Below are 144,179 nucleotides of genomic sequence, written 5' to 3'. Positions count from 1 at the left end.
CATCATGAAGATGACATCCAGGTGAGGCTGTTGTTGTAGTTGGTGCAAGCCACTCATGGGAGCACTTGGTATGGTGACATTGTACCTGGGGATATCTAATCTGTTCTGAGATTTTACCTGTGTTGGGTGAAGGTGAGCAGGTCTAGCAGCAATGGTGCAGATGGAGACATCATGAATATGGCAGCCAGGTGTAGAGGAGCAGCTACATGCCTCTGAAGAAAATGTCGCCCCCTACCTCCTGTATGGTAGTAGCCTGAGATTGTGCCATGCCTGACACGAGCAGTTGTGACCATACCACAGTGAATATTCAAAAGAAGATACCCACTGAGGAAACCCTATAAGATGCATTCCCGAAGAGACGATAATCTGAGAAGAGCTGGTGACATCACAAGAGACGAGTGTGACACACTAAGAATACTAGCTGAAGATAATGCATGGACCTTATAGAAACTGATGATGAAGTTAAGAATTCAGTAAACTTTCATATGTGAAAAGAGAATTGCATGTGGCTGGTGCACTGCAGAAAATGCAAGCCACTCAATAACTGTACAGCTGCAGCAACGCAAGTAGATTAAGTGATCTTAGAAGATGGCTATATGTAGTGAATAGACTGCAGGTGGAGCCACCATTGCATAAAAGCTGGATATCAGTGTCATAAATATTAGTAAGCCTGGACCCATGGAGAGGAAAGGCTGAGAACAGTGTTGCAGCACGAATAAGCTGAGATTGTGGAGTCGAATGGGAAGGCGGTTTGGCCTGGCATCAAAGTCTAGGCAGCCAGGGCAGGTTATCTATTCTCAAAGGCAGTGAAAATTAGAAGCTGAATCATCCCATGTTAAAGTGCAAAGAAAGAATACCATGCATGCCAAGTTCTATTCATTTAAGACATTTAAATGCTGAAAAATTGTCAAAATCGTGGTCTCTTGTCACATGAGCCAAGGATGAAAATAGAGTTGGGCTTGGAATTCTACAACAATGATAGTGCGCGCTTGCACTCCCTTACATTCCAAGAGACAAGAATACTCTGCAAGGCCAGGTTCAAAGACAATCTTCATGGCAGAAGACATGGGTGATGAGAGACATTGGGTTAATTGGGTGGGGAAGGAAAGTCAAGTCCACCTCCTGGCACCTGGGTCTAAGCTTATGTGCTGCTAAGTGAAACGAATGTTCCAGACATGGCATGAGCATGCCAACCAATTGTAGAGGGCCATGCAATGAAGGGCCTTATAGTTTGAGAGCCAATGATATACTGTGTACTTAATATTGTTGAAGATTACATGTTTTAGAGGTAGGCATAAGTTGTCCACCTGACAATAGATATCCAATCACAAACCCGCCCCTCATAGAAAGTATACATAGATGTTCCCCTTGAGCCTATCACAACCCCTCGTAGGTTTTTCTGAATTGCCACTTAGTATGTTGCCACTTATGATGAATTTTTAGTATAATAATGTGTTTTTATTTCAAATGTATTCAGAGCTGGAGCGAACGTCCGTTAATGTCCTTTGCAACTCCTGTTTTAGATAATTGATATTAAAAAAGCAACCTCTGCCATCTTCCTGATTTGGTTCGATTATTTGGTGAGTTATTCTGCAACCCCATCCATTGCATGCACGATACCCAAAGGGCTCTATGCTCTTGTGGTAGCGGTGCGTCTGGTTGAAAGATCCAAACTAGTTTGTGTTATGAAGAGGCTGGCGCAGACAGGTAAGTGATATTAAGGTTTTATTTAGGATATAACAATGGAAGAAGACCTCCAACATTAAGAGGCTCCTCTCCTTCAGCTCCTTCTCCAACTGACAAACATTAGAACACATCACCAAGGAACGCTGTCATCAACATTCCATGACATCATACATGGATGCAGCACACAGGAAAGAAACACTATGAGGGCATTCTCCACTTACATCTCATAAGTCACCACAACACATCTCCCCTTTTTTTTTTTTAAACTTCACTTATATAATCTAAAATCTGATCTCAACAAAATAATTCAAGGGTGTCATGTTGATGACCACAATAACTAAAAAAAAATGGTCCAGTTTTCGGCACATACTTATATATACCCTCTCTTGACCGCAGCAATTCTGTCTTTATTCCACACTTGTCCTCCAGCCACACGCACGGCCCCTTTCATGACCGCCACAACTCTGACTGGATCCGAATAAAGAGATTCTCCCTTCCTCTTGACAATTCCCTTCTTGATCCTAACCCAATCTCCACATTCTACGCGCAGCTCTTTCTTACCTCTCTTCAGGTTTTCACGCGCAACCAATTCAGACTTCTTCCTCACCAATGACTTTCTTACTTCATCAACAACCAGATCCGTTTCCCTACTCCTACCCAGCCATGGCGGACACGCCATGGAATATGGCTTCCTGCCTCTCATAAACTCAAACGGGCACAGACCTGTTGTTGAATGTGGCGCCATCCTTAGGGCCCAGATCCTATTCTGTATCATAGCCAACTTATCCAATCCGCACTCTTCCCCCATGCGAATACTCTCCATCACACACCTATTCATCCTTTCAACTACTCTGTTGGATTCGGGATGATACAATGAGGTCCTTTTGTGATCCACTCCACATTTCCTTAAATAGCTGGTGAAGTTCCCCCCTACAAATTGGGGACCATTGTCCGTCAACAAACTCTCCAGCAGTCCTTCATTGGAAAATATCTCCTGCAAAGTCTTTATCATGCTTTCTCCGGTGACATCTCTCACAATTTTAAAATTCACCCACCTAGAGAACAGATCCACCACCAGAACTATGAACTTTCCACGTCCATAACCCAATTCCACAGGACCAAGGATATCCATGGCGAGATCACTCCATATCCTAGACGGAAGACCCACGTCCACCAATGGCTGCTTCTTGGCTACAGTTCCCTTCCCACTCTTGACACAAAATTGACAATTTTCTAAACAATTTTCTATTTCCCTGTCAAAACCCAGCCACCAATAGTCTTCTCTCAACACACCTTTGGTTTTGGTAACTCCTATGTGACCGCTGTGTGCCAGCTCTATCACTCTCTTCCTCAAACCAACCGCAACCACAGCCCTTCCCCATCTGAACAATACCCCACCGATGACCGACAATTCATCCTTCACTTCCCAATACGGCCTCGCGCCCTCCGCCACTTCCACTTTATTGGGCCATGCAGCAGAAACAACATACGGAATAATTTTATTTATGTTTTCATCGCTCCTCATCCCTTCCAACCACTCCTGTTTGGACACTATACCGTCTGTGTTGACAAATACTAATTCCATTTCTTCATCTTCCACAATACCAGAATCAACTACTCTCATCCTTGATAAATTGTCAGCCAATATATTGACCTTCCCGGGAATGACCTCCATCTTGAAACAATGTGTCTGCATTCTGGTGACCCACCCTGCCACCCTGCGGGAAACCTTATCAAGGTCCTTGTTCTCGAATATAGCTTTAAGTGGTTTGTGATCTGTCCGAATTACGAACTCTACGCCCCACACAAAGTTTCTGAATCGTTCCACAGCCTAGAAACATGCCAATGCCTCCTTTTCGAGAACAGAATACCTCACCTCCGCACCCTTGAGTCCTCCTCAGACCCATTGTCTTCTTTCTGGGACAAAACTGCACCTAGACCACATTCACTCGCATCCACTGTGATGATGGATGGCTTTCTCGTGTCAAAACAACCTAAGGGTTGGGCTAAGTTTATTTCTTCTTTTATTCCATTGAATTCCGCCTCGCACTGACTATTCCACACAAACTCAACACCTTTCCTCAGAATCTTCCTCATTTCATGCACTTTGTCAGCATAATTTACCACAAATTTCTGATAAAACTCTGTCATTCCTAAAAAAGAGCGTAATTCACTCTTATCAATCGGTCTTTCTATCCTCTTTATGGCATTCACCATCTCTTCCTTGGGTCTGATACCATTCCCCGACACCTCATGTCCCAAATAGTCCACTTTTGTCACAGCAAATTTGCATTTCTCTTCTTTCAGTGTGATCCCTCTTTCCTCGAATATCTTCAACACCTTACACAAATTCCTGTCATGCTCCTCCAATGTCACTCCACTCACCAACACATCATCCTGAAAACAGAAAACACCCTTCACCCCCTTCAACAAGCGATCCATGATTTTCTGGAACACTGAGGAAGCGGATGCTAACCCAAAGGGCATCATCCTAAATTGAAATGCGCCTTCATGTGTCACAAACGCCATAACCTTCCTACATGCCTCCTCCAACTCCACCTGATGATAGGCTGACGTCATGTCCAGTTTAGAGAAGTACTTCCCCCCACCCACCATGGTTAACAACTCACCCATGTTGGGCAGTGGGTGCCTGTCCACCAACACACACTTATTCAACTCGCGCATATCAACGCACAGCCTCAGATCCCCTGAACTTTTCTTCACAATGACGACTGGGGAAACCCACTCGACCCCCCCCAGCTCTTTCAATCACTCCTGACTTAAGGAGCTTCTCCAACTCTTTCTTTACCCTGTCCCTTAACGTAAAAGGGATGGGCCTGAGCTTCGCCACGGTGGGAACACTGCCTCTTTTCAATAATATCTGATGCTGAAACCCCTTCACTCTTCCCAATGTCTCGTCAAATACCTTCCCATGCTCTCTCACATACTTGCTATACGTTGAACACACTTCTGATACTTGTAAAACTTGATCAGGGTGGTTGGGATCTAATCTGATTCCCAAATTCTTTTGCTCTCTCCATCCTAACAAGGATTGACCCTTCTTTGTCACATATACTTTCCCTTCACAGCATCGTCCTTTAAATTCAAACTTACACCAGACATACCCCAGCAAATCAATCTTTTCTTGGTTGTACCCCCCTGGACTTATGTCTGGCACAGATAATGTCGACACTGCCCCTTTCATTTCGTCCTCAAATGCGCTTCTGGATATCAAAGTGATCTTCGACCCTGAGTCAGCCATCATCGACACCTTACATCCGTTCACAGTCAAAACAGCATATGGGCGCTCACAATCATCCGGGATACCATCCCTACTAACAACATTGACAGTGTTCACAATAACGTTTTGCAATGCCAGTACAGTGTCATCTTCTGATGACCTCCCTTCTTCCTCTTCATTCACGTATAGAACCTTCCTTTGACTCATTTGGCCAAATTGATAGTTCTTGCAGCATGTCCCAAAGTGTCCTCTCCTTTTGCACTTATTGCAGATTGCCTTCCGCCCTGGACACACCACTGAAGATGCAAAATGTGTCACACTGGCACACCAATAGCACAATCTCTCATCCTTTTTATCTTCTCTCCTTTCACTTTTTTGCGTTGACTCTTGGTTTCTTCTTTCTTCTGTATTACTCCTCTCCTTCTGTTTGTTTCTTCCCTTCCTTTTGTTCTTCCCTTCACTCACATTTAATACTTCCGGCTTGGCTTCTTTAGAGTCTCCTTCTTCAGCCTTTGATAGCTTGGCAACACATGCCAGAGAATGTTCTACACGTTTAGCTAAGTCCAATACCTCGTCCAAGTTCGGCTCGTCCTTCAGCCACAGTTCATTGCGTATCTTATTTGACCGACAATGCGTCATGAATTGATCACGGATGTGCTCGTCGAAACTTCCTTGAAATTTACATGTTAGGGCCAGATGACGGAGAGCTGTCACATAGTCTTCAACAGACTCCCCATGAGCCTGTATGCGCATGCGGAAATTGTAACGTTCCAAAATCGTGCTTCTTTTTGGGTTGAAATGTTTGTCTAATTTCATCAAAGCTGATTCGAAATCATTCAATTCATCCCCGCTTCCATCACTTGCTAGATGAGGGAGGGTCTAAAAAATTCTTTGGCCTTCGTAATCCAAAAAGTGAAGCAATAACGCCAATTTCCTTTCGCTGGAATATGCCGTTCCCCCGGCTGCCTTCATGTAATGCATAAAGCCCTTGCGCCATTGGGGCCAAGCAATTTTCGCTGCTACTGGCGTAGGCATAAATATGGGTGGTCCAGATATGCCAGGCAAAGCTGCCTTGTCTTCAAGTTACAGTCCTAGTTCAGAGCAGTGTTTTTTTTTTCTCGCTGCACTTCTAAATTAAGTCCTTGTGCGCTTGTTGGAGAGAGGAATCTAATTCTTCCACAGCGGATGCAGGGGTCACTTTCCCATAGAGGGGTCTAATCTGCAGGGCTGTCACAAAAGGATTTTTTTTCTTTTTAAGCTGGGACCGCTTTTGCTGTCACTGGAACCCCTTTTTGCTGCCACAGTTCAGTTTCCACCCTCTCAAAGGATTTGCAGTAGCACTGTACCCAGAACGGTGCTGTAACTGATTTAACTTGACCCTCTATTACATATACTGCGGTAATCGCTTTGCACCCTCCTGATGCACTCTATCCCTCTATTAGCAGGAATACGGTAATTGGGATTGTTTTTCTTCCTGCTCTGAATTGAACAGCCGTAGGGCAGTGGCCCGTGCTGGGATCCGCGGCGGTGTGAGTAAAAAATTAGCACTTACTTGGCAGCGGTTGCAGGGATATGACAGCCGCTCGACACCGGAGAAAGTCGGAGCAACCTCCCCTGTGCCGCTGGTACTGATCAGGTGCCGCTCCCTCCTACGTTTCCGCCACGCCTGCTCCAGCCGGGATAAGTCTCGCACTTGTGGAACCTCGACGGCCGTCCTGTCGTTCACACTGGCGGGCTGCTCAACGCACAAAAATGATGCGGAGCAGCCCGCGGCGGACCGCGGCTCCTGCTGACTTGGGGGCGGGGCCACTGCTTCTCCTCACTAGGACGCTGGGGCAGAGCGGGTCGTCCCTCTGCGGGTCACTCAGCGCCGGGCACGGCAGAGCAGACTTCAGGAGCAAAACAGGTACGGCTGGTTGCTGGGGGTCTCCTTTCGCCCGTCTGCTGTGGCCACCTCATCCCATCCTCGTCGCCATTGTTATGAAAAGGCTGGCGCAGACAGGTAAGTGACATTAAGGTTTTATTTAGGATATAACAATGGAAGAAGACCCCCAACATTAAGAGGCTCCTCTCCTTCAGCTCCTTCTCCAACTGACAAACATTAGAACACATCACCAAGGAACGCTGTCATCAACATTCCATGACATCATACATGGATGCAGCACACAGGAAAGAAACATTATGGAGGGCATTCTCCACTTACATCTCATAAGTCACCACAACAGTTTGTCCCCAGTCTTTTGGATGATCGAGTATCCTCCGTATTAGCCGGAAGGTCGCAGGGTTTCCAGTGGAAAGGGGCCGATAGAAATAAACTTGCAAGAAGAACCGAGGCGGTGGGCAGGTCCCCCTTTGACAAAATGCCTGCCCGGTTTCCACAGACGCCGTGCGGATGAAAGGCAAAGTGGTCGGATTGGAGGAGGAGTCGATACGGAAGTCCTTGAGTCAATTAATGAACGAATGGTGAGTAGACTAATGGGAATAGCAAATAAAGGGATGGGATAGTGATCATTTTTAAGTAACAGGAAATATTGTGTGAGGAAAAGATAGCGCACACAGTCCTAGCTCAAGGGAGCTCAGAAGGAGACGTCTCAAACTCCAATAGTAATAGAGTGAAATATATAACACGTGAACAGTTTCACGTAAGGTGACGTCCCAAACCCTGTACAGGGTATAAGTAAAGGCGAGACAGGACAAAAAGTGATCACAGTGTTTATTATTTTGTAAAGTCAACTAGTCTATATGTTGTTTGTTGAGTAAAAATATCGACGAACCATAGACCTTGTGATGTAATTGAAAAAAGTCGAGGAGCTATAGTAACTACCACAGTGAAGAGGTTGGTACCTATCAAAAGGTAGAGATAGCTAATTAAGGAATTGAGGGTTGAGTGGTGATTGATGGTGCACACTCACATTTATTGATTTAAAGGCATTGAAATAGTGGTGATTTAAAGCAAAAAGTGTACAGGTTATTTCATAAGTCTGGTATGTATTGACAGTAAATTGAGACTTGTCATTTGCGTACACGGGAAAGAAATTAGAGAAAAGATTAGCAAATCTAGAGCTCTGGAAAATTTATCAGGAAGAGAGGGAAGATGCACCACCTGAGGAGTGGATGCTTAGTCAGCGAAAGGAGGAAGGTGTTGAGCCTTCTGCTTCCGTTACCTGCATGAAGTAAAAGACACTAGTACGAAAGAAATAGGGTTATACCCTTTGAAGGAATTGAAAGCAGCAATGGGGGGTTATAGTAATCTGATATACGAACCTCCAGTTTCCAATAGTGATGATAGTCCAGAGGAGAATAAACGGAAAGAAGAGATCTATAAGATTATACAAGACAAAGAGGAAAAGAGTGAGCGGTCGAATCTGTCAACAGATATAGATGAGGAAATTAAGAGATGGAAATGATTGAAGGATAAAGCTGATGAGCTAACTTTCATGCAGAACAAATGGATGGGAGGACAGCTATTACTCGAATTAGACAGGAAAAACATTGAGGACATTAGGCAAAGATAAGATAAGGATGAACAAGAAAGAAAGGACAAAGAACGAGTGAAGAGATTGAAAGAAGACGAGCAGAAAAAGGAAGACCAGGTAGCAACAAGAACAGCTATATCAGGAGAAGCAAGAGAAAAAAGAAGAGCAGGCAGAAGAACAAAGAAAGTATAACAATAGACAGAGAGCAATAGAAGATAGGGATAGAAGAAAAAGGAAGGGAGAAGAGGAGGAAGCACAAAGGTTAAGGGACAAAAGAATACAGAGATGAAGGGAAGAAGAGGAAAGAAGGGAAGGAGTAAGAAGAGAAGAAAAAAGGCAAGCAGAAGAAAGAATTAGAAGGGATGCGAGAAAGCAGAGAGAACTAAATGCAGAAATGGAATGAAGGAGAAGACAGCAGGGTCTTGATACTAGTCTCATTCATAAGGAACCAGTGAGGCCAAGCCCAGTAATACAATGGGACAGAATAGAAGAGATTCCTTTAACAAAGGAAGTAATGCCAACAACATCTAGAGTAGTATTGAAAGAGGAAAGATATGATGTGGGAAGCATTGGAGAGAGGATTGATAAGGCCTATCAACAATTGAGGTGAAATAGCGAGCATGAAACTTGAGGGAACGATGATCAATCCCTAATGCCTCGATCACAAAGAGAGGAGGGAATTCCGTTCACTCACAAACGTAGAGCATCTTCCTTAAGTAGACTGACAAAAGTGAGGGCGATAATAGTCACAATAGTTGAGGACAAGACATATCGGACGATATCGGACGAGGAAAGCAAATCAAGTTTTGGGGTAGAAGGAGGGAGCGTGTGCGCCCCTGAAGGAAGCTTGCAAATGGACAAAGAAGTAAGATGGTTGGATCTGGACCAACCTAAGGATAGGACGCCAGATCCCACACCAAATCCACAGCATCCCTGAGGATGATCGTATAGTGAAAGGGAGAGTCGCCGCCATATGTGGGCAGGTTAAGGTCAGTACCGGCAAGGAGACAGACCGGGATGATTGTCCCTGCCATGGATAGACTAACAATGGGAATTGATTGCGGGTTGTGGTTTACACAGTGTCCCTTATTGGGAAAAGGGGGAGCAAGGCCACAGTATATTCCATGGCCACAGATGGATAAGGATAATCTAAGGGTAAAGCTCCTGAGTTTGACTTGGGGTGCTGGGAAATGAATACATGAATTATAAAAAATGACAGGAGTAAACACGCTGGCCATAGGGGACATCAAAGGTCTCCTGGCAGCTATTCTTGGGGAAAGGGCTGATGACGTATGGAGGAGAGCAGGGAATTCAAGTGTGAGAGTGCAAAATAGACAGCATGAAGGAGCACTGTTTAATAATTGCAGATATGGGTGCAATTATGACACGGAAGCTGAAGACTCTATTGCATACATTGAGAACATTCAGGAGAAATGGCAGCTTGAAACTCGGGAGCCGTGGGAATACATGGTGGCATTTTTTTTACCACATTTTATGTCAGGGGTTGCCTGAGCCAGTACATAGAAAAAAATGAAGTAAGAAGTGGGGATGGAAGCAAAATCACGGGCTGAGATACAGTTGACAATAGTGCATCAGTGTCGGTTATTACAAGAGAATAATAGGAAGAAAGATGAGACTAGGAAAATTGTGGAAGCCAAGTTATTTCAGAAAAAATTGTCAAAATGTGCCATAGAATGGGCGGTATTGACAAGCACGGAAGGATTGGGAATGCAGGGTGCAATGGGTACATCACAGGCGAGTAATCAGTGCCTGATGGACCGCGGTGGATATGGGTTAATGCCATGAGGCAGAGTAATGGGCTATAGAGGAAGAGGAGGTAGATTCCAAAACAATCAAGGTGGGTTTCACAATGTACAGAATGAGAATCAGAGTACCCAGGGAAGATTTAACCCAGGGGGACTTGCCTGACGAGCACCCCCAGTATGTTGGAGTTGTGGGATGACAGGGCACATTGCACGCATATTTGGGGGCCAGTGGAATGTACAGAATGGCCATTTCTCAAGAGGGGGGACAACTTACCCTCCACCATATAGCACAGAATCTAGGGAAGGGTTCATCCGAGATCACACAGTGTATCAGACACAAGTGCTGTTAGTGCAGCAGGTACAGCAGCAAGAGTGAGAGCAAATGAAAACACCACAAGGGCATTCGCAACACGCCCGTATGCAGACACAGGACAAGTGCTGAGACCCAGAATAGCAGGTGTCACTGTGGTATGCGGACATTCTTTCACAGGGACAGGGATGAGCCTGTGCCCACAACAGGGCAGCTCAAAGGTTGACTTGATGTGTTCAGTACTATCTGTGACACCAGACCCCCAAGACGAACCAAGGGTCAATGTGACAATAGGAAGCACATTTTTTTTCCATTTCTTGTAGACACTGGGGCTACTCGTTCATGTATACGAGAGGGAAAATATACAATGTCGGAAATTGCCATGAATGCTCAAGGATTCTCTGGAGCTATGAGTCAAGTTCTTTTTACGAATGAATTACCATTCTCTATAGGAGAGTGTGACAAGTGTGTTCTTTTGTTTTATTCACGACAGACACCACATAACATTTTGGGAAGAAATTTAATGAAATGGAGGGTTCACAGGGCAAGTGGCTCTGCAAGGTGTTCCAGTAGATCCAGAGATTTTTCTGTATGGGGTGAACATCCTATGGTCATGGCTGCATGGCTTAGTGGGAAAAATAGTGAGGATACCTGATGAGTTTTTGTTTAGACTGCGAATGCCTATGGACAAAGAGGGGATACAGACTATCTCTATAGAATTATAAGCAGCCATAGTAGGAAGGGAAATTGCAATGCTCAAAGGAGTAGATGATGAGGGTTGAGCATGGGGAACAGTAATAGATCTCGAGGAAGGGTACAGAATGACTGACATAACTGATGATGACATGTTTAGGGAAGACCAAACAGATGATGAAGTGGTGTTCTTTATGAGCATCATGTACTGGATAAGGATAGAAAAGAGGGAAGTCCCTCAATGAATGACGATAATGCGGCAGCGTCCAGCATATTTTCCGGAAGACTTGGAGGAGGTGCCAAGTGTCCTTTTGAGCACAGATCCTTATGACACAGGTTTATTAAAGGGAATATGGGAGGTTAAAATAAAGCTGAAGCCGGGAGCGATTTTACCTCGAGCAAGACAGTACCCCATGTCTCGAGAGGCTGATGAGGGTATATTTCAGACTATCTTGGCACTGATGAAACAAGGAATTCTGGTGCCATCAGAATCATTGTGTAACTGTGCAGTGTATCTGATAGAAAATCTAAAGGAGGATTGAGGAGATTTATAGAAGATATAAGACTGATAACCAGATGCTAGAGGCAGAGTTTTCTTTAGTTGCTAATCCGGCAATGATACTATGTAGAATCCCAGTGGAATCTCGATATTTCAAGGTGATCGATTTGAAAAATGTGTTATTATCGATCCTGTTGCACAAAGATTCAAGTGACTTATCGTAATTCATGTTCTGCTAAACTTGACTGAAATATACTTGCTTGCCCCAGGGGCACTGTGAGCCCCATCAATCTTTAACAGAGTCCTACAGATGGATTTAGGCAATATTGATCTTAAGTGTGCAGTGATGCAATACGTAGAGGATATTTTAATATGTAGCACCATGGAAGATGTGTGTAAACAAGAATTTATTCAGTTGATGATTATTCAAGCAGACAAGGGATATTTGTTAGACAAGGAGAAGTTACAATACTGCCAAGAAGAGGTGCTATACATAGGTCAGCTGATTTCACATGAAGGAAAAAAGGTGACACCTGAAAGAGCTGAGGCAATTATGAAAACCTGGAAGCCAAATACAGTGAAGCAGATGCAACAGTTTTTGGGGTTATGCAACTATGTTAGAAGCCTGGGTATTTGATTACAGTACGTACCAAGATCCCTTTTGCAAGCTTTAAAGAAAGCACAGCAGTATAAAGTAAAAATAGAATGGACTGAGGAAATGGAGGAAGTGTTTTAGGAGCTGAAAAAAGCTATTTGTACACCGCTGTTTTGGGAATTCCCAATTATGCAGAGGAATTTTATCTGTTTTCGCACACAAATGGGGCAGTCATGACAGCAGTGCTTACACAAAGAATGACATTGGGGTACTAGCCTTTGGCATATTACAGTGGGACTTTAGACCCAGTTATGAAAGGACAATTTCCTTGCGAACAGTCATTGGCAGCTGCTGTATTAGCGATTGAGAAGTCTACACATATTGTTTTGGGCTGCTCCATGACTCTTTTCGTGGAGCATGCTTTGTTTGCCATTTTAGAGAAAACCAAAAGCACATTGACATCCCAAAGAGCTTCAGCTTATGAGGTAATGATTTCGAACCCAATGATTAAAATTGTAAGATTTAAAATAGTGAACCCTACCACGTTTATAGCTGAGCCAGTAAAAGAAGGCGCTCATGTGCATGATTCTGCTAATTATGTTGAATCTTCTGATGATATACCGGAATATCAATTTTCATATCAGTCTTTGTCCCGCCCTCAATGCCAGTCCAGCACCAAAATGCCAGGCAAACCTCCTTTGAACACCCTATGTGAATACCCTATGTGAAGGAGAATGCCCTGCTGGGAGGGGAAATACTTTTTATTGATGGTTCTTTGAAAAAATTATCAAACTAGTGGGGAAAGGCATTTAGGCAGTAATACGACTCAGATTAAATGGAGAATTTGAAGTTATAGCAAGTGCAAGGCTACCATCTCACTTTTCAGCACAGGCAGCAGAATTAGTAGCACTCATTGTAACACTCGAGAAACACAAAGGGCAGGAAGTGACAGTGAACAGTGACTTCGCCTACGTGATGTCACCAGTACACGCTTGGCTAAGACATTGGAAAAGGAGTGGCTACCTCAGTGCAGACAACACTCCAGTGCAGCACACATCCTTATTGGACAGGCTTATTAAGGCACTACTACAAGAAAAGGTAGCAGGTGCCCCTCTCTAGATAAAACATGGCATGATAACCTGTTCTGTAGTTTTTTCCCACTTTGAGAGTCTGCAGCCATCGCATTTTGCTCACTGTACTTTTCACAAAGGAGGAATATCCATTTGCATATCAGACTTTGTCCTGCCCACAAGGGCAGTCCAGCACCAACATGCCAAGCAAACCTCCTTTGAGCAAGAGTACCAACAGCAAACCCATACACATGTTTCAGTCTTGTTGGGCCTCATCAGTGAGGTAGAGCTGTGCCTCTCTGAGTACAGTGAGCAAGGGGTCAACATCTGGGTTCCCCCTGGTAACTTAGGAAGACCAACCCCAAGTGCCTTGCAAATATATTTCTAAAAAGGTAACAGGTGCCCCTTTCCATGGCATGTTCTATCTAGAGAGGGGCGCCTGCTACCTTTTCTTGTATTCCCAAGGGTGAAGGAAAATGCTCTAGTGGGGGGAGTTTCTCTTCTTTGATGGTTTGTCAAAATTGATCAAACTGATGGAGAAAGACATTCAGGTTCTGCTGTGGTAAGGCACAGAGCTAATGGGGAATTTGAAGTGGTAGCAAGTGCAAGACTACCGTCTCACTTTTCGGCACAGGCTGCAGAATTGGTGGCGCTTATTGTCGCGCTTGGCAAACACGAAGGACAGGAAGTGACAGTGTACAGTGACTCCGCCTATGTGACATCAACCGTGCACAGAGGACTAGCACGTTGTAGAGGAGGGGCTATCTCTGAGCTGACGGCACTCCAGTGCAACACACTGCATTATTGGCCACGTTTATTAAAGCACTACAACTCCCAGTAGGCATTGCAATAGTTAAGTGTGCAGCACATACTAAGAGAACTGATTTTATTTCACACAGGAATGAAGCCGCAGATAAAGAGGCCAGAAGGGTTGCATATTCACCTGATATTTCAAGTTTTTATACTCCAGATGTAAAGGAAAAAGTGGTCACCATCATGATTATAAATAAAGGGTTTAATCATTTGTCTAGAACACAGTTGATGGAAGTTCAAGGCAGTGCTCCACAGGAAGAGAAGGAGCTATGGACACAGAGGGGGTGTTCTTTATCCCCCTCTGAAGCATTGTGGCGACAGGACAGCACTGGTAAACCAGTTATGCACGTAGCCTTATTACGGGTAGCGCTAGAACAGCTACACTACTCTGCGCATGTAACTAGGGAAAGCCTTACAGCAGCTATTGCGGAGGATTGGTTTGTACAAAATTTGTTAGAACACGTTGCTTTTTATGTAGTAAATTGCATTGTATGTCAAAAGTTTACCACTGGGGACACATTGCGAACAATCAGAGGAGTAATTCCTCAACCATATGGTCCTTTTTAGCATTTACATATCAATTATGTTGATATGCTGCAAGTATATAGTGGATATAGGTATATGATAGTAGTGGTATGCCCCTTTTCGAGATGGATTGAAGCTGGTCCATGTACACAACCTGAAGTCACTTGCACTGCAATGTTTTTAGTCAGAGATGTCTTTTCTAGATGGGGAGTATGTGAGATGCTGAGATCTAACAATGGGCCCCATTTTGTTAATGAACTATTTGAACAGATTAGCCTATTGCTCAGTATAAAACACAAGTTTCCTTCTTCTTATCACCCACAAATCGATCAGGATAAGTGAGAGACTCAATGGTCTTCTCAAAGAAAGAATCGCTAAACTCAAATTGACACTGAAAAAGGGATGGCTGTACTACCTGCCCCTTGCATTATATGCATTAAGGAATCGGACTGTGGCAGACCACAATCTCACACCCCAGGAGCTAATTACAGGAAAGCAAATGTGAATGCCCCTGTCCCCTCCATCGAGGAGTAGAAGTGATGCCCAGACGACTGCAGAATTGTCTGGAAATTAGCTGCATGCGTATTTAACAAGTATAACCTCCAGTATATCTGTCGTTTCATATCAACTGAAGCATAAGGGGTATCTTTGTCAGGACACAGATGAAGACCATTCAGCAACCGGATCTAAAGAACTATATGTACCCAAATTATTTGTTGGAGATCCCGTTTTAATACGCTACTTCACTAGGAAGTGACATGAGCCCCATTTCTGTGGACCATATATCGCCAAGAATGTCACTCCTTCAGCAGTAAATGTTCAAGAAAGGCATGCCTGAATCTACGTGGGCGACGTGAAGCTGTATGCTGATGAGACCATAACACCCCCTACCGATTAGGAAGCAAGAAAAGAAGAAGCAGTTCAGCACGTGCAGACTCGATCGATGACAAGGAAGAAGGACGCTAAGATTGCTTATTAAAGAAATGCATGTGTGCATTTGAACTGTGGCTTACCCCATACATTCTTTATAGATATTTTATCAGGAGTGAGAAAGGAACTGTTCTTGAGCCACATGAATCATTTTAATTGGACCTTTTGGAAGTGCTGATGTGCAAATAATGCCAGATCTTGATTTTATATTCGACGATTGGAAAAGGAAGCAGTTCCCTGATTAATTCCTCATTGAGTTTCTCTTTGGTCAGATTCATGGTTCTATCTGATGTCGATATCCATAGATTGCTTCTCGCTATCTTCATTTTCATACTCAGAGCTTACCATGCTATTGTTGGACGTAGCACTGACATTCACACTTTTGTGCAGGATCCTAAGAATGGCCCTCCAATTAGAAGATTGTTTGCAGCTAAAATTGAGCAAATTTTGCAGCTATCTGAGCATCTAACAAGCCTGATAAAAACGTTTTTTTTCCTTCCTTAATAGTAGTAAACAGGCAAGATGTGGTCCATTGAGAATAATGCAATTCCAGAAAGTGAGCAGTCTCAGCGACATGTGGAGAGACACCGTTGGTGTAGTCTCATGTAATGGTGCATAATATATGTGTACACAGCATCTATTATTGTTTTTCTGGTTTTGCTAATCCACGCTGCTTACCTTGTTGGTTCCAGAAAGGTAGCAGTCCCTCTGATTCTCCCACTCCAGTGACCTATCCAGAGTTAGATATTGCAAGGAGACCAAGGACATATGTCATGATTCCTACACCAGTGACACATGGAAGGTCACCTATTTCTCTCTGACAAGTGTTCCTATGATTCACCCTATAGAAAGAATGTATACTGATGTATTTCATGAGTTTCTTATATGAGCTAATTTGGCAAGAAATAGACCCAGGAGAAGTGCAAGGGAAGATGATTATGAGTTAAATGATTATCTAGATAGCACAGCACATTTGGATTGCTATGTTTGTGCTCTCCTACCTTATGCTATGGTGAAATCCAAGATATTCATAGCTATAGAGATAGATGCCCAAACAGCTCATTGCCTGACTCACCTTGCACTCTGCCATCCAAGAGGTCAATTTCAGGGTCGAACAGCATCCTTGGTATGGGGGACCGAATGGTCAGCTCCAGAAGAATATGATTACATTCAAGATTTAAAGACAAGAGAGAGACCACACACCAGAGATCATGTGATAGAATACGAACAGCCTGGAATGAAAGGAGCAGTAATCATATGGGAAATAAATAGAAAGCTCAAATGCCAAGGAAGAGCTGTTGAAGATATCCGAAGATGCAAGGAAAGAGGACAAATGCAGATCTGGGGAACAGTACTTTCTCCAGATGGCTGTGAAGAGGGCATAGTCATATGCAGAGCTGTGGCAGTAACAGGACCTCACAAACCAGTGATAGATCATGTGGAAAAAGGATGCAAACCTCTCTGGCCAAAGCTTGCAAAGTTGCTGACATGGGTCGAAGGCAAAGGATGTCCATTGCAGATAGTGCCTCTAGCTAGTGCAGAGCTGTGCTTCAGAAATAATGGCACAGGAACATGTGCAATGAATCAGCAGTCCAGTCAAATCTTCGATGTACCAGGAATGAAGGATGGGACAGTAGTGATAATGGACCACCACTGGGCCTGTGGATCGAGGCCATATATGAAGCTGCCCACAGACTGTGGAGGACTGTGTTCCATAGTACTTGTTAATGTTCCAGCAGCAGTGTTTCCAAAGAGTGACCTGAACATTGGTGAGTTTTCCAAAAGCAGATGCTCTCCTGAGAAAGAAGAGATCAAGTGGATTCCTCAATCGTACAAAGTGGGAAAATTACTTTTCAGCTAAGTCGATAGAAGCCTTCAATTCTATTCTGTATGAACACAGGTTGTTCAGTCAGACTTCAGCAGTATTTGCGACAATCATTATGCCAGGGATCCAGACAATGGCAAATGCCAAATGGTTACAGATAACCAGGTGGAAGCTGCTACAGATGATGAACACTACCATAAAGGGATTCAATGCTATCAAGGATGAGCTGAGAGCCATACGACTGATGACTCTTCAGAGCAGATATGTCCTTGAAATGATTACAGCTATAGATGGAGGTGTTTGTGCCACAATCGGAGAATCATGTTGCACATGAATACCTTCTCACAATGGAACAAATGGGACCTTGACAGAGGCCATAATGATGTTGACAAACCGGCACGTCCAGATGGAAGATTAAGTGGAAGACATTGCTGATGAGAGCTGGTTTGTGTCAATCTTCTCATGGGTTCCACAATGGATGGCAAATATAAGTTCCTTGGAGCCTTGTTGGTGATGATCATGTTTGGATTCTGTGTGGTCAGAATAATAATGACACAGTACAAGAAGACTGCAAAGAAAGCAACAGGAATGAAGATAATGATTGATGTTGAGTCTGGATTTGGACCCAAGGAGCTGCCAGATGAGAAAATCAGAGACTATGTAAAGGCCAGTATTCATGCACCTGCAAGAACAAAGTTCCTGTATCCGAAGAACCACAAGAAGTATGTAGATGGATGTACTGCAACCCGAATGGACAATGCAGTCGCATGAACTGGAGTGTTGATGAACATGTGAAATTAGCATGAGGTCCGAAAGGAGTGATAACAATATGGACTCCAAAGAAGCACTTCTTCAGAAAGGGATGTGAAGAGGTGAAGACTAATAGAAGAATGGTTGATAACTCAATCAGAGAGGGGAGTGCAGAGGAGGAGCCAAGTACCTGCACTGGAAGTCAAGCCCCCATTCTGCCTACATTTTGGCAACCGGAAATTGCAACATGTGCAAAGCCAATAATGGTACCTATACCACAAAGAGTGCTTGAAACAAGATATCCATTGAGAAAACCCTATATGTATCTGCAAAGAAATGACAGTCTTCTGAAGGAAGTTCTGGGAGAAGTGTGAAAATGAATGAATGAAAAAACTGGTGACGTCACATGAAGCAGAAATGATGCACCTAGAAGAGATGCTAATAAAGAAAGAATATAGACCTTATAGAATCTGATGACGAAGTAGTGAATTAGGCAACATTTCTGGAGTGAAATGAAGATTGCACGTGCGGAGAAGCACAGAGGAAAATGAAAAGCCATTTTTCAAATGTACAGATGCAGAAACTCATGTAGACAAAGTGTTTGGGGGAAGCTAGTGCCTTCCTGCACCCCACCACCCCTAAGCGCTTTACAATTAGGCAAGGCTTCTCTAAGCACTAGAGCAATGAGAAAGCTTTTTTCTTGCAAAAATAATCACACACAGGCATGGCAAGCCACTAAATGAAAATAGTTAGTATTTAAATATAAGGTGCAAATAACTATTTAGCTGAATATATTTGTAAAACTGTTAAATTGTAGCATTGCGTCAATAAGGCTCGCTCTAGCAGAGCACAAGAAGGGACTGAGCAGCAGTTTCCTTTCCATCAAAAGCCCATGTGTGTACATGCTTAAGGCACAACATACAACATTATGGAAAAACAGGGTTTTATGGGGGGATTACTGGACCAGATACAATACAATTATATTGAGTGGAGTGTGGAGAGTATGGCGGGAGGGTGTGTTTATACATAAATGTTTATAATATAACAAAGTGATGAATAAAGAAGTGACAATTTATTTTTGCTTAGGCTACCATTATGTTAAGTAGCCTGTCCCAAATGGGAACCCCGGCGATGCCAGAAGGAACACTGCAGCATTCCTTTTAAGGAAGAAGGACAGTTTTGGAGGAGCTATGCCAGCATCAGCTAACCAGGTTGAACAGTATATAAGGCCCTTGCTTGGCATCAGTCTGCAGGAGCTTGCAGAGGTTGGGGGGACAGAACAGACCGTTGAGGAGCAGAGTTCTTTGCTCCTATCCTCATTTTCTGTAAAGATTAAAGTTTGTTATCCTTGCAAGATAAAGACTCTTGGCCTTAATTCTCTAGAGGGATGCATTCATTCTGGTGTGAGCGTGATTAGGGGTACCCCAATATATTTAAGGGTGTACCTCTGTATGTTGGGCTACCTTTCAGTGGTCACCCCCACATGACCTTAGTCTTCCCCCGGACTTGGAACTAAAACCATACCTTAAGAAAAAACTTGGAGGCACCTCCTTCTACCACTTAGCTGCAAAAACCTGGAACAACAACCCAAAAGAGATAAGAAACATGGAAGATCACCACAAATTCAGGAAATTACTAAAAACCTAGCTCTTCAAGAACACAGACTCAAACTGAAAACCGAAACAACAGAGAAAATGGATGACTAAACTGGAAAGGATACTGACAGCCCAGAACCGACAGTGTAGCTCCCACAGTACCAGGACGGATGACACCAGATAGACTGAAACACATGGAGACCGAGCCAACTACCTCAGACAATCCCACCAACAACCTCACCCCCTCTTAGTTGCCACCAGGTACCAAAGTGTCAATGGAATTGTCGAGACACGGACAATCACCATACTAGCTGAGTGGTGGATATTGGCAGGTGCACTGGCCCCAGAAGTAGGAAGGGAGGACAGGTGGGGTGGTGAGGGAGGCTGGTTGAGGTGGGGGACAGATGTGAAAGGGGCATTGAATGCAAGTTGGGCTCAGATCAGTGGTGCATCAGGAGAGTCTACACAAGCTCTGTGCCTCAATTCAGGATAGAGATGCCAACTAATCAATTCCACTAACAATTTCCCTCCTCTGCACACAACTCTCAAACTTTGAACAAATACAACCACAAACCTACAGCACAACAAACCGCACAAACCTCACTCTTCACTACATTGCAACAACACAACAAAAATCACACATAGACTTCCACAACAGTACACGACGACTACCGGCCGCAAACACTTAGGCCCAGCCAACGGACCCACCGGCTGAGACCACCAACAGCACATCACTGCACTCTTGCACTTTTCCTGCTTTCTCCCACTAACCCACCCTTCCTCCCTCTTTCAGAGCCGCCAGTGCACCAGGGGACCACTTCAGTGGTGATAGTGCACGGTACAAATGTCCTTTAACATTAACGTTAACATTAACTTGCGAAGCCCAGGCTTAGTCAATAGAAGAGACACGCCCATCTACAGTGATCGGACCCCTTAATCAAAAACCCCATATATATTGAGTGGCCTTAGTAGGAGCCATTTTAAAAGAAATCCTCTCCGCTCACTGAAGCAGGGTTTGGCTCCAGAATGACAGGCCAGCTTCTTAATGGAGGAAACTCGTGTGAACAATGCCCATGTGAGAATACTCTTGCAAGTGATAACAACATGGGAACATGTATGTTTGATGTGGCGATGTGAATGATAGTATGGTGATGTTAATGACATATTTGGTTATGTAAATGATACTATGGTCATGTGGAGGATGTATGAGGTCAATGGTATGGATGGAATAGGAATTTTGGTGATGTATTATGGAATAGGACTTTTGGTGATGTATTATGGAAAAGGACTTTTGGTGATGTATTATGAAATAGGACTTTTGGTGATGTATTATGGGATAGGATTTTAGGTGATGTATTAAAGAGTAGATTGAATAGGAGGTGGGATATGTATTGAAATTGTCACATATTTCAGTTTTTCTACTTTTTATAATGGAAAAGGGAACCTCAGTATATAAAAAGACTGCTATGAAAGGGATCCTTAGCGTATCAAAGACTGAGATGAAAGGGAAGCTCAGTGTATACAAAGACTGAGATTAAAGAGAACCCAAGCTTATAAGGCCTGGGAGGTAAGGGATCCTCAGCCATAACAGGTTGAGAAGGTAGCACCAAACCCTATTATTTTATGACAATAGAAGTAATATGTGGTATTACAAAAGTAGTGGCTCGGTATAAGGAATGGGCCTGGATTTTAGTCAATTATTTTTGTATAATTTCTCTTGCTGTCTTTTGTGGTAAAAAATGAAGGAATGTAGATGAGTCGCGGTGCATGTGTGCAAGTGTAAAATCAAAGTGGAGAAAGTGTAAAGGGGTGGGGAAAAAAGTAGGTTGATATGTATTTTTGTGTAAAAAGTTGAAACATGTATAGCAGTAGGGTTTAAGTGAAGCATTAGGGATGAGCACAACATTATGGGGGAAGAAACCCCAATAAAACACATGCATAGGGTTCTGCCACTGTATTCTGACAGAATATTTAATTGATAGTATAAAAAATAAAAGGCAGAAAAATAAGGGATTGGAAGTCAGGACATTTTTTGTTTAGGTTTAACCCTGGGGCAATAAGAAATGTTTGTGTTGAAAAAGATGAGGGGCACAGGGTATGGATGGTCCTGGGACAAGAAGTAGAACAAGCAAGGAATAATGGAGGGGAAGATCAAGGTGGTAGAAATAATGAAGATGCAGGGCAAGTAGGAAATCAATGAGAGAAGGTGGCATTAAACCATCCTGGCCACAAGAGGCAGTGAGGAGGTTCAGACCAAGAAATAGACCAGATTTAATGCTGGTAGTACAAGATCAGAAGAAAAAGGGGTACAAGACAAAATAGATATGCAGATGCCTTTTATACATAAAGGAATAGGGATAACGCAGTATGCGCCATGGCCTCAAATGGACAAAAATAATTTGATTAAAGCTCTCCCCCAGCTTATAGCCGGAGCTCGTAAATAGATCTATGAATTTGAAAAACAAACAGCAGGGGTAGCCTTAGCACTAGTAGATTTTAAGAGTCTACTGGTCACCACAGTTGGGGACCAGGCTGGGGACAAATGGGCAAGGGCTGGCGTAAGTCTTGCAGATAAGGAACATGATGGAGCAGCCTTTGATGAGGTAAGGGCAAGGATATGGGATGCCCTAAGAAGGATGTACCCCGATACCTCTGACTTACATTCTTTAATGCAGTGCATAATGGGTAATGATGAGGACCCAGTTAGGTTTATTCTTAAGTTACAGGAAATGTGGAGAGTTGAGGAGTTGAGACAGTACCCTTTTTCTTTCTTTTTTATTGTAAAGAGGGCGCTACCAAAAGAGGTCCAGCAGGCACTACATACAATTGTGGAAATTGAAGCCACACCAAAGGCTGGACAGACATACAAAGTATAATAGTCCACAATTGTAAAAGAATCAAGGAGTGGGACAGGGAGGCAGTCCAGAAGCGGCAAACGGATAAGGCAAAACTAGTGGAAAAGAAACTAGATAAGGTTGTCGTCCAAGAACCAGTGACGGCACCGGCTCAGGGGGAAAGGACAGGAGACACTCAACAAATTGGGAATGCCACGATTGCGGCACTATGGGGCAAAGGAGGACAGGGACATTGGGGTGGGGGGACAGTATCCCAACCCACAGTGGCAGTATGAAGGAGCACCAAGGGGAAGAGGAGGAATTTGAGAGCAAGAGCTGGAGGTTTTGGGAGGATAGGCCCCCGGGAAGGAAGATTGGGAACCTAACAGTGTTGGTATTGCGGGAAATGGGGGCATTTCTCAAGGAAATGCAGGAACATGCCTAGGATGGGATTTAATTAGGGGCCATCACCCCCAAGGTAGGCACTCCAAGGGCACCAACGAATAGGACAACAGAATTTGGGTGAGGGGGTCAAAATAAGTTCCCTTTATTGGGCTGACAGGTAAGAGCAACATGGACAACAACTACAGCAGGGTGAGGGAACACAGTTTAACAGGATGGCAGGGGGAACAGGCACCCCATTCCAAGGAGTTGCAAAGACAGGGCGGCCCTTTTTCTTTCCCAGAAACAAATATGTATTCTGATTAGGACAGCCCTCCGAAAGCACTCACATGTCCAATCCTATTAATATCCGCACACCCTGAAGAGGAGTCCTTGGTGGAAGAGGAAATAGGAAACAGGCAATTTATATTTATGTTAGATTCAGGTGCAACTAAATCATGCATTATGGAGGTGAACTTTCCATTATCAAGTACATCTCTTTACACGAAGGGATTCTCTGGGGCTATTTCTACGCTTCCATACACTGAAGAGCTGGATGTAAAAGTGGGATGGGAGGTAGTACAAGCCTCCTTTTTATATTAAGAGAGTTCCCCTGTGAACTTGTTGGGTAGGGATCTGCTCAGTACACTAAATATAACTATATCATTCACAGATCATGGGGTAGTATGTTCCACTCTAGGGATGTGTGTAACTCGAGCAATGGTAAATAATCAATGCAATAGCAAGGGAGTCAGTAGTTCGTTGGGCTCCTGTGGTCCTAGATATATTTATTTTTATGGTATTAAGGCATTAATAAATACAGTGCCTCAAATTGTGACAAAATGTTGGCAAGTACCTACAGATTTTGTTTTCCAACCCATGGTGCCACCCAAGATGGTGGCAGGGACAATATTGTCATTCGAATTACAAGAACTAGTAGTGTCAGAAAAAAGAGTAGTCCTGGTAGGAACAGACTAGGACAGGTGGGAGTGGCGCACAGTATTATGTATAGACCCGGCAGTATAATTAAAGAAAATGACCGATGAGGAGTTATTTGAAGGCAGTGAACAAAATGGGGAGATTATTTTGGAAATCTGCATCCCCTATGATATCATGGTGCAGTATAGGGAGGTACAGTGCCCCCTGATGGCAGTGGTGATCCAGTCGTTTTTATTTTTTGAGGAGGGCATGCAATATGTGCCAGCACGATTATGGACTGTTGATCCACATGATGATGGGTTACTGAGAGATGTGACCCCTGTACAGAGTACATTGAAATCAGGTGCTTAGGACAATCATCGAGTATGTGGGTGATTGGTTGGTATGTAGTGAAAAGGAATATCAGTGCAGGAGGGGTTCTGTAGCATTATTGCAATTGCTGGCTCACAAAGGGTACAATGCAGTTAAAAAGAAGGTATAATACAGCCAACAGGAAGTACTATAAATGGGACAACTCATTTATGCAATGGGGAAACAACATTTACCAGAAAGTGTGGTGGCAGTACGCGCCACCCCTAGCCCCAGTACTCTGAAGGAAATGTAGCAGCTTTTTGGGCTTAGGTAATTATTGTAGGGCATGGATCCTAGACTATGCAGTCTACACAAGGCCATTGTTACAAAGTCTCATGGAAGGACAGAGGACTTAAAAGAACATTTGAATGGACTGCCAAAATTACTAGACAATTTGAGGACTTAAGCTAATTGCATGGCCCCTGTTTTAGCAACTCCGGATTTTATACAGGAGTTTTATTTATTTTCCCACTCTGATGAATGGCTCATGCATTGACGGACGGAGATATACTATATGTTGATGGGTCATAAATAATTGACCAGGGGACGAGAAAGGGTCAAGCAGGGGCGGTAGTGGGGCACGGTAAAGGGGCAGAAATAGTGACCACCCCTGTAGAAAGTGAGACCACAGTTTAATACACAGCAATGCCCATCTGGGGAACTGATCAGCCCCAGGTCCATGTGAGGTGGTGTTCTGTACTCCTCTAGCCGTCCGTATGATATGGTATGAAAGGTTATTTATATAGTGCCTAGACACAATGTGGTTCAAAGCGCTGCAAGACAAGGGAGGGAACAAGGGAAAATACAATGACATTGTTACAGGCCATGAACAGTAAGGATGTGAAATTAACTATCATACTCGGCCTGATGACATTTCAGATAGTGCAAGAGCTAAGACATGGGCCTCATTCCGAGTATGGCGGTAAGGGATAGCGGCCACCGCTAACGAGAGCGGTGGCGGTAATCCCTTACCGCCATACTCCGAGTTCCCTTTGCGCCATGGAGGTTTTAACACCTGCTTTTAGCAGGTGTTAAAAACCATGGCGCTAAGGGACCTTGATGTTAATTACGCCACCGTAATTTACGGTGGCGTAATTAACGCCTTCCCCACTCCCATTATGCCCTATGGGGCAAGAATGGGAATGGGGAAGGGTAAATGGGGATTGTGGAATTACCGCCCCGCCAACCTTGGAATGGGGCGGTAATTCCGCCATCCACCAAGGCGCTGCCGGTCCGGGTACGGCGTCAAGCAAGGCGTTAATAGCGCCATTGGTTAGCGCCGTACTCGGAATGAGGCCCATAATAAGGAATGGAGGGGGAGAGTGGGAAGGAAATGGAAAAAGACAGGCGACTATCATACTATGCCTGACAACATTTCTGGTAGAGCCGGAGAAAAACAAAAGGTGAGGGAGAGGGGTGCAGAAAGGGAGGGGAGGAAAAAAACAAGCGACTATCGTACTAGGCTTGACGACATTTCAGATAGTGCTAGAGGGGGGGGCAGGTAAGGGGAAGGGGAGGAGACAGACGAGGTTGTTATCATACTAGGTCCAGGGACAATTCTGATAGAGTAAGTCTATAGAAGAAAGTAAGGGGAGGAGGGGTGGAGACAGGAAAAGGGAGAAGGGAGAGGTGGAACAAACAGAGAGTAAGCAGTCAAAAGCGTGGAGAAGCAAGAGGGGAGAGCAAATACAATTGCAGAAGTCAGTAGTAACACATAGCCAGGATACAAGATTTAGATGGGAACAGCATGATTCATGGCCACCATGAGTACAAGATGCAAAAGAAGTCCAGAATAAGAGTTGAGAAAGGGTGACACACCATGAATCAATGAAGTCCATGAAGTCAAATCCATCATTGGCCAAAACATAGTGATGTTGAAATCAAAATATATCAGGACAGGCTCCTGCAGAAGTAGACTGGAGGAGGGGGGGCTAGAAGAATCAAGCAAACCAGGCAACACCTGTGTGCGAGAAGGGTGGTGGGCACAAGGGAACATCACGGGGGAACCATTTGGGGTGTGGATGGCCTGTGGGGACAGAGAGAGTAAACACATGAAGGAGTTTGATATTGGGTGCATCACTCGGATGTCCGAAGAGCACCTGAGGCAAAGTATAGTAAGGACATAGCCAATGAAGAGACATTTTTGAGGATACATGGCAGGGTGGTGTGCAGTGGCACACACCTGATTTTTCATTTTCATTTCTTTTTAGATTTTTTCATTTTATATTGTTTTCTTTTTTTCTTTTTTTATCTTTTTTATCTTTTTTGAAGGTCCAGAACCCAGTTGGCCCTGGTGGAAAAGGATTCTATCAGTCTATCTCCCTCCCTCCCCCTCTCCCTTTCTCTCTCCCTTTGCTCCCTACTCTCCCTTCTCTCCCTTCTTTCCTTTCTCTCCTCCCTCTCTCTCTCTCTCTTTCTCTCTCTCTTTCTCTCTCTCTTACTCTCTCTCTCTCTCTCTTTCTTTCTCTCTCTTTCTCTCTCCCTCTCGCACTCTCTCTTTCTCTCCCTCTCTTTCTCTCCCTCTCTCTCTTTCTTTCTCTTTTTTCATAACTTTTTTCTCCCCTCCAGGAATAAGCAAAGATAGCTGACAACCTCCCTGTTGTGTAGGGATAATGATAATAAAGATGTTATGTATTGTAGAAATGTAGTAGTATAATTGTTTTGTGTGACACTGGTCGTGGTTGTTGGGGTGGATGAAGGTATGTCTGTTGTATGGGGTGGCCATATAAAAGGGGGGGGGGTGAACAGTTGTGAAACCAAAATCTAAAATGAATGTCTATAAAAAAGGAAATACAAAATGGCTCACTTTTTGCCTGCCACCGCTACAAGTTTTCTTAGATGAATGAAATGGGAAGTATCAATGACGTTTGATTTAAATAGGGGTTGGGCTTTGACACTATTTCTGACATCCAGCATTCTGAAACATTGAATATCTGATACTCTGATTTACGCATTGCAGGAAGGAATATAATCAATGAAAGTTGTTACATGTGTGCACTTATCCTGCATGCATTAGGGACACCTACAGTTTTAGTTTCACATCCAGTCCCAATTACAGAGGCACAATGCCTTGTACATCTTGCATTATAGGGGATTAAGGGCACATTCCAGGCCCACAGTGTGCAGTTGAGGAGCATTAATCTAGAGTCAGCGTTACACAATGGCAACACAAAATACTGCCAGTGTCTACACGGACCATATTTTTCCTTAGGAGGTTACTCAAATAACAATGACAAATGGCAGGGCACAACAGTGACGTGCCCGGCAGATGGATTGATCGAGTACAGTGGAAATGCAATATCGCAAATAGAGACTTTGTGTGTGCAAATATGGTCCCAACACATCAGGCTGACATGGGTTGCAACAATGAAGAAGCCAGTGTTAGTTTATAGATCCATAGACTCAATGAAAGAACCGTTCCTGATGGCGCAAACACACAAGCAACCACACTCTTGTGATCCCTGATATGATGAAAGGTATGGCAGAAGTGATTACTACTGGGTTTGTGGCTGACAAGCCTACTTGCCTCACCCACTCTCATGGACGGGCAAGCGTTCACTGGCCACCCTGCACTCAGTGCTAATAGTAATCCTGGAAGAAAACCTGAAGGGAGAAGAAATGTCTGTTGAGGTAGCCACTAAAGAAGCAGAAAGAAGCTTGCAGATCACAGAAGAATTTGGTATGCTGCCAGAAAAAGAACACTTTCAATGGCAGGGAAGAAAGAAGAGCTCAAACTGTCTCAAAAGACTCTTCCAGATTGCTCTTTTTAGCTCAGCAGAGACATTCTTTTTAATCTTTTTTGGCTCATGGGGTATAAGTAGATGCTGCATTTTTATACCCCTGAGGATTCTGCGAATAGGTCACTATAGCACGTCATCAAGCCGTTGCACAATCTAGGTGTTCAAATGAAGAAAGAAGGTGAAATACAGAACACGGATTGGCTATCGCTTCCTTCTGATTGGGTCCCGTCATGGCTGGGGGCAGCAGTAAAACTACTGGTTCCTGTGATGGCGTTCTTCTTGGTTCTCTTCTGCACGTGCCAATTGGGTCTCCGATGTTGTGTTCATATAATCCCTAATAATGCAAAGATGATATCAATTGGGGGATCTAAAACACCTTGCCATGCAATAAACAGCGAAACTCAAAACTAATATTTCTCGGATTGTAGATATGTCGGGTGGGGATGAGTTTGTTTCTGTAGAAGTAAAGAAAGGGGGTAATGTTGGGGAGGAGCTTGCAGAGAAGCACAGAAGAAAATGCAAAGCCATTTTACAAATGTACAGACGCAGTAACGTAAGTAGACAAAGTGTTGTGGAGGAGCTATTGCCTTCTTGCACCCCCCCAAGCACTTTACAATTAGGCAAGAATTCTCTAAGCACTACAGCACTGAGAAAGATTTTTTCAAGCAGAAATAATCACACACAGGCGTGGCCAGCCACTAAATGAAAATAGTTAATATTTAAATATAAGGTGCAAATAACTATTTGGCTGAATACATTTGTAAAAATGTTAAATTGTAGTTTGCTTTTCTCAGAGCATGGTAAAGACTTCTGTGCCTAAAGAAATGCATCTTGTGCTAAAAATATACTACAGGTAATGCATCACCAAGGCCAGCTCTGGTAGAGCACAGGAAGGGACTGAGCAGCTGTTTCCTGTCCATCAAAAGCCCATTTATACTAAGAATAGGAGTGTACATGCTTAAGGCACGACATACAACATAGTATTGTTGGACCAGATACAATATAATTAAATTGAATGGAGTATGGAGAGTATGGCTGGAATATGTGTGTTTATATAAAAATGTTTATAATATAGCAAAATGATGAAAAACAAAGCAGCAATATATTTTTGCATATGCTCGCATTATGTTAAGTAGCCTGTCCCAAATGGGGACCCCGGCCATGCCAGAACGAAGACTGCAGCGTCCCTTTTAAGGAAGAAAGACAGTTTTGGTTGTGCTCTGCCAGGATACAGTAACCGAGTAGAACAAAATATAAGGCCCCTGCTTGGCATCAGTCTGCAGGAACTTGCAGCAGTTGGGCGTACATAACGGACCATTGAGGGGCAGAGTTCTTTGCTCCTATTCTCATTTTCTGTTAAGATTAAAGTTTGTTATCCTTGCAAGATAAAGACTCTTGGCCTTAATTCCCTAGAGGGGTGCATTCATTCTGGTGTGAGCGTGATTAGGGGTACCCCAATATATTTAAGGGGGTACCCTGTAAGTTGGGCTACCTTTCAGAAGTAATAATATGGCTGCCTACGTAGTGAATAGATTGCAGGCTATGTGCCAATATGTATATAAGAATGTATAGAATCTGGATGTTCCACAATGCATTTTAGCAAACTTTGACCCTGTGAATGAAAGGGCTGGAAGTGTGGCACATCAGAATAGAATAGCTGACGGTGAAGGAAGATTTGAGAAGGATTGCCTAGCCCAGTGTCAAGAGTCGCGGCCGCCGAGAGCCTAGTTATCTACTCGGGAAGATACACAAACGTTTGAAGCAAGCTGAGCTCCTATTTGAGGTGTAATGGAAGAACACTAGCAATGACAAGGTCTTTCATAAAATAGTATTAAATACAATGAAGGAGCTCAAAACGTGGTCTCCAGTCACATGGTTAGATGAAAATAGACTTTGAGGCGAGCTACACCGAGACCAGAAGATAAGGCTATGTCTTCACTCCCTTTTTTCTCAGGCACAGTGAGCCTCTGCAAGGACGAGTTCAAATGCATTAATTGAATTACAGACCACAGGAGTGATGATGCATTTTGGGCTAATTGGCTGGGGAGGCATGACCAGGCCAACGCCCCAGGACCTGGGGTAGTAGCTTGCATGCTGCTAGCGAGTGGAATATTCCAGCAGGGTACAAGCTTTCCAACAAATTGTAGAGGGCCACACAGCAAGGAGCCCTATAGTTTGAGAATCCAATAGAACATTGTGTATTAGTCTGACACAGAAGACGACTTGCAATTGGGGTGGGTTTAGTTGTCCACCTGACCTTAGAGACCCAATCAATACCCTATACCCCATATAATGTATATGTAGATATTCCCTTTAAGCCTATCACATCCACTAGAAGGTCTGTGTTGTGTAATGCTCTTGGTAAGAAGTGAAAGAAGCTAATTATTCAATGCTCTCTCCATCACAATATATAATTACACAAGTAATGATCAACATAATACAGTACCTTCAGTAATATTCCTGGGTATTCAAACCCACAGATAGTTAGCCAGGCAAATGTAAAAACAAACTCTCGATCCAGGACGTGAATACCTCCCAAATGGGCCCACGGCAAGCACGCCGCAGTGGCTGAGGTCAGAAGCACTTTAGTTTCCTCTGACGGCAGACAATTCCTTTGCCTTCCTGATGTGACGTTGCACGTCGCATCTCAGTTCAGCAGGCAATTCCTTTGCCTTCTCGATGTGACGTTGCACGTCGCGTCTCAGTTCAGCGTGACGTTGCTAGGCTACGTACAATCGGGCTTCCACTGGAATTCCTTCCTTTCGGCTTTCTGGACACTCTGATTGGGCATACAGTTATACTTAGTGGGATGGCATTGCCAGGCTACGCTCAAATATTGCCCGTAATGAAGCTTTTACCTTTCGCATTCGGTCGCGTTAAGTCAGCGACACCGATGCAATCGATATTTAAAAGATGCACATTTGGTATGCGCCTTCACCGTTTCTCCTAAGTCTTTAAGAAGAAGTCAAAATCATTAAAAATGTTGCAGTACTTCTCGTAACTTCCCCGTGTACCCTCTGTGTGCTGACAGCTTCTGGATGTTACGCTGCTCCTTAGTTCCTCTGTAGGGGTAACGTTGCACTGCATTTAGATAACACGTTCTACCTTGTTGTGTGCTCTGACCGCAGATTTCCACACTGTGTCCAAGGCTGGTACGGACCACCATCTGGCCACTTCAGATCCTTCAGATGCCTTGATTACTTTCTCGATGGTCAGCCCAAAGGAAACCTTCAGTCGGGGTTCTTAGTGGATCTTCACAATCCTTGTCGCCAATGTAAAGACAAGCCAGAACACTTAAGTGGAGAATACTTAGGATTTATTATGTTGAAACAAACATGAGTAAAGACCCCCAACCTCCTCTCACAGTTATTTTCACCAACTGCCTTCCTGCAGACTCTGAACATTTTCTTAAAAAAGTAAACATCATGTTCCTTGATAACATTCCATTAATTTGCTGTATGTTTGTATACCCAGGAAAGCCATTGAAGGAACTGGGCTGATCTGACATCATATACTGTAGTGGAGAAAGCAGCTCTCAAGTCCAGTGGTTACAACTGTAAGGAGGGGAAAATGCATAAACATGGCAATGGCAGGGGTGCCTGGCCCGCCCATGTTTATGCCCAGTCCAGGCCCTCCAAAAATTAAGTAGATGGCTTGGAAAAAAGGTTTCCTGCATTACGTCAAAGCTGCTTGCGGGAACAGTATATCATCAGAGTGGAAGATCTCCATGTTGATGCACTTTATTGGGTATGAGGGCCAACAGATTTTTGATACCTTAACTGATATCGGAGAACTAGATGTGGAAGGCAGTGTGAATGAATTTGACATAGCCTTATTGAAGTTGTATAGACACTTTGAGACACGTGTTAGTACAGTGTTGGAAAGATATCATTTTGGTTTGAGGGAGTAACATGAAGGGGAGAGTGTCGGGGAATGTGTTACGGCTTTTACACCATTTATCCCTGAATTGTAAATTTGGTGACAAACTCGATGAGCACATCCAGGACCAATTTATGTTGCATTGTTCCAATGATAACATTTTTGAGGAAATTTGGCTAAAGGATGAGCCGGGGCTTGAAGAGGTGGTTATGATGGCAAAAAGGATTGGGCATACTTTACAATGTGTGGCGAAATTATCTCAAAAGGAAGTAAAGATATCAGAGATCAAAGTATTAAGGGTGGGCAAACAAAAGAAGGATTTCTGCAAAAATGTTAGGAAGAAAATACGAGATAAGGGATTCAAGGGGACTGATCCAGGGAGTGAAAAAACCATGGGTGTTAGCAGAGGTAAAAAGGAAGATCGGTTGTGCTTTCATTGTGCAAGTGCCAGACACTTTGCAAACTCACAAATATGTCCAGGGAGAAAAGCTTTATGTCGGAAATGTAAAAGGTGGGGGCATTTTGATAATTGCTGCAGAAAATTACTCCATAGGTGACAACAAGAAAATGCTGTATGTAGGGAAGATAATGTATCAATCCTCAGGTGAGGATGAAGATGAAAATGTGGAAGTAGTTACGGTTAACATGGTGAAATGTGATGATGAGGATGAATGTGAACACCCATTTGCCGACATCAATGTGAATGGAAAAAGGGTGAGCAAGATGGCTGATTCAGGTGCTAAAATAACCCTTATGTCACGAAAAGTATAGAAAAATGAAGTGGGAGGGAAGGTTAGCGAACTAATGCTGATTTGAGGCCAGGAGGCTACAATTGTGAGAGAATCAATGTGAACGGGTATTGTCTCGCCAAGTTTAAATTCAAAGGTTGAGAAACGCAAGGGAAATTCTATATGACAAAGAGTGGGGAGACTCTTTTAGGGTGGAGGGAACAAAAAGGCCTGCAGATAAGGCTAGATCCAAACACAGAGGAACAGGTTCTCCATGTAGGAGAGAGACGAGACATAATTGGTTTGTACCCAGAAGTATTTTCCAAAAATGGGCATGATGCATTAAATTGTGATTAGGAAAGAAAGTAAGTTGGTGAGTGCTAAATCTCACCCCATACCTTCAGAACTTCGTAATGGAGTGCATGAGGAGCTTAATAGATTAAAGAGTTAAGGGATCATAGAACCTGCGAAGTGTGTGGAGTGGATTTCCCTTTTGTTGTGGTGAAGAAGGCGAGCAGAGAGTTGAGAGTGTGTCTAGATCTAAGAGAGGTGAATAAATGTGTGGTCCCGAAGAGACACCCTCTACCTAATATGTCAGAAATTCTGAGCAGGATTGGACGAGCCAAATATTTTACAAAGCTGGATATGGCCAGTGCATATCATTAGATTCAACTTGATCAGGGATCCATTATACTCACAGCATTTATAACGCATGATGGTGTGTACTAATTTCGGCAGATGCCATTTGAGTTAATTTCTGTGTCATCTGTATTCCAGAAGGCGATGGACAAAATGTTGGAAAGTATGGATAATGTGTGGTGTTTCCAGGATGATGTATTGGTGTGCGGGGAGATTGAAGAGATCCTTGAGAGGAACATGAAGAGAGTAGTAGAGGTTGGAGACTGGGTACGAGTGAAGAAGGGAGTTGTGAAAAGGAAAGGTGATATGATATATTCTGAGCTGGTGCAGGTGTCACTGGTGTTGAATGGTGCGGTTCGAGTACAGGGTGGACAGGTTTGGAACACGTTGAAGTTGTTAAAATGACTAAGAGGTTCCATCAGAGAAGTTGGGTGGAATACATTATTACGCTGAATGTGTATTTCTTCAGTGGTGTAGAATTACATTGAATTAAATTGTTTTGCACCATAAGTGTATTGTGGTGGAATGTAATTGTTATAGAACTTGTATATATAAAAAGAAATTTCAAGGTCAATACTATTTTAGTTATTTATGTAAAGGTTTATGAGTGTACATTGTGTGTTTAATAAAGGAGGGAGGTGTGTTGTGTATTACTATTGGTAAGAAGAGAAAGAAGCTATTGGAATGTTATCAAGGAACATGATGTTTAGGTTCTTGAAGGGAATGTTCAGAGGCTGAAGGAAGGCAGTTGGTGAAAAGAGCTGTGAGAAGAGGTAGGGGGTCTTTACTTATCTATGTTTCTACATAATAAATCTTAAGTATTCTCCACTTAAGTGTTCCGGCTCGTCTTTACAGTTTTCTTATTTTGCTACGTATTATGATGTCACTTATGATGAATTTTTAGTATAAAGTTGTGTTTTTTCATGAAAATCGTTGAGAGACTGGAGCGAACTTCTGTCGATGTCCGTTGCACTCCCTGTTTTTGATAATTGTTACTAATACAGCCTTGATTTTGCAAAACATCCTGAGTCGGTTTGATTATTGATGTATGAGTAATATCTGCATCCACATCCATCTCAGATACAGTTACCTCGTCTTAAAAGACCCTGTGGGTTCCGTGACTTTGTGCCTGGGGATGTCTTCACTCTGTTTATGATTTTGTGGCTGTGACAATGATACTGTTATTTCTTCTTGCTGTGACTGTGTAGGTGGATTTTGCACTTAATGTGATGGATATGGATGGTTGTCATTATCATTTTCATGTTATGGGGCATACACAGTTTGTCTCTCACAGATGCACGTTCTTACCGTTTTGTTATGGGCAAGCTGGGTTGACCCTATTGCATCATTGGGGGGCATAAGGGATGTGAATTCACTGTGTTTGCTCCGCAGGGGCTGCAGTTCAGGTGAAATATCTTTTTACAACCTGATTGCGTGCTTTCTATCCACGTGCCGCCCTTTGGCCTACTAAGGGAATGGGTTGTGCCTCTGGATGAGGGTAGTGTCCACTGTTATGCCACAATGTTTGGCAATATTGTGCAGGGCACAAAATGACACAATCAGAGGTGCTGCTAGGGGGTGCTGAGCATGCTATAGACCTGAGTCTTTTGGTTTTAGCCCCGGAAAGAACCTCTGGGGCTACAACCAAAAGACTAGCTAACCTTGTGTCCCAACAGTCACGACATTAGCGTAGCCCCAGATATTTTCCATACCTCACAACACCCCTGGCCATGATGATCTTGCATACTACAGTCGGTGCATTTCACAATATTCCACCTGAGTGACCAAGGGAGTGGAAGTGCGACTTGAACACCCCAAAAGTGTTCTCATTTAGGCCCCTAATGGCTATATGTGTTGTGTTATAACTTACCTGACATGGGGTGGCTGGATTCCTGAAGGGTGTCAACAGGAATGGTGAGAGAGTGTAGGCACTGTCCCTGCAATGGTGGACATGGTTGTTGTTAGCATTGATTGTCATTGCTTGTTTTTCTGTGTGTCTTGTCACTGCTTGTATGTGCATGATAGTTGATATTCACGAAGCGCCAAGTGTTTCCAAAGGTTCCTGATGAAATGGCCTGATATATGTGGGAATTGCGTAAGATGTAGCTGTCATGCGTTCATCTGGGGTGATTTGTATTGACATTGCAAAGGGGTAGATCAGTAGAAGCACTCCCTAATATTATATAGTTAGCGATTGATTTGCTCAATGATGTGTAAAAATGTAAATATTCTTTTGAGGTGCGGGGGAGGAAACGTAAACCTGGCACAGGATCACAACAACCGTATAAGAAATAACAAAAAACGAGGATCCAAAGCTAGGAACCCTCCCGTCCCCTGCACTCTATCATAAATCCATCAAATGATGGTTCAACAATTTTTAAATGCATTTGTTATAGTTAACCAATGGTATTCTGATTAGGTTAGTAGTAAGACTGAACACTCAGTAATTTCGTAAAAACCCAAAACATGGGGGGTTTTAATTAATGTCACAGTAAATTCACCATACAGACTTGGAGTGAAAAAGCCAAAATGAATGTCTACAAAGAAAGATAAGAAAAGTAAATAGTGATAGTCCATTTATATAATTTATGGCTGACGTGTTTCGGGATACATCCCTTCTTCTTGAGCCTATTGAATTTGGACTGTAAAACATAAATAAACAAAGAAAAACCGTTTCAATAAACATAGTATACACATGTTTAATGCTAAACACAGTGGTCCTTATTAATCCCACATCGGATTTCCATGTAGAGGTATATCTTAACTAGTACAGTTCAAGTATAACTGACTGAGGTATTCATAAATGTTACTCCACAGTAAGGGGTCCTAACTGTGGCTAGTGCACCAAGCAAAATCCATAGTTTACATCAAAAGATAATTAATGGAAAAACAGTAATTGTCTATCTGTGAGAAACATCTCTATGAAGTGTGTGCCAAAAACTAGAGTGGCGGCATACCTTAGGTGTAATCAAGGTGGAGAGTGAGTAAACCCTAAGGTTTGATGAACTCATGGCTATCAGTTCTTCCCCCCAATTGGTTGAGGAAATGCTTGTCTCAGGCGTACAAGATGCCTATACATGAAACATAAATGAAGCAGTTCTGAGAGTTTTGATATTGGCTACAAATATAGTTGGTCAAGATAATATTATCAGTTCCTAAAAAGTGTCCACTAAAAACAGAGAGCTAAATGGACAACTATCCCATATGAATAGAAATGAAATGGGGCCTAAATTTAAAATGGGCGCAAAAAATAAAGGTCATATGTCAAGCTCTCGCTTACCTTAAAAGCTGTAAGCTCGATCGGGAATTACACGTGCGGATGCACTGGTGGCCCGGAGATATTCATATGTCCCATAGAGTCCTCGAGAACCTGAGTCGAGTTTGCTATGTTGAAAAAAATAGAGGAAGCAAAGAATTCAGAGAGTTCCCCAATGGAGAGGGGGGACCTAATGAGTCTTTGTATGTAAATGGTGGAGAGCCATCGGTATCGTCTAATGTTTACCTCTACAACGTGGTTTCAAATGCAACTACACGATCGCGTGTAGAGAGAAAGCCGCTTCTGCTGCTAAAGGTAGCTCGAGTGCGAGCGCCTCCTGATCCAAGAGATGTGATGCTCGTGCGGACTCTGGTGGGTCTTAGCGTCTCCCTGGCAACACTATACACAAAACAGCCCATCAAGGACCCAGTATGTGTGTGGGAAAGATAAACAAAGGACTAAGTGGGTCTTACATGTGCACTAGAGCAGTAACACTGGTGCCTATACGGGCGCCATCATGGAAAGTGCATTGCACCATAGAAAGGCGCCTGCTGTAGTATGACAAAAAAGCTTGATACCACATTAAAAGGCTCAACAATGTACTAAAAATGAGTCTCAGAAAAATCAGAGACACTTATATTTATGTTACTTGAAAACGGACCCCAGATCAACAATCCGGAATAATACAAGTTAAATGAGTATTTGGGCTGGAAACTGTGGCCACAGTGAGGAACCTCACAAATTGAAACTCAATTATACGATACCTGTACATAAATACATAAAATGTTATGCATATGCTTAGTGGTGTGAAAGTACACTGGTGTAACAGTGGGAACACCCCCAATGGAGCAACACGAATTCCCACTACCTGTCTCTGCATTAAAGAGAAAAGTGATAACACATTGTAGGGCAAGAGTCAATGAACAGTGGGACGGTCAACATGTCCCGGACTGATAAGGTTTTAACAATTGCTCCACTGTGGATAGCCAATAATGACACACAATATGACTAAGGAGTGAATTCCATTGTCATAAAGTACAGTTAAAACATTTAACGAGACAAAATAAAATTTAAATGAAATGTCCTCATACACAAACAGTATAAACCTGAGGGGACAGTGAAAAAAGATATTTTAGTATGCTACAGTGCATTGGCTCCATTGTTCTATAAGGGAACATGGAGACTGGTCAAGTTCAGATAAAGCACCTCAAGGAAAACTACTCATTGAGCCCTTGTGGGTTAAGTGTGTCTAGTTGGTGTATCCAAAACTTCTCCCTGCGAGAGAAGATAGATTGGTAGTCTCCCCCTCTATGTGGCTTCTTGACGACCTCCAGGACCTGAAACTTAATCTGGGCCACAGTGTGATGATGTTCCATAAAATGTCTTGCCAATGGGGATTTTGTATTCTTGCACCTGATGTTGGATTTATGCTTGGTTATTCTTTCCTTAACCGCTCTTGTGGTCTGGCCCACGTACAGTTTGCCACAAGGGCATTCGATTGTGTAGATAACTCCTATTGACATGCAGGTCGCAAAGTCTCTAAGTTTGAATTTCTTACCCGTAAGGGGATGTGATATGCTTTCACCTTTGATCACGTTGTTACAATGGGAACACCCCAGGCATGAGAATGTGCATTTCTTTCTTGTTTGTAGAAGCATTTGTCTGTCTTTAGGGGTTTTTTCAGCTCTCACCTGTTTGTCCCTCAGATTCTGGCCTCTTTTGAAGGCCATCATTGGATATTTGGGAAACAGCCTTTCCAGTAGTGGATCATTATGGAGAATACTCCAATGTTTTTTAATTGCTCTACCGACTTGAAAGCTTTGACTGGAGTATTTAGATATGTAAAGTAGTGGAGTATCCTTGTTTTTGATTTTAGGCGTGATAAGTTGTTCCTTACTTCTGTTAGAGGATCTCTCTTTTGCTTCTTCCAAAATAGGTTGTGGATATCCCCTCTTTTCAAACTTGTCCAATAGCTTGGTGCATTCAACATCCAGTCCTGCTGGGTCAGAGACAATTCTCTTCAATCGAAGGATTTGGCTGTATGGTAAACTGCTTAGCATTGACTTCGGATGAAAACTCGAGAAGTGCAATAAGTTGTTAACGTCCGTCGGTTTGTGGTAGATATTGGTGGCGATTGCATTGTTCTTGATCTCCAGGCTGACATCTAGGAAATGCAGGGATGGAGTGCCTACCTCCATCGTGAATTTAATGTTCTGATGCACTGAGTTTAAGAAGTTGGAGAAAGCAGTCAATTCCTCCTGGGTGCCGCACCAAATTCCAAATATATCATCGATATAGCGCTTCCATACCAATATTCTGCTTGACCAATCGTCATTTTCCAGGACATGTCTGTGCTCAAACCTGTACATGAAGGTATTTGCATACACCGGTGCCATTGACTTGAAGGCAGAAGTTCCCTTGAAATCTGAAATAATTGTTGTTCAGTATTAAACTTAGGAGTTTTACAATCAGCTGTGGGTCACCCCTCGTAGCCTGTGAGTTTAATAGCAGCCATTGTACTGCGTGAATGCCCTCCTCATGTGGGATGGAGGTGTACAAACTACATACATCCATACTGAATAGTATGCAGTCAGGACTTAATGCTCTGACTTCTTGTATGCAGTTCAGGAAATCTGTAGTATCCTTAAGATATGTAGGGATATTCTGTATGAGTGGTTGAAGTAACCGGTCAATATAGATGGATAGTAGGTCAAAGATATTGTCTGTACCAGCCACAATGGGTGTTAGTGGAGGGTCATTATGGTTTTTATGGATTTTAGGCAACCCGTAGAATACCGGTGTGATAGGATGATGGTTAATTAAAAATTCACTTGTTTTACAGCTAATCCATTTATTCTCCAGAGCTTCCTCAATGATGTCTTCAATCAGCGATTTTATTCTCATGATTGGGTCTCCACTAAGTTTGGTGTAGGTACCAGCTTCATTAAGTAATAACAAACACTTTCTTGTGTAATCCTCAGTGTCCATGACAACAATGGCTCCGCCTTTGTCAGCTGGTTTTATTGTTAGAGATTCATCCTTTGCCAATGCTTCCACATGATCTAATTGGCACTTCTTCACATTGATGGGGGTAGATATTTGATAATTAATCCGTTTCAAATCCGTGATCACTTTTTTCTCAAAGAGGTTGAGGATGGAATTCTGAACCTGAGGATCAAAGTTGCTTTTCGGACGTATTTCCAATGCACAATAACGCCAGCCATTGTCTCACCAAGATCAGATAACACTGGGGCTTTTTTAGTCCTCCGCGACAAATCAAGAGAAAAACGAGGAGAGGGCAAAACAAAACAAAAAAATCAAAACAGATGAGTGAAAATTTGGTAGTTAACATCTCTAAGAAAGTTCTCACTAGTGGTCAACTTGAGATGCTAAACCGCGGACTATCATTTATTCTATCGAACGCCACCACCCTATTTGAGGAGAGAATTTGCCTCCATAGGCTACTAAGAAAACTTAGACTCACATTTTTTTTTGTCATACTACAGCAGGCACCTTTCTATGGTGCAATGCACTTTCCATGATGGCGCCCGTATAGGCACCAGGGTTACTGCTCTAGTGCACATGTAAGACCCACTTAGTCCTTTGTTTATCTTTCCCACACACATACTGGGTCCTTGATGGGCTGTTTTGTGTATAGTGTTGCAGGGAGACGCTAAGACCCACCAGAGTCCGCACGAGCATCACATCTCTTGGATCGGGAGGCGCTCGCACTCGAGCTACCTTTAGCAGCAGAAGCGGCTTTCTCTCTACACGCGATCGTGTAGTTGTATTTGAAACCACGTTGTAGAGGTAAACATTAGACGATACCGATGGCTCTCCACCATTTATATACAAAGACTCATTAGGTCCCCCCTCTCCTTTGGGGAACTCTCTGAATTCTTTGCTTCCTCTATTTTTTTCAACATAGCAAACTCGACTCTCGAGGACGCTATGGGACATATGAATATCTCCGGGCCACCAGTGCATCCGCACATGTAATTCCCGATCGAGCTTACAGCTTTTAAGGTAAGCGAGAGCTTGACATATGACCTTTATTTTTTGCGCCCATTTTACATTTAGGCCCCATTTCATTTCTATTCATATGGGACAGTTGTCCATTTAGCTCTCTTTTTTTAGTGGACACTTTTTAGGAACTGATAATATTATCTTGACCAACTATATTTGTAGCCAATATCAAAACTCTCAGAACCGCTTCATTTATGTTTCATGTATAGGCATCTTGTACGCCTGAGACGAGCATTTCCTCAACCAATTGGGGGGAAGAATTGATAGCCACGAGTTCATCAAACCTTAGGGTTTACTCACTCTCCACCTTGATTACACCTAAGGTATGCCGCCACTCTAGTTTTTGGCACACACTTCATAGAGATGTTTCTCACAGACAGACAATTACTGTTTTTCCATTAATTATCTTTTGATGTAAACTATGGATTTTGCTTGGTGCACTAGCCACAGTTGGGACCCCTTACTGTGGAGTAACGTTTATGAATACCTCAGTCAGTGTTACTTGAACTGTACTAGTTAAGATATACCTCTACATGGATATCCGATGTGGAATTAATAAGGACCACTGTGTTTAGCATTAAACATGTGTATACTATGTTTATTGAAACGACTTTTCTTTGTTTATTTTTGTTTTACAGTCCAAAATTCAATAGGCTCAAGAAGAAGGGATGTATCCCGAAACGCGTCAGCCATAAATTATATAAATGAACTATCATTGTTTACTTTTCTTATGTTTCTTTGTAGACATTCATTTTGGCTTTATACTCCAAGTCTGTATGGTGAATTTACTGTGACATTAATTAAAACCCCCCATGTTTTGGGTTTTTACGAAATTACTGAGTGTTCAGTCTTACTACTAACCTAATCAGAATACCATTGGTTAACTATAACAAATGCATTTAAAAATTGTTGAACCATCATTTGATGGACTTATGATAGAGTGCAGGGGACGGGAGGGTTTTTGTGATTTGTATTGACATGCATGATGTAGTTCCTTGGATTCACATATCACCTTCGCACTAATGGTATATCAATTTCTTTCTGTTGCAAAAGATGTGCTCAGTCTCTCGGCGGTGGTGGGGGCTGGAGCGCTACATGGGGGCAGTCAATGGCTCCCAGGATGAGTGGAAAGAGTGCAATTCCATAGAATTACTGGCACACTCCCTGCCTTGCCTGCAGTGTGCATGGCATGTATTATGTGTCTACGGAAAGGTGCTAATGTGCAGCACAATACCTGGTGGAGGTACCTGGATTATGTGGGCTGTGATATGCCCCCTAAAATGGATGTGGTGCGCTGAAATGATACAGTTACAAGGAATTGAAGGGATGGTAGCACCTTCTCCAAGGGTGTGAGTCCATGTGTGCACATGGTGACTGATGCCAGGTCTTTCTGCCACTCCCTGATCAGGTCTTGGATAACTTGGAGAGAGAATCGCAATCTTGCATACTCCACCTCAACTGGCATCCCACATAATGTGGTTTGTGGATGCAAGATTCTGGCCCTCCTTCTCATCCTCCTCCTCCTTCTACACTTCCTCCTCCTACTTCAATGTAGTCGGATCAGTGCTAGTAATCCGAGGTCTGGCATTGTGGAAGTCCTATGATAAATAGGGTAGTATTGCACTTTTATACTTGAGCTTTCAAGGCACTTTGCACTTGATAGGGCGTGTTCTTAATTTACGCACTAGGCCTCATCACAAGAAGGGCGTTAGGCATTAAGGGCGGTGGGAACAACTATTACCACCGCATTGAAGGGGGGAAACCAATCACGAGTCTGGCAGCATTTACCCCTATCTCTAAACTGGGGTTAAATGTGACAATATAACACCCATTTTTGCTGTTAGCACACGCTAATTGCACATAAAATGCACAATGGGGAATGGGAAATACCCATTACTGCCCAACCCTTGGTCCGGCGCTAATAGCGCCAGACCGGGTGGTGTTAACACTGTTAGCCCAGGCAGTATCCTGGCAGTAATACCACTGAGATACCGCCCAACTAATGATGAGGCCCAGTGTGTCCCTCCCCACACCCATATCCTTCCTCGTTGTTCCTCATTTCCCACATGGAATGGAGATTTTGCATGTTAGACCCCCTATTTATTGCTCTGCGCTGGCCCTTCCAATGAATTGTGCTTTGTGTCATGCAAAGTGCTCCAGACAAAGCGCAAATTAGAATTGACCAGAGCAAAGTCTGAACCATGAATCGGAAATTCATTTTTAGCGTGGTGCAAAGTGTAATTTTATGTGCAAATTGACTTTGCACCGCACTAACATTTTTGTAAATTAGACCCTTGGTCTTTAATGGTGTGGATGTAGAACAGGGCATCGCTGCGAGAGCTGCTTGACATTTCTGTTCTAGCCCATGTTCCATATTTGGGAGAGAGATGGTTGGCTGAAAAGAAAACGAGTTTTGTTGGTGCCATGCAGTTCATACACCAGTAGAGAAACCTTGTTCAAGTACTTGAAATCTTTAATATCCATTTCCTGGAGAATGTATCAGTTTACTACGATAAGCTTGTGACCTTTAATATAGTCCTTGGCATAACTATTGACCCTGTGGGAACTCACAGTAAAATATCATGGCTGCCACACCCTCACAGCTCCAGCTTAGACGTGGGAAACTGAACTGTGAACTACCTTTGCATGAGTGCTAACCTAAAGAAAGTTAACGCTCGGTGGAGAGTGTGAAAAAGTGAAGTGTGCAAGACTGGACTGGGAAGTGAAACTGGAAGTATTTGTTTTTAAAGTGGCCCCATATTAACAAATACTGAAAGGTTTGTAACAACTTCTTAACTTTATTCCAATCCAAAGAGGCCAATGGTGCGGAGGCCCACCAGAACATCTCCAGGGTCCCCTATAGGACAATCCACCACTGGAAGTCTCTAAATACAAAGGTCAATAGAGTGGTTGCAGGGAAAAATGTGGATGTCCAGCGGGGGATACGTGACATTCCTGAAAGAGCTCATAGATTCCCTCATATGATCTCAGTTTGATGCTTGCGGCAGATCAATTTAAAGGTGAAAAATCATTAGAATGTCTGCATCAGCTCATTTGTGTGACAAAAGCAGATCAATAGAAATAGAGTAGAACCATGTGCGTTGGGTGCAATTACCCAGGTGGGATCCTTCATGACCTCAGTAGAATTCCAACAGATACTCAATGGGTTGTATGTGAGAATAAAGTGACTTTTATGGAGGATCCTGTTAGGGTGTCAGTAGGGAATTCAACGGGGTCCTTTAAATTCTCATCATTGGCAGTGCTATAGGTACTAATTTGAGTGCTGCCAGTAAATTAGGGTTGTGCCATCGGAGGTCAACTTCATGTTTATTAATCTTAATGGAAAGCCTATAGATCGCTCTGAGATTACTGAATGTGGAAGATCGTTAACATTCCAGTACACTAGTGCAGGACATTGATGACACCAGTAACATTTCAATAAATGCTCATAGGAGGACTGGGAGCACGGAATAATATCTGTGGGGACAAGTAAGGATTCCTTCTGGGCTTCAACTGGTTACCCCATAAACCCAGTAGAGGAGCTCATGAGAACCAGGGGAGTCAAGATGAAGATCACAGCTTGGAAGACCCAAGTGCAATTGATGAACTGACGCCAAGGAAGGACTGCATGAACTCAGTTGAATTCTTTCAGAAAATCAGAACAATGCATGTAGGGTGTTTGTTCACTATCCAAAGCAGGTCAGAAGTGTTCACTCAATAGCATGCTTTAGATTATAAACATGCTAGTAGGAAGTCATTATGTTTTGTCTGGCATTCCTGTGTTGGTTTAGTTTACTGTGTCTAAAAGTATATGGTTTATTCACAGGAGATGAGTAGTGTGTATACAGGGGGTCAATGGGTTAATCGTTAATATTATCACCATATTCATCCTGTAACCAGTTTTATTGCACTAAAAGCCTTTCCATTAGCGCCTTGAAAAACCTCTTGTTGTATAGATGCCTTACAGATGTCCAATTAATAAATAAATAGCACAGGCAATTATTCTCTGTGGCATAATAATCAGTATAGCAATATTTGAAAAGATTTATTTTCTTCATCTTCCTAAATATTAGGAAATTGGGGGGTTTGCAAATTGGTTTTAGAACGCTGCTTATGAGTATTGCTGCATTAGAATGGAAATAGCTTGTTTATCCCATTCTTAAGAAGCATGGTTTATCCAGTGGCCCACATCTGACAGCCAGAATATAAACACGGAGAAGTTAAATAAAATAATACATAACATTAGTTAGAACAGCTGTGTATAGTGATCTCCATGCTTCCATTAATGATTGGATGCACACAACCACCAGAGTAGTTCCCCAAGAAGTGGCAATTGGAGGAAAGTTATCCAGGTACTTTATTAGGCACCTAGGAAAGTAAGCCAAATTAGCGTAGTGCCCATTACATTCCCTCTTCTCAGGATGTAATGTGGGGCCTTAGAAATGCAATACAACTTCTACATGGAACCACTTACACAGCCCATCTACATTTACACCAATATCCCAAAAAGTGATCACACTTTTGAACCATCCTTCAAGATCCACATTTAGAAGACACCTCACACAAGCTGGTATCAACTCTCTCAGCTGTGGTAAATCAAGCCCACAAAGCATACCACAGTCTTTGAAAGCATTACTCGGGTACTGTTTCTTTCACACACAGTCATTATAGCAACATGTGCCCCTCTTGTCTCAAGCCTCATCCTCAGTTCTCACTGACCTTTTCAGGTATTCTCCCTGTGACGGATTGCTATCTGAAAACGGTGTAAAGCCTTTCTTCTTTATTTTCAATAATTGATAAAATGATGTGTGGTAACTTCAACATTCCCTCTCCAACCACTTCTCAGAAATCTGAACTTCAGTCTTTTCTTAGTGACCACACTCTCCACTCTATCCTTATCCTACCTACCCACACAGGATCTTTGGATCACTTATTCATCTCCACCTCTCTCTCAACCACTAATACTAATGTCACACCATCCATATGTGGTCACTCAATTGTTTCCACCACCATCTCCTTTCCACTCTCTGACCTTTCCGCACCACTTGCTTCACCTATTACTAAAAGGGCATTTAAAACTTCTGCCATTCCACCTTTCCCTCTGCCTAGCATCATCCTCTGGCTGCATCTCCCACTTTAGTCACACTAATACTGAAGACATCCTATCTATATTGATGAAGGCTAACTCCCCTTGTGCCCCATGAGACCCTTTTGCTCCTCAGCTAGTCAAGCTTATGGCTCCTATAGTGGCCTCTCACCTCACTGAACTCTTCAACCTGTCCTTCAACGCTGCTTGTTTTCTCTCTGTTTTCAAAACAGCCACAGTCAACCCTCTCCAAATAAAGCAAGGGACTGACCCAAACCTGCCGGCTAACTTTCACCCTGTTTCTCTCCTTCCACACTACTCTTAAGTGCTAGAAAGGGTGTGTTCAACAAACTTATCAATTTCTTAGACATCCACAACCTCGCTCCTGTCACTCCACAGAAACTGCTCTCATTCATGTGTCCAACTTCATCGCCTCTGCAAGCACTCAAACATATCCTCTATCCTAATTCTCCTTGACCTGTCTGCTGACTTTGACACTGTAAATCACTCTGATCTCCTTAATACTCTCTTTCCTCTTGGGATTCACAATCAAGCCCTTGATTGGATTGAATCGCACCTTGCACCTTGCAAATTCTCTGTCTCCTGGAGCAACAACACCTCTCAACTCACTTCTCTAACTGTTGGTTTTCACAAGGCTCTGTCTTGGGTCCCCTCCTCTTTACGTTCTACAAATCTGCTCTTGGGGCACTAATCTCATCCTCTGGGTTCTCGTACCAACTCTTCTTCTCTTTACCTTAACTCTCCTCTGATCTCCCTGTCAAAATTTCCAACTGTCCCTCTGCCATTAAATATGGGTTGGCTTTGCACTCTCTGATGTTAAAGTCTACCAAAACACGGGTACTCTTATTGCCTACCAAAAGCTATCTTTCATCTCTTCCTCTGCCTACACTCTCCCCTACTCTTCTTCAGCTAGAAACCTTGGTGTCATGTATGACCCTTCTCACACCTTCACGTCTTTCATCTCCAAAACTGGAACAGCAGCTTGCCTCAATCAGGCACTTCCTTCCGTTCAAAACTACCAAGCCTTGATGACTCTTGTCTTTGTAGGGTGCATTTAAGGCACTAAGCAGAAATCCCCTTAACCAAAAAACACATTTAAACAGTACAATCAAAATGGCTGTGCTTTTGTCATCCTGGCACATGTGTGGCCAGCAGTTGAACACTGCTTTGAAAAATGGTCCTGCTTTTGCTTCATTTTCATCTGGATAAATAGAAGTTATGCCCTGCCTTCAGAACAGCGCTGCGTCTGTTTTTCTTACATCTGGAGAACAAAAAGTATGCCCGACATCCAAAACAGCTTTGCTTTAGTGATAAATCAGATGAGGGGCAAGGGTTTCTACATTACAACCCGACACAGCTTTTTTTTCCCTTTGATGTGAACCATCACGCTCAAATGACTGCAAATTAAAGAACATGGGTGGATTTTTCTCTTTTCTGTGTCAAAATCAAAGAAATCCTGTGCAGTATCCCTCTGTTTCCATGAACCAACTGTACATGCAAAACCCCTCTAAAGGACTAACTGAAAGGCAATCCTGTGACCGGCAGAGCCACATTTTGATACTTTAAATGAAAGGCCTTCACACGTGTGAATCCACTCTTTGGTAAATAAGGAAAAATGTTGCTTAAAAGTTAACATTGAATGAAAGGTTTTGCTTGCATAGAAATGGCTCAATATGTATGGGTGGGGGTTTGGCTACACAATGTACATTATATTTGTCCCCACAAGATTTAGTTACATTGGAACAGGCTCAGAAACCAGTAAAACTGTGTTTTGGCTCAGGCACAGAATTAAATTGCAAGCCTTAGCTCCCACTGAAAATGTGCACCAATAAGTGAAACAGTCCACAATGGCATGTGAGGTGGCCAATAGTGTGAGGATTTTCAGATCTACCAGGCATTACTGGAAGAGGGGACAAAGGAAGCCAGGGTGGTTAGTGCGTGACCAAGAAGTGTGATTTCCTCCAGCACCCACTCTGAAGTGGGAACTGTCAAACTTCAAAGGGCATCATAAAAGTCCTTTGTTTCAAGCTGAGCCAGGAGGAGACAGTTTGCTGTGGGGGTCTGCAGTACCGCCCATATGTGACAAATCCTCCCCATTGACATTAAAGGACTTCTTAATTTTAAGACATTTTTCCCAGCACCCTGAATAAGTAGTAATTTCATAATATGCTAGTTTTCCATGTGATTTTTAGACAAATGTAAAGAGACCAAGTGCATGTTTCTAGCACTTTCTAAACTGAAATGGCCAGGAAAGACGTGTTTCTGGCTGAATTATAAATGGGACAAATAGTAAACCTGTGGGAAAGATGCAAGATAATCATGAATATGTTTAATCATTGGCAGAATTTTCAACTATAATGCATTTTATGAAAAGGGCCAAAATGTGCCAAAGGGCGATGCTACTTCGCACAGAGCCGGCGATCGGTTTGTCCCATTCCTTGTGGCCCATTGAACCTGAATATCTACCTCTTATGGCGGTGGCTAGTATAAGTCTGAAGTTCTGATTCATAACTCATTTATGTTAAAAAGTAGACTTGAGCGACAAAGACAGGTCATAAATGCAAACAGAAAAATGATTTCCTTTCCCCTGAACCAATAGGGCCAGGGGGAGGAGAGAGGAATGGTAGGCTGTCCTATACCAGGATAGGAGTAATTCTAGAGTACTTCCCCCAGATCGTAAAATAGATGATGTCATTTGGGCTATATAAGAGGGATACAGAGAGACATAAGGGATGCATCCCATCTACAGCAAGATACACAGATTCCAGATCCAAACATACAAAGAATCCAGGGAGAAAGGAGAGGGGGCAGCTGTTCCCATCCAAGAGAGTGCAGAGTCCAGACCTTGCCTAGCTGTCCAGAATCCCATCCAGGAGAGCACAGGGACCAGATCCCTTGACCTAGCTGTCGAGTGTGACTAGATTATTTGGCCTAGCTGTCCAGAGTGACCAGATCCCTTGAACTAGCTGTCCAGAGTGACCAGATCCCTTGAACTAGCTGTCCAGAGTGACCAGAGACCTTGCTGGCTTTCTAGAATTCCAAAATCAAGCTTTCATTGTAAGTAGCAAATAACACGGTCCCACATTGCATAACCCTCTCTTTTGAATCTTGCAACCCATAGAAAATCCCATTCAAAGTCCCAAATTGCCAGCACAATCCATTCACCTTTTCATAGATGAATCCGTATTAGCCTATGTATGTTAGTGTATTCATTTTAGAAATCTCTCAGTTGTCTGTATAAATCCTTAACATTGTTTTCAAGTAAATTAATTAATGCCCATATAAAGAGATTCACGGTGTGAGTTTGGTTGAAATTTGAAATTAACCACCTCTTAATGACTAAAGTCATTAAATATAGCCTCAATAGAATTTGTCTTTGAGTAACAAAAAATGAATTTGTCCGTGTACTGTGTGTATTCCCATGAATTCTGATTTTGCATTGGTCCCATAGAAACACCTAAACCGTAGTCCCATTGAGAAACATCACTTCCTGTCAGAATCCTATCCGTTATGTGCCTTTGTCCTTCTCCTGGAAACATATTTCCAATTTTGACAGCAAAGCCCTTTCCGCGGCTGCATGTCATCACAAGTCCTGTGTAAAAACAAATTTCCATTCTGCCGTGGGTATTTTTCTTTTGCATTTGTTTTCATCCCCAAAACCAATTTTCTTACCTTGTATTCATGTTGCCTTGGTGCCCTACTTAGTAGTCTGTAAGCTCCCCTATCTCTCGAATGTAGCAACACACATTTCTTTTCTCGGTGTCCCACCACGGTTGTAAGCTGCTGTGAGAGTAACAAGAAAAATCTGATTATGCCGTTTTGCTTATAAATTGGGTTTTCATTTTCTTTTCGGCCTTCCATTTTGGGGTGGTGGGCTGAATTCTAAGTCTGATTTTTCCCTCTTTATCTTGACTCCTTGCCACTGCCTTCCATCCAAAAAGAATTAAGTTAGCAGATGTTTTGTGGTAGTGTTGCATGGGGAGTGCTTAACCATGGTACCATTACATGCCTTAAAATATTTTTTCCTGTTTAGCCTATTTGGAGGCTAACCATCTATTAGGAGCATGCCAATCTGGCTTCAGACCACAACACAGGACTGAAACAACGTTAATCAACCTAAAGACACATATCGACGAGTTGAAGGATAAAGGTAAAACAGCTATGCTACTCCTCCTTGACCTTTCTGCAGCCTTTGACCTGGTGGATCATGCAGTGTTATGCGAACACCTACCGTCAGCTGCAAATTACTCGAGCAATGCTATAGCCTGGGTTCAATCCTTCCTAGCCAACCATACGATGAGAGTGTTTTCCCCTCAGCATCAGCGGACCCAAACCAAATCACCTGTGGCGTTCCACAAGGTTCATGCGTCTCACCAACAAAGTATAACTTCTTTACTAAGCCACTCTTCGACAAACTTGACAGACTTGGTGTTACATATACTAACTATGCGGACGACACTTAGATCCTTATACCCCTTTTGGGCAACTTCGTCGAGGACTCGGCTCTAGTAAACAGGATATACTTCCTCATTCAGGCCTGGATGGCCTCACACGGTCTCTGCCTGAATGATGTTAAAACTGAGATCTTGATTCTGGGATCCGACTCCAACCTAAAAAATGTAAGTCCCAGTTACGCTGCATTCACTATCGATGGCAACGTCATTAAAGTAGTCTCCCAGGTAAAAACATTAGGTTGTTACCTTGATTCTACACTATCCCTAAAAAAACAGGTTAGCTCCATGGCCTCATTCACAGCTTATACCTGCAAAGTAATCAAGGCCTGCAGACCCTTCTTATCCACACCTAGCTGCATTACTCCGCTAATGCATTAATTATGTCTAAACTTGACTACTGTAATGCCTTATATGCAGGTGCCAACAAGAACATCCTCAATAAAATGCACATTTTACAAAATAATGCTCTGTGAGCAGCATTGAACATACCATGCAGAAAACACATATCCAAATTCAGAAGAGGTGAGCACTGGCTAATTATCAGTGATAGAATATGACTCAAAGTGGCATTGCTCACCTATAAATGCCTTAACAATGCTCCCTACCTCTCGGCCAGACTGACCAGAAAAAACCCAACGCACCATACCAGTTCCTCTAACCATATTTGTCTAGAAATCCCTAGATTTAGATTTCCAAAGCTGGTGGAACTAGCTTCCGAGTCATAGCTGCCCTTTTCCTGGAACTCACTCCCCGCGGCCATCAGAGCAGAACAGCCTTACTCTAGTTTTAGACGTAATATGCTGAACTGGTTGCAAACTAATGACACTTAAGAAACCCCTTACCCACTTGTGACTCTTACCATGTTTCATCTCTGCATGCCTTTTGACCCCCTAAAAACCCACCGGGTATTGCGCATCCCCTGCCTATAACTGTATGTATTGCAAATGTCATGTGATGTATGTATTGACCTGTATGTTGTAACTAAATCTTAAACATTATTGTACCTGTGGTGCCCAGCTACCTGAAGGTTTGGTGTGCATTACCAAATAGACAAACAAACAAACAAACAAAAATTAATGTGAATTGTGGGGATTTTGAATTAAATGTGTTGTAGGAATCTTGCATTTGTATTGCCACAACATTGGTGGCTGCCGTCCCATTGTTTGATTTTGTTTTTATTTTCATTAAACCATAAAATGAATAAATATTATATTGATACACACCGCCCTAGTTGCTCGTCCACTGTGACAAGGGGTGTTGGTGAAGGTTGGGTGCAAGACGGTTTGGGGGCCTACTCAAATAAAAGAGCTGTGGTTGATTAAAGATAGAATGAGTTTTTATTGTGCGCCACATCCATTGTCAGGGGAAGGAGTCCCTGGCTGGAGTGTGCTTCTTATAAAACTGTTACATCTTCTCTAAACTGGACTACTGCACCAGTATCCTCTTTGGTACCCCTAACCATGCTTTCTATCATCTCAAAAAGATCATTAACTTCACTACCAGGACTCTCTTTGAACTTCCTCACTTCACATTTATTTCCTCATACCGTCACCAGGGTGGGTGGCTGATGATGCAAAACAGGGCCAGATTAAAATGTCTTCTCGTGGTTCACAACTCTATCCACAGTAAGGCACACTGTACCTACGCTGCTCTATCCAACCCTATAAGCCTTCTCGTAATCTCTGTTCTGCCTCCTTGACAACCCTTGTTGCTCCTCTCCCTCCCTGCGCTACCTCTCGTTTCTGCTCTTTCTCTCCTCTTGCTCCACTTGCATGGAATTTTCTTCCCCCGAACATCTGAGAAACAGTCCACACAGATTTTTAAAAAAACAAACTAAAACCTTGCCTCTGAGATACCTACCTCTCATCTGCCTGCTAGCTAACATGTGTCCATCACCTCTAACCTGCCTCTGTCTCTCACTTCCTCAGCCTCCATTCTAGCACTTCACCCATCATGGTCACATCCTGAGCACAGCTGGCCGTACCGCCTACCTGCACTTAAAAATGTCAAATGTTGGTTATCCTTTAATCTATGTATGTCCCTTATGTATTGTCCTCAGTGACTGTTCCATTTACTCACCTTCACAACCTGGTCAGAATGACATTCAAAATCATCCCATTGTAAGAAGCTCACTGCTTCCCGTCAACTCTGATTTCTTATCTATTGTACGTTCCTTTTTTGATCAAAAAAGCATTGTTCCTCCCATAGTATCCTGATGTGCAGCTCCTACTCTACCAGTGACACAGAGCAGGTTCAGAAGTCACAGATGATCATTTGGCATCTACAGTGATAGCTCAGTCTCTTCAGTGCAGGGGACACACTTAAAATATGCCCCAATGTGCCAAACTATAAGAATTATAAATAGCTATGATGGTGGCAGGGTATACTCTAAAAATAAAGCTATAACTCAGTTAAGGTATGGTGCATGGCACTACTTATGATCATTGGAGCCACATCCAATTTTGTATCACATATGTGTCAGCTCGCTCCTATGAGTCAGCTAGGCTTGAGAGGTGATGTGCTTTCTGGCCAGACTGGTAGAACTTGTCAGATAATAGAAAAAGAACTTGAATGGCCATGCCTCTTGATCTCTTTGTGAGTGCAGGTAGCAGTCTTCTGCAAGAGACAGCTGTACAACAGGCAGCTGTCCTGGGCCCAGGCATCAAAGGAGCAAACCCACTCAAAGGAAGTAGCCTAACACCAGGGTGCAGCATTTCTAAAGGCCTTTGATCCTATTGAAAAGGGAAGGGGTGGGGTTAATATAGACAGGAGGGCTCTATGCAGTGTAGGAAGACTTCCACCTTCTTGTATCTCTGTGCCCCTCTCTCTCTCCTTCCTGTCCCCTTCACTTTATCTAGAGCAAATCACTGTGTGTGTGATGTCAGAAGGGTATAGTTCACTTCTTTCAAGAACAGGGATTGGACCACTAAGACAGGGTAGCTTTAGTCCAATCACCTGTGGGCTTTTGCCTTTAAAAGAAGGGATTGCCCACCAATGATTTGAATCATCTTGGAATCATCCTTTGGACTCCAATTCTGAAATAAGTTTCATTGGACCCTGCTGGGAGAGTAGCCCTTTCCCAAGTGCTCCAGCTGTGAGGTGGAGGCAGGTTTACCAATGCAGGGGTAAGCTCTGTCCCCTGACCATCCCCAGGGACCATTGGGTGTGACATCTGCTGATGGACCCGGACTGTATCTCTGCCAGTCACCTCTTGCCTGGGACCTTGTTAGGAAAGATTTCATATTCAAATGTAATTTTCCCTCCATGTGTCAACCCCCCCAAACTTTTTGCTGCTGTTCTACACCCTGATCTAATCTTTGCCAGAGAAGCACAGCCACACTCCTCTGGGCTTTCGCTCACTTCTTATGGGGAAACTGACATGCCTTTAAGACAGTCAGTACTGGGAGACTTTGTTTACCTTAGTCCTTTCCTCATGTTGCATCTTTTGTGCAACATGTAACAAGTGTGCAATGTAACTTACTTTACCACACCCTTGGGTCTCTAGTCATTCCAAAGGCCCTAGAAACTCTCGCTGGACTTTCTATGAACTGTGCAGATGTGTCACGGACAGGACTGGTGGCAGCTATCGTTTATCTTATGTTTTGAACCCTTTCTTGCCATGTTATCTGCGCTTACCGCGTTTGGCACGAATAGGTGGCCTGGCTCCAAAATTGCCATGCCACGAGGTTCTTTGTCCTGTCCTTTGGCCATCTTTCCCCTTCACCCTCCCCAGGTCGATCTGACCTGGGTCAGTCCTTATTTGGTCATGCACTTTCCCGCGAAATCCCAAAGCTTTCGCGGTCTTCTGCATGCCTTGTGTGTGCCTCCAGGATGTGGGCTGGGATGTCTGTTCCCAATACACATCCTGGGTGCCAGAGAGTCTGGAGTGTCCTGAATGCCTGGGACCACCGTGGTCCGTGATTGGTCCACGTATGGAGTGAGTGTTTATGAGCAGATCTGCCATTGGGTCCTCTCCATTTTGGCACGAAGGAAACTTTGGATAAGAGGAGGCCGAGAACACCACTACCATGTCGATCTCCTGAGTTCACACGAACAAAGGATAAGGAGCCAAGTATCCTGCAACAAGAAGCCAATTCGAGGAACCACTGGTGGCCCGCTGGAAGATTTGGCACCCTGAGCCTGCTGTCCTCCTGTGAGACCCCTCTGCATCTGATCGTCCTAGAAGGCATGCGAAGGCGCTTCGACCCATTGGAATAGTGGGACCAACTATTCTCGGCACCTTCATCAAACCCTGCAAGTAAGCCTCTTCGGAAGTGTCCCTGGGCCAACCAGTGGACTGACCAGCTTACACAGGACGTTTGCTCTGTCACCGCCACAGTTTCGAGGAAGCCCTCGCAACTTGGTATACTGCTTGCTCTGTGTCCACGGCACCGTCACACCGAATTTCGTACACTTGGCATTCCCAGGTCTGAAGTGAGACGAGTCCGCCCGGAACGGAGTAAACGTGGTTACCGTGGTGCCCTGTTGTGGCAAAGACCTGTGCAAGTTCGCTGCACTTGTGACCCGCTTGACCCTGAAGCCTGCTACCGCGGAAACTACACGGTGTCGAGACATCCTGATTGTCGCATTCGAACCTGCCAGCGAAGTGGACTGTACTGGTGAAGTCTGGGTCTGCCTGCGTCGGGGACCGGTGAGTAGTCCATACCCCAACCGGTCACCCCTAGCGCAGGAGCCAATTTTTACACACAAAGTGGCCCCCGAGGACCCCTTTCCTTTCCACCACTATTGCGAAATAGAGAGTCCATCCCGCACTCTCGACCTGCCTCTGCCCGCAAGTGGAGGGCCTGCTTGAATAGTGGGGACTTCATCGACCGTATCCACCTTCCTGAGCTGCTAGCGGCCCTTGAGGAGACCCTACCTTGTCCATTGGCACAAGCGCGTGCATATACTATTGTGCATAAGGTTCCTCTCTTCATAGGGCTTGGACTGCCTCTTAGTTAGGTGTATCCTTGATGTGGAACTGGGTCTAAAGATTACGTGCATTGCCCGTTTTCCTCCCCATCTAGGTGGTCTACATATTTCATGCTTCTTAATCCGTTAGACCCCTCTGGTCTTGTATATATATTGTGTTGATTGTGATGTGTTGGTTTACTTTAGTATTATTGTGATTCTTTGCTATGGTCGATATTCCAAAGACCTTGTAATAAATGTGTCTATATTTTTAATATAACACCTGTCTGGAGTAATTTGTAAGTGTCCTTACTGTGTGTGCTCATTGAGGTCTTTCAGTCACCCTCACCCCTCTTGAGACTTAGTCTTGACCGCCTGACATAGCTACCCTGATTGGTCTGGCTTGTCCAGAGGTTACCCTGTTCCAAGAAACTAGGTTGGCCTTCTGAACCTCTGCCCTTCCAGGTCAGAGTTCAGAAATCCATCTTAACAGCCCTCATCATGGTATAGGACCCTTAAAGGTGTGTGTTAGACTCTCCTGTGTTTGAGAGCCAGAGAAAGGACTGTCCTTGGCCATTAAAAACTTGGAGCGGGACTCACACCACCTGGAAGCCAGAACAGCTGAGATCCCTGTTTCGTCATCTACCTGCTGCGAGCCATGATGCAAGCATGCTCAACACTGAGAGAACTAGCATGATCCTTCTATACTGCATTTGGTTGTTCATTGTACTTCGAACCGCTGTTGTCTGTTTGACTCTGTTCGCCACCACACCACGCCTGATGAAGCGAGTCGATGCCTCAGCTTCAACCAACAAAGCATAGCTGCTTTGCATTGCTTGAGTACCTATCTGAAGCATCAGCATCTTCATTGTCATTCCTGTAAGTCCAACAACACGATCCTGATGCTACTTCAACTGTGACCTCAGAGCCCTGCAGAGAATCTTCTTGCCTGCACATCCCGGTACATGATCGACCTCCAGCGAACATCGACCGCTGAACCGAACTTGGTAACTGCCCGATTCAAGACTGCAGCCAACTTCCTTTTGACCCTGACTCAATGCCAGCTTGCCACTGGATCAATGTGACTGCTGCATCTTTGAATTAAAGAAAATCTGCGATTATTGCCGAGATGCCTGGTTCAGTGCTGTTTAACTGCCAAGACCTTTGAAAATGCATTACTGACTACTATATGCCTCCATGCGCCATCTTTGGGCCCTAGAGACTGGACATGTCAATGTAATCCCTTTTGCAACCTCAACAATATAACCTTTGAACATTATGGTCTTTTATTGCCATCTCTTCCCCTGTGTCATTACCAAGAGATTGCATATTCTGTGTTCTTTCTGCAAGGGTGGGCTTTTACAGTGTTTTTAGATAGTTATTATTGTACATGTTATGTTTGATTGAAGGTTATATTTTTATAGAACCTTTATTGGACATTCCTGTATTTTGAACCATACTACTTCACTCTTAAGGTTGCCACTGAACCATATTCACACACCTCTTGAGAGTATAGCCGTCCCTCTGCCCACATTACCACAAAAGGCAAAGGAGGTATATCTATTAACTGTGCCTGTTTTACCATTATGATTGTGTTGTCTCATGGTTTGTAGAAGTGTGAGTTCTTAGTGGGTGATTTAGCATCTACTCATCTTTGTACTCCTGCATGGTAGAAGTCAATTTGCCACCCCATCCGCTTTCATTTCACTACATTCCTTTGCTTGATAGCTCTTTTCAACATCTGTATTAACATACATATAAGCATACCTACAGTGAAAAATCCTGAGATGCCGTCCCTTCTTCCAGGGGGGGGAGTCCCTTCCCATGATGCTACCCGATAGTCCCTCTGAGGGTGGTACTCAGCTAGGGACATGGAAAACCATCTAGGGAGACCGCGGTACAACACCCCTCTTCCTCCACCCACTTCCTTTACCTACTTCCTTTAATGCCTTTGCCACCCGGCGGTCCCAGGTGAGCTGATATAGGTACTCCAACCCTCGCAGGCCTTTTGAAATCTTGGGCCCCGCTCTTGGTTGCCCCCAGGCCCCGCGTGCTGCCCCATTTCCCCGGCTCCCTTTCCACTCTTCCCCTCCCTCTGCCCACCTCCCAGCCCTCCCTCCACCCGTGATTGGCTAAATCTTTGTTTGGCTATCTCTGTGAGCAGCTGCACCATGGGATAATTCCTGTACCACCCGGTGGTCCCAGGTGAGCTTATTTAGGTCCTCCAACCCTCGCAGGCCTTTTGAAATCTTGAGCCCTGCTCTTGGTTGCCCCCAGGCCCTGCATGCTGCCTCATTTCCCTGGCTCCCTTTCCACTCTTTCCTCCCTCCCCGCCTCTTAGCCCTCCCTCCACCCGTGATTGGCAGAATCTTTTTTTGGCTATCTCCGTGAGCAGTTGCACCGTGGGATAATGCCTGTGCCACACGGCGGTCCCTGTTGAGCTGATTTAGGTCCTCCGACCCTCGCAGGCCTTTTGAAATTTTGGGCCCTGCTCTTGGTTGCCCCCAGGCCCTGCGTGCTGCCTCATTTCCACGGCTCCCTTTCCACTCTCCCCTCCCTCCACCCGCCTCCCAGCCCTCTATTCACCCGTGATTGGCTGAATCTTTGTTTGGCTATCTCCGTGAGCAGCTGCACCGTGGTATAGCGCCTGTGCCACCCAGCAGTACCAGGTGAGCTGATTTAGGTCCTCCAACCCTCACAGGCCTTTTTAAATCGTGGCTCCTGCACTTGGTCGCCCCCAGGCCCCACGTGCTACCTCATTTCCCTGGCTCCCTTTCCACTCTTCCCCTCCCTCCGCCCGCCTCCCAGCCCTCCCTCTACCCATGATTGGCTAGTTCTCTGGTCTGAAAGGACCTCCCAGGGCAGCCCTCTGTCCGGCAGCCCCTGTGGCTAAGGACCCCAAGGCAAAGGGTGGCTCCAACTGAGGCAGCTCCAAGTTTTGTCAGCAGGTGTCAGCAGGGGAAGACAGCAGCCAGGCCCTTAACAAGCAGCAACAAACAAGGTAAGAGTAGCCAGGGTAGGGAATAGAGCAATCACTCTATTCTAGAAGCCCTGCCACATAAACCTACTTACACTGTGATAGTACTGTGATTATTAGCATGTGCCCTCTAGGACTACACTGTGAGTATTAGCTGTGCCCTCTAAGTTTATTAGCTTGAACACCCTAGAATAGTACTTTGATTATTAGCATGTGCCCTCTAGGACAACACTGTGATTATTAGCTTGTCCCCTATAGGACTACCCTGTGATTATTAGCTTTTGCCCTCTAAGATTATTTGCTTGCACACCCTAGAATAGTACTGTGATTATTAGCCTGTGTCCTCCAGGACAACACTGTGATTATTAGCTTGTGCCCTCTAGGACCACACTGTGATTATTAGTGTGTGGCCTCTAAGATTTGTAGCTTGAACTCCTCTAGAATTGGACTGTGATTATCAGCTTGTGCCCTCTAGGACTACACTTTGAGCATTAGCTTGTGCCCTCTAATATTATTAGCTTGAACACCTCTAGAATATGACTGTGATTATTAGCTTGTGTCCTCTAGGACGACACTGTGATTATTAGCTTGTGCCCTCTAAGATTATCAGCCTGAACACACTAGAATAGTACTGTGATTATTAGCCTTTGCCCTCTAGGACCACACTGTGAATATTAGCTTGTGCCCTCTAGGACTACACACTGATTATTAGCTTGTACCCTCTATGATTATTAGCTTGAACTCCTCTAGAATATGACTGTGATTATTAGCGTGTTCCCTCTAAAATGATTAGCTTGAAAACCTCTAGAATAGGACTGTGATTAGCAGCCTGCGCCCTCTAGGACCACGCTGTAATTATTAGCTTATGCCCTCTACGACTACACTGTGAGTATTAGCTTGGGCCCTCTAAGATTATTAGCTTGAACACCTCTCAAATAGGACTGTGATTATTATATTGTGCCCTCCAGGACCACACTGTGATTATTAGCTTTTGCCCTCTAGAACTACACTGTGATTATTAACCTGTGCCCTCTAAGATTATTAGCATGAGCACCCTAGAATAGTACTTTGATTATTAGCTTGTGCCCTCTAGGACCACACTGTGATTATTAGCTTGTGCCCTCTAGCACTACACTGTGATTATTAGCTTGTGCCCTCTAAGATTATTAGTTTGAACACCTCTAGAATAGGACTGCGATTATTAGCTTGTGCCCTCTAAGATTATTATCTTGAACACCTCTAGAATAGGACTGTGATTATTAGCTTGTGCCCTCTAGGACCACACTGTGATTATTAGTTTGTGCCCTCTAGGACTGCGCTGTGAGTATTAGCGTGTCCCCTCTAAGATTATTCGCTGGAACACCTCTAGAATAGGACTTCAATTATTAGCTCATGCCCTCTAGGATTGCACTGTGATTACTGGCTTGTTTCTTACGGTAATACTGGGATTGTTGGACTGCACCCTACCCTTAGAGATTAGCACAAATGGACCTGATCCACATCTGGAAGGCACCACTATAGAATAACACTATAAATATTAACGCGCACCCTCTAGGATAGTACTGTAATTATTAGCTTGTGCCCTCTAGGATTATTAACTTGAACACCTCTAGGATAGCACTGTGATTACTAGCTTGCGCCTCTAAAATAGCACTGTGATTATGTGACTGAACACTAACCTTTCAGATGAGCACACATTGACCAAATTCACATCCAGAAAGCATCACTATAGAATAGTACTGTGATTATTAGCTTGTGCCCCCTAAAATAGCACTGTGACTATCAGTTTGAACCCACTTGGACAATTATGTAGTTATTAGCCATACCCTGCCTTACACCACAGAGTTTTGTTTACTCCACTAAGCCTCTTCCAGGGGTAGCGAAATTAAGGACAGCCACTGGAATATCCCATTGATATAATCCTAGTAAACCTCCCAACCGAACAACCCTAACTCGAGACTGTGACTGAACTACCCCTACAATATCACCTGACTAGACCACCCCAACAGACAGAGCCCAAGCTTATACCAGACATTCCCCCATACCCAGTCCAACACCAGAAGACAGCTGGACCAAAATCAAAAAGACCAACTCTGCATCAACGAACCGAACAAAAACCAACAAAAAATGCTCAATCTCAAAATGCTGTGCAAACGAATAGGACCAAAGGAAAGACAAAGACAAAGAGCAGAAAGGACAAACCCAACTGAACACTGTTGAAGACTCCCAAAAACCCAAGACTGAACCTAGAAGAACTTTTTGACGACATAGACACAACTGTACCAACACCTCAACTAGAGATCGACCGGGAAGGAAACCTTAACACTAGTCAGAAGACAACGCCGACATTAAAGCACGAACCAAACTACACCTTTAAAATCCTCTGCAACCTAATGAACACAAGATCCATGTCAAAACACTCAACAGAGATCTTTGACCTTCTCTGCGACAACGGCATTGACATCCTATTCATCACAGAAACATGGCTGGATGACAACTACAAAATCACGCTCCAAAGCTGCCTCCCACCAACTTCAAATGCCTTCAGGTAAACAGGAAAAATAAAAAATGTGGATGCCTCGCAATAGCATTCAAAGAACACCTGAAAGTAAAAACAGACAAACCTCTTAACATCATCAACTGAAAAACTATGGTCATACATCTATCAGTGAATCCAAAAACAAACATCAAATTCATACTGGTTTACAGACCACCGACATACGATGCAATCTCTGTCGAAAACCTCATAGAAGCCATCACCAACATAGCCATCAAGCACAAACATCTAATAATCCTGGGGCACTTCAACGGTTGGCTCGAAGAAAAACACGCCAACTCTCAAAACTCACTAATTGGGCAGCTAACAACCATCAAATTACAACAGTTGGTCAAAGGGGCAGAACACTCGGCAGGGCACACCCTTGATGCAATCTTTGCCAAGAGAAAACTTATCACCACAGCACCACCGATTCAAATACTTTGCAGCAACCATCTCATCATCACATTTATGATCACACTACCAATTCAAGTCAGCACCCAGCCCCTCAAGCTCACAAGCACCACAAAAAGAAACTGGAAAACCATCAAAGCAAGCAACCTAAAGGAACAACTGGAGATGACCAAACCTTCAACAATAGAACTGGAGATGACAGACCTAGACGGGAAAGTGGAGTGACTCCACAAATGGATTGCTGATACAATTGAAAACATCACCCGGGTAAAACCATTTTGCCCCTGAAGAAAAAGAGCAATGGCAAAAGGTTCACCCCACTACTAAGTACCATGAAAAAGAACAAGAAGAAGCTTGAATTGGATTGGAGGAAAGAATACAACCAAGACAAGAAAACCCAGATCCAGAAACAAATCCGATCATACAAGAAGGAAATTCAAAGGCAAAGAGAAGGCATTATGATGACAGAATCACCAATGCCACCAACACAGAAAAAGAAATGTTCACATCATAAAAGCAATGAGAAACCCACCAGGTTGCGACAACACTCCAACCCCCTCAGAGAAATTATGCAATGACTTGGCAGACCATTTCAAGAAAAAATTCAACGACATCCGACAAATCATACAAAACAGACCAACCAACCTTAACACTCAACTAACCGAACCTGACCAGGAGTCACAGCATAAACTCCAAAACCTTCCTGTAATATCAGCAGAGGCATTTGTCAAGCTGGTAAAACACAGCAAGAAACCGGGATCACCCATGGATCCCTGCCCCACTGACATCTACAAATCAATCCTCGCACAAGGAATGCCATCAGAGTATTACAGAACCCTCCTAAATCTTTCACTCACAACAGGAACTATACCATGATCCTTTAAATCAGTATATATTAAACCGCTTTTAAAAAACACAAGTGGTGACGTGGAAGACCTCTACATCTACAGACCGATTTCAAACATTCCCTACCCGGCAAAACTCCTATAAACGTACATATCCAAATTAACCCAAGAACATGTGGAAAAACACCACTTACTAGACCAAGCACAAGTTGTTTTAGGTCCGCAAGAGGAACATAATCGGCACTACTATCCATCTGGGACAACGTAAAAACAAACGCAGACTCCAACACAACCTCAGCTCTGATTCTGCTCGACCTCTCTGCAGCCTTCGACAGAGTAAGCCATGATGCCCTAACCAAAATATTGGAAGATATAGGTATAACAGACATAGCGCTACTCTGGATTAAATCATTCGTAGCAGACAGAACAGAAACCATATGGATAAAAACCTTTAAAACTACTCCACGAGTTAACGACTGTGGAGTACCACAGGGATACTCACTATCACCACTATACTTCAGCATCTACCAGACTCAGTAATCAGGATCTTCCAAAAATATAAAATTACATGCTACAACTATGCAAATGACACAAATCTTCTACAAAATCGAAAATACACAAGCCAATCACTCACCCCTAACAGAATGTCTAAAATAAATCTTTGACTGGGTGAATGCCAACAACTTAAAATCAACCCGGGGAAACCCAGAAATCATGATTATATCCAAAAACCAAGAGAACACCTACATTCCCTGGCCGACGGAAATGGGAACTGCGCCAACACTATCTAAGGTAGTAAAAGATCTGGGAGTCCTAATGGATAACGCCCTAACCTTAGAACCACAAAGAAATGCAATAATCAAGAAATGCTTCTTCCTCCTTCACACAACAAGAAGAATCCTACCTTTCCTCTCCTTCAACCACAAAAGACTTACAATCATTGCCCTCATCATGTCAAGAATCGACTACGCAAACAGCCTCTACCTCAGGATGCCAGAATACCTCCTGAGGAAACTACAACGTATCCAAAACACAGCAGCCAGACTCCACCTCAAACTATCGGGAAAAGACCACATCACTCCAGCACTAAAAATACTACATTGGCTCCCAGTCAAACATCGTATCACCTTCAAAACAATATGCATAACACACAAGGCAATCAGCGTACAGGGAGCTGAATTCCTGCAATGGAAAATAACAATCTACAAGCCAACGAGACTCCTCAGATCAAGCAATGAAATCCGCCTCGAACCAAAACCATACGTCAAGAAAAAACTAGGAGGCTCCACCTTCTCCACCTGGCCGCCAAAACTTGGAACAACATCCCGAAAAGAAATAAGAAACACCAAAGACCACCTACAATTTAGAAAACTACCAAAAACCTGGCTCTTCAACATTTCAGAACCAAACTGAAACAACTAAACAATCAAACAGGAACCACAAAGAACAGATTGACAGAATATATGATGATACAGGCAACACCCAGAACCGACTAAGGAAAACTCTTGCAACAACAAGAGAGACAACGCTAGGTGGAACTTAACACAAGCGACAACCCCATGAGGACAGACATTAGCATACATGACCAACACCATCTAACTACCTCACCCACTCCATGAAAGTTACCACGTGCCATACTTAGATAGAATTCTGAATGTTCGCAAGTACCACATTTAGACAGGAGTTTGAACGTTAGCCTGCGCCAGACCCAGACAGAATTGTGAATGATAGCAAGTGCCACATTTAGACAGAATCGTAAACACTAACCTTCTTGGCAGCTAGATAGGAATTTGAATGTAGCAATCCCACACTTGGATAGAATCGTGAATGTTAGCAAGTGCCACATTGAGAGAGGATTATGAATGTCGGCCAGTGCCACATCTAGATAGTATAGCAAATATTAGCCATTGCCACACCCAGACTGCACTGGGAATATTAATAATGCCATATTTAGTTAGAATCCTGTATGCAAGCTTGACTCGCATCTAGACAGGCTGGAAGGTAGGTCAGTACCACATCTGGATACTATAGTCAATATTGACATGCGTCACATATAGACAGGATTGTGATTATTAGCCAGGGCCAGATTTCCTAGAATGCAGAGATATTCACGAGCCACACCTAGCAAGAATGTGGACATTTAGCAGATATCGCCTCTATATAGCGAGGCCAATAACCTACCCACTAACAATCTCACCCCTCTGCATACACCTCTCAAACTTTTACTAAACACAACCACAACCCTAAAGCACAGCAAAATGCACAAACATCACTACACCACAACAACAAAACAAACCACAACTTGCTTCGCACAACAGCACATGGCGGCTACAGAACGTTAAAGCACCCCCAAGCTCAGTGAATGGTGTTAACCGAGCTGAAGCTGCCAACAGCACACCACTACTCTCTTGCACTGTTTCCACTTGCTCACAATAACTTCACCCTCTCCACCCCCTTTTTCCTTTTCATATCTGCCAGAGCGCCAGGGGTACACTCCTGTGGTGATAGTGTGCGGTACAAATATCCTTTAACATTAACATTAACTCTTAGTCCATGAAGCCCACCTAATCATACCTCACTTCCATACCACACACTTCCATGCATATATGTGAAACTGAATACCCTGAAGTTACTGAGATGAGGAAGAGTAGGGATGACTTAATGAAGATCTCCTTGAAAGATACTGAGACGTGGAAGAATAGGGATGGCCCAATGAATGTCTACTTGACAGGAACTGAAAGGGGAGGAGAGGTGGGACAATGAAGAGTCCTCCTAAGAACTTGAATGAACATTCTAGCTGTCATTGCTCATTCAGCACAAAGAGAGAAAGTACTTACCTTGTCTTAAGACCCTCCCAGGAGGAATCACGAGCTGGGAGGACATCAAGTATGGAAAGAAGGAGAGTTTGCAGTCCATGATGCGAGAAGGGGAACTGAGGTGTCCGTACCCGGCTCCGCCAAGCACAGACCGACTGGAGAGCTGGGGAAATGGGAGTTTTGATGCAGGAAGAAGCCAGACAGTTTGGTAATGGAGAGGCACGCAGCCCACCCAGAATGAAATGCTGCAAAGCTGCCACAAGTGCAGCGGAAACAGCAAGAGTGTATCTCCACCGAACATGGTTTTGACTGTTGCAGCGTGGATAATGGATCCCCTTTTTTATCATTAGATACAATATGCTCTAAACTGCACTGAAGATGGTTGTTGGAAAGGATCAATGTAATCCCCCTCTGCCTTCCCCAGGAAGTACATTTGAATGTAAACATTTGACAAAAGGACTCAGTAGTTATATCAGAAATGGACACAGCAAGACTACATATATTGGGTGGTTGTAACCATCATAAACAGATAGCATCCTGTCACCCCATTACCCAACTAAAAATGCCACCTGCATCCAGTTTGCCTTTCCTTATATGCCCTCATGGTCTTGTCCCCTTACATTTGTCGTACCTCCGTGTAGGTATTCCCACCCCATGTACAGCACAATTAAACACTTTATTGACACTTGTTTTCCGTCTTTAGTTCCTGTCTATCCTCCTGGGACTGGATGGTTCTTCACTTCCGGGTCAGTAGCTTTACTCTGACAATATCCATTGCATCCTCCTCAGGTGAAGACTGTGAGGACAGTGCCCCCTGACGTAGATCCAGTCAAGAGTAATATCTTATTGCCCAAGCAGGTTTAGGCCAGTACATTCCGAGATTGACGTACAGGTGGCCTTCATCCAGTGCCCCCGAGAGCTTCCAAAAGCACTGCCTCAGCAGACCTCTAGCACATGTCTGTTTTAGTAGAAGCTTTTGGGGCAAGTGTTACAAACAGCCAACATGCAAGGATATCCCTATGCACTGTCTGTGTCAATGAAAAAGAAAAATAACAAACATCTCGGGTGCATACATAGTTTATAATACTAAAGGTATAGAATACTTTTTCTGGACTCCCCCCATATCATAGTTCATTCATCCGTCATGATCATAGTCATCTGAAATCCTTCATGGCAACATTTTATAATACAATTCAGATGCCCCCTACCTCGGGGGGCGTCAGATTTAACAGACCCCACGTTTGCGCTTATTGTGCAACTAACCTGGCTGATCTAATACCTCTATAACATACCCAATTCCCCTGTTTTCGTTTGCAAAGGGAATTCTATTCTAAACCTATCACTACTAAAGCCCATTCCGGCTTTTTGTTTGTGCAGGTGACCCATCTTCCTTTACAGCGCTTGGTCTACAAAACACACAGTCATCATCATGGCTTTTTAATAGCTTTCCTAGTTCTTCTTGCAATAGCATACTTTCTTGCTTCATTTCTGTCTGAAAAAAGATTTGAAATTGGGGACAGAACAAAGAGAAGGCAAGCCAGTGGGTCAGCTCTGGATGGCCACTGCCCCTATTTAGTGGCAACAATGTGTACAGCACCAGACGACACCTGCCAAAAAAAAGAAAAAAATGTTGTGAGACACGCTATGGTGGTGATGTAAGGTTGCTCAGATACTTCTTTGTCAATTGCACACAAAATATCTCCCTACATACACATTGTGGTTGTGTAATGAGCCACTTCAAACACCTTCTTTTCCTTTCTATACAGTGTCTCCAACAACTGTAAGTTCTTTGTCATATCTGTTACATGAAGTACTGCTTCTTCTACTCTTTCCAGATCCTTAAACCTTTTTGGCACTAACTTTGGCCATCCATTCAAGAATTCAGCATATACTATAAGGGTGCAGAAGTAAGGCTCAAACACAAAGGTGGCATAGTTTTAGTTGTGAACGAGTTTTAAATAGTGAAAGGGTTAGAAATCAGCCCCTCTATCCTTAAAACTAAGAGGGATTCCCTGCCTCAAAGAAATCTAATGAAAATGTCAGGATGTCAAATAAATAGTCAGACATTGTCGTGTCCAAAAACTCTACTTCTGATCCTAACACTAGTAACTCACATCTAATGTGCAAGGATGCTATATTCAGAAAAGTGATGAAAACAGTTCTTGTCAACAGAAAGTTCCCAATATCTTGGGTTGTAAAACAAAACAAATGTTCCTTTTTTCACAAAGTCAACTTCCAATACTTAGGGATTTGGCAAGCTAACAGATTGTCTCCCCCTTGTGTAGTTTCCTTTACTTTAATGTTAGACCTTTATATTGGTGGGAGACCCAGATACGCAAATGAGGAATTATTCCAGCTTGGTGTACATTCCTGCAAAACATATGGTTTCTTCTTGGTTATCTCTTTTGCTTTTAGGGTCTGAAAGTGAGCAGTCCCCCAAAATACAATTCAACGCCCAATGCGAGTCAGTAACGGACACACCCCGGTAGGGAATGAGACCAATAACAATTGCAGGTGAAGTTAAGAGATAGGTTTATCCAAAATATAGGGCATACAGAGGACTCTGCGCACTCCGAGAGCGCGCTCCCACACAATAGAAAAACATTCATATTTATTACAAAATCACGTCATCGGTGATGTAGAATATAGGGGGCACATAAGTTGTGGGGTTTGGACGGTGAGGACTGGATAGAATGTAAGGTTTAAGCCCGGTGCTCCATGATTGGCAGAGGTACATGTGGTGCCAGCACGGGGTGCGCGGGTCAGCTGGGCTCTTCGGGGTGGAGTGCAGGGTCAGATGATGTCCAAGCTGTTACAATTTACACTGTTTAACAATGCCCTTGTGGCGACACATACTGTGACATTTATTAGCATAGTATTTATCCATTTAATATATCTCACACTGATCAATTATATATACTTAAAGGGTTAATTCAGGAATCAGGTGCGTTATCTTGGGGTTACATTCTTGGGCTATCTACCTCAATTCTGTCATTTGATCTATTAGTGGACAGCTTAATAGTGTGTTAGTACAGGGGAGGATATATTATCACTTGGAATTTGAGCATTAGGGGTGAGCTAAGGTGGCCTTGGGTCGAGGGGCACAAAACTAGCACATCAAACAGAATTTAAGGTTAGGGGGCTGGGGGCTGCGTCTCTCAACCTTGGTGTCAGCTGGTGCTCATTCAGAGTTATTGAGATGGATGTTTTTTTCCATGCCGGAGCTGTGACCCAGTTCCCTCGCAGGGCAGTGATGTACAAGGGAAAACAAAAGATACAACGTTCAAAATGTTACTTCTTACACACAGACATCTGTGAGAACGAGCTAACTGTAGCGGTGACACAGTGGAGCAGGAGGTGATTATGGTTGGCTCACTGTGCGCGGACCCAAGGGAAGAGGTGCAGGTCTGCAGGCCAGCGTTTCTGCATGGCCTACTGGAACTAATACAAAATGGAGTCGGTGTTCATACATAATGGAGTCGGGAGTCAACCCTCCTGCGGGTGTTGCATGTGTTTATGTGTTGCCCCGAGGCTGCCCAGAACCATGGGCAGTGGCACATGGTCTGCAGTGGAACAAGCATAATGTGCCTGCAGGGATAAGAATGAAGGGGAGGGGGGTCAAAAAGACCTTTCCTCCCTCACATTCCCCCCTTTCGTTACTTAAGTAACACAAATTGTAATTCTCCTAGCCTTTTACATTCAGTCTCTTCTGCTATTGCTTCATCCCAAGCAGGTGCACCCTTTCGTGGCATCCAGTCCCTGCAAACTGCTCTTAAGCTTTCCCCTGCCCGTGCATACTCATCAGGGGTGCATGTCATGTAAATATAACCCCCATCCCTTCCAGATCTACCCAAACCTCATCATACCATTACAATTCACAGTGCTCTTTAATTGTGGTGTTGTACAATCGATCTACAATATACCTGGTGTTGTATATAGCTGTCATTCTATATTTTGGCTCAGAGTGGTCTCCAATTTGAACTTGTGCCTCATGTGTCATCTGCATCACCCCGGTTGCACAGCCTATTGTCACCATCATCATTGCACTGTTTGGAACTGCATTTGCGCAGCACCTGAGTCCTAATTGACAAACATAAAAAATGAAAAGAAAAAAGGCGATGATGGGTATCAGCAACTTGGCAGTCATCCCGAGCCAGGATGGGACCCATGAGAACATATTGTCATACCAAGTGCTGGGCTGAACTCCTCCTTCTTCTTTCATCCGTTCACCAAGATTGTGCACTGCTCCTATTACATGGTATAGTGTTCCATTGTCCGCGTCTGCAGAGGGTATGAATGTGCAACATGCGCTCCCAATTTTTCGGCAAACACCACCATCCATTGCTGTTAACAGGTCTAGAACGTACCTGTTCTGCATTATCATCAGCCACAGGGCTCGTAGCTCCACCTTCATCACATTGAACCCTTCTGCTGTGTCGTTGGCAAGTTGGATCAAATCTCAGCGAGTTATCTGGATCCATTTTGCATTTACTCGCACCTGGATGCTCGGCATGAGGGACGCAAAAAACGTTTCAGCAGATGAAAAATGTTTTAATCGATCAGGAACTTGGGCCAAGAGTTCAGAGGATGCTTTGAAAATGTAATTTGATGATCTTCTTTTTCGCGAGACTGTGCTTTGCAAAATGTAATTTGATGATCTTCTTTTTCGCGAGACTGTGCTCTGAGGCAATGTATGCGGGGGGTTCTTCAGTTGTTAGCAGGGGCTTGGGATACTTCGTGGCTGGCAGTCCCCTCCCCCCTTGGATATGGCTTTCAGGTATCACCATTAGGGAGGAATGCAGAGTTGCCAGGGCACATGGCCCCCTGCAAGACTGTGGAAGGTGCAGATACGCCTGTTTGCTGCAAACCTAGTAAGTGTCCATCAGTGCTGCAGTGCCCTTTTTCATGTCTGGAATAATAAGCGTTTTGTTGCTGTTCTTATTTGTGCCCAGGTGTGTTCTCCCTTCTCCTTGGAAACATAACTCATACGAGATTTCTCGTTGCAGCTTGAATGGCTTTTCAATGGCTGCGACCCATGTTAGTTTTGTGGTATGCTTTGACCATATCGGGGTGCATGTTAGTTGAACCCACTGCAGCTTTTCATCTGAGAGTCCTCGCAGTGCCTCTGCTTTACATGTTATTTGTTCTTCTTGCCATTTATTGTCCAGAAACAATGTTCCTTTTATTACCAGAAAAGGCTCCTTCAGGCAGACCAGTCCTTTTGGCTTGTGGTAACATGTCTTCTCGTTCTGCAGCATTTCGAATGAAATAGTGTGTGCTTGAAAAGTGTTTTTTATTCTGCACAGCGCAAGATGTAGTAGACATTGGGCCTCTGTGACAGGTGACACTCGTGGCAACAGAACTGTAGGAGTTCCTGAGGCATGGGGTATCAATGAGCACACATAGGACTCTTGTTTGTTGTCTGCTTTGCTGTGTTACTCATATCTGTGTACAACTTGTTAGATTGATGTGGGTGCTGAGGGTCTTCTATCGTGTGTAACACCAACCCATGATATTCATCATATTTATCCCGTCCTGCCCCCCTTTTGCTTCTTCTCCCCCACCCTCAGGCTGCTTACTCTTTCCCTCTTTCCCATTGGAAGTATCCCACCCATTCTCCCTGTGTCCCACTCATTGTCTGTCCTAATATCATTGCTATATGTAATCTCTTTTGAGGTAGATTGTGTGGTTGTATAGAGTTCATCACTGGACCACAAAAGTGCTGGAGGATCCGGGTCATTCATTTCATAAATGTTGAATTCAGAATCATTGTACACAACCGTGGGACCAGAAAGGAGTGAAAAATTTACATTGTGTATGGCATTCTTGTAGGTCCTGTGGGCCCAGATTAGTTTAAACCCATCGCATATCAGATGGGATCCTTGTTTCACGAGGTCCAATACTCCTCCCCCTCCTTTATATCTATTGATATAAATGACACTGCCCAATATATTACAAGACCAAACATCATAGAAAATAAAACAATTGCACAAAAGAACAGTCCACATTCATACAAATATAAAGTTAAATTATTAATCCGTCTACTATCTCTATTTACACTTATGCCGTTGGCAGTGGGGGCCCCCGTCGTTGCCATTGATGCTCCAACAGAATGAGATATAAAGGTGTTAAATACACATTTCTTGCTTGTTAATTGATATTTTAACAGTCATTTTTGTTTTTACATTACTCATTATCATTCATTTTAATTTTCAACAGAGTGAGCTAGAGAGAGAGAGAAATAGAGATAGAGAGAGAGAACAAATAGAAATCTTTGTTGCAATTCACACCTTCATTTTCATCTTTTATCTTTAACATAACACATTTCTCTTTTGTACACATGCCTCACTCTCATTTTCTTTGTTATCACTTTTTCATTGCAGTTTTTTATTCTCCTTCCCTTTTTCTTTTATTTTTTTTTCTTATGTTTGTGTAGTTATCGCTGTACTTTCCTGTTCTTGTTCTGGTGTTGCACTATGGTAAGCCTTTCGTATGTCGGATAAATGGATCCAGTATTTCAGGCCCTTTACTTTCACTATGATGGGTGTGCAATGTATTACTTCATAAGGGGCATGGAATCTGGGTGCATTCCACCGTTGCACAAAACTACGCATATTTATCATTTCTCCTTGCATCAATTGGTAGTTTGGTTTATCTGTGACTGGTGTCATAGTGTCACACTCATTTTCCTGTGTGAATGGGGCAGCAAGCTGCTTCGCTATCTTTCTTGCTGCCTTGGTCAATTTTCTTAAATACTCCTGAAATTCTTCCCCCAAAACTGTTGCGCTCCTGTGGACATCTGACTGTCTACGGGGGAGAGAGCTATGTGCATATGTCTCCATGTCACTATTTAATGCAGGGACAAGTGGTGGTCTTTACTGGGCTGGTTCCTTAACTCAAACAATGCTAACGGCAAGCAGTACACCCAATTTTTCTTTATGGTGTGGCATCATTTTGACAGTCTGCATTTCAAGAGGCTGTTGATTTTTTCCTCTATGCTGTTTACTTGCGGGTGATAAATCAAGCATAATTTGTGCGTTATACCCAACATCGCGGTCACTGCTTTGAGCAGATCATTGACAAAATGCGTTCCATTGTTGGAGCATATCACGTCACAAATTCCCCAGTGGGGAAACACTTCTCTCACTAAAAATGTTGCCGCACATTTTGCATCCGGGTGTGCGCTTGGACCTGCTTCCACCCAATGTGAAAACGGGCAGACCACCACTATTAAGTATCGTGATCCATTGCACCTCTCTCCCATGTCTATGTAGTCAATATGCAGTTCAAGGAATGGTCAAATGGTCCGGGGCAGTGTTCCTCTCAGTGTTGTTAGTGTCATCCCTGAATTGTATGTCTGACATGTGGTACATTCGATGGTCATTTTAGCCACCTGTTTGTACAATCTGGTTAGTTTTCTTGTATCTAGGCAGCAATATGTTGCTTTGCATTGAGGGCTGGGAAGTGGTGCTGTTGAAATGCTATCTCTAATAGTTTGACTGGCATCACTACCTTACCTGTGTTGTTTTGTCTCCATAAGAGATCCGTTGCTGACTGACTAGACCCTCTTTTACCCCATATCTCTTTTTCTTCGGGTGGTGATTCTAGCTATATCTCAGTTATTTGCGAAACTGGCGTGGAGTTATACCCTTCCACTGGTTCTTCTTGTATATGGTTCTGCAGTATAAATACACCTATCATTTCTTTTGCAATATAAGTGGCTTCTTTCACGGCAGCATCCACTGTCGAGTTCCCTAGTGAGATGACGTCACTGTTATTCATGTGGGCTTGGCATTTAACCAGTGCTACCACTTTTAGGGCCTGAATTAGTTCTATAAGTAGCTCAGCATGTTGTATGGCTGACCCATCCACTCTTCTAAATCCTCTCCTCCCCCAATGTGCTAGTCCTCCATGCACTGTTGTTGTCATATATGCCGAGTCAGTGTATATTGTTAACACTCATCCCCTAGCTGTGTGCAGGGCTTCAATCAGTGCCACTAACTTGGCCGCTTGCACGGAGAAAGGTGCAGGCAGTCTTTTTTGCACTATAACCTCATACTCTCCTTCCTCCATTCTCACAAATGCTGCTCCTACGTGTCTTTTACCTGTTTCACAATTTATAGATGCTGACCCATCCACAAAGTACACCTCCCCTTCAGTGAGTGCATCTGCATTTGCTGTGGGTGTGTTCTCATCTTCCCCCTGTATGTGGCACAATCATGATTTTACCTGTCCTCAACTGTGCATGCCTCTATGAGGAATGTGGCTTGGTTCACTGTCTTGCATATTACTATGTGTATGTTTGCGCTTGACAATATTATTTCATAGGCCGTAGCACTCTGGGTTGTCAGTGTGCTTTTTGATCTTTCAAGGATTGAGAACAATGAGTGTTCCACGAACAGTGTCACGGAGCACCCCATCACTATTGTGGCAGTTTTTTCAGTGGTGAACGCTGCGGTTTTGAGAGCCTGTTCGCATGCAAAGTATGCTTGCATAACTGCATCAAAAGTGCCGCTGTAAAAGGACAATGGCTTGTGTCCCAGTGAAGTTTTTGCGTTAATACTGCTGTCATCAGTGCTCCATTACAGTGTGAAAATAAGTGATATTCCTTATCATAGTCTGGGGTCGCTAGGACAGGTGCTGTGAATATTAACTCCTTTAGTGTGTTGAAAGCAGTACGCATTTCTTGTGTCCAAACCAAGGCCGTGTTCCCCTTTTTTGCTATTTTAAGTGTGTGTAATAGTGGCTTTGTGTATGCTGCATAGTCTAATATCCAGGCGCGGCAGTAATTGCACATGACGAGACATTTCTGCATTTCCTTTACTGTGTTGGGTTCACTTACAGCTCGCACTGCAGCTGCTCTATCAGGTATTATCCGTTTACCATCCTTTGATATCAATTGAATCAGATAGAGCACCTCTGCCAGTCAATATTGTTATTTCTGTTTGTTCACTTTATATCCCTTGTGTGCCAGCAATGTAAATAACTCTATTGAATCTCGTCTGCACTCTTCTTCATTCTCTCCACAAATCAACAAATCATCCACATACTGAATAATCGTGTTCTTAGTGTCAACATTGCCAATGGGCCTCTTTACGCCTTTGGAGCTATTAGCGCCATGGCTGCCTCCAAAATCCTGTTCGGGTTCCCTGAATGGGGAATTACCGGGCAATTCCGAGTTCGGAGGGCCTGGTAATTCCTCCTTCAGGGAACCCGGGCCCAGTCCTTCCCCATTCGCATTCGAGCTTCCATGGAGCTAATGGGAATGGGGAGGGAGCTAACAACGGGCCCGTCAATTACGGGCCCATTGTTTGCTCCCTGGTTCCCTCGAGGAACCCGCTATGGACGTCTGGAAAAAACAGATGTCCAGAGCGGGTCCCGCAAGGGGCCTCATAATAGTGCAGAGTGGGTTTAATGGTGCCGGCACCATTACCAGCGCCGTTAAACCCATTCCGCACAATTCGTAATGAGGCCCAATGTCTTCAAGTAATATCCTGTTGAAAATGCTTGGGCTTTCACAATAACCCTTGGGCAAACTACAGTGTTTATATCTCTTCCCACCCAGGGTGAAAGCTGTCAGATATTGTGATTTGGCGTCTAGTGGTACCGAGAAGAAAGCATTCTTCAAATCTACCACCGTGAAACATGTTGCTGTCTTTGGAATACTGCAATGCTCCTGGTTTGAGCTTTATTTTCACTGGGGTCACTTCCCTGAGCAGCCCTACATCATGAGGGCCCGTTGTCCATAGTACTGGTGGTACTTGTTATGTGTCTTTACTAAAGAATGCTGGGGGGGAACTGATGACGCCACAGTGAGAGGCACTTGTCTGTACTGGATCATTATTTCACAGGCTATTGCTATTTCCATTATAATCTCCCCATCATTGTCGGCATCAGTAAACAGCTCCTCATCTGAAACATCCTGCAATGCTATATTGGGGTTTATACACAACACTGTCCACCATTCACACCCCTGCTCATCCATACCAATAACAGTGATTCATTGGGTTGACACTTGTACTCAATGTAAGTCTATAGATACCACTGATCCTGCTACCACTTCTGGGGGTGCTACAGGCCGGAACACAAATTCAGATGGCACTCGCCACTCGTGGCATGTGAGTTCAGGTACAATACGTGCCAGTACTTTCAGTCCTTGGATGAACATATCTGGATCAACTGGTATCCCACCGACTTGCTGTGCTGTGGCCTGTGTGTGTATCACTAGCATGGCGTGCATGGTACATATGCCAGGTGTTGAACATACTATCCCTCTCTCTGTGAAGGATATAGTCATGTTGAGCTTGCTAAGAAGATCCCTCCCTAGTAAGTTTATTGGCGAGTCTTCGTAGTACAGTAGGGGTGCTAGCACTGTCTTCGCTCCCACTGTTATGTCTATTTCTTTTGTGTATGGAACCTCGGCCACCGCCCCAGAAAACCCATGTGTCTCCATTTTATTATTCGACATGGGAATTCAGGCACGATTTTTCCACTCCCGAATCCACCATAAAAATGAATTGTTTGTTTCCTATTTCTGCCCCCACCAGTGGTTGCTCGGTTGCGATGAGGGTCGTTGATAGTACTGGACTCGCAAGTGCTCTCTGTGGGCTTACCTATGCTGAGTATGTCATGTTTTTGTTATTTCTAAATACATTGTCCCCTACCATTGTCGTCCCTCCAAGGGGTGCTGGTGTGCCGTTGGCTGTGGTGGCGAAGGGATTTCCATGTGCTAGCGGCATGTGTTCCTGACTTTGTGGGTGTTGTACACTCTGTGTGTGAGTGAGTTCTTGGTTCATATGTATACCTTGGGTCAGGATGTTTGTCTCTTTTGGACCCACCCATGGGCAAGCCATATGGGCCGCCAGGGTGGGGATGACCATACGGTTGATCATTTTGGTAAGGGATCATGGGACAGCTTTGGCACACTCTTGCAAAATGTCCCCACCTCCCGCAATTCTAGCATGTCCCTTGTCCTCCTCCTCTGGTCCCTTGTCCTCCATATCCGTAACCACCCCCTCTGGATCCTCTGTACCCACCTCTTTTTCCTCTTCCATTTCTTCTCCGCCATTGGGCTCCTCCGTATTGCTCCTCACTGGCCCACTGTTCCTGCTCATTTACTGCCCAATTGGCTGCCATCCTTGCCTGTATTGCTATTGAGCCTTCCTCCCCCTCTCCATATCTGTCTGTGGGGAGGGCTGCCACTGCCGCCGTGACCATCACCAATTTTGTCTGCACTAATTTTGCTTCATCTGCCAACCTCCTCTGCGCTATCTCCTTCTCCCTTTATTTGATCCTTTTACAATAGGGTACTATGATGCTATGTATTTCTGGTCAGCCCTTGGCTTCTATCCCAGCTATTTTATCACAGGATTTTTGCGCTTCCTTTGGGAGCCCTCGTTTAATTATAAAATAGAACAGGGAGGTTGATTGGTGCCATGCCGTGCCTGTTTCTGCTCTCCACATCTCCTGCACCCGAAGAATGTAAGCAGTTGCATCTTCCTCCTTTCCCATTGTGCACTGCATTACTGATTGTAAGTCAGGTGTATCTGAGAATGTTTCTCGCAACGCATCCCATACTATTGTCCTCACAGAGTTAAACAATGCCCCATCATGGCGATCACAATCTAGTGTTATCTCAGGGAATCCCGCTTTTGCCCACACCCTGTTAGCTTGGTCACCCACTGCTGAAACGAGCAAACTCTTGACATCACCTGTGGCTAAGTGGGCCCCAGCAGTATTTTTCTCAAATGCGTATATCCATTTCCTCGCTCCTTACGAGAGCGGGGGTAGTGTTTCTTGTAAGTTTGCTTTATCCATCTGGCCTCAATGGACATAATGGGGCCTCCCTGTGCCTTGTGTATTAACGGAAGCTGTAACTTGCTCTTTGTTTTTCCCATACCTACCTTTGTTCCCTTCTTCCCTAACACTGCCATTCTCCCTGCTCTCATCCTCAAGCTTCCATGCCATTCCTCTTCCATTGCCCTTCCTGTGGGTGACTCTTCCATCCCCAGTTGTCCTCCCCCTGTATTCCCCTCTAATCTTCTTTCTTCTTCTATATCGCACCAATATTCTTCCTCCCTTTCTGACACTACATTCGTCTTCCACACTCACCTGTCCGTCTACTTGATCTATTCTAGTATTCTCGTGGGGGTGTCATTTTTTCAGAACAATATTTCTCCCTATTTCCAAACTTCCTCTGTTGACCTCTGGGTCACAAGGGCACTCACATCTGCTCTGCTATTGGGGTTGGCTAGCAGCTTTTTTCACATATACCTCTCAACCTATTCAGCTCCTTTTGAGTCATTGTTAGTCTTGTTTCTAGATCTTGGGCAAACTGTTCTATATTTCCAATTGGTGTACTTACCTGCCCCACTGCTCCCCGTGTATCATATGGGAATGGTCCTGGGGCCGTGGCTTGGGGCGCTGGTGGGGACGTGGGCTTAGATAAAAACACTGGGTCCCAGTACCCCTCAGCCGGCTTGGCCAGGAGTGGGTATAATCTTGTTACCGCTACTCTCCCTTCCTTGTTTTCCCCTTCTCTCTCATCGCTACTTATTATCGGGGGAGGTACACCTTGCCCTTTGTTTTTATTCGGGGGTACTTCCTCAAATAGCTTCCAAAAATCTAATATTTCTCTCCTGTTTTGTAACTGTTTAACTTTGTATTTCACAAATAAACATGGTGCTATCAAATCCAATACACTTTTATCAAATGACCCCCCTTCGGGCCATAGCTGAGGCAAACCTTCCCCTTTAAATTCAGTGACCCACTGATCGTGGTATTTCATAATTCTGTCTGCGTACCCTGGCAAACTTAGACAAATGTGTGTGAGTGGTGTATCTGCACCCATTCTGCTTTACCAATACCATCACTCTTTTTGTGGGTTACTTCACCAATGGTAATCAATACCCTGTGTTTATTTACCACTTCATAGGTTATGTCCGCTACAGTATATTTGACCAACCACAACTTAAAACACTTGTTTTGACAAAACAGATTATCAAACAATTATGTAATGTTACTTTTGTCATCAATTGGTCATCTGAATGGCGCGCAGTGCACATAGACAATACGCAGTACACAACAATCAACTTTAGACATACTACATTTATCGGTTAAACATAAACCCTCCCTATCTATGTCCCTCTCCCCATACGTTTCTCCTATCTCATGCCCCTACCCGTGAACCTATCTTCGTTCCTGATGGACCTCCGCCTCATTTGCCAGTATCCCTCCTCTTTAGAAAAAAGAAAAGTAAAGAAGCGTTTCTAAATACTATTTTGAGTCCCTCCCTCTACGTGAGACTCCAACTGTTTCCTCTTATTCTCCTCGTTATTTCCTGCACTAGTCGAGATAGTACTAATACAGCGCCGCCTTCTGCCCCCTCGCGGAGCTAGTTTCCTGTACCTCTATTCACCTTATAACCTCTGCAGTTCACCTATGGCCACATGCAAGAAAGAAAACTAAGAATAGCTAAAAGAAAAGTTCCCCTTAAATCCCTTCACCCTCTATTCCCTACTATACGGTCCCACAACTCCTTCTGTCTAATTCCCTGACTCCCCGTTTCTCTCCCACTATCCTTTAATGTTGCTCGCACTTGATACTCACCTGTCCGTCTTGATCCGAGACCCTGCGGACCCGGTCTGTCAAGGCGCTGCCTCACACTCAATGGCCAGACCTGGCTCCGGCGAGCGGTAGAGTGGGTATTTGCAAAGCCGGGACCCTTTTACCCTCTCGTCGAATTGCGTGCGCACGACTAAGGCTACCAGTTTCTGTAGGTGGGCTGCCTTGATGGGGCGCGCCCTGGGTCTCTGCTGTGGCCAGGCGACATCTCATACCCGAAGGAAAGGAAAGAACGCTAGCATGTCGGGGTCACCAATGAAAGTGAGCAGTCCCCAAAATACAATTCAACTCCCAATGAGAGTGAGTAACTGACACACCCCTGTAGGGAATGAGACCAAGAACAAGTCCGGGTGAAGTTAAGAGATAAGTTTAACCAAAATATAGGGCTTAGAGAGGACTCTGCACACTCCGAGAGTGCTCTGCCAAACAATAGAAAAACATTCATATTTATTACAAAATCAGGTCATCAGTGATGTAGAATATAGGGGGCACATAAGTTGTGGGGGTTGGACGGTGGGGACTGGATAGAATGTAAGGTTTAAGCCCGGTGCTCCATGATTGGTGGAGGTACATGTGGTGCCAGCGCGGGGTGTGCGGGTCAGCTGGGATCTTCGGGGTGGAGCGCAGGGTCGGATGATGTCCAAGCTGTTACAATTTACACTGTTTAACAATGCCGTTGTGGTCACACATACTCTGACATTTATTAGCATATTACTTATCCATTTAATATATCTCACACTCATCAATTATATATACTTAAAAGGGTTACTTCATGAATCAGGTGCGTTATCTTGGGGTTACATTCTTGGGCTATCTACCTCAATTCCTTATTTAGATCTCTTAGGGGACAGCTTAATAGTGTGTTAGTACAGGGGAGGATATATTATCACTTGGAATTTGAGGGTTAGGAGTGAGCTAAGGTGGCCTTGGGTCGAGTGGCACACAACTGGCACATCAAACAGAACTTAGGGTTAGGGGGCTGGGGGCTGTGTATCTGAACCTGGGTGTCTGCTGGTGCTCATTAAGAGTTATTGAGATGGATGTTTTTTTTTTCCAGCCGGAGCTGTGGCCCAGTTCACTCGCAAGGCAGTGATGTACAAGGGAAAACAAAAGATACAACATTCAAAATTGTACTTCTTACACACAGACCTCCATGAGAATGAGCTCACTGTGGCGGCGACACAGGATAGGAGGAGGTCGGAATGGTTGGCTCACTGTGCGTGGTCCCCAGGGGAGAGGTGCAGGTCTGCAGCCCAGCGCTTCTGCGTGGCCTACTGGAACTAATGCAAAATGGAGTCAGAGTTCATACAAAATGGAGTCGGGAGTCAACCCTCCTGCGGGTGTTGCATGTGTACATGTGTTACCCCAAGGCTGCCCAGAACCATGGCCAGTGGCGCATGGTCAGCCGAGGAACAAGCATAATGTGCCTGCGGGGATAAGAATGAAGGGGGTGGGGGGTAAAAAAGACCTTTCCTCCCTTACAGATCCCATACACTCTTATTCTCTGGCTTGCATGTAGGTGCGGGTCCCAGACTCCCAATGCGGTTTTACAGTAGCTTGGTTTACTCACCTGCCAAGCATATATGTCCTTCTGGGCATTCTCTATTTCTCTCAGGGTCCTAGACCCGCTTTTTCTCGGGCTCTCATATGGGGGACAAACTGAAACCAAAAAAGTGATAGGTGTTAGGTTTTGAATTAATCTGAACCCCTGGCATTGCTCTGGGCAACCTGCCACACAACTGTGTTTTAGCCCATCTGCATCATTGCAAAAGGGGTCCAGCCATATGCAAATCAGTCAGGTACTGCCACCAATGGGAGAAGCCCTTCCCAAACTGCTGGACCAGGTCCCTTCTGCACAGAAACACAAGCAACCCTCGACATGTTTCAGCCATGTTGGGCCCCCTCAGTGAGGTGCAGCTTGATTCCCTATTGCACAGCAAGCAAGGGACCCACGTATGGGCATACCCTCTCTCTAGAGGGAGACAATCTGAAACCAAAAAAGTGATAGGTGGAAGGTTTTGAATTAATCTGAGCTATTGGCCTTGCTCTGGGCAACCTTCCACACAACTGTTTTTTAGCCCATATGCGCCATTGCAAAAGGGTCCAGACATCTGCAAATCAGAAAGGTACGCCCACCAATGGGAGCAGCATTCCCAAACTGCTTAGCCAGGTCCCCTCTGCACAGAAACACAAACAACCTCAGATATGTTTCGGCCTTGTTGTGCCTCCTCAGTGAGGTGCAGCTTGGTTCCCTATGGCGCAGCGAGCAAGGGACCCACATCTGGGCATACACTATCTCACATAGGGAGACAAACTGAATCCAGAAAGATGATGGGTGGAAGGTTTTGAATTAATCTGAACCATTGGCATTGCCCTGGGCAGCCTTTCACACCACCATTTATTAGCCTGTCTGTGCCACTGCAAAAGAGGTCCAGCCATATGAAAATCAGTCAGGTACTGCTACCAATGAGAGCAGCCCTTCCCGAATTGCTAGGCCTTGTCCCCTCTCCATAAAAACACAAGCAACCCCAGACCTGTTTCGGCCTTGTTGGGCCTCCTCAGTGAGGTGCAGCTAGGTTTCCTATGGCACAGAGAGCAAGGGACCCACGTCTGGGCATGCCCTCTATCACATAGGGAGACATACTGAAACCAAAATAGTGATGGGTGGAAGGTTTTGAATAAATCTGAACCACTGGCATTGCTCTGGGAATATGGGTGCAGGTCCCAGACTTGCAATTTACTTTCACAATAGCTTGGTTTACTCTCCTGCCAAGCATATATGTCCTTCTTTCTCTCTCTGGTATTCCCAGGGACCCGGTACCTCTTATTTTGCACTCTGCACTGGTTCCCCGATTCCTCCCTGACTTCTAGCACCTCTCAGTCTGCCATGTACCTGTTTGTGTGGTTCACGTCTGCTGAGTGGCAGTGCTCGGCTGCAAGGATCTGGTAGTGTTCAGGTTCTCTCTCGGGTCGGTGGCAGTTTCTCCAGTCACTGCACCTCTCTCATGCTGTGCTTTATGCCTCCAGTCGTGTTCAGCTTTCTCATCTCCTTGTCCGCAGTTGCTCAGCCAGTCACTGGTTCCTTCATGGGCTGCAGCTCTTCTGTCTCGCAGCTCCCCGGATTTTGAGACGCCTGGAGATTTGTTTGGGTCGCAGATGAAGTAACTCCTTCTACCTGGATGACCTTTGTGCTCCCATTCACCTCCATGCTCAGCGTCTCCTGATGCGCTTCACTCCGAGCAGGGCGGCATCTCCTGGATTTTCTGCTAGGAGGATGCCTCTCTCCATCTTGTTTTTCGCACTCTTTTTGTGTTTATTGGTTACATTACAAACCTTATACACAATATATTAATCAAATATAATAAACAAGAGCAAAACAGAGTTATCAAAATCATACATAATTAAAAAAGACCTCCAATTGCATCACAATCATCTTACAACTATTCAAAATCTATAAAAATACAAAATCACCTAATTGTTGATTAAGCGAAGGAAAACTCTCGAAATATAAAATGCAGTGGCTGTAATGACCACCAATTCTGCACCCAGAAGATTACTCCACAGCTGGTCTTCCACAATCTGAGGGAAGTAGCTATGAAGTTAGAATAGCCCTTTACATAATGAGCATGCATATCTGGCCATTGTGTCAACAAGTGACGCTCTGATTCAATCGCTGGCAAATTCTCTTATCTCTGGGAAGTTTCTTCCATCTCCGAGTATGCTCTAATGTGGGAGGAATATTAATTTGCAGGTAAATAATAAATCTGCGAATTGCTTAGGAGTGCAATTTAGTTATATAAGACTGTGGGGCATTTTTACAGAAAACCCGCTTCTTATATTTTGCATACATGCTCTTAGTGGACGAGTAATCTATATTATTACTTATCGACCATCCTAGCTTTCTCTTTTAGGACACCAGACCAGTTGGGAAGGCTAAGCAATTCGTCCAATGAAAGGTTCAATTCGGCCAGATGTGCCAATGTAGTTTTGTGAAGTTGCAATATGAAATCATTTTTACAAACTTGCACATTGGTGATGTCTAAATGGTTAAATAGCGTATTTGATTCTTCCAATACTAGGACATTTGTAATTTGTACCGTGTATAGTTGCGTTAACCAACGTGACTTTTTTGATTGGACGCCCAAATTGCATGTTAGTGCCTCCACCGAGACCAATTGCAGGACGTCCAAGATAAATCTTAGAATTTTGCCTTCTAATTTATCCATCCAAGTCATCAGGCGTTCAGGAAGTACAGGCAGTCCATAAAGGATTCCTGTTACAATGCTCTTCAAATAAAGAGCAATTGGTCCTTCATTGTTGTAACCACCTTTAAGGCAGATACATTTTTTAAATGAATACCATTTCTTCAATGTTTTAAAAGAAGTGGCATCATAATACAGTTCTAGTGTCGGGGAGTCCCAAATAGGGATTCCCAAATATACATATTTATCTACAATTTCCAATATTGAACCATTCATAGTCCAAGTGAATCCGGTTTTCCTGGACAGCTCACCAATTACTAATGTTTTAGTCTTCTGAGAATTTGTTTTTACGTAATTCATTTCAACGTACTTTGCAGCGGCAGATACAGAATGTTGCAGCCCGATTGCGGTGAGGTCCAGCAACACCATATCATCCACGAAGCTGAGCCAAGGCTTCAACTTAGTTCCGATACACTCTGGAAAATTTCAAACTGCACAGATCGCCTTGCCCATGCTGCTTACATATAAGTTATATAATAAAGGGACAAGGACGCATCCTAGTTTTCACACTCATATTTACTGAGATCTCAGTGGTTATGAGTCCCTCTTGGTTCATACGAAACACCACTGTATTACCTGTGTGAAGGGGAGTAATCCAGTGCAGTAAGGATTGGTCAATGCCCCAATGATGCAGTTTCTGCCACAGCAGTGGATGAGAAGCTGAGTCGAAGTCTGTGCTAAAATCAATAAAACACAAATAAAGCCTTCTATTAGGTGTACTTTCACAGGTGGCAATAGCATATTGGAGGGCTCTAATATTGTGCAGGGTGCTATATCCCTTCCGAAAACCTTTCTGACACAGTGACAGCAAACATGATGCTGCCAACCATTTCTCAAGTTCCTTTTTTAAGATGTTGAAGAAAATCTTTTGGCTTGTATCCAGCATTGCCAACAGGCGGTAGTACAAAGGATCCACCCTGTCGCCCTTCCTATGGACCGGGATCTGAATTGATCATCTCCAACTGTCCAGAATAGTCCCCTCGCTCCAAGCTTTTTCAAATATTTCCTCGATGACTGAGGCCCGGAATAAGGGATTTGCCTTGAGAACAGCATTGGAGAACAGATCCGCGCCAGGAGTTCCAGAATTATTCAATTAATTAATATTCAATAAGATGTCACCCAGGGTGAATCCCTAACTAAATCCCTGGGAAGCTACATATTCATAGTCAGACACATACTATTGGTCAAGACAGTAGTAGAGCTTGCGAATGGCCGTGTGCCATTCAGATACACTAATCGGGTTCAGATCTGCTTTGACATTTATATTTAAGAATCTTCTGGACATGGACCAGAACATTTTATCATCATTATTTTTGAATGTTTCCAATTCGCAGTTCTCAAGGAGAATTGATGGCTTTTCAACCAATTTCAATAACTGGTTTTGGCATGGGTCTTTAATTGCCTTTTTTCAGGTCAGCATAGCCAGTAGGCTTTCCTATTCCAGACTGTTCCCTATGAGGAGCTCTCTTTGCCTTTTGGATATTTGAATCAATGCAATTAATGTGTTGTCACTTGTTCTTTACTGTCTTGGTTGGAGTTTAAGTTGATGATTTAAGTTAACCATACAACACTGCAGATTCCAGTGATTCATTTTTAAGCAGTAGTCAAAAATGGCCTTGCCATTACGCAACAGTTAGTTATTGATCTTAAGAATGTTCTTTTTGCACCAAATAATGTGATAGCCTTGGCCATTAATGAGAACCTGACTCTGGATTTTGTGGATCTTTAACGGCTTAGAAAGTGTAAGAGTCCATGTCAGTATGTAATGTTCACTAATAGGGGTAGGGGTCATAAGAATATTACCACAATCCCCCCTGTTACTCTATCTACAAAAGCATAGTCCAAACAGGAAATACTTGTCCCATTGGTCCAAGTACAGGGCAACCATTTCTCCTTATCATACTTGCAATGTAACCAATATAAATCAAAAATATTCATGAATGAGGCCCATGGAAAATCTCTGCCCTGATGAACCGGCTAATAGTTATTAAGTGGCCCCGAATCAGAATCATTATTAGAAGACAGAAGCCATTTATACATATGAGGTGCAGTCATATCACCACCTATAATTAGTTTCCCTCTAGGATGTTTATCGTACCGGCAGCAAAGTAACCTCCCCTGTATATTTAAGATCTCCTTTACAGAAATCCCTCACAGGGGGGATAAACATTAATAATCAGGACACAAGTGTCACTTGAATGGATGTTGATTGTTGCTGATAATTCATATGGTGAATAAATTCAGGCATAAAGGGAGAAAGGCTTTTATAAGATAGCACTCCAATAATAAGCCCTGCGAAGGGGCCACCTTGAGTTCCACGTGCAGCTTGTCTTGACAGAATGCTATAGCCATCTATTGTCACAGCTTTGACGGCCCAAGTTTCCTGTAATATAATTACATCACTCGCTTGTACAATAGAAGAGCCCGGGGGTGGTTCATGAATGAACGAAAACCTTGCATATTCCAGCGCAACATTTTAATCAACTTTAATTGAGTAGAAAGTCAATATGTTTCCGTAGCCCTTTCTTCTTTATGAAGTACTTGATCGTACTCCCCCTGCTACTGGGCTGAGTGTTGGTGTAGTGGTCCCACTTGCAGAGCGGGCAGGTTAACAAAACAATCATACAGCACCTGGCCCAATTGGCAGTGTGGCGAGTGGATTACCTTCTCCGTTCCATACCGTCAATCTCTACGGGCAGGAACGTGGCAGGCCATAAGTGTGTAGTCCATTGATTGTAGAGAACTTGCACATGAGCACAGTCATCAGACTGTTGCCGAGGTCGCCAGTTGAATCAGCACCCAATTGGACTCACTGTCCCATCTCGGGACCTCTACACAACATATATCACAACTCTTGATGGCACTAAGCAAGTGAAATTTTTCCAGAATACAAGCATCCTCGATCTATTTAAGACAAGACTGTCCAACGTTGAGGAAACCTCTTCCAGCTCTAACAAATTTCCCAAGCGCATGTTAGTATGCATGATAGTGGGAGGACGAAGATTACTTGGGGTTCCCCGTTGCACGTTATTTCTTGTTGAGGAATTTACTTGAACAGTTAAGACAGGGGTATCAATGAATCTGGGGGGGCACCTCTACATCACAATCTTCTCTTATACCTGTGAACAAGTCCACCTTTTTGACGGGCAACATGGGAACCCCAGACTTTTGTATTCTTACCCATTTGTCCAGAGGAGTGCAGCTTGTCTACTAGAGTAATTACCCCCTGGTGTAACAAAAGTTACTGACCATGTAGAAGAAGTGGCTCTCTGATCAAGAGTATCCAGTTGACTTACCATTCAATAATTCCATTTGTTTGAGAGGTAAAGAGGATTATTTCTTTAGAAGACATTTTCTATGTTTAGACTTTCTCCTGGAAGAGCTTATCAGTGAGATTTCATTACACATTGCCTTGATAGTCTCGTCCTCCGTTTTCCGCAGTAACCCACAGCAAGTCATTCTGGTGCTGTTCCGATATGCAATGCACTAAATGCACATTTGATATTCCATCCTTATTCATGCGTTGGATGTCTGGAACTGTATTGACCGTAGTCAAGGTGGATTTGGTCATGGAGTGAACTGATTGTACTGACAATATTGACTCCGCCATAAGCTGTTCCGGATCCACTAAGAGGTCCGAGTTGGTTGACAATATTATATCAACCACTTTTGCCACTATGCCCTTAAGCTCAAGCTGGTCTGTTATCCGTTTAGTGCACAAAGACAAGAGGGCATCCATTATGGTCATTAGGGAGGCAATATAAAAAGGTGATGCTGCAAACTTCCCCAAGTTGGTCTGCTGCAATGTAAGTAAATCTTCTTCTTCCAAAATGTTTTCTCATACAACGATTCTGCTGCTGATAACAGTGCCTCAAGATTCAGACTCTCTGACAATTTCATCCCAATAATATTGTCACAATGGTGCAGTGTGTATCCCAGAGAGTTTTATTAAAAATTGTAGCACATATTCATAAGTGAGCTGTCATTATCAATAGTAAAAGAGTGATCTCATTTGTTTAAATCTGTGTTAGTGATTGATGTGATTAAGTCCCCAATTCTGTGGGCAGATCTATTGCCACAGATTCCTTTTGTTCAACTTCTAGCATGCCATCCATCAGCTTTCAGGGCGCCCCCTGAGTGAGCTGAGCCAAGGTCCCTATGACATGGAGCTCGCCAATATGTGCCTTGCTGTCTGAAAGCTCCACCCCAGATATGAGCCCTGTAGCCTTCTCTCGTCGATCTAATTGTCGATCTAATTGACTTTCTAAATTCTTTCTAAATTCAAACCTGTGTATATCCCCCATGTTACAAGTGCAGTATTAACCCCACTCTCTCATTTTGTCCAATAATTCCCTTTTCTGCCGTCCTTCCAACATCTCCTCTTGTTGCTGTGCTAATCGGATACTAGCACCCGGTGTACAATTCTGATAATGGGTGGTCACCTGAATGGCAGACAAAGGAACCATTAACAAAACCATTGCAACTGTTGCATTCAATACCATGCATATATAACCCTTTCTCTCTGGGTTTGATACTGCATTATACCATAACATTTGATTACACACTAGAGTACATTTTATGAAATCTTCTATTTCTACTTACAGTGATTGTTAGTGCTGAATCATCATGCACATACAGTTCCCTAGACTATTTGAAAAATAACACTGAGCTTCTGCAGCTTTTGAACACACCTTTGCAGACCTAGTATTGTTACACCCATCCACTATAGTTAATAAACAACACTCTAACCATACTTTTGTCACTTCTCTTTCCCTATCATAACAGTGAGATCTTCCAACTCACAATATCCTGGGACCATCACCCGGTGCATTGCCAGGGACAAGTTTACAACATCTGGAACCATGCTTGCTTTACCACCAAATTAGTCCAGTCCATAAAGGATTCCTGTTACAATGCTCTTCAAATAAAGAGCAATTGGTCCTTCATTGTTGTAACCACCTTTAAGGCAGATACATTTTTTAAATGAATACCATTTCTTCAATGTTTTAAAAGAAGTGGCATCATAATACAGTTCTAGTGTCGGGGAGTCCCAAAATTTGTGTTGTCACAAAAGCGGTCCCAGTCCACTGTTTATACCAATATATGATATTTGAAATCATTGTATTTCTCCTTCTATCATAAAGAACAGAGTAACAATAATATATCACAACAGAAACATGTGATAGTTCAGGGTACAATATGATAATTGTTCAGTTACCGTAGTAGGTATATTGGTAACAGTACAAGTATATCTAGCTATAAGGTTAGGTTGGGGTTTCCTTCCTATGTTCTCCTATTGGTGAGTTTAAAAATTTCAAATAGCCTTCATCACTCATCCAATTAGGTGGAGAGTCACAGTGAGATGGTACTACCCCCACTGGACATTAGGCTGGCCCTGGCTTAAATCCCAACCAAAGGTCTACTTAACATTACCATGATCCGTTTAGATCGCAAGTTCCTCCTTGCCACTTTACTAACCATTGTTTCTTATACCCTGGCCAAACCTTGACACCTGCTGATGTTACAATATTTTTTTTTTATTGGCAATATACTTTATACAATATAATCAGGCTCTACTAAAACAACATCAGGTACTCTTTTGGCAAGTTGTGATAGATGTAATCTTATAAGTCTTACAGAGAGGATTCCATACGTGCTCAACCCAGTTCTCCTGCAGGGTGTGCTTCTCGTGATAAACAAAACTAGCCAGATGGCTTCTGGCCACTTCAATCCTATTTCCTGACATCATTTATTTTTCAATACTCCATTTTATCTATTAACTGCCCCGGCTGACTGGAGATATTGAGGGCAAAGCAAATTATGCTGGACCTCCAGAGTGGGCAGCAGTGTTTTGATAATATTATTAACAAAATGAGTTACCTGATTCCTGTTAATGCATACCGGTATCCCAAATCTATGCACACCTTTTCAAATCAACATTTTTGTGACTGCCATTGCATCTGGCATTCTACAAGGGTGTACCTCCACCCGTCATGAACAAAAAAATCCACTATTACTAGTAGGCATTGCCATTAATTACATTTTGGCAGTTGCATTAAATGAATTTGTAACCCTAAAACATGCCATACAGTGAAAGGTGTGCCCAAGGTCTGATCACCATACTCTTCGCCATGTTATTTTGTAAACATATTACACATCTTTGGCAGCATTCTTGAGCCATAGTTATAAGCTCTGGTGTAAACCAGCATTGTCACACTGGCATTTTCATCCCATCTCTACCAACATGTGCCTGTCCATGATACATTCTTATTAGGTGTGACAATAATAATTTTAGAACCACTGACCAAGCCTGTTCATCTAACCTCAGAGAGTCACTGGTGCCCCTTTCTTATCCATTTTTCTATTTCATCTGTGAGTGAATTTTCTTGCATTTTCACAATGTCCTCAAGTGTTTTATATGATGTCCCCCCCCCCTGTACAGCTTGCACCGGCAAAATGTACACATAGTTGCTTCCTAAGGTAGCAGCTAATTTGACTGTTTGATCAGCAAAATCATTTCTGTAACTAATAAGATCATCAAGAACTTTTCAAAGATGATCATGTCAATCCACTCGGGCAACATAATCACATCTAACAATGCTAATACATATTGACTGTATTTAATTGGTGTCCAGGTTGAAGTCATGATTCCCCGCCACTTCCAGAGTTGAATCAGTGTAAATATAAACAGATTGTTGAGCAGCTGCTCGACAAGCTTTCATAAGGGACATTAATACGGCTACTTGCACTGATGTCACCTCCGGTAATTTCCCACTCTCCACTACTTCGCTGGGTGCACATAATGTGTAACTTGACACCACTTGGCCATTCTGGTTATAGAAACATGACCCATCAATGCAATATTCTAGATCTGGGTCTGGCAATGGTACATTAGAGAGGTCTGCCCATGACATTACCAAACAATTGGTCACTGACGCACAGTTGTGTGGTGTGCAATTGTGTAGCTCTCTCTTCAATGGAGTTGGTGACAATGATGCGGTTTTAAGAATGAACATCAAGTCAAAGGGATATTTGACAAATTTAGCAGCAGCAATTCATATTTGCTGGCCCTCAAAAAGAACATAAGCTGGGTTTTTGTCTTCAGTAATATTGGCACCACTGCATGCGGAAACATCCACTTCAAACAGTGATTCTAAAAGATATGTTCACTTTGTTCCACTACCAGAGCTGCTGCCACTACTGATCAAAGACAACACGACATTCCTACCTCACCAGGATCTAATTCCAAGCTATAGTATGCTACTTATCTGGAATGAATTCCATGTTTCTGGGCAAGCACAGCTAAAGCAAATCCTTTTCGTTCATGGAAATACAGGATAAATCCCTTTTTGTAATCTGGTAAACCTAATACGGGGGCTTCAGCCAATAACCATTTTTTCTTGTGAAAGCCACTTCTGCCTCTGGTTCCATTGCAATGGTTAAACAGTGTTTAATCATGTGTAATATTGTGGTGGTTTAGCTATCTCAGCAAATCCTGAGATACATTTCCAGCAGTACTCTACAGCCCCAAGGAAATCTTGCATTTGCATTATGCTCTTCAGCTTTTGTATGTTATAAACTGTATCTTTCTGTGAAGGGGAGATACGTTGACATCACTTCATAATGTCATGTCCCTAATAGTGCACCCTAACTGCACATAACTGTAACTACTTTGTCAATGCCTTATGCCCTTTCTTTGCCAATGCTGTTAATAGTACTTTAGTATCTTCTTTACACACCTCATATGATGGAGAGGTGATTAACAAATCATCAACATACTGCATAAGTATGGATTTTCCTGGTAACTTTTTGTCATCTAATCCTTTTTTTAACTGTTGTGAGAAAACACTCTTGAGACAACCGGGTCCATGTGTACTGGACCCCCTATGCAAACATTCTAATAAATACTGACTGTCCTTGTGTATAGGTACTGAAAAGAAAGCTGAGTATAAGTCGACCACAGTAAAATGTATGGCACCTGGTGAAAAAAAAAAAAAAACAATAAGGTTACTGGGTTTGGTACCACGTGAAAGGAAGTTATCACCACTGCATTTATAGAACGTAGGTCCTGTACAAAACGATATACCTCTTTCCTGGGTATTTTTCACAGGAAAAATAGGAGTATCACATATACTGCTGGTATGAAAAATAATTCCCTCTCTCAAAAATGACTCGATCACAGGTGTAATACTTTCCTCTCCCTCAGGTTTCAAGTCATACTCAGGTGTTTGGGGCAACCATTTAAAAGGGTCTACTTTTATCCTTACTGGTTCAGCTGTGTGCATATATCCTACTACATTGTCCTGGGTGGCCCACAAACACCCTGGTATTCAATCGATTAATATATATCCTCAGATAATTGCTCCAAAATTGGTGTTGCTCCTCCTTCTCTGTCCTCCCTTAGTGTGGACATCATTGTCTCTACATGATCTACAAGCACACTTAGATAGATCCCAACCAGGGTGCAATATATAGTAAATCTCACTTTGCAAAACAGATCTCTCCCGAGCAAGTACGCAGGTGAAGGGGGACTTAAATCAAATGCATGTTGATCAGTTATGTGGCCCAATATGACGGATAGGGGTTCTGCCACCTGTTGTATTACTGTGGTATTCGACATCCCTAACACTCTGTCCCCTCAGATGAGGGGATATGTGAAAATGTATTATTTTGTAAAGGTGATCGATTCACACCAGTAGCTACCGGGCATGAAATTGGTATTCCCTGAACCTGGTGGTGTACGTATGGACCCTCCTGGTCCAATGTTAACATTGGTGCTTCCAAAGTCCTTTCTCTTCTGATTGCCATACCAAATTAGAGGTATCTCTTGCCCCTGTGGCATCTCTGGGATAAAAGGATTGGAGTTTGGATTTGGTATCTGGGACATATGGCCAATGGGCAAGGTCAGTCCCTCTATCTGCCCTCCTGGTGGCTGCATTTTTGTGTTGCGTGGGCCAGTTCCACTTGGCATCTGTTGCCTTACTTGTGGTCTGAATGGACATTCATTTTTCCAATGACCCTCCTGCTTACATTAATTACTAATCAATCGATTTGCTACCAAAGATCAAGGGGACTGCTGGTTATTCCAATTCATCTGCCCCTGATGCCCTGAAACATTTCCATTCCCTGCTGCTGTCCTTGCACCTGTCCCTGGTGAATGTGCATGTGTAGTGACATGAGTTTATTATCAAACATCTCCTTTCAAACATCTCCTTTCTCTGGTCTTTTTGTGACGCAATGATTCGCAACCACACTCTCCGTCAATGGCTTAGTCTTCCATCTTATGCACACATTCTTCAGCTGCACCTGTACGTTCGGGAGCATTCCGGCTGCAAAAACGTTCACTATAGCCTCCTGTGCTGTTTCTTCAGGTATGGTAATAACCCTACCTTCACTCTGTCTAAATAAGCAACGGATAATTTGCCTTATTTTGTTTACAATTCAATACCTTTGCCCAGTCTGTTTTTCTTACACATATCTCCATGGCCATCATCACTATCCAATCTCTTGCTTGCATCAGGATGTTCCCCGTGCCTCGATCGATGACTGGCCAAGCCGCCTGTTACTTTAATCATTGCCTCCCCTCCAGTGGCCTCACTAATCTCATAATTTGATTCATGTCTGCTGGCTCTCTGAGGGCGTTTTGCAAGAGTTTGTATTAAAGTATAATGGTAATATCTAACTTTCCCTATCACTATCGGTGGTGCCTGCCTATGTTACTAACTAAGGTGCTTGTCCATCATGCATGAATGTCCAAAGGAATAAGTCCCAAGTCCTAAGCAAATCTAACTGACCCTGTCACTATGAAAACTAAGTTAAGTCAGGAGAATGATTCCCCCATGGAGGACACTACTAGTGTTGGTAAGTAGGTTTATTGATTAATACATAATCCTTAAATAGTCTCTTGTGATTTCTTAAATCAGTCTCTGTAGTTCTTCAACTGAATTGTTTCCTTTTTCCTACTTCTTGGGAATCCCTTTTGGGGATATTTTATAATATCTATTTTCTGCATTGTCGGTTTCAGTCTATGCAAGGAAAGTACTATTCCTGTTGTAGGCTTAATCTTCTGGGGTTTTATAGTTCACCTTTTTCTGATCTACTTGATTCTGTATTTGATTCAATTGAAAACTTCTGTTGAACTTTGGCTCATAATATTCTCTTTCCTCTATTATGTGCTTCTTGCCCAGGATGGCGAGTTTCTTTGCCCTTTTCCCAAGGTATTATTATCCACTGCTCTTTTCTCCCAAGATTCAACTCTTAAGTAATAATTCTCTTATACCATAAAACTTTGAGTTCATGGGGGGCATGTCCAGGGTCCATGCTGTGAGGAGGTGCCTGGTGTGAGCTCCCACTCAGATCCTTTAACTTGATCCTTAAAGCGATGTGTAACATATGACTACTGCATGCATTTTGACTTTTATGATTGTGGCAGTGATCCACTGGCATTTGTGTGCCTTTTGATGGCTGCCGGAGCTCCGTGAGACGCTGAGGTTGGCAGCCTTTTGGTGCTCGCCGAAGGCAAGATGGTGACTGTAGCAGCTCAGTGTGCGGATTGAGAGAAGAGCGGGTGCCTGTGAGCCGCCAAGAGGGCTGCAGTCTGAATCTGCGCTGTGGCGAGGACTGGTGCACCAGTGGTGGCTACTGGGCGCTGGCAGTGCGGCATGCGCAGTGAGACCTGTTGGTCTGCAGTGGCAGCGAAGTGCCCCTTCAGGAGCAGGCTGGAGGTTCAGCCATTAGTTTTTGCACTGAGAACCTCATGGAGGTAGCTGCTAAGGCAGACAGGTGGTATTGGAAGACAGGCAGGGGAGAAGGCGGGCATGCCACAAGGAATGATGGTGCGGTGGTAGCACACTGCACCATCAATTTTAGCCCTCCCTCAAGAGAGGAACTAGAGGAGGAGGTTTCGGTTGGCATGCGCGAGCAGCCTGAGGCGCTGGCAGGCTCGGATACTTTTGAGGCCTAGTATAGCATCTTCTGAGCTGGCTTGAAAAGATAACAATAGACCTATTCCAGGGGTGGTGCACCCTGTCTGTGCCTGCTAAAGTCTGCCCTAGATTTTCTTCAGAGATTTTGATGACTTGATATGAACGGAGGGACTTCCCAAAGACCAGTTCTTGCGATATCTGTTGCTCGTGACTGTTGCAAAGCGAAAGTGGACAGAATGGACAGGTGAACCAGAGCCTGTCACACTGTTGACGCTGATGTATAAGTTGGAAGATGGCTGGTGGCCGTTATCCCGGTTTTATGGGTGCTTGTATTTTGTGGCAAGTGTGAGAAGCATGAGATTGCAGTGGTAAGTAGATTTGGGCCTGGAGTTGGGCGACAATCCGTGGGACAATGTAATATGCTCTGTCAAAAGTGTTTCCCACAATACAAGATTTTGCTTTCTCCAGCTTAATTTACTTCACATAACGTATATGACACCCAGTCGCGTGGCCAGATTTGATCCCACGTGCCAGCCATGTGCCCATTGTGTGGCACTGACAGTGCAGACATAATTCATATGTTTTGGCAGTGTGTGCTTTCTGGTACCAGATAGAGTTAACAAGTGTTAAGGCTGGGGTCACCTGATATCAGCCAGATAAAATTCATGGCCCTGGAATGTGTTCTAGCTAAGAGATGAATAGCAATGTCATGGAAGCGAAAGTGGGGGCCTCAGTAGCACTTATGGTGTACTGACCTTAAGCTATAGAGTGCAGCAGAGACCACTGCTTGATACAGGGCCCTGAGGGATGGCATCCGGGAGCCCATTGAAAATGTTATGGCATGGAATGCACTCCTTCTTGAGATGTTCATCTCATCGGAGGATAAGCCCAGATGAATTCCTGGGTATTAGTTTACTTTGGATGCATGACCTAATGGGGTCATATTAGAGAGTGGTTAGGCACCGGAACATGAGCATTGGGTGATTGAGCTGACTTTGACCCTATGGGTGGCCCCAGGTGATGACACAATGCTGATGCACACCAGCTGCTCCCTAGTTACTATGCATAAGATAATGTGGGATGGCATGTTTTCTTTTATGTCATTATTTTTTTTGTTTTGTTCATTGTTGTGTTTTTAGTTTTTTATTGACTGGTGCTGTTCAGGTTTCAATGCTAATGAGATTTCATTTATGGATCTGGAAAATGAAAGCATATTTACTAAGAAAAATATTTCAAAATAAAATTTGTTTCAGATTTAACTTTGTCTCATTACTTTCATTACTTTCACTGAGATTAGTGGCTTTTGTGACATAATAATTCTGTCAGGGCCTCCCGTTATTCCTCTTCTCCCCCGCTACCTTTGCTTGTGAAGGAGAACCTCTTCGGGAGCCTGGTTCCTCAGGGACCTTCTCTGTGGGTTCACTCCTCGGTCGGCTTGTCTCAGTTGGCTTTCGCTCCCCCTGATTCCCTCTTTTCCACTTAGTATCTCAGTGTTTCGAGTGATGACCAGAAACCCTGCTGCTAGATATCTTTGGTGGTATCGCAGATGGTTTGTGGACTGGCTGTCCAACACAGATCCTTCGTGGTTTCATCACCACCTTCCTCTGGGCGCCTGTCTTCCTGGCTTCTCTTGCCGGGCCTCCATGTAGCTCCGGCATCACACTCGTCAGTATCAGGTGAGTTTGAAACTCACAGGCTTCCTGGCTTCTGCCCACTGCACTTTCTCTAGGTATTACGCAGCTTGGTGTCTTCCCTTGACTGTGCATGTGTTTTTCTCTCTCTCTGAGTGTTTACGGAGCTCTGGGTCTTCCCTTGCCTGCCTATGCACTACTCTCTCTCTCCAATTTTCGTCAATACACACTATTCAACATACTTGTCCCAGTGGATTGACTATTTTGATTTAAAAGAACATTTTCTTTTTCTAGGTGATAATGATGGCTATTGGGTGTTTCTTCATCCTGCCCTTGATGTTTAACAGTCTCTGGTTTTGCAGAGCACGTAGTCCATGTTGTGCACAGCTTTACAGAGTTCCTCAAAGGATTGGGAGTCCTTGTCCAGTAACTGGGATTTTCTCCCGGGGAGGTCCCACTTGCTTTGACCCCTAGTAGGGTATTGCAGAGTTGGTTCACCTCCCTACGCTCATTGTCACAGGGCTCCACTTTGGGGAGAAGGGACCAATTTCCCTGATTTGTCCCACTGCCCATGATGGCATAGCACTGCATTAAAGTCTGTAATTCCTCCACAAAGGGCTGTGGTTCTTCCCTTATATTGGAGAATTCTTTAGATAATCTCCTAAAGTCTCTCTGTGTTCATGGTGCATGGACTATCATAAGTGCATTTGGATTGTACCTATCTCCCTGTGGTGCTGGCACTTGTCTGAGTGGAGCTTCAAATGTGTGTGAATCCCTCCCATTTATCGTTTCCCCTCTTTTTACCCAGGGATCATACGCCGATGGGAGTCCCAACAGTGGTAAAGCTCCACTGGGTCACCCACCACTCGATCTCAGTGTTTCTGGTGCTGTGGGTCATATCCGCAATTCTCATCTTTGAGTGTCATTTCTCCTAGTTGCCGTCTGTCTAGGTTGGTTAAAAAATACACTGCCTATCTTAAGGATCCCAGTTTATCCAAATTAAATGCCCCCTCTATCAGGAATGGGGTCTGTCTGTTTTGTTGTGTCAAATAATATCCTGAGTCCAAAAAATCACAAGATGCACTGTTGAAACTTCTAAACTTATAATGGGCAGCCAACTCTCTTAGGGGTTCCTCACCCTCTTTTGACTGTTGCTTGCCCATTTTTACTTTCCCTATTTAAACTTCCTATAACTCCTCACATCCCCCATTATCCATGCACTGATGCTCTATTCATTTGTTGACTCCACTCCTTGGCGCATCAGAGAGGGAAAACAGCTCAATAACCAACAACCACACAGGGTGACCCTTATGAGGGTAAGGGCTCTCAGTGTGTATTCAATCACCTGTCCCTAGTTAGTGATGGGTGTTGCCCTTTCCCTAGACATGTTATTTTAACCAGTACCTGTGTGTTGTACAGTGCTTTGTTCCTAATACTGATATATTGTTATGTTCATCTCTGGAAAAAAATTTGATAACACCAAAATAATCACAATTATAACGCATGCAAATATTACCAACAATGCTCCATACCCAGACCAAAATCTAGATCCTATTTCAGCATATCACCTAAATACACCCCTTCCTGCCTTGCACATTCCCTGGTCCTAAATGGGACCCACGGTTCTGGATTAGGCTTTGCATGCACTCTCACCAACCCCAATCTCCTCTGCCGGAAGGCCCAAATGGGGCACAAGGTGGCCCTTGGGGTCCGGTGGTCTACAGCATTACTCAACAGGTCAGAGCCACAAGAAACATCTATGAACATGAAAATAAGACAAAGGGACTTAGTAGTCATATACGAAATGGACAAAGCAAGTCTACATTTATTGGGTGGTTACAACCATCATAAACTTATAACATCCTATCACACCACTACCCAAACTAACAAACCCACCCAGATTCAGTTTGCCCTTCCTTATATCCCCTCATAGTCTTGTCCCCTTACATTTGTCATACATCCATTTAGATATTGCGGCCCCCCTTAACAGCACAATGCACCCTTTTATAAACACTTGTAGTCTGTCTTCGGTTTCCATCCATTATCCTGGGACCACATGGTTCTTCACTTCAGGGTTAGTCACTCTAGTCTGACGATATCCATTGCCATCCTACTTAGGTGGAGGTTGTGGGTCTGAGACCCCTGATGTACATCCGGTCAAGAATAATACCCTATTGTCCAATCAAGTTTAGGCCAGTACCATCCAAGATGGATGTACGGGTGGTGTGCACCCATTGCCCCTGAGAACTTCCAAATGTACGCATCAGCAGTACTCTAGCGTATTTTCATTTTAGTAGAAACTCTCTGGGCAAGTGTTACCAACAACCAATAGGTGGGGATATCCCTTTTCACTGTATGTGTCAATAAAAAAGAAAAATAACGTCTTGGGCGCATGCATAGATTATTATACTGTAGGTATAGAGCATATAGAGCACTGTTCCCACACTCCTACAGTATCATGGTTTATTCTCGAGTCATGATTATAGTCATCCAAAAGCCTTCATGGCAACATCTTATAATACAAAGGGAACTCCCTCAGAGGTAATCACCGTTAAAACACATCACAGTTCTCGTTGGCAACTTCAGCCCCTACATTCATAATATAATGTGTTCCTTCCAGTGTATTTGTATTTTGTTATTATTTATTATATCGCACGCCGAACCCTAAGGTACCTGGGCGCTTGTGTGTGGCTTTATGACGCATGGGTTAAGGTTATTTTTTCTCGTTATTCCTTTTTTGCTGGAATGACAAAGGTTAAGGGAAATGGTGTAATAAAAACACAAAACCATCAACAACAACAAATGTTCACCAGCGGTTTTCACAAAAGATGTCACAACGCGCATTTAATTTTTTTACTTTTTAAGAGAAAGGGGGAAAGGTAAGGTAAAGAGATTAAAAAGACAAACAATCATAGATGATTTCATAAAGGTCTTTAAAAGCTGAGTGATCATTTAAGCAACTTCACAAAACAACCTCAATAAAAATAACATTTCACAAACAGGAAACGAAATGTAAAAGATGCACACATTTAAGGATCTGAATGCTTACAGCATTAACTCTCTTGCTCTCTCCTGTTGTTCACCTGCCCCCCTGTTTTCCCTAAATCTGTCAAGCAAAAAACTCAGAGGACCAGAAATGAGCTGGACATTTTATGTGTCATCCTAACCTCACCCAGAAATGTAAGGGCTCTGATTGACACTAAGGAATTCAACATTCTGATTGTTTCCGTCAACTCAAGCCCACTTGTAAACATGTGTATGTGCATGTCGGATTGTCCAAAGCATCAGGAAGTTGAAGTCCTGGTCTGGCTTGACGATCCTGAGGTTCTTTCCTCGAAGCCTCTGTATGGACACGGTCAAGTTGCTCACAAGCCGTGTCTGTGGAGGTTTTTGCTGTGTTCTTGTCGGCTCTTGGTAATTACTTTAACTGAGTGCCAAGCTCTCGTCGGGCACCCGTCCTGCTTCTGCTGCTGGCGGTGTCACCAGAGGATAGTGGAAAGAGCAACGTTTGGCCATTAACTGTTTCAGTAGGCAGTCCACAGGCTGCAGAGCTGCTGACTGAACACTGTATGGGCATCAGCGGTAGAACAACTACAGACTGACACTATCGTGTGTACAGAGCTTTGAATGTTTCCTCTGCTCGTTCTGTGGACTGTGTTAATGTTTGTGACTGTGTAAACCCGGAAACATTACAAAAAACCCATTATCAAGCTTCCTTTCCACTTGGGCATATTTTCCATCTTGCCCAAAGGTTTGTTTATATACAAGTATCTCTCGCTGGGCGAATGAAGTGGTGCGCACCTTTGAGCCCGACTCAGCCACAGTAAGACTATGCTGGGAATCTAAAGCACATTGAAATAGTGACATTGCACCGCCACTGGGTGACTGGTTTGGGGCAACCCTCCTTTTGGGACTGGTGTTTGTTGCCATATATATTGTTGTGCTATCACTTGGGACTGGTAATTTCACCATGAAGCAGAGGAAGAACATGTACTAGCAGTAGTACTATATCTTTACCGTGCTGAGCCAGAAACGTGGCATTCTTATGTGTTAGACATTAAGCTATACTCCCAGTGTCCTTTAACATGCAACACAGGTCAGCCCTACAAATGAAGTCTGCACCAAACCGCAGAACAACACTTCAAAGTGCGAATGCCTCAAAGCGTGAACCAAAACAATGTTGTTTTGTTCCTTTCAGAGAAAAAAAATGCAGGTTGCAGATCAAAAACTACACAACATCAACCAGACGTAAACTGACACTACAGACTTTTTCCATCAGGGAAAAACTGAAGGTGATGACGAAACAACTGTGACTTTGGTCTAAGATACGGCAGCTCTCTCACCCTCACAAACTAAGACAACAATATCTCATTGTTGAAATTATGCGTGGGTCTGAGGCGTGCCTCTTTGGGCGCAGAAAAGGGGCACCATGCCCAAAACTATGAAGACAATGGGGGTCATTACGACCCAGGCGCTAATTGCGCCAACTTTACCACCATGGTGAAAACTACGTTTATGAGGCCCAATATCATTGATATAGATATATCGGACTATAGATATATCGGACTTACCTGATGAAACTGCCTGAACATCGCTCTTGATTACTCCTGACATCTTTGACACCACTAGTGAGGACCACGATACGAGCGACATGGTGGAGGAAGACGAGCAGGATGCTCTAGAGAAGCGAATATTAAATGGAATAAACACAATAATGGCAATGGTCGAATCACTTTCATTAATGATTGCCGCAATGGCCAAGGAACATGTCGAGATAAAAAGCTCCCTCACAAAGGTTACAGACTTGACAGAAACATCTATCTTCGCCCTCAAAAAGCCACAGATTACTCTGAAAACCAAACAAACTAAAATAACCAGGACTTTATCTGTACTAGTGCGGGATGGCCCAGTCTCTCCTTCCTTGGTCCTTTGCCCTTTTATTCCATCACCACAGCCAACTGATTTGGAAGAAAACTGGGACTATGAGGAGATCTTTGTTACACTGACAGTCAAGCTCAACTTACCAATACAAAAAAGCATTTTCCCAGCGAAACCATTAAAAGCTGTTACGAGGTTGTATTAAATGGACCTATAGAGCAAATGGCACAGCAGAGGCCAAAAAATGTTCTAAAGATTATAAAACAAAAAAGCAATGCTGAGCTCATAAAAATGGCTTCCAATCCTCCAAGCATGAAACAGACAAATTCAGTAGACACATGTACAGTAGATGAACAAGTCCTACTGGACATTAGTGCAATAAAAGGCCTTGACTGACACATAAGCCATATTGGAGGAAATAAACCCTACAAATAAAAGTCTGTTTTTATAACCAGACCCAACTTCTTGCAATTTTCCAACAGATACCTCAACTAAATTTGATTCAGTTTCAGACATAAAAAGAGTGGAGCGACCCAGAATAGGAAGTAGTACAAACTGGGTCCTAATTGAATTCTCAACTGTACTGGCGACAGCACTTCTCAAAATTCATGCAGAGACTTTCGCTCAAATGGGACTATCACTTATCCTCTGTCGTAAAAGTACGAAATTCACCACTGAAGTAAAAACCAATCACGACCTGCAGCAAGCAAGACTGCAGCTGGAGAAACAAACATCAGGGAGATCAGCCTTGAGTGCACTTCAATTTAAGAAAGACAAAGTTGTAAATACATACTGGTGGCTGAACGTTGACTCCCTGAAAGAATTCAAAATGGTGCAAACTGGCCGTGTGCTAACTAACAACACACTGAGTTGGTTCTCTTGGAATACCTGTGGCTATCGCTCCTTCTTATGTCATCCTGTAGGCCTCGAACAAATAACTTCAAGCAATATCTTCTTACTACAGGAGACGTGGTGCACCCAACTGTTTTCCATCGGCGCTTTCAAGACAGTACAAAACTATGCTCTTCCTTCGATCATGGGTTGGGCAAGTGGGGTCTTGCAATAGGAGCTAGGCTGGAACATACTCTCATCATCCTACCATATGTCAAGAAATCTCCATGTGTCTTACCAGTTATATTACAATTATCTAAGGACAAAAATGATACGCTCTTGATTATAAATGTGTTCAATGCCACGAAACATCAGTAGGGGGTCACATTGTTATAGCTGGAGACTTAAATGTTAGAAATGTACATATGTTTGCCTCTTCACCTGCAAGTGAGTGCGCTTGGTACGGTTTTTAGGAAGCCACGTTTTATATTTTTTGTCATTAGATATTGCAAAAGATGGAAGTCTGACTTTCACATGGACTAATGGTAAAACTAGCACACATATAGATTATATCTTAAGTGATTCCAGCACAAAAATGAAGTGCTGTCTAGTTTCACTCGGATTCAACAACTTGAGTGATCATTCGAACTTGAGATGGGAGCTAAACATGGACTCCGCACGTGCGACTTTGCACATGGATTGTCAGGTTACTCCAAACTCCAGGGGAAACGGATTGCGCTGGACATCTCTAAACATAAGAGAAATCAATAATGCACTGTGGGAAAAGCGTAATGACCTACAAACGGCATTGCAAGAAGCAAGCTGGAAATTAGAGCAACGAGTTAAGTCTAAGGATAGGCTAAATTGTAGGCAAAGCAATTAAAACGTTATACAAAACAGTGAAAAAGATAGTAAACCATTTGACCACTTCTTAACTGACAAAAAGAAAATCCAACGGAAAGCCAGAGCTGTAATCAAAGCAAACCCTCAATTGAGCCGGGGTGAAAAACAGTAATACATTACAAATCCGGCCACTAAATATAACAACTGGCGAAAACAACATATGCACTCAACCCAAAAAGCAAATTGGCTTCTCCTATTTGGTTGGCTAAAATCACAGGATAATCATACATTCTGGACAAACTTTAACAAATACAAGAAGGGAAAATCCCCATTAGAGATAAATCGCACCCCCAATGGCGAATGGTTGATATACATCGATAAATGGTATTACGACCATGAAAGCCAAGCTACAGTGGCCACACCAGATAAATCTAAAGTATCTACATCAAATCGGGATGTGGACAAGGAGAATATATTGAATATTAAAAAGCTCCCATGCACCAGGCCCAGACCGCATCCCAAACATCACCATGAAAGCGCACCCGGTATGGGCTAGCATTTTATCAAAAATATAAGCAGATAGATTTATCGGGTAGCATTCCTGAGTCATGGGGCCTCATTACGCGTATGGAGACAGCCATGCCCTTAATAAGGGCATGGCTGCCTCCATACCGGGTCCCAGTACCGGGTTCCTTCAATGAGGAATAACCGGGTCATTCCGACTTTGGAGGACCCAGTAATTCCTCCTTGAAGGAACCCATCCACATTCCCATTTGAGCCCCCATAGCTCCCTGTTCCCCTCGCGGGACCCGTTAAGGACGCCTGGTATTACTAGGTGTCCTTACCCGGTCCCGCAAAGGGAACCTCATAATAGGGCGTCCTGTAATGAAGGGTGCTGGTCCCGTACCGGCACCCTTCATTACGGGAGCGCCTATGTTATACTGAAGCCCATTGTGTAAATCAGTCCTGGTTCCCACATTTAAAAAAGGGGACTGATTGGAACCACACAATTACCGATTGTTAGCAATGATGGACACCAGTGAAAAGATCTTTGCCACAATTATCATAAAGAGGCTTACTAACTGGGCAAAGGAATACAAAATACTCAGTCCTTTACAGACTGGCCTTAGGAAAAACTACAACACAACCACGAATATGAGTATACTGCAATATTTAATTGCTGAAAATGAAAACGAAAATAGGGCAAATTTGTACTGATGCTTCATAGACTTTAGCAAAGATTTCGACCTGATCCCAAGAAAACTACTGTGGCGTAAACTCAAAGCGCGGCCATAGTCGAAACCTTACTATACTATGCTCAACAGCTATACACAAACACATCCATTTCTGTTCGCGTAAGCCGCTCAGGACTTTGTATTAAATACCAAAACACAAACTGTGGTTTAAAACAAGGGTGTGTTTTGGCACCTATATATACGGCTGACTTAAACCGGGTCTTCAGTAAAATCCAAAACTCCCCACCAAAAATAAACGGCGTGCGGATACCATGTCTTTCGTACACTGATGACATTAGAATCTTTGATCTCACACAAATTGGACTACAGGATGACATACTATTGGGAGAGAATCACGGCCAAATCCTGGAGAATATGGCTGACTATTAGGCATTAGATTACACATTAGGTTGGATATAACATTGAGGGCCTGCTTGAAATATGTTGGTCAAGTATGATCTCAAGCATCATATATGGTCTTGTAATACTAGAAGAAAAACAAGTATACTGGTTAGAGAAACTTGAGGGAAAACTGTTACAAACTGTCATAAACATCCCAAGTTCTATACCGGTTGAGACGCTGAGATTGGAGTTCGGTAAAACCTCACTAATGACAACCTGGAGAGTTCAAAAAACTCTACTATATGTAAAAACATTGAAGACTAGTCAAAATACAATTGAGCTACAATTGCTGTTAGGCTGTGGTGAAGCAACCACAGGGAAAAAAAAAACTTTATAAATGAATCACAAAATACAGCTGTTAGCTTCATAAAAACACAAGACTTAGAGTGAGACATTCTGAGCACAGATCCGAACTACGGACAAAAGATAAAAAACAAAGCAAAATGTTGGGACAGGGCAATGAATGTGGAAAAATTATGAGGGAAAACTAGGTATAAAGAATACTCATCATAGGGCTTTTCATGGTATAGACCTTATGATTGCCTGAATAAAGTTTCATCTATGGAACTAAAACGTTTTACTTTAAATCTGCGCCTGAATATACTAACAACTATGGAATACATTGGCGCTTGTAAAAACATTCCAGTGGAGGCCCGTCTATGCAGACTGTGCTATAAGGAAATTGAGACTAGTCATCATATTCTGACAAACTGCTTAACATTGAAAGAATGCTATATTAAGGCCTATGTACATTTTGTTCATAGAAAAGAAGATAACGCCAGGGATCTATTTTGGTCTACCTTGCTTGGGCACACTCAGGAGTAATAGTTACAGCGGCCTATTACATTTGGAAGGAAGCAGAGAAGAAATGTTGCCAAATACACAGAAATGAAGACTGATTATTAATTTGTAGATATTAATGTCCCCTTTTTATTAAATATTTACACATTTATTTGTTGTCTTATTAGATAGGAATAACTGTGAAATTCAAATGATGTTAATGTATTTTTCTTAAATTGTTAATGTTTATATACATGTGCTTAAAGAATTCTGTAAATAAACTAAATACAAATAAAAAATAAAAATAATTGTAAAAAAAAACAATTGCATGTGGGTTTACTGAATCCCAGCATACTGTTCTCATAGATTCGTCTGTTCTCATAGATTCGTCTGGTAGAAAGGAAAAAATAAAACGTTAATCCTTAGCTTAGAGTCCCATACATTCCTCCAGAGCACACTGCTGCTGCCAGTTGTCTTTTACTATTTAAATTAACATCTACCTATCACTGTCTACTTCTGTTTTGAATTATTTTATTGTTTCTAAGGTGGGAGACGCCAATTCATTTACTCACTATTTCTTGCAAATATTACAGGTTTCAGTGTCCACTTCAATAAGGTCATCTATGAACAAAATTATAGCAGAATTTGTACAAATTGTGGCCATAAAATACTTTCTTTAAAGTGTTCACAATCAACCACTCTGTACTGAGAGTGGAACCTTTTTGGATGACCTGCTATTTTATCATTGTGTGCTCTCCTGCTCATTGCACTTGTCTTGTAATCATGATATGCCTCACTTCATGATGAAAGGAAGGACATTGTACATGGAATGTGTGCTTAATCAGATTGTTAGTGGTTTAAAAGACACTTCAAATTATGACAACACTTACTGTTGTGTGTTTTGGAACAATAGTTATCAAGTAAGTTGTAACCATTGTCTTAATCTTTACAACTGTGTGAGATTTGAAGATTATATCATGATGCCAAACAAATGTTTCTCTATCTCAACATGAGTTCAGTCTTGGTGTAATCCGGGACTACATGTCCTAGAAGGTAAATTTAAAAACAAGACAGGACACTCTTGCATAGAATGGATAACTTTGGTTTGGATTGCAGAATCAGGCCTTTATTTTTAGGATCCACTGCTATTTCAGAGCATGCAGTATTTTCATACTCAATACTTCATTAAGAGTGCTGGCTATGCCAAATTTCTTCAAGCGCTTAACACAAATACATATTTTTGTTGTGTGAATTGTGCCACATACCTGAACAATCTTGACTTACTGTCAGTGGCACCAATCAAACCATCTTCCATGAGTGCACTATTTCTGCTCCAGTCAAGCTTACACTGGCTGCGAGTTTTGGACAAACTGGAAGCCATTGTGTGTATTACAACCAATTAAAGAACATTTAAAGAGAAGTCACAGCAGAAAATCACTTTTGATGTACTGGAACCAGCATCTTGCAATCATCACTGTCAGATCATCTACCATTACGAGTGCTTCTGTTGAGCCCTCTACAACTGGTTCCACCAAAACAGTATTAAAATTCCCGTGTGTTTTATTCTTCTACTTGCCTCTCATTCGTCTCTTAGACAGGCAACATCCTATCACACTTAAAGTTGCCTCTTGTATATGTTCCAAGAGTAATCTGATCCTAGGTCTATTTGTGCTCTTTCCAGGCAAGTATACATTAGGAAAATGGGCCTTGCTTGAACTTAGTTACTTACTTTGTGCTTGACGCATGTCTGGTGACCTTTTCTACTGAAGTTAATTTGGATGAAGCAGTGACGGTGGGGCTCAATGCTTTGAACCGCTTTCCTGTGCTGGCCCCGCTTACTGCCACAATATCATACATTTATTTATATGCAGGAGGAACAATGCTCTTTTGATCACAAAAGAATGTACAATTGATAAGAAATCAGATTTGATAAGAAACAGTTAGCTTCTTACAACGGAGTGAGTTTGAGGGACTATGTGGAGTGGAGTAAATGGAACAGTCACTGGGGACAATACATAATTGGACATACATAGATTAAGGACAACCAACATTGGACATTTTTAAATGCATGTAGGTGGTCCAACCAGCTGTGCTCGGGATGTGCCCATGATGAGTGAAGTGCTAGAGTGGAGGCAGTGGAAGTGCGGGACAGAGGCAGCTTAGATGCAATGGAACATGTTATCTCAAAGGCAGTTGAGAGATAAGTTAGGAGGGCAATTCAGATGCAATGAGATTGGCTTTTAGTTTGGTTTTAAACAAATCTTTGTGGACTGCTTCTTGGAAGTCCAGAGGAAGAGAATTCCATGCAAGTGGAGAAAGAAGTGAGAAAGAGAGGAAGCGAAAAGCAGCACAGGGACGGCAAGGAGCCTCAAGGGTAGTTGAGGAGGCAGAGCAGAGATTACAAGAAGGATGATAGAGTTGGATAGAGGAGGATAGATACAATGGTGCCTTAATGTGGATAGATTTGTGAACCAGGAGAAGACGTTTAAATCTGGCCCTGTTTTGCATCCTCAGCCAGCCTGGGGATGGTATGAGTAAGTAGGTGTGAAGTGAGGGAGTTCAAAGAGAGTCCTGGTCGCAAAGTTAATGATCTTGTTGAGAGGAGAGAAAGCATTGTTGGGGAGACCAAAGAGGATGCTGGCACACTCGTCCAGTTTAGAGAAGGTAAGAGTGTTATTTGCTCCAACTCAGTCTCAACATCAAAGGAATCATCATGCAAGCTACCGGTTGTCCACATGGTGGCTTGATGGCAACCCTTTTATTGCAATATGTACATAAGGATGAATTCGGTAGATTCCATGATATCTGTGATGATGATGCTGGTAGTGTATCCAGATTCATCTTAACATAGAAGCTGCAGGTAAATACAGACCCTATAAAAACAAAGCATTTCTCTTACCCTAGCTCTTCCTTCAAAACTAAGTGGGCTCGAGGTAGCAGACTGAGGGAACGTTTTTATGAAGATCCCCAGAAATATTTGCAAAATATGCTCTAATTGAATGCGTTGCTGTTGAATAATTCATGCTATCCAGAATACCCCAAAGGCTCTGCAGTGTTCATCTTAAATTCTTAATATGCCCAGAACAGGGGTGGAGCTGAACACCTTCTTGATTCAAAACTCCCTGCATCACTTTCATATAGTTGACCGAATTTGGGAAACTCCAAAGGCGTTCCACAACAGCAGTGACCTTAACACAGCTGCATAACTGTTACCCCAAAATTGAATTACAAATTGATGAAAGTGTTTGGTGCTGCCTTTGGTAAACCTAGGAGCATTTTACAAAATAGATTTTCAAATATTGCATGTGTTGTAAGTTGGAAGTTCCCTCATCATTTGTGAGCATAAATAGTCCTGCACATGCTGCATCTGATAAACATGTCCTTTTCTCAATATGCTTTGTATATATAATAACTGCTGACCTACAGTGCTCCCCATTTTACCATTTCTATCAAATCTAATACACAAGTAATCATAATATTGTGCTTTGGCGATCTGCTTTCCATTTAAAGTTAATAAACAAGTCTTTCTTTTTTGTCCCCATTTTAAATCCATAGACTGAGCAGAATTGTCTCCTAGCATTTTACCTTACATAGGTCATTACAAGTATTTTTTTTCAGCTAACATGGGGTTTTGGACACTAGGACCACATCATCTGCATAGAAAATATTTCAAGGTTTATCCTGGCCCTAATATGGGGCCTCCACTATCAGGGACATAATCTCACTAGATAAATAATTAATACATAAGCAAAATAAAGGAGCCAAGAGGTATCCCTGTCTGGCTCCTTTGACAAATCTCAGATGCTTCACCGCCCCAAACTCCTTCAAACTTTCTCACACCTTGTCTCTATGGAGATCAAGTATGCCTCACAAAGGTGTTGGATGTATATTGTAAGTCAATAACATCCTCCACAGTGCTTTCCATAAGGCCTCATTCAATGTGTTTATTTTGCATATCAATAAAGGCCAGATAAAGTCGGATATTTATCAGGATCATTTGTTTTCCAATTACCAACAATTTGGAATCATAGCTCGCCTGTCTTAGGTAGACGACTGAATCATAGGCAATATATTTTTTCTCTTAGTAGCAAAAAACAGATATCATCTTCTTTGTCTATTCCATGACATACACCCACCTGCCCTTGTCGGACACCCCGAGCTCACCCAACTGCATTTATCATAGCTTCTAAAATCTTGGGAGTAATCTTTGAAAGTTCACTGACATTCACATCACAAATCTAGAAGATTACCAGCAATTCTAATGAAACATTACATGTTCTGCAAAACATTCTCCCGTTGTTAAATCGTACACAAAGTATACAAGTTGCAACATTAGAGGTTTCATCCAGACTCGTTTACTGCAATCGCATGTTCCTGGGGTCCCACACATTGCTAAGCCAACAGCTTCAGAATACCAACAAGGCAGCTCCATTAATTCTACACTTCGAGCCTCAAATCCTCTGATTGCGCTCCATTTGCTTAGAGCGGCGGCCCACATCAAGTGTAAGGCCCCATGCCCCATTCACACAGGCTTATGGAGCCCCAGCCTATCACATCTCACGCATAAACTCCTTACGTACTGCCCTTCTAGCTGCTCCAGATGCTTAACTGCCAAAAACGTTTTGGTTCCTCCTCACTGAAATAGGAATCTTGGCGTTAGACCACTTGATACTGCTTGAGCCGACCCATGGAATGCTCCCCCACTAGATCTGAAAATGAAGGAAACCTACCTAGGGTTTAGGACAAGACCTATAACACAGCTTTTTAAAACATCACTTTGTCATTAATGCTAATACATTTCCTTTTACTAGACTGCTATAGTTGAGCATTAGACATATCCCTAGGCATTTTTGCACTTGCGTTGTTGTGCGTGTCCTCTTAGTTATTGCACTTGCTGCCTTCCTCTCCACTTGCTGATCGGAGTTTTTGCAAGGAATGCGCGCGCGCAGTTGTCTGTTGCCTTCCCATTTTCCTTGCAGGTACCGTGAAGCAGCTCCGACCACAGTTTGTGCCGTACAAATATCAATCAATAAATTAATGAGTACGTGCATAAATAAGTACATACAACACAGGTATGACCAATCCAGCATGAGGGTTGATACAGTTTGCCCTAGAGTTGACAATTCCAGCACAAGGGATCACATGTCCAGAATGATGCAATACAAATACAGCGAGGGAAGTGGTAGCTGCTAAAGAGTACTTGTGGATTTCAGTTTCAGAAGAGGGAATGATATCTGAGTGATGAATTTCACAAAGTTGAGCTACTTGGGGTTTGTATGATTATAATGGGCTTTTGGGTGTGCAGCCTTTTAGGGCCATCCGAACAATGAGCAGTACCATGACAATCAGGTGAGAGAGTTTGTGGAAAGCCCTCGGATTGATGAACCCTACATTGGTATAAGCTGCCTTGTGACCTCCTGCTTCTCATGCCCACATTCCCACATCCCATCAAATATTTCTAGATAGCAATAGAGTTTAAGGAAATTCAACATCACGTCAGTTGGGGAAGGTGAAGGTTGTGTGGTTGTTTCCAATGGTATCTATGTATGGTTACACTGGTGGACAGTGGTCACCACTTTCCTATGTAATAGCAGGCCTGATAGGGAACATAGTGATTCCTGTGTGCAAATCAGAGAGGCACCTGGCCTGGGACAGTAAGTTGTAAAGGATTTAAAAGGTCATTGGGTAAGACTGGAGGAGCTGATCCACTTGCACTCTGAACTGTATCCAGTGCTTCTTTTGACCAGTGGTCCCTTTGTTGCTCGTGTTCATTTTCCCATAACACACCAGAAGATGCTTGGCTAGGTGTATGGCTCACAAGCTTTCTATAGCTCCGGACCCATAAGTGCATTCTTCCAGGCCATCTTCACCCACCAGGTCTGCCTATCAATGCCCCAGGGTCACTGACACATATTGAGGTCGTATTCCGGTTCACTGTGTTGCCAGAGTGAACAAAGGTTTGTGTTCGGATGGACACAGCTAGCTATGCATCCAGCGAGGCGGGGACAACCAAATAATCACATCCCACCATTCCGACATCCTAAAAAAACACAGCCTGCTGTGTTCTAGGAGTAGTGGTGTAAACAGGCTCTGTCCTGAGTGAAAGGTTTACCATCTTGTCTCTTGCTCAGGACCCCACTGATGCTCCGGGCCATCAAACTCTGCCTGCTACTGTCACTACCTGCTTCTGTTTCAAATGATTTGTGGCATGCTACTGACATACATGTAACTTTGCAAACCTGCTCTCTATGTGCATATATCACAGATCAGTTTTGTAAAGTGCATTTTCATTTTTAAATCAAAGGTCATGACAATAGTTGATCTGAGTCAGCCCTTAAGCCAAAGGTGAGTTTTAGGGGAATTAGGAAAATGTAGGATTAGCTAGAAAGTGTTGCATTGATGCACGGGAGTCTGGCACCCATGTGAAGAAGGTAAAACAACTTTGTTTTAGGTTTTCCTGCTGCCTTTCTGGCCCAGGCCCATTACTGTATTTGTGCATCTAATCTTTGTTGTGCATAGACAGTGCTGGGCTGCAGTCTATGTATGAACAGGTCCACAGCAATGATGCCATAATCACTGTGAAAGTTAATTAACGTGGTGGGCTGAGGATCATGGTCTGTACAAGGGTGTGTGGGCCAGCAAGATCTTACCTGGCCCAGCTGCTCTTGGTTGTCTTTAATAGAGGCAATGGAGTGAAACACACAAGACATAGGAGTAACTGAAAAGGTAAGATATATTTATAGCAACCACACATCCACTGATGTTTGATTGGCTATTTTCCCCTATTCATTCTTGCATCTGGGCATTTCACTTCAACTTTGATCGCTTCAATGCATTGCCCATTTCCTTCTCACCTGCATCATTCCTATGCCATTGTTTCTCTTCTTATACTTGTTCCCTCAAAGATCCACATCTACCAATGTTATTCCATGTCTCTTTAATCCTCCTCCCAGTCGGCACACATGTCCCCACATCCCTCAGTGATAGTTGTTTGTAGGATGGGCATGGATGCACGGTTTCTATTATGGGCTCTGGCAGAGACCCTAAGCAGGTTTCCTGGGCCTACGTCCAATCTGTTTTTTTTTACATGGTATTGTTCTGCTTTGCTAATTTCATTGTGTTTGCATTAATGTAATTGACTGTAATGAAAGTGGTCTTGTATAGAACCCTTCGACCAATGCTGGTGGACCTGCTGCACATGGATCGGCAAGAAAAAGGGACAGTTTGAGAGGATGAGACAAAACCTGCTGTGGGTGTTGGTCTGAAGTACTGTGCGCCTCTGGGCCAATATGAGTTCTATGGGCTTGCCAGAGAATCTTCAGACTAAGCCATGCCCACGATCTGATCAAATGCTGCACTTAGTCGGGGTCCAGGTAGTGCAGATGTACCAATGGTTATGCCGGTGGAAGAATTCTTGATGGGAGTGGGGGCAGGGGGGTTGTGTGTGTAGCGTAAAAAAAAGTAGGAGATCTTAGAGGGAAGTTGTTCAGTTGGGGAAATTGGGAGTGGGCCTTGCCAAACAACCCTCGAAACATGCACTCCTACAACTGGAACTTTGCATACAGATTTCATTTCACTAGCTCATCGTGCCAAGTCAATTCCCCTCTCTCTCTGTTTATCTTTCTCTCTCTCTGTCTTGCTCTGTCTCAAATAGGTACATTGTGTCCCATGTGCCTTACAGCACGCATTTGTAAGTGGCAGATTAGGGAAAGGGACAATGTGGAAACCCCCCTCATTACCATGAAGGCAAGACCTATTGGTTTAGACATAGGATTACTTGAACTCGTAGTGGCACAGAAACCCATGTCACCTGCCCTTGGTATGCTGTTCGGCAGGCAAAGGCGTACCTCAGACATCACTCTTAAGATGTACATGTTCTGTTCTCAGTTGCCTGCTGGGACCTTTGCCCATCACTACAGCACCAAGAAGGTGTTTGTCAGGTTTTCTTTTGAAAGGGGCAAGAAACCCTGCTCAATCCTGTTAGGGGTCTAGTCTACTGTCTCCCCAAGCCCCAAAACTCTTATCACATGGTGCAACATGGCATTTCCCCAAAGACAATAGACACAACTCACCCCGTGTTGAGGCTACACAAGGACTTCCGTATCAAAGAAATCCAGCGCAGATTAGAACATTTTCGAACAACATTCTCGACAACTGTGCAGAGCAAGGATCTTTATTCAAGAGTAAGCGCACATCTTTACACTTTCATGGATAGCGTAGCCAATGGTTGCGTAGCTACGTCCTGTAATGCCCTTTCTGATCTCTTCCGCATCTTTCATAGTGCCCCCAGTCTAATCATCTGCCTCATTATCCGCACTCCCTGGTTGTACAATTCTGTAAGCCTACAATGACTTTGAAGTGTCTGAGCACAACAGCAGGGTTTCTGCCACCAAGGTCGAACCTTCATACATGAGAAAGAAAGTTTGCAGGGCACCAACAAAGAAGAATCATATCAGATGTGCCATTATCTCTGTCGCAACGAAACCACGTTCTTCTCCTTGTGACGCAGCCGTCAATCCCATGGAAGTGGAGCACATTTCTCCCACTGTCTGCCTGAAGCGGCGGCTGGCAGTGCTGACAAGTTCGAAAACGGAATGTGACATATTCTGGACCCGCAATGTGGTGAGAGTGCGCAGGTGGAAAAGTACAACAGTGCAGAATGTTGTCAAACTGTATCAGAGCTGAGCGAGACAGGGAAGCAGGTCGGCACAGTATAAAAAGGGACCTAAACAAAAAACACTGACACATTCTACATTTGAAATAAAAGCCACATGTTAGCGACGTGGAGGTGCTTACATAACAAGCGTGCTTATTGCTCAATACAATGGTATTCAAATGTAGAATGTGTTATTGATATCAGTGTTTTTTTTTAGGTCCCTTTTTTAACTGTGCCGACTTGCTTCCCTGTCTCGCTCAGCTCTGATACAGTTTGACAACATTCTGCACTGTTGTACTTATTGATATAACTTAAAGGAAAACATATCCGAGTCTGCGACGCCCACATTCTGAAGGTTGCACCCTGGTACAGCAGATGGTCCCATACTGTGTATGGCTACATTGGCAGAGACTGAATGTGAGCGCACCTCATGCCCAGCAATAAATAGGTATAGATTCCTAAAAGGGAAAGGGCCCTGCTTTGAAGATACAAGGCGCCATATTATGCCTCAGGAGTCCAGGTGCAGCTTTCTATGCATTTCTGTAGCAGTACCAACAAATGAGCATCACGATTTCAGCAAAACAATAAGTGCATGGTGACCCCACATACATTGTTAGTATAATAAAACAAAGCTCAGAAGTGAATATGTGTCTGTTGTTGGACTATCACCCTACATCAGAATGTTATCAGTCTTTGCATGCAGGATGGGAACAGTGTGGCACAATCAATCGCTATTGAGTTGATGAGCATCTGTTTTCTCTTGAAGCAAGGGAGGCTCTGTGCAGCCTGTGTATGTGATTGTTTACTAAAGACTAGCAGGCCATTGGCAGGGAGGGAATGGTCTTATAATCAGTGGATTTCGAGATGAGCAATACGTAATAGGGCTGGTTCACCGTCACTCACATGGCAGGCAAGTGAATGGGTGCTCCTTTAAACACCCAGGCATGTGAGAGGCCATCTGGTAAAGGAGAGGACTTCGTAAAACATTTGATAAGGCAGGCTAATGCCACAATAGATCTAATCTTCAAACATCCATTGACAAAAACTAAATACAAAAATTGGAAATTGGGGGGCCAATGCATCAGAGTTGTTGAAGTGATAAAATATCTGGGCTACAATATACATTCTAAACCAGCCCAATACAAGATACACTCTGAAGTTATGGACAATGTAAACCAAGCTGGCTCCCAAATGGTCAAATTGAACCATACATTTTGTAAATTTTCGATCCTCCCTTTGGTAAAATACTATTCAGCAAAAGTCGTACCACTGATACTCTATGGTCTGGATGCCAAACCTGGTCTTTGGGCAACAAATTGGGAAACTTTTGAGGGTCGACTTTGGAAAAGAGCATTGGCCTCCCAAGTTGCACATCTATAAAAAGTTTGAGCTTTGAATTGGGTTTAAAGTCTTTGACTTGTATGGAGATGTTGGGGCTCAAAAATCAGAGGGTAAATTGCTTCTCTTGAATTTACTAGGGGAAAAAGTAATGAAAACATTGACAAAAATTGATCGCGATGTAGAAACCTTGATCCAAAATCCGCTCAAAATAAAAAAAAGAACTGGAACTGCTGGACTGGATAGAAACAATAGAAACTGTCAGAATGGATCCCGTCCAAAGTGCCTTTTTGAGAGGGGAGAAGAAACTCTGGTGTTTATCGCGTTACTTAATGAAATCCCCTGACAGAAAACTGTGTTCAAATTTCCTCAGAATGAGATTAAATCTAATACACTGCGGGGCAATTTTAGAGAAACTAAATCAAGGGGAGAAAGCTAAAAAACTGTGTTCGATTTGCATAAACCCTGCCAAACAAACACTAAAACCTTTGCTCATGGACTGTGAAGGCTCATGGACTTATCGCTCAAAACTATTTAGGAACTTAGAGAAGAAGATATCATATCAGATTTCTTGTGGGGAAGACTCATTTCTGGTACAAATGCTGCATTATCATCGGCAGCTATACAGGTGCTAATCAACTGTGAAATCGTTATCTAAATTGTTTTTTTGGGAAAATAGACTAATATAACATAGACTACTGAGAGTACATCTGGAAGAGGCAGGGTTTGGCAAAGAAAATAATCATTTTGTTATGTGAAAGAAATCTGGACATCCTGGAATGTAAATTTGTCAGCTGTTGTTGAATTGTTTTATTTACTTTTGTAAAGGCTTATTCAGCCAAAACAAATAAAAAATAATAATAAAAAAAAGATAGACTAAGGCTAAACTTGCTAATGTTCCTTCTCTTGCTTGATTTGGGGCCTTGGCCTGGATTTATTATCCCGCTCAGGTTTTTAAGGACAATTAAACAAAAACAAACCTCATTGGCTTCTCTTGTTTTTTATTGCTTTATAATGTAAACAACACCTTGTTTTGAGAATTAATGTTTAGCACTTACTGAGTGTTGGATGTAATCTTCCCTTTCCAATAAGAAAGATTGTGTTTGCAATATTTAAAATCGAAGTACTGTTAAAGGAATGGTTCAGTCAGAAATGTTTATTGTCCCTACGGGTCGGCCATGTGTTTTTAAGCCTAAGTCGCTCTATTTTAGAAAAATTTCCTATGGACCTTACCCGAGTTTTCGTCCATTAAATGCATGTGAAAACAGGCACCAGGGCGCTGCCATTTTATGATAATCCTATCACTTGCCCCATCGCCCTGGCTGACCTGCTTTTGCGGCACTAAATCATATCCCCCGCCCCTGAGCCTGACATTATCAAAACATTCATATTCCCCGCCTCTCTCCGTGACGTTACTGGGCTGCGTAGGCAAACGCGCCCAGTCGTCTTCTATGCGACTTCACACAGAACCCGGAAACCAACACAGATCAACTCACAACACAGCGCGCCACAATTCAGAATATGAAACTGTACTTTAAAATCAAACAGCAATAAGGTCCATTTGGTAAAGTACATTTATTGGACATTAAATGTTTAGAGAATATTCACCAATTGGCATATAAAATCGGAATGGAACTTTTTTTCTTTTCTCTCGATCCGCAAATCCTCTAAAGTTTATCGTGAGTCACGCGCTGTTCCTTTATGGTACACAGGGTGTTGGTTTTCGTTAAAAGAAGCACTTTGGTCGCACGGTGAACCACAAGGCTGTTCCATCAACTAGGCACTAGGCCACCGTAAAGGTTGATATGTTGCTTCTAGCCACTAATAATGTGTAAGGGCATATGGGCCCTTGGCGATCGTCCCATAAAATTGTCAACGTTGTGCAGTTGTTTACAAGAAGCTGCAGCTGGTGATTAAAAAATCCGTCGGCCAGGGTCTGGAATAGGTGGCAGTAGCAGTACGGTAGGATGTACCTGCTTAGAAAACATAAAAATTGAAATTAGTCTCACCAGCCGATCTTTATTACTATTATTCATTTTATTTATTACGGCCGAGCTGAAACTATTTGCTATGAAATAAATCGAGGTTAACACACAATGTAATGATTTTTTAGCATTGAACCACTGAGAAACGACTGTTTGTCTACATGCGTGTCGAATGGGCACATGCATGCCCATGTGCCCGGTAGAAAGACGATCCCACAAATGCTTTACTTGCTCTTCATTCATTCATTCATTCATTCATTAATTCTTCATTCCGGTATAAAAGCGTCTAAAGAGTTACTTACATTATATTTGCCATTTCCATTGTGTCTCTGCGTTATGCAGTCCGTGAATCCCACTGTGTTTGTGCCAACGATTTTTCATATACTGAACTAACATGTAACTCAGTCTAGCTTCAGAATTTTCAGGCTGATCGTCTCTTACGTTATTGCACCCCTCCTTCAAATGAAGTTCTTTCGGCATGGTCCCTGTCTCTCAAGATCAAAAAACAATAGAAGCTTATACTGCCAGTGCAAGTCGCGGGCCTCTTCAGCCCGTGTAAAGTCATCTGTGAGAACTTGAATTTTCAACTCCATTTTTGTACTAGGCCTCAGTGTGCAAATGCGAACTGGCTTCTCTCCCATCTGCAACTCCCCGCTTGGCGCGTTTTAAGGCCCCCAATCTTGTCCTCGTTGTCCGCGAGCTTTGCAGCCCTAGAGAACCATAACTATGGAGACAGGCGGTCCGGAAATAATGGTGGCGGTAAACCCGCCGCCAACGTTGTTTCCGGACCGCCTGATCCCGACTCCTGCAGGCGGGAGGTGATGTTCCCGCCAGGTTTGACCTGGCGGCTTTAACACCGCCCGCCTGCAGGCGGACGAGGAAACACTGGCAGCATTACGAGATGCTGCCGGTGTTTCCATGATCCCCATTGCCATTGTGTCTCATAGGTCTGAATGGGAATGGGGATTAACACCATTCCGCCTCCGTGATTCCCGGAAAACCGGGGTTGTAATACCCCAGTAATTCCGGGAATCACGGAGGCGGAATGGCAATACGAGTCAGGCGGTAACCAGGCGGTTTTACCGCCTCGGTTACCGCCGGACTCGTAATGAGGCCCCTTGACTTTTTGGGGGAAGGTCAGGGAAAGTATAAAGTACCCGAGGAGTTGAGTTGAAAGTGAGATTTATTGTTTGTTTTATTATTTGCAATGTGCAAGCCTCCCCTCAGTTAACAGTGCGCAGCATTTACATGAGATTGCAAAACTTAGTTACAGCAACAAAAATATATACATACACATATTCACACGGTCAGCAATATGAGGTGAATAGGGAGAGAAGTCAAAGATGACACCCATGTTGTTCGCCACCCAGGATGGTGAGGGGAGGGTTTAGGGTTACCATACTTTGTATGTACACTGTACAATAACATTATTTTCAAAAAGCCAATCAGATTACAATGATTTAAACCGGGATTTGTACTTCTCAACGAGCTCTGCTTTGGGTGGACATGGCACAGTGGCAATGTTTGGTGGCAATGCATCAGTGCTGTGCCCAGAAACGCTCAAAATTCCATATCTGTGCTTCTCTAGTATAGTAACAATAAGGCCTTTAACAAAGTCGAACTCCATTTCCTCATATACTGGTTTCACCACCCATTTCTTACTTCTTTTTGCAAAGGCCGTAGTGTAGCGAGGCATCTCTACATTTCCCGTAGTCCTAGATTGTTCACAGCACACATTCTCGTTATGGGCCAAGACCGGTAGTAGAGTCCTATGTTTCATGCCCTGTATACTGAAATGCAATCACTTTGGCCTGTACTTTAGGCACATATTGTGGAACACCTCCAAACCACCTGTGCGACAGAATTCTGTCAGTCCCCTCAAATCTCTTGATAGAGTTTTATCGAAAACAATCTTCTCAATGGCTTTGTGTGTAGGTGAAGATGGAATCAACCACTTCTTCTTCCGTGCCTCCTCTGTGGACAAAGGGCCATGTTCACATTGGTGGAAATGTTGGTTTTCTGTCCAAGCGTCAGTAATGGCCGGAAATAGATAATCATGGTGGAATTTGTAGTACTGCGTTTTAGAAATGAAATAGAGTCCCACAAACTGAAAGAAAGACTCTAACTTTCTAAAACTGGACCCACTAAAAAGTGAGGCAGCTGCACACAGTAGATTGCCTGCTGGCAGTTTCCCCAGCATCGGTTGTGCAGACCATGAGAACGTATGATTTAATTTACAGGCGGCATGTATTTTGACGTTACTGCCTAGTTTTTGATGAGTCACATGAATCAATGGCTTCCCACATACTTCCCCTCTAACTGAATGCCCACATTTCAGCATACTTAAAATATCCATCAAACAACTGTCGAATAATATGTATTTGCCCTCTTTCATTAGACTGTCATCCGGCATCAAAGTTGTTTCGGACTGTATCGTTGAGGACATATCACCACAATTGAAAGAAAGATCGCTTGGTGGCAATACATCAGTGCTGTGCCCAGAAGCGCTCAAAATTCCATATCTGTGCTTCTCTAGTATAGTAACAATAAGGCCTTTAACAAAGTCGAACTCCATTTCCTCATATACTGGTTTCACCACCCATTTCTTACTTCTTTTTGCAAAGGCCGTAGTGTAGCGAGGCATCTCTACATTTCCCGTAGTCCTAGATTGTTCACAGCACACATTCTCGTTATGGGCCAAGACCGGTAGTAGAGTCCTATGTTTCATGCCCTGTATACTGAAATGCAATCGCTTTGGCCTGTACTTTAGGCACATATTGTGGAACACCTCCAAACCACCTGTGCGACAGAATTCTGTCAGTCCCCTCAAATCTCTTGATAGAGGTTTATCGAAAACAATCTTCTCAATGGCTTTGTGTGTAGGTGAAGATGGAATCAACCACTTCTTCTTCCGTGCCTCCTCTGTGGACAAAGGGCCATGTTCACATTGGTGGAAATGTTGGTTTTCTGTCCAAGCGTCAGTAATGGCCGGAAATAGATAATCATGGTGGAATTTGTAGTACTGCGTTTTAGAAATGAAATAGAGTCCCACAAACTGAAAGAAAGACTCTAACTTTCTAAAACTGGACCCACTAAAAAGTGAGGCAGCTGCACACAGTAGATTGCCTGCTGGCAGTTTCCCCAGCATCGGTTGTGCAGACCATGAGAACGTATGATTTAATTTACAGGCGGCATGTATTTTGACGTTACTGCCTAGTTTTTGATGAGTCACATGAATCAATGGCTTCCCACATACTTCCCCTCTAACTGAATGCCCACATTTCAGCATACTTAAAATATCCATCAAACAACTGTCGAATAATATGTATTTGCCCTCTTTCATTAGACTGTCATCCGGCATCAAAGTTGTTTCGGACTGTATCGTTGAGGACATATCACCACAATTGAAAGAAATATCGCTGATATCAAGTTCTGATGCGTCGGTGAATACTGCTGCTGGTTCATTCTCTGTCATTTCAACATCTGTTACTTCAACATTGATGGGGGAACACAACAATGTCGACAGCTTTTTGGGTGGCATTTTTTTGGCGGGTGTAGATTGTGTGAATTGATCTGCGACTACTTCAGAGCTATCTTCAATACATTCAGTATCATCTTCTTGTGGTGGTACGGTCGCACTGTAGCAATGGTCCAATAAAACTTTACTGGATTCTTCGGACACATTCAATTCATGTTCTGGCCATTGGACATAAGCATCTTGAGTCTCAACACGCCACGTCTGAATTAATAGTTCCTCCATAGTGTTAATGGTCTGGCAAGCAACATCTCTCATTTGCTTCACTGTCTGTGTTAGTATAGTTCGTACACCCACGGGTAACTAGAGGACAGATTGGAAAAGGGATGTTCAGTTTAAACACAAGATAAAGTATAGTACAATTGACAGGAAAAAAACATAATATGGTACCCAGCACAAAACAATTTCTAAAATTATGAACTGTTTGTAACCTTATATTTGTTTCTTTTCTTTGCAACTTTCTTGACTCGAACTTCAACATCTGCACGCTATTGCTCCGATTCGTTTCCGCATGTCTTCCCTTCCTCTTGTGCTGCAACAACTATATTTTCTGGATCCGCATAGACAGCACGGAATGACGCTCCATCGACTCCCTGAAACATAGTACTTTCATTACTATGTATCACAATATTGAGAACATAAAACACACGTGAGGACGACCACACAGGTACATCTCAATAGCTAACCACGAATTAAACATTGTGTAGAACAATAAAACGACAAGTATTCAAGTTCTGATGATCTAGTTCGATGGAACTTTCAGTATCCATACCTCTGGCTCCGCATAGACTGCCATGAATGATTGTATTGGAGAGGGCACCTCAGCAACTCCCTGAAACACAGTACTTGCATTAGTATGGTTTTCAATATTGTAAACATAACACACACTTGGGGTCGACGGCACAGGTACATATAAATAGATAACCACAAATGACGCATTGTGTAAAAGAATCAATGGATATCTAAATATGATCAGATTTAATCGACTTATTTCTCCGATTTCTTTACATCTGCATCACCTACAAGGGATGTTGTGATTGTAGAGGAAGCTCTGTCGTCTCCCTGAAACACAGTACTTGCGTTAATAGGGAAGAAAGTATAGCAAATGGAATCACGTTATATGATCACACTCGATGGAGCTGTCAGTATCCATACCTCGTGCTGCTGAAGAATATCTGTGGATGTTGTAAATGTAGTCCGCACTTCCGAAAGCTGTTGCGCCGATTCGTATACGGATGGTCCCGCTTCCACTTCCCCTGGAATTACTTGAATGTCAGGCTCTGCATCAAGTGCCGGGGTTGACGCTCCAACAACTGCCTGAAGCATAGTACTTGCATTAGTAAGGATTATAATATTGAAAATAGAACACTCACTTGGGGTCGACCGCACAGGTACATATCAATGGCTAACCACGAATGAAACATTGTGTAGAACAATCAAACGACAAGTATTCCAGCTCTGATGATCTAGTTTGATGGAGCTGTCAGTATCCATACCTCGTGCTGCTGAAGAACATCTAGGGATGTTGTCAATGTGGTGGACGCTTCAGCATCTCCCTGAAAGACAGTACTTGCATTAGTATGGATAACACTAATTATAACTGAAAACAAACACCAGTGGACGATAACTAAGGTGTATATCAATTGGAAAGCACTAACCAAACATTCAGTAAAATAATTACACGATACATAAAAAACTATTACTTGACATGCATAAAACAAGTCTGTAGCGGAATAGCCAAGTAAGATTACCTGGTACGCGCTAGAAGTGGTTGATAACTGCGAGCACGTCACGGATGTAGAATGTTCTTGCTTCAGATTCAAGGGATAGTCAAATCTGTTGTAAAGGTAAATAATTGTTTGATAATGAAATGCCAATATTAAAAATTGCCATGTAAGGCGTCAGAATACTTGAGAGTAATGCTAGTTCCCTGCGCCCATATATAGATTTCGTTTGTGGGTTATGAAATCGAAAACAAATATATTGATAAATGTCATTATTCAAAAAGCTAGACACTCATTTCAATGTCGAAAGTATTACAAGGGACACAACACCTAAAATATCAATGAATCCATTCAGCTACCTACACACTACCGCAAGGCCTAAAGCTAAATCCGGACACTTGACTCACCAGTGGCGGAATGTGGATGAATAGAGTGGGAATAGCGTTTGCGAGCAATTTTCATGTCGTTTGCCGTTTATTCTTCTTTGTTACCCAAATTGTGGCGTTCACATAGGCAACATCCAGTGTTAGGCGGAAACCTCTGCAGTTCCCTCTGGGACCACTGCAAAAGATTTAGGACTACAGGTGTTTAGCAGTAAACCCACTTGGTAGCAGTCTGTACCACACAGATTCACTTGGTAGCTGTGGCTGAGCAGTCAGACTTCTCTCAAGAAGAGTTAAGCAGTATGTGGAGTATACAAAATAGGGCAATTCTTCACAGTTAGACAAGCAAACACAGAACAAGGCTTCAGTGTAAAGATATAAAGGTATTTATTTATAACGGCACATCTATAGAAAACACTATGGCACTATCACGGCAAACACTTCAATTACAATTACTCTACGAAGAAAACAGATCAATCCCCCTAACAATAGTTCGACAAGTCTAGGTTCTACCAGCATCACTTATTTGCAGACAGAGGTGTATGCATCAACCTAGATGGCACACTAGTATTTGTTAGGACGGGAGAGAAAATAAGCAGGTTACGAAATCAACACGGTCCCAATACTGAACGGACAACTGCAAGGCAAGAAGACAAAAACCACGATAGATCATAAAGTTCAGAGGCCAGGACCACTCGGAGAGAGGCGAGGCGATATGTCCCAAAAGTATCTTAGTGGAAATGCGTTTGAGTCTTTGAAGCAAATTGTTATCGGCAGATTGGACCAGTTCAGAACAACACGCTAGAGAAAGCTTGGAGGCGACCCTATGGAGAGGCGAGGATTAAGACACCTCACTCTATCCGGCAACAAGGGAAGCCAGGCGGACACAGTACCTTGATTGTGGAGAGACAGCTCCGGCGGGGGCAGTTGTTCCTGGTGGTGGATGCACGTCCGGTCTTTGCCAAGAGAAGAGAGGATCTTGTCGTCGAAGGAAAGTTGAAGATCGTTGCACCACCAGGGAAGGGACCAGCCGCGGAGTGCTCCGTTACAAGGCACCACCTTTTGGTTGCGGTACAGGGATAGTGGCTATCCGGTTGCCAAGGTGCTCTGCACAGGAAATTCAACCACTGCGTCCTGAGGTGAAGAAAAAGCAAAAGGGACTGGTTGTTCCCACCAGTCAGGGGAAGAGACTCTCCGGCAGGGAGATCTCCTCTGTCGTCGGGAAGTGGTGAGTCAGTTCAGCAGGGCTCCACCGGAGGTGTCGTTGTTGCAGGTCGGCTCAGCTTTACCCTCGTCGGATTCTTAGGTCCTGTGGCGACTTCTGAAGATCCAGTCCCAAAAGCCCTGCTTTTATGCAGAAAACCCCCATTCATTCAGCCTAGCTGTCAATCAACACATGCTAAGTGGTGAGCGGGGAGGCTCAACACTTGGGCCAATCACACCAGAGTGCGACCAGAGTTGGCAAGGCAACTCGGTCCAGTGGGAGGGTCTCTGTACAGAAGCCCGCCAAAAGTGGAACAAAGGGCTCGACCTTTGGTTTATGAGTCACAGAGACGAACACAGACGCCATTTTAAAAACCGAGTTCTGGCAGAAAATACCATCCGATAGACTTATTTAAGATAAGTAGACCGGTGGTACGTTAGATATTAACGAGAAACATTATCAATCTCTAACAATGGGAAGAATCCCATAGGGCTATATTTGGGGGTCGAATATAACAAGTAGTTTCCATTGCCACCAGCCAAAACTCGACGAGGGGGGACGGGACAGTGCCCCCTCGAATAACAGACCCAGGAGTAATCGAATTACCCCTACTAGTACGTCCACAATAGGATGGTTTGTACTAGTTCTAGTAGTAGAACTACTACTACTAGAGTTCTACTACTAGAACTTTGCGCCCCTGACAGCCCCCCATGGCAGCGCGCATCCACTGGCGTGAACCGCCTTTAATCGGGGGGGTGGATGGGCAGGTGGGCGTGCAGGCAATGCACAGGAAGACTCTTGAATGGAGACACACTTGATTCAGTTAAAAAATCGAAACAACCATTGTTAAAATATATGTGGTGTTTTATTTTGTTTCTTATAGTGATGGCACAAAAATACAAAACAAAAGTTTGTCTTATGGCACGAACGGCACTGGCGGGTATTACTCTCCGAACGCGGTGTCCGAGGCTCCCGTGAAGTCACCATGTATAGGAACGATAGGCCACCAGCCTGTACCACCTGTGAAAAAGAATGATACAAACTGTTTTTAAATGACCAAGATAAGTTTATTAAATGTTTGTTGTCAATGACAATTCTTGTAACTAATGGCATTCTGCTCGGACAAATGCTATCTAGACACTGCACACTATTGAACGACTTTCATGCGTTACAATGATATGTAGATGTCATTTTGGATATAGGAGACGACCATGAAATAGTAGTGGCATCACAACCAGAGTATACTTACTCGTTACTCGGATTACGAGGACGAACAGTTGCGCGAAGTTCGTGCATAAGCACGATCATTATCCTCAACACGGAAGTCTGGCAGCTCGGTGATGCATTGCGGCCGTGGATCGCCTTCCGAAATGTAGCAGCAGCAGCAGCAGTTCTCGTCTTCGGTTGGCATTAGCTTGCACCGATTGTATGTGCACCAGGTGGAAACACCGTCCATGCGACTAGGTCCAGTGTCTTCATCCGTTAATTCGTCCTGCCAACTGCCGTCCGAAGCCCCATCGTTTTTGCTTGTTTCCCTTTCCAGTAGTTCCTCCTCGTTATACTCGGGCTCGTACATGTAGGGCATTATTGCAGCCATTGTGTGGTAAACAAACTAAAATAATTTATAGCGATGGTACAGGTGTTCACACGGGCTACAAGCGGCAAAAGTAGCTGACCAGAGCACAGAAACGAGTCACAGAATACTCAAAGTAACACAGAGAGAGGAATGGAATTGAAAATCTGCTGCTGTGTGTTGTGAAACTGTCTGTTTATACTTATTGAGGAAAGAGGCGTCCTGCCATTTCCATGGCGACACGTCATTAGCTGAAGCGCAGCGATTGTTGACACGAGACGTGCTTTGGCGTTGTGAAATGGGCAGTACGCATCTGCTGATGACAGGCTCAGAGGTGGGGGATATGATTCAGTGACGAAAAAACAAGTCAGCCAGGGCGATGGGGCAAGAGATAGGATTATCACAAAATGGCAGCGCCCTGGTGCCTGTTTTCGTGTGCGTTTAATGGACAAAAACTCGGGGAAGGTCCATAGGACATTTTTCTAAAATTGAGCGATTTAGGCTTAAAAACACATGGCCGACCCGTAGGGATAATAAAAATTTCTGACCGAACCATTCCTTTAAGTATTTCAATCAGGCGATACAGCCTGGTCTCAGCCTAGTATGCAGCGCAAAACTGAAATGCTTATTTTGTTATATGTGTAGGTTCAATATTTGAGAGATACACTACTCATATCACACCCCTTTTTCAAACACCCCGGGTCACGATGGACCAGGAACCAGGCTGGTTGGTAAAGGCAAATAAATGAATATTTATTTATTCATTTACGATTCAAGAACATAATACACCAATAACAATAACCAATGTGGTGACAATAGCAATAGGAATGTAGGCATTGCACTTCCATTAACCCTCTAGCAACACAGATAGAAAACACCAGAGAATTGAGACACTTTTGAATTTTTTGAAAGATAGTCCTCAAGTTAGGATTTCCCCTTGAAATATTCCTCAACTCACAAATAATCAATTCTAAATATATATAAGGAAGCAGCAGGTCATCAGGAATGAGGAATAAGAAACAAAATTTGAATCCAACCTTCCCTCCTCAAACAAGAGCAAAAAGAATGGATTTGAAACCCTTGCAATGTTAGAATGACACTCGGAAATGGCTGAATAAAACAATGAATGTGTGCAACAACACTTAAATAAGTACAATTCTCCATGGGAGCAATATAGGAAAGTTATAAGCAATCATAAGCAAAAGATTGAGCAAAAGAATACAATTCGAAAATGAATGGAAGGTTTAAAACAATTGATAAAACTTAGCAAAAATGCTCATTCCCGTCTGAAATTAACCAAACGGTTTTTGATAAAAACGGGTGAAATTCACTGATTTGGAGTGCGTTTTTTTGGTTGTGCTATAGCTATAGATCTTAGGCACAATCAGGAGGTGAAATTCTAGCTATTAAACAGAGCGAGATATGCAATGTAGAACAAGGTGCATTTTTAGAGAAATCGGCTAGTGAAAACAGAAAAGAAAATCAATTTGGACAAGAATAGTTTTACTCTATACTAGAGCATTCAGGCTAGAATACCAAAGAGGGACACAGTAAGCTCCATGGTTGATTCATGAGTTCAACCCTAGTTCCCCAGCGCACACCCTGGCGGAACCAATCTGATCACTCGAAATACGAGTGATAGCTTAGGATTTAAATTACAAGAATTACTAAATAGATAGCGCTTGCACTAGAAGTCAATGACAGGGAGGCAATAAGGATTCTGACAATGTTATAAGTTATTAAGGTAAGGAAAGGATGGTTTAGAGATTGGGATAGGACAATCAAGGCAATGTTTACTATGTTTCTATGGTTCCTATTGATACTCACAGTCCACTTTTAGTTTGTTTAGTTTGTTTTTTGGATAGTCAGCGGTTCTGGTCACCACACAAGTCTGGTCTAACACAGGGGCTTTTTAACCATTGTTTGAATTTCTTATGTGTGAATGAATGAATATGAATATATGAGTACTTGACCGGTATGAATGACTATTAGTGGAAGAGTGATTCATTTAAGTATGATTATGTGATGTTGCACGATACAAGACACTTTACCATCGAGGACCCCGTTCTGGGATTTAACTTTGGAATTGTTTTGCACAAACTTTTGCAGTGACGCTTTATCTAGTATTTCACTAGTTTTCTTGACTACACCTGTTTGAAGGAATGTGAACTTTTTATATGTGTAATGAGAAATGTATTTTTGTATAATACTAATTCAAATATGTAAAAAGATTTCTAGACTCAGTAATAATGTCTTCCTCATTTGTGAATGTTGGTTGTGGTCTGAGGACATGAGTTAGCCCTTCCCGTTACTCAAAGAAACGGTAGATTTGGAGTCACAATATCTATTGTTTATGTTTTAAGGGTTAAGCCCTTTATCTGAGGGTCTGCTTGAGACTCCACTGAATTTCCCTCAACCTCTCTGTGTTATTATCTGGTCTAACAAAGGACAGCCGGGCAGAATCAGTGGGCATGGACTGGATACCGGGTAGCACTTCTGGTTACTGGATAAGATAGGGCATCAGGATAGCACGATAGCAGCAGCATGCAGTGAGTGGCGGCAAGCCAAGCTGGATTTGTATGCTTCCCAACACCACAGCGTTTCCCTTGGTCATGGAGATTATTTTAGGATTGAGGCCTAGCTGAAGTAGAATCAGCAATTCTTGGCCTTGTGGTTGGGATCTGGAGTTTAGATGGATAAATGCAAGATGAAGACAGGAACAGACAGGAACAGAATGCCGGCATAGGAAATCAGGGATCAGTCAGGAATCAGTGTGTGTCCCTGTGTGTTGTCAGGGGCTCTTATTTATAATGCCAGGTGACATCATCAAAGTATATGACAGAGGCAGGCTTTGCTACACATGCCCCTAACAATCGGATTGGGCAATTGTAATAATCTCTGCCTTGCTCTCTGCTGGTTGGATTTCTAAGGGGATGATGTCAGGTTTATGAGGTGGGGTTTACAATGTCCCAACACTCCCACATTTATTTTACTTAAAATCCGATTTTGCCAGAAACATGCATTTCTTAACTTGTAATCTCTTGGCAAATTATACTTACAGGTTACATATGATGCGCAGCACAGATTAGTCCAAACCTCCAGTCTGTGCGACCTTGTTTCACCTTTCTGACACATTTTTGTAATTTTTCACATTAAAGATTTGGCCTAGAAGTCTACAATTGTATATGTGAAGTGTCCTCAGGGATGTTTGTACAAAATCTTATGTTTGCCACATTAATACTTTCTTGGGAATCTGTCACATTTCGTAACTTCTGTTCCCCATGTGACAATGAGTTCTACCAAGTTTTAAAAGATGGCCCAAGAAATTAGATTTAACACTGCAAACTTTTAAATTTCTGCTAATTCTTGCTACAGAAATAAGAGTCTTTAAAGTTTCTTTATTAATATAGTCTCTGGCACCAAAAGGCAGTCCCTTTGTTACTTGATCGTGTTTTTTTTTTCCCTGTCTTCAACTGCAAGCAGCTGTAATTTCCTTGAAGGCAAGAGGGTTTCCAGGCCTAATTGAAGGTTTTAATGCCCTTTTACACTTGACAGGTGAGTGTCCCAGGACTGCTATTGTCTCAGCCTGGAGCACAGACACATGTCTGATGAGCTTGTGAACTCTCATTGTCCTGTCCCATACAAAGTTCTTCAAGCTGGCACTTCACACCTACTTGTCCTGGAAGTTTATGGTGTTCCTCCCTTCCTATGGGAAGTTACAGGGCTAGCAACTGGCAGAACAGTTTTTTTTAGAGCTTGCCAACTCAACCCAGTTGATTTAAAAGTCTTTATTTCCTGATTTCTGAGTCATGATTTAACAAACTTGTGGAATAAAAATAGCCTATGTGTATATTATCACCAGCCACATACAACTTTTACATTGCTAAGTAAACAGGCTTTCATTAACAATTAATTTTTAAATAGTCCATTGTTTCAACAGTCAGCAAAACCCATTTTACCACATGTGTTAAAAACATTTCTTCCATTCATTTCGATTTGGCAGCCCCATCTGCATTTGCAATACTGTCTTGCAGCCAAAGTCATTTTCCTGGAAGCATAAGTTTTATCTGAACTATGATACCTGAAACTAACCAGATTCAGATAGTTGACGTTCTTTTGAAGACAGCTAATGTTTGATACATTGTGAAGAAATATGCGTGCTTTCTCGTGCGAGTGAAAGCAGTCTCTTTGGTTAATTTTTCAAAGTTGCTTTTGACAGGGTCTGTCATTCAAGAATTAGGCCCGTTTCTGCTGTGACATAATGGATGAACCTGGGCATTGCAGGGCCCCTTTTAGCCTAGTGGTTTCATAAGGACTGGATGAGTTTAGCGTCAAACAGCACGTTTAAAGGTTGAAAAAGGTGTCATTTTAAAGGGAATTTTTGGGGTTTTCAGCAAGGCAATGTTGCCTATTTCATTTATTTCCATGTTAAATGTTGCAGAGCTCACTATCACATTCCTGCGGTTTGTACTCTGTTGCACCTGCCAGAAATGTGTGTGGCAGGGTGGCGCAGCCATTATTTTGGTGGTTGTAAAATGCAATTTTGAGATCCTAGTGCACACAGGAGCCAGCGCAGCCATATTGCTATTTCTTGTGCAAATGCAGCATAGTGATGTGGTACAGCACAGCTGAGTGGGTCAATATATCCCACAGTAAAAGGGGCTGCTTGGGTGAATTTGGCTGTAACATTTGAGTTAAATGAATGCAATTGCCTATATACGCATGTATTTCAACTTGGTTTCTAGGTGCATGCTTGTGCAGACCCATCCTGCAACCCTGTTTAGCAGCATTGTCTAGTATCTTGTCCCATTACGCGTGCTAGAATATCCTGCTTTGAAAGTGATGGCAACGTCCAACAGCAACAAAGACAGTAATCCAACAGCCCAGCTGGACACACAAACTCAGACGTACACGGCCTGGACCTATGAGAGTGGCTCCATTGCAAAGTCACTCCTACAGTACCTTCAATTGCTGTGTAGCTGTTGTAGTTCCGTAGTGCTGGTTTAATTGGATGACACCCTCCCTGAGGTGACTCTGTGCCTCCCTAAAGAGACAGCTGGCACCTTCAAATCAGACCACGTGTGGCTGACATGTTAATTCAAGCAGGTAAACATAGAGGATTGATAAACAACAGGCAACGTTAAGGGAGGCTCTTTCTGCCTTTGTGCCATGACCAACACCATCTTCCTCCACATGTTTACTCTGTGTGAGGATCTGCTCCCAACATGATCCTGGAGAAACACTAGACTTGTGGAATTTATTTACGTATTTATTAATTATTTTATTTATTCAAATCTGTGTTCAGTGCTGGTCTTACCCAGGGGGTCTTGGAGTGCCTTAAAAGGTTCAAAATTTGAAAAGGTGGGAGGAGAAACAGAAGTTACACAATGCTTTCCGTGTAGGATAGAACAATTAGAATAGACAAGTGGAAGTTGCTGAGTTGGAGTGGCAGGTATGTGAGTGGGGAAACAGGTATGCTCCGTGTGGCTCGAGTTGCTTGGAGAGGACCACAAGCTGCTGTTTCTGGGAAGCTGGTGCCACATCCTCTACCTCCATTCTCATAATTGGACGATTATGCAATTAGTTAAATGCGGTCTGGAGACTTTCAAGCAAAATTCCACGAGCAATGCCAACACTTCACAGAAGAAACTGTTTGCCTCCCTCTTGTACCTTCAAAGTGTCGCACATTTGAGGTGATGCTCAGAATGATTTTGTTTCCTAGTATTCATTTTTGATATTTTAGAGGACAATGCTTTGCGTATATTGCTGGTGCATACTGCTAAATCGAATCAAACATTTTATCATTAAGGTATTTATTGAGCGCGGGCCTAGCTTCTGGAGGCAATATAATATAATTAATTTGATTAGACAGTTCAGCATTTGGCAACAGTGCATTCCATCATTTTTTACATTGCTGGGCATATATTTGATTAAGACAAGCATATTGTTTTGCAGCATACTCTCACACTATTTTTCAGGCACAATTAAACATATGAACATTCAAGGGAACAGGCGCACATGCACTGTTGCGTGCAAGTCAACATCTGAAAATTGTTCTTGGTACATTTTCCTTTCCTACTTTTATTTATAAGAGCATCACAAATCGTGGTCAAATCCTACATCACTTATCTCAGAGGAGATAAGCTATAGATTGACACATGGCACTCTGAAGCATATACAAGTAGCATGTACCATGGTAACAAAAACTAATAATTAAAATGTACTCATTGACCTAGGCAGCGCTTCCTCTCAGTGGGGGTCATTACGAGGTTGGAGGTAACCATGGCGCTATTAGCGACATGGCTGCCTCCAAAACCTCACCGACTCCGCCCTGGTGAATGGAGCTATTACCGCCCCATTCCAAGGTTGGTGGGGGCGGTAATTCCCCATTCACCAGGGCTCTTCCCCATTCCCATTTGAAACCCCATAGGGGTCAATGGGAATGGGGAAGGTGCTAATAACGGTACTGCAAATTGCAGTACCGTTATTAGCTCTAAGGTCCCTTTGGGGGTCCTATCCTTAACGCCTGGGAAACCAGGCGTTAAGGGAGGACCCTCAAAGGGAACTCATAGTAGAGCGGTAAGGGATTACTGGTACTGGTGCCCTTACCGGTACCGGTAATCCCTTACCACCCGGGTCGTAATGAGGCCCAGTGTGTGTAGAGGCTAAGAGAATCTGGATTTCCCCCTGATAGCGAGCCACTTGCCGTTACATTGTCCTTTAGAACACTTTTAACATACCCTGCACAGCAACGTCTTTTGGGGGTCACCAGGGGTCGCAGTTCCGACCCTTGCTTCCCCTTAAAATAAAAAAATAAAACTTGTTTTTAAATGTTTTTTTTTTAAATGGCTGTGGCTAGTGCCATGCGGTTCTTTGTTCCTGGAGTGGCTGGCTTTCTTGTTTAGGCTTTAAAAAAAAACTTTAAAAAACAGAGGGATCCACAAGTGCAACAATTTCAGCAGTGACCCCAAATAAGAAAGAAAAGCAATAGCAAATACTTTTCTTTCTGAAATTCTATACAATAATTGCTAGACATATTAAAGGTTTTTTTCAGACAATCTTCAGGGGGTGAATCACAGATTTAGTCTGTTCTTCAACAGCCTTTCATCCTTCTGAGGTCGATAAATGAATACCAACACAGGTTGGGTGATATTGTAGGTATATTTGTTCTATATAAAGCGCTTACGCGTAAGTGCTATATAATAACACATCATGATCATTTGTCCTTAGACTTCTGCTTGCATTCAAAGTAATTTGGTAATATGGGCCTATACACACTGATTTTAACGATACATATGGTGATCCATTCTTGTATCACCACATTGTAGTGATATCGTAATCATATTTTTCCTGGTGTAGTTAGGAACAATGGTATGTGATGCCACTTCCTGTTTTGTCAAGGGATGAAAGGTGGTGTTCCACCTCTTCCCGTGGTATCATTTTGGTATGGGGTCAAATGACAAAACTTCCTTTGATGTCATCAGAGATAAAGGGTTGTGTGATGTCACTTCCATTACCTGTGGCATTTTGGTGGAATGACTTCCCTGACCCTGTGAGAAGAAGGTATGCAATATTGCTTTGCGGTGGTGTTTTTAGTTTTGAGGATGCAAGCATAAAACGCTTGATAAACTTTATAGTTTTACTCGTGTTTCTGTAGGTTCGTATTTATCCTGGTATTCGATGCTCATTGCCAACTCTGCATTTTTCTAAAGCCATGTTGCTCTCCTCCTCCCTCGTTATATTGTTTTATAACGGAGTCTTTACCAAATTAAATACCTTGGAGAAGAGAAGTCATTCATATCCATGTATACTGCTATGATACATGGCATGAGGGGAATATCATGCAGCGCTCGTTTTACCATTAATGTCAGGTGAATAGAGTTAATTATTCTCCAACCAGTTCAACAAGGAGTTTGCAGGTTCTAAGTTCTAACATATATATAACGTGTCCACGTTGGCCAATAAGAATAATTCTACTCTTTCCATTGCCCCAGTAAACAGTGAGTTTAATGGTTCTAATGTCTTCCTTCTGCGGTTGTTAGGATGACTCACAAATGTATTGCTGTAGCGAAAAAGCTAAGAAAATATTTCCCACGTATGATGCCGATTTTCTGAATGGTGTGTTTCTTTTTCGAGTGGAAACATCGCGATTGTTTTACCTATCACCTCACTCCACTCTTCAGGATTGCCCCCATTACTTAGCAACAATCTTCATTTTTCGTAATCCTACTTCTACTCGTCTCAGTGCTTACCTCTGAGGCAATGCCTCCCACACAGGAACCCTTGTTTTCCTATTTCCTCTTTATAATCTCTTACCCACAATCCTCAGTTTTCATATTACCAAGTCGGATCATAAGACTGTCCACTCTCGTGGGAGATGCAGTGGTGGGAGGAGGGGGGCGTGGGTGGTCATCAGTACTGTGATGAGGAAGAATAGGACTAGGAGTAATGGAGATTAACAGTACGTAATCAGGGCATTACCTCCACGACCTGCTTCCTCCTACCAGTACTTACCTCTGAGGCGTACCCAAGCCCAATTTATATTGAAGGGCCCACTGATACACACCACAATATCTCACAGACGCAGCACTGGCCACCAAAGCATGAGGCAGAAGGAAACAATCCCAATAGCACAATCCACCTGAAATTAACTATCCCTGGGAGTAGTGACACAAAGCCAGTCGAGTGGCACAAAGTGAAGGGGCAGCCCAGAAACAACCTAACAGAGCTCCGAAAAGGGAGCCTGCCCAGAGGGCAGCGCAACACTCAGCAGAACGCCCAGAACAACCAAAGGGACAAACAAGCCAGCCGACACAGAAGTGGTAGGAAACAGCCAGAAGGCAACAACGGACAAACAGCACAGAAGTCGCCCTCCAAGCACGCTCAGAACCAACACCACCTGCAGGCCACCCAACCTCTGAAACTCCTATATTCAGGAAATGGACACCAACACTGAGGGAGCCATAGCAACACCGGGTCAGTCCCGCACCCCGGGGGTATGGTCACCCTGAATAGCAGGAGGAACCATATCAGGAGAGAAAGTAACATTGACACCTATGACAGAGGAAAGGGGGCACAGCACCCCACCTGAGCAACAGGCAACCATTGTAAGGAAGAGAGGCCCACACCAAAGACCCCAACCTATGAGCTGAAGGAACAGAGATGAGGAAGTGGCCAAGAGCACAAGGCGGCTAAGGTCAAAGAAGACGAAGGGCTCAATGAGAGCCAGCTGAAGGAAATAGAAGACCAGGTTCCAATCCCAAGGGGGTTGTGAAGAAACAAAGCACAGCCGGAAAATCCAGCAACACAATTCCATTCAAGTCAACCCCAAACTGAAATAAGAGATGGAGTCCCCTACACTCATGGCATGAAACACAGCCAGGGTCAGTCAAAATAATTCAGAGGGACCGGCAATACAAAGGAATATGTCCTCAGCCACCAGGGCTGACAAGCCCAACACAGGAATCCACACGTATGCAAAACCAGGTTGCCCAAGGAAGCACAAGGATACCAAAACGACCGATAGAGCTCTGAGAAAGTGCAGGCAGGACGAATACCAGAGACCTGAGGAAGAACCTGCAGAGGTAGACTGCTCCACGAGCAAACACTGCCAAGCAGAGGAACTGCAGATCCCCACCCAAACCCAGCCCTCTGAACTGGCATGGACCCCAGAGAAGCCCCACAGGTCTAGGTCGCTGGTATCTGCAAGAAGGATTAGCAACGAGGAGAGAGCCAAACAAATCCCAACTCAGGGACCCCAAATGTGACCCCCATGCCGAGGAGATCCAGAGGAGAAGGAGGGGGGATCCCAAGCCTCACAAGATGCACCCCCAATGTGCAAAGGAGATGAGCCCAAGGGACAAGAAACCCAGGATGCAGTGAGCACTGAATGACCAACAGCACCCCAAGCAGATGCCCAATGCTCTGTAGCACATGGCCAGAATAGCCTGGAGACAAAGGGCCCAATCCCAGGGGAGGCAGACATACCCTCACCAGAGCTAAGCACAGTGCAAAGAACACCAGATCCCGGGAAGGGAGCAGACTGGGAGACAGCCAGTCTACAACAAACCCCTGTCTCAAAGAGCCATACAAACGCGCAGCAGAGAGTCCTGTGCAGAGCCCCTGAGATCCAACTAGCACATCCATCCATATAGGGGAAGTTTCATTCCCCGTAAGGAAGATGAGCAACCCAGATAAGCCACCAGCCATGGCAACTCACAGCGAACTGGCCGAGACCCGGGAGAGACGGCAAACGGCCTACCTTCATCACAAACCTGATAGGGCGCTGGCGATCAGGACAGCCACACAGCAGCAGGTAACCAGTAGGACCAGCATCACCAACCAATCCCCACACCATAGTAAGGGAACACAGATCTGCAGTGAGACCCTCTTGAAGGCCCCCACTCACACACAAACATATCGAGTGCATAATAGGCCAAGAGGACTCTGACCACAATGCATCTGCAGCACCCCACAATATTCCAACACGTGTGAAAGAGCAGCATGCACTTCAGTCCCACGGACCAGCAATGCAGCAGACCAGAACAGACAGAACAGGAGGAGAGCAGAACCCAACCCAGAACCTAACAACATCAGGTGGAGAGTCCAACTACCTGAGGACCACACGACCCTGACCGAAAAGTCCAAAAGAAACAAACACCCCCCCCCCCCCCGCCCCGGCAAGCTGTGGCTGACCGGACAGCGGATGCGGAGGCACAGGTCCTGCCTGCCACAAGAGGTGAGAACAAACCCCTGATATGTCTGAAAAAGACTAGGCCGAGGCGACCGCCGAGCAGCCACTGGGGAGAGCTCCAGAAAACTTGTGCCCAACAGCAGAGGAAGACTGGCGCCTCAACGTGGCAGTACACAAGACTTCCCGAACACACAGTGACCCCTGCCCACAAGGAAACCACAAAAGAATCGGCGTCCTGGAATGGGAACAGGAATGTGCAAGCCCCCAGGGAACACCTGTGGACCAGCCCTGAGGATTCAAACACACCTAGCCGAGACTCCTGTAGCCATTGCCAAGGCCAAGCCTTGAGCCCCCTGGCAAGTGCAAAATCTGAGAATAGGTCAACATGGCACAGCATAGTAGGAAAACCGGGTGTACAATACGAGCCAGCAGCCATTGCTAAGTGAAGGCCCAAGACAACACCAGGTACAGTTACCCCCACAGAGGAACAACAGACATGGGACCAGCAAACTAGCGGTGAACCCAAGCAGACCAGCCCAAACAGAACATGCCCATGGTAAACCTGGACCAAAAACCACCGCCACCTCTGCCTACACAGAAGACCAGCCAACCAGTGCACCGGGACAGCAGCAAGAGGTCCCGCTGCCAGGAGAAAAGCCACAGTGGAGAAGAGGCAGCCATGGACCAGGGCATGGTAACTAACACAGGACTCCCCCAAGCTTCTCCAACTTCTGAAGGAAGAGAAGAGCCAGAAGGGGGTCCACTGATCGCTGAAACACACGGTCAGGCAACCCTGTCCCACACACGCACTGAGCAGCCAAAGCCACCCCAGACCAACGACAACACTTCGACCACCAAATACAGTTATGCCCTACGACCACAACAAAGACTGGGTGGCGACGGAAGAAGGACAACGAGTCATGTCGCAGAGGAAGCAGGAGAGGAACCAGACATGGTCCAAATCCACCAAAGCAAACAGCAGGTGCCTGGAATACTCGCCGGAAGAAGTCTGGAAGCACCAGCCGCACAGAGTAGGTTGCAGCATTTCCATAACAATCAGAGCCACAAAATCCCACAGAAATGAGAAACCACCAGCACTGGAGGCACCCAGTGAGAGCGGGGACATAAGGCCCAATCCCAGGACATCTGGTCAACATAAGACAGCCACCCCAGGAATGTTTGCTACAGTTATAGAGGCCGGTCAATTGTCACTACAAACTCTTACCACAAAAGTGAATTGAGGGATTTCCATTTTCTTATAGTAAACGAATCAACTGAAATGTGGATCATAACCTGGTGACAGATGAATATGCTTTTAGTAGGAAAGTGGCCTAGAGCCACGCAGAAAGTCTTCCCTTGCTGCCTGGATGGGGATATGGCAGCATTCAATGGATAAATGATGTGGAGGCACATGGCTCTCCCCCTTGAAACGGCATGATGATGCCGTTGAGGAGCGACAGGATGGTGTTTCACCTGTGGAAGGGGATTTGGGAGTCAGTTGGCCCCAGTGCACTGCGGAATTGAATGATACTGTTCTGAAATGTGATCAAATTCTCCACACCACTTTACATGCAGAAGGAGGGAGATCAAACAAGTGTCAAAGAAGATGTGTGGTTTTAGTGTGGTGGCCTTGCATCCTCATGGTAGAATAACACTCAAAATACATGTTTGTGTCGCAGAAGGTACACAATATAAAAAAACGCAAAAAACAGTTCTTCCTCTTAGGCGATATACAACCACGTGACCTCTCAGATAACAAAAAACAAAAATCTCCAACATGACGCCACTTTACTTGCATCACCATTCTCAGTGAATATGCTGTTACCACACATGCAGTGCTTCAGTGCAGGAAGCTTTTTTTAATAAAGAGGTACATAATTCTTAAGATACTCTATCTCAATTGTAAATTTCCAGGCATGCCTATAATGTCAAGTTAGAACGAATGCAGCGTTTACATCCAATCCGGGGGGTGGGATTGGGTGTTAATGCCATTAGCACCCCAGGTTACCAAAGTGGCAACCTGGGGTGCTAAAAAAAAACATTGTCCTTCATTCAACGGGACGCTGCGCGCCTCCTGTTGAACTAAGGAAAATCCTTTCCCAAGATGTCTGCCATAGAAAGGGACAATGGGGCTCCTTACAGAGCCCCTGTTCCCTTTCCATGGCACCCAACCGTAGTGCTCAGCCACCGCCAAAAAGTAATTGGAGGGGAGGTGGGATTAGGGTATATTAAAATATTTTTCTTAAGTGGCGGCCCACCACGGGAAGGCAGCCTGTAGGTTCCATAGAACGCAGGCTGAGATCAGAGATTTCAGCCCAAGTTCTGCAAAATCTGATTGGCTGCACCACACCCCCCACACTCCCCAAGTGAATGCATGTGAGGACTGAATGCTGCAGGCTATACACTGACATTGCAATTCACTAGTGCCAGAATATTGGCTTCCGACTGTCCACTGTAGAGACAGCACTACTGGGTGTCTTCAACAGCAGCTGAAATGATGAATGATTGGAACACAATGTTGTGGATTGGATTGCAGGTACATTTGGTTGAGGTATTGAGGAGTTCAAAAGAGGTCCACCTGGAGTACTGGCATTAGAGGAGAGAAGCAGGTAAGTCTAGGTGGTGGAGGGAAAACAACGAAGTCATTGATGGTGCAAGCAAATCATGGTGGGTTCAGGTGGGTGTGCTCTCCAAAGGAAGGAAAGACAACGGCAGAGAAGCCCAAAAGGCAAGTTCACAATTTCAAGATGCCCAATTAAACTGTTCTTACTCTGTGCCCGCGGTTGATCATTTGCATCGTGAGCTAATTATTTGTTAATTCTTGAAGAAACGTGTGCATGGAGCAACCTAAGGCAATCAGTATTCGTACAGAAGCATTAATCACAGCTGGCATTGATAGAGCAGCATGTAGACAAAGATCAAGCAAATTATATCAGAACCCACTTTCATTAACTTAATGCAATGAGTTTCTGATGTTGCATGCAGACGTTGTTGTCAGCCTACGATAACGATACGTGTGTTCATGTTTGGCTGTATTGTGGGTACAGATGTTGGCAAAAACATTTTGCAATGTAAAGCAACAATCTTAACTGCATACATCTCAAATTAAATGCAATCTCAAAGATAAATCCCGACCCCTGATGTAAACGCCTTTGAGGCTGATGTTATCTAAGGCCCTATTTCGCCAGACAGATTACAACTATATCTTTGTCACTTTCATTCAATCTTATTCACTGAATTTGCGTTTCCTTTCAAATTGTTCAAATCATTCAAATGAACGAAAACAAAGAACTAATTTTTATTTTGACATATGATTCAATTAAAGCAAATTCAGAAAATAACATTTTCAATAAATAGACCTTTAACTGCAGGGTGTGATTTAAAGCAATGCCACATGATAAGTACAATTAAGAATGCATGATGAATGTAAGCCAATAATCCTTTTAAACCAGATAAAATAGGGTTGCATAATAATAAGAGAGAAAGCACGAACTAGGTGGGTTACACATATTAGGTGAGTGGTGGCAGGCAGCAGTGGTGGGCGGTTCCCACAAAGAAACAACTCTGTGGGTCTGAGAGGAGAGGAGGTGGACCTTGATGCCACTCTCGATATAACACTCAATCCTCAAGCATCAGAGGAGTGGCGGCAGACAGTACAGGTGGGCATTTCATGCAGAGAATGACTCTGTGGGCCTGGAAGGAGAGGAGGTGGATCCTGACACTCATTCCTGGAGCAGCGGCAGGCATCAGAGGATATCTCCTGCATATTTGACCTTCCTTAGCATCTTTGCCACCTTTAACCTAATGCAATATGGTACATTATGAATCGAGCTCAAAGCAGGGGTGGACTGGCCTATAGGGAACTCTGGTGCTTTCCCGGTGGGTCTCTGTACCCTGTGCCTCTTTTGTGTGGTGGTTTCTCAATTTTCTCAATGGAAAAGCTTTGGGCCTGCTGAAAATGTGTGAAATCGGGCGCCATTTTGAAAATTAATTCCAGGGCCTCTTTTAGTCAGTGGTCGAAGTGATGGTAGAATGAACGAGCAACCAAGAATTAAGCTCTCAGAGGTGATGCAGGCAGGTTCTTAATACAGTGTATGCCCCAAAGACCTTACAAAGAAATGTCCATACACTATGATATGTGATAACACAGTTCAATATATAAAATAATGTTTGCTACCCAAAAATATATACATATAAATAATCACATTTGTTATTTGGAATACGTATTCAAAGAATGGCAAATATATACACTCTATTTGGTACCACACACAGTTGTATACAAATTGTTCGAACTACAATTTTTCGAATTACAATTGACCTTTGCACAATTGACCAAATTATGAAGGTCAATTGTTACATATATATATACATGTTTTTAACATGATTTTTAGGAGGGTTTTTTCTAAATATTTATCATTATGATGAGCATTTTTACATAGAATGTTTTTTGGATTCCTTATGCTTTTTTTACTCTGCCCCCCCTACCTCGTCTTGCTTTTTCTACCGGTGATTGTCATTTCTCAACTTTTAGATGCAGATTTTTGATCTTAGAGGCTACCCAGTTATGGTACATTCTTTTCTGGGTCCATTGAGTCCAATATAGTTTTTTGGGACGATCAAGGCAATGAACACCATTTTTCTGAAATGCAGTAGAAGGCATGTTAGTATAGCAGTTTGCCATTGAAATTGGCAATTTTACTGGTTATAGCACTTTGCACTTTATTGAGGATACATTTGTTGTCTATTCTTCAGTTGTCCATGTATGCACGCTTTTATGTTTTGTATCCTACTACAGAGACAATAGTATTTTTTAACATTTTGATACTATGTTATTTTACCATTTTGTGACTTTTTAAATTGTACTCTGATAGTCAATTGTATGGTTTTATGATTTACATAAACAGTCTATTTTGGAACACATATGTGCATTCATGGACGTAGAGCACTGTGCATGTTATTATTACTGTTGAGAGAACAACTTTTCCCCTTATCCCACTCCCCTTCTTTGGCTGCTAAGCACTATGCACTTTTTCTGCTGCTAAGCACTATGCACTTTATACTGCTACTATACTGCATATTTCAGCTTGACTTGTCCAACATGCATATGAGTATCCAGACCAATATGACTGTGCGTCTATGCATTTTTTAGATTTGAGGTGATTATTTGTCATGTTTTTACATCAGCTTGTAAATTGCACGTACGATATCTAGATGGCAGGACTGAGTTGAGGAGATGGCTGCTTTACAGAGGTTGTGCTAATTTTTGCGCAGATGGGACACATACATGCTTGGTGTTTTCTGGCTAGGCTTCTTGCATTGAACATTTTATATTATATATTGTTTATTTCATACAGGCCAGCAGCAGCCACTACAGCCAGCATGCATCACTCTATTTCGGAGGCTCCTCATTGGCTGATGCTATCTGGAGATATTAGAATCCATAGACCTAGTATTTTATTATGTCGCAGCCTTCGTGGTATGAGCTTTTTGATACATACTGTTTTACTTTTAGTGCGGTTGATTCATTCTTATTATTTTTTCCACCCACCGTCACTCCCACGCGTTTTGCACTGTTTCCTCCTCAGTCTATGCAATTATAGTATCCGTGCACTTGTTTTAATATTTTGAATTATACAGCATTGTTATAATGTATTTATGACTGTGGTGTGTACTTTATTTCTATAGTACACACTAAACCGAGGTGTTTTTTACTGTTGTAATATGGCTGCCAATTGTTTTCTACATTTTACTTGTTTGTGAATGGGGACATTCTATGCACTGCTATCATAGAGTTTGTTAAGCATTCTTTAGGAGTCCTTTTTCTATGTTATTCCCTACCTACGTGAACAAGCAGTCAGAACACCGCGAAATGCGTCATCTGCATTCCGGGTTTTTCCTTCTGTTGCACTTTATAATAAAGAAAACTTTGTGCTGCCTGGACCTGCTGTCATGCCTTTTCCTTGCTGAGACTGGATTCCATTCCTCAAGCTGCTCTAGGGAGTGCAACCCGCTCGATTTGGCCTGTTCTAGGGCATTTTTTTCATTTGAAAATATTTATACATATATAAATATATCGAAAAGCACAGCAGAGGAAAAAAAAACGCACTCCACCATGAGGTACTGCTGGTCCCAAAAATGACAAACTCGAATCAAAGTAAAGAAACAAGTTTTAATGATGGTAAGAAAAAAGGCAAAAAAGCAAAACACACACAGCAAACAAAGCAGGACGTCAAGGATGGGTCTTGAACAACGCGTTTCGCGCTTCCCTGAGTGCTTGGTCACGTTAGGGAACCAGAGTGAAAAACACAATACATATTGCACAGTTGTCTCTCTTCCATTTTGCCTGTCTCCACAAGTAAACCACTATGCCGTAAAAACCAGGGCAGCCATATTAGACTGGAATAAAGTCTAAGACATATCAATGATATAAACAATTAGATATGGCAGTATAATACATTGCACAGTAAAGTAATTCAAGAAACATGTTTAAAATGTCACAAAATAAGAGATAAGCATAATACTGAAATATAAGTCCCATGGCTAAAAATTAAGGATTATGTATATGGATGCATACACAAAAATATCTTTTTTTGGGAAATGAAAACACCACTTTCCGAAACGTGCTGTCAATAGCTATAACATAAAATGCAAGTGCAATATTATGTAAACATATTAACATAGCAGCGGTATAGAGTCAAAGAAAGCCATATATAGAATAACATTATAGATATGAGGCCAGTGATGGCTTGTTGAAAATAAATGCATCACTATCAGAAAAATGCGACCATCGAATTAAAACATGTTTCTAAAAATGAGCCATAAAGTGCAAGTGCAATAGCGAGAGATCTGATGAGTGGGGCAGCCCACAGCTACAGCATAAAGTGCAAGTTGTTTGATCCTCATGAAGTGCAAGTGCATTTCCATGTAAACATACCAATTTAGCAGCAATAGACAAGAGACCAAACTATTTTGGTACTCATAAAGTGCAAGTGCAAGTACATTACGATAAAATTCCATATTGAAATACATATAGCTGCAAGAAGGGGTTCAAATAAAAACATTATATACCCTAAATTCTTAAAAAAATAGTTGGTTTTTTGTTGATCAAGTGCCCACACAGTCAAAAGCAAATATATGAAAACAAGAAATCTACACAGTGCTCAGCCTTATAGAATAACAAATAAGGAGAGAAGGCAAAAAATGGAAAGAAAGAAAGCAGTATCCATAGAAAAGTTAGATTTAGAATAAACCTATATCATAATCATAAAGTTACGGTCCCTTAATGTATCAGAATGGCAAGACAGCCGTAAAACCAAAATGAAAATGAATCTGGTTGAATAACACAGATAATAAAATTAAAATAAGCAAAGGCGTTTCCAGGCCAGAGCAGTATGTCTTATTGGTACCTAAGAGAAGCAATATTAGGTAACCAAAATCAAACAGACAAGAACAAGACAAACTGGAGCGAAAGGAACAAAGTATAAGAATTCCATAAAAGTATGCAACTCCTCATCCACGTTGTGACCGTTGGGGTATTTATTATCAAAGTCTAAAATTAACCTGGTTTCCAATTGTCTAAGTTTCAGGGTTCGGTCACCTCCTCTCAAGTGAGTCGGGACATGGGCCACAGCAAAAAACGTAAGAAGGTGAACATCACTATCATGTTCCTGCCTGAAATGTTTGGCCATGGGGTACGTAGGGTCAAAACTCTTAATGGCTCTAAGGTGCTGCAAAATTCTGAGCTTCAATATACATGTAGTGGACCCTACGTACCATTTTTGACATACACTACAGAAGGGGTATCACAGTTGATAAAATGTTTTAGCCTAAATTCAGTGCCTGTAATAGGATGTATAAAGGATTTGCAGACAATAGCGTGTGGACAGGCCTTACATTTTTGGCACTTGGTAAACCCTTTTGGAAAACTTGGTAGCCAATTGGTCATGGTAGAGTTTTTTTGGACAGGAGATAAATAACTGGAAACCAGTCTGTCCTTCAGCGAAGGTGCTTGTTTGTAGGTCAGTATAGGGCACTTCAGCAGTATTGGACCAAGATCTTTGTCAAGCATGAGAATGAGCCAATGTCTCATAATAATCTTCCGAACATCATAAGAAGCATTATTAAATGTGACAATAAGGCGGGGATCATCACGGTCCTCGTTCTTCTTATTGGTAGGACCATGCAATAACTTTTCCCTCGAAAGTGCACGTGCTTTAACAAAGGCCATTTCTATAGTCTTCTTTCGGTAACCCTGTTGTAAAAAACCAACAGACTGCAACACCGGTAAACTTCAAGGATATCTGTACAGTTGCGCCGAAAGCGAATACATTCGTCATAGGGAATGCTATTCTTACAGGAGGGCGGATGACAACTTGTGGCATGCAGAGGGAGGCCTGTATTGGTGGGTTTTTTGTAAAGGGATGTATGAATGCCAAAGTTATCAAGCCTCACATTGACATCCAAATATACAATCTCAGTGGAACTATGAAATTCAGTGAATTTCAGATTCATAGCATTGTTGTTAATACTGTCCACAAAAGATGCCCACTCACTTTCATTTCCTTTCCAAATTAAAAAAAAAACATTGTCAATGTAACACCACCAACCAATAATTTGTGTAGGGAAACTAGATGAAAGTAAATCAGACAGAAAAGTAGCCTCCCGCCACCCCGTGGTCAAATTAGTGTATGCTGGGACAAAGGTACTGCCCATACCAGTACCTCTAATCTGATGATAAAAGAAGCCCTCAAACAGAAAAACATTGTTAGTTAAGCAAAACAGAAGCATATCCAAAATCATACAACTGTGCCCTAATAAATTCACAGATCGAGTGTCCAAAAAATATTTGCAAGCTGTCAACCCAGTCGTGTGATCAATGGAGGTATACAAAGAAACAACATCAAGAGTTGCCAACATTAGAGCCACCTCCCAAGGTATATCAGTAATGTGACTCAGAAAGTCCTTAGTGTCCCATAGATAAGAAGGTAACACTGAAACAAACGGGAACAGAGTCTCATCAATAAACTGGGCCATATGTTCAAGACGGGAACTACATAAAGTGACAATCGGCC

Source organism: Ambystoma mexicanum, chromosome 7q, assembly GCF_040938575.1.
Source record: "Ambystoma mexicanum isolate Mex_15411 chromosome 7q, UKY_AmexF1_1, whole genome shotgun sequence".
NCBI lineage: Eukaryota > Metazoa > Chordata > Amphibia > Caudata > Ambystomatidae > Ambystoma > Ambystoma mexicanum.
This window is presented reverse-complemented; position numbering follows the sequence as displayed.